The sequence below is a fragment of the Phyllobates terribilis genome, unplaced genomic scaffold, assembly GCF_046119375.1.
Source record: "Phyllobates terribilis strain yellow unplaced genomic scaffold, ASM4611937v1 Scaffold_99__1_contigs__length_5935540, whole genome shotgun sequence".
NCBI classification, from domain to species: Eukaryota; Metazoa; Chordata; class Amphibia; order Anura; family Dendrobatidae; genus Phyllobates; species Phyllobates terribilis.
In genome coordinates this window covers 195,818-309,088 of record NW_027362859.1, presented here as the reverse complement: position 1 = coordinate 309,088, position 113,271 = coordinate 195,818, and the positions used below count along the sequence as shown (strand labels likewise).

The 113,271-nt window shown below is 45.2% G+C and overlaps 1 non-coding gene and 1 pseudogene across 1 annotated transcript; both read left to right on the top strand.

Moving 5' to 3' along the window:
• Positions 1–6,507: 6,507 nt before the first annotated feature.
• On the top strand, positions 6,508–105,090 carry LOC141198690 (uncharacterized; annotated as a pseudogene).
• LOC141198724 (U5 spliceosomal RNA) lies at positions 40,909–41,026 on the top strand. Its single transcript, XR_012270522.1, has one exon. It is a non-coding gene; the product is annotated as a U5 spliceosomal RNA (small nuclear RNA).
• Positions 105,091–113,271: the final 8,181 nt, after the last annotated feature.

The following is a 113,271-nucleotide window of genomic DNA, read 5'->3' as shown; positions in this document are numbered from 1 at the left end:
CTGCCCACATTTATCCTGCGCTCTGCGCTGAGCACTTACACCAGAGTTTCCGTGTAAATCTCTGAAATACATGATTCAGCCGGAACCCATGACGGAAGATTCCCTGTAATGAGACAGATATAGGCCACTGTGGACGCCGTCTAGCCTGGGATCCCACGGTGTCATTTGTTTTAGGCGTGCATAAAAGTGCGGTTGGCCACAGTTTTGTGCACTTCTGAAAAAAAGGACACCGCTACACAGAGGCCAGACGGTGTCCAGAGTAACTCTGCTGCCTCATTACAGTGAATGGATCCTGCAGGGGTTTCATCTGAATTACATCACTTGGAAATTTAGATGGAGACCCCGATGTAAGTGCTCAGCCTAGAGCGCCGGATAAATGTTACGTAAAATGTTCCCAATAAAAGCTTCAACTCAGTCCTCAAAAAAAGCTAGTCCCCACTCAGGTCCGTCATCTGTTAAAAATATAAGGGACTTCCAAGTTACTGGTAGTAGAAAGGCTCTGGAAAAGCAAAATGACCCTTGCCCCCCAAAAGAAATTCAGAAAATTTTGTGCTCCCAAATCCAAATGCCTATTCTACAATAATTTGTTCTCCAATTGTCAAATAGCACTCCGTCCCCCCCAGATCTCACCGTATGGCTAAGCGGTACGATACAGCCACATATGGGGTATTGACACTTTTAGAAGAAATTGTGTGACACATTTCGGCACCATTTTTACCCATTGCCCTGTGTGAAAATGTAAAATCTGAGGGTAAAACATTTTTTTGTGGTAAAAATATAATTATGATTTTTTCACTGCCCAATGGTATAAATTTAAAAATTAAAAAATACTCACTACTTCCCTAGATGAATTCCTTGAGAGGTGTAGTTTACAAAATGGGGTCATTTGTGGAGGTTTCTGCTGTTTTGGCATGTCAGCGACTCTTCAAATGTGACATGGTGTCTGCTGCCTATCCCAGCCAACATAGCGCTCCTTTCTCTTCCGAACCCTGCCGTACACCAAAGCAGTGGTTTTCCCCCACATATGGGGTATCGGCGTACTCAGGAGAAATTGTACAACAAATTTCATGGTGCAATTTCTCCGGTTATCCTTATGATAATGCAAAATTAGGGGATGAAAAACATTTTTTATGGGAAAAATGTGAAAATTTTATTTTCACGGCTCAATATTATAAACTTCTGTGAAGCAGCTGGGGGTGCAAGGTGCTCACCACACATCTAGATAAGTTCCCTAAGGGGTCTAGTTTCCAAAATGGTGGCACTTGTGGGGGGTTTCCGCTGTTTAGACACATTAGGGGCTCCACAAATGTGACATGGCGTCCGCTAATTATTCAAATAAATTTTACATTCAAAAAGTCAAATGGCGCTCCTTCCCTTTCAAACCCTGCCGTGCGCCCAAACAGTGGTTTTCCCCTCACATATGGGGTATCGGCGTGTTCAGGAGAAATTGCACAACAAACTTCATGGTGCAATTTATCCTGTTACCCTTATGATAATACAAAATTAGAGAATGAAAAAGATTTTTTGTGGGAAAAATGTGAAAATTTTATTTTTACGGCTCAATATTATAAACTTCTGTGAAGCAGCTGGGGGTGCGAGGTGCTCACCACACATCTAGATAAGTTCCCTAAGGGGTCTAGTTTCCAAAATGGTGGCACTTGTGGGGGGTTTCCACTGTTTAGTCACATTAGGGGCTCCCTAAATGCGACATGGCGTCTGCTAATTATTCAAACAAATTTTACATTCAAAAAGTCAAATGGCGCTCCTTCCCTTTCAAACCCTGCCATGCGCCCAAACAGTAATTTGCCTCCGCATATGGGGTATCAGCGTGTTCAGGAGAAATTGCACAACAAATTTCATGGTGCAATTTATCCTATTACCCTTATGATAATGCAAAATTAAGGGATGAAAAACGGTTTTGTGGGAAAAATGTGAAAATTTTATTTTTACAGCTCAATATTATAAACTTCTGTGAAGCACCTTGGGGTTCAAGGTGCTCACCACACATCTAGATAAGTTCCCTAAGGGGTCTAGTTTCCAAAATGGTGTCACTTGTGGGGGGTTTCCACTGTTTAGGCACATCAGGAGCTCTCCAAACGCAACATGGCGTCTGCTAATTATTCAGACAAATTTTACATTCAAAAAGTCTAATGGCGCTCCTTCCTTTCCGAGCCCTGCCGTGCGCCCAAACAGTGGTTTTCCCTCACATATGGGGTATCAGCACGCTCAAGAGAAATTGCACAAAAAATTTTGGGGTCCATTTTTTTCCTGTTACCCCTGTGAAAATAAAAAAAATTGGGTCTAAAGTAACATTTTTGTGAAAAAAGTTAAATGTTAATTTTTTTCTTCCACATTCCAAAAATTTCTGTGAAGCACCTGAAGGGTTAATAAAGTTCTTGAATGTGGTTTTGAGCACCTTGAGGGGTGCAGTTTTTAGAACGGTGTCACTTTTGGGTATTTTCTGTCATAAAGACCCCTCAAAGTGACTTCAAATATGATGTGGTCCCTAAAAAAATGTTTTTGTAAATTTTGTTGGAAAAATGAGAAATCGCTGGTCAACTTTTAACCCTTATAGCTCCCTAACAAAAAAAAATTTTGGTTCCAAAATTGTGCTGATGTAAAGTAGACATGTGGGAAATGTTATTTATTAAGTATTTTGTGTGACATATTTCTCTGATTTAAGGGCTTAAAAATTCAAAGTTTGAAAATTGCAAAATTTTCAAAATTTTCGCCAAATTTCCGATTTTTTCACAAATAAACGCATGTGATATCAAAGAAATTTTACCACTATCATGAAGTACAATATGTCACGAAAAAACAATCTCAGAATCAGGGGGATCCGTTGAAGCGTTCCAGAGTAATTGCTTCATAAAGTGACAGTGGTCAGAATTGAAAAAATTGGCCCGGTCACGAAGGCAAAAACAGGCTCTGGTGCGAAGTGGTTAAGAAGATCTATGACTAAAGAGGGCAGTACATAAAGCTTATTTATAGGTAAACCTTCCTGCGCACTGTCCTGAGCATCCTGAATGTGTGAAGCCCAGCTGTGCTTGGTATCACAAATCCTAGAAGGGTGTGTTGAAGGATTCCTCCACAAGAGGCCCCCATAACCATTCACACATCTCCACCTTCCACCTCAGACCACCAGAGGGAGACCGTTAGGGATATAAAAGGGAAGGTGGAGCTAGGCAGCAGTTGGTTTGAGTCAGAGTCTAGTTCAGTCTGGTTTAGCAGTGAATCCAGTGCAGTCTGAGAGGAGTTACCTCAGAGGACAAAAGCCTGTTCCAGCTCCTGCAATTGCTAACCTGCAGTGGAGCTTATCCAGATCAAGACTCCGTGTAGCTCAGAGAGGTGAGCTTCAGGTGTGCCGGCGCCATAAGATCGGTGAAGCGCGGCAAGCTGCCTTTAGTGTGAGTAGCCTAGAGAGGGCCCAAGTAGGCCGAAGGCGAGTAGACAGAGTTAGTTCATAGGGGGCAGAGGAGCTTAACTAGCTCACCCCGAAGAAGCAGTTACCGGACACCGGGTCCGAAGCTTACCGGGATCTCCATGACCCAGTAAGATAAACCGGAATCCCTGGAGAACTACAAGTCCCAGGATCGCTAAAGTGCTGATACGTACCAGAGCCAGGAGACACATAGGCCCCGTAGGTCGGGAGCGTGCACTCCAAGAGAAGGCCCTACCACAAGGTCAGCCAGCGCAGGACAGAGACAAAGTTAGGCCTAGCTCCAGGCAGGTCAGAAACTTACTACGCAGAGTCAAGAAGCATGAGGCCCAAAACCTGCTCATTGGGGAAGATCCGGACATACACCCTTCACCCTACAGTGCTCCGGGGAGTGCCTGAATTTCCATCAGTAAAAGGTACTGAAGTGACTATTGCGTCCATCCCTGTTCTTGCTCTGACCCGGCTGAGTCTCTCCGTCCTGCATACCCCGTCCGTACCCTGCCCTGAGGCCTAGCTCCACCTATGGGGAGCCATACCATCTAGCTGCCTGATCACCGGCCTCAGTGGACTGCGCAGCGCTGGTGAATATCATCAGAAACCATAGGTGGCGTCACAAACTCTTTTATAAACTTAACAAATCACTAACCCTTTTTTAAAGGAGAGGCCCAGGGTACGGGCCCGGGAGCCGACCACCGCGACATCCCTAAAGGCCAGGCTAAAGGCCCGGGTACCTATTCATCCCCATCTCCCCCTGGGCTAGTCAAATGCGCTGCCTGAGATCTTCCCCACCCCTTCACTAAGAATCTTGACTTGAATTTCGTGTTGACATTCGTAGAGCCAGGGAGATAAGTAACTGACGCGCCCCTGGGCCTGTGTCGCGCTGCGTTGCGCACGCGGGAGCTTACCCGGAGCCGGATCTGTTGAGGGTTGTAGTCTCGTGGCGGTGACCCGGTCCGTGCCCAGGGAGTCAAACTGAGCGGCGATGTATCAGCGGTAGATGTTGGACGACTACGCCACCCATTGAGTACAGCTAAGGAGCTGCTGCTGCAGGGCAGACCGCTGAGGCCGGTGGTAGGATTGTGCAGCGTGATAGTATAACCCCCAACGGGAGGGGTATGGCCTCAGGGCAGCCGACGTGGATGATGGGGGTAGCAGGAACCACTCGGAGACGGTACGGTGTAGTTCAGGGTCTTTACTGGTGACAAAGATAGACCCTCCCGGAGTACTGGCTAGCGATTGGGGCCTGGTCAGTCCTTGAGCAGATGGGATCTCCCCTGGCCAGGCGGAGTTGTAGGCCTCCCAGACTAACTGTACTCTTCTGGCTACCTTGCTAGAGGCGGGTATAAGTAGCCCACGTCCCTGAGTGTACCGTGTGGTGCTCACCCGTATGGCCGGTGACTCGGGGCCTTCTAGTAGCTTCCGCTTCACGACGGCGGTGCTGGTCCCATGCGTGTGACCGTGCCTTCGGGTTTCTTGGCCAGAGGACCTGGAATCCCCTGCCTGACGGATTCTGCTGCTGGGTAGGAGTTAGTCCCCACAGCCTCGGACTCCGGGTCCGGTAAGAAATCTTCTCAGTCAGGGCGAGCTCTGCAGCTGCCAGCCCCTGACTCCTTGTAACACTGCTCCCACAGAGCTCCTGATGTTCTGTTCCTATATTTGCTTCTTTTCTCTGTCTCTACTTCTTCTCTACTCCCTAACCCTGACTCAGCCCTAGGTTTATATAGGGGAAGTTCTTCCCCTCCCAGGACTGGGCAGGAGGTGTGGCATGCATAGGATTCCTGACCAAGAGACCTCCCACCTGCTCTCAGACATAACATTGCTGTTACTGTGGAAACCAGATCCCTGGGGTGCCACATAACGGCAAAATCAAACCGGGCAAAAAATACAAGGCCCACCAAGCCTGTCTGGTGTTTAAGCACTTAGCACCGTCAACGTACAACAGGTTCTTATGATCGGTCAAGACAGTCACCTTATCTGCTGGACCTCAAATTGACATTTCTCCAGTTTAGCAAATAAATGGTTGTCACGTAGAGCCTGAAGAAACTCTCTGACATGCTTGTGATGCTCCTCCAGAGTATGTGAATAAATCAATATGTCATACAGGTAAATCACCACAAGTCTACCCACTAGTGAGCAAAAAATATTATGATATTTTAAAAGACTGAAGGTGCATTGCTTAACCCAAATGGCATCACCAAATTTTTAAAATGACACTGGGCCTAATGAATGCGGTCTTCCGTTCGTCACCCTGATGTATGAGTATAAAGTTATATGCCCCTCTCAAGTCAAGTTTGGAAAACCATTTAGCTCCAGATAATTGCTTAAACAGGTCCGGTATAAGGGGCAAAGGACAGGGATTGTGAACCGTGATTTTATTAATCTCTCTAAAATTCAAGCACGGATGCTACTCTCCATCCTTTTTTTAACAAGTAAAAACCCCCACTACAACTGGAGAGGTGGATGGCCGTATATGACCCTTAGGGCAGAGACACACTGCCGTATAACTCGTGCGAGGATCGCATCGCACTGAATTGACTGGCCCGCACCTCTCCTGACCTGAACATGACAGCATGATGGATTTCTTTGCAGCTGTCAAGCTCAGGTCAGGAGAGGTGTCGGCCAGTATGAGGTTCGAGGCGATCCTCGCAGGAGAAGTACGGCCATCTGTCTCTGCCCTCAGCCGGACTCTTCTGAATATAGTCTATCAAGGCCGCCCTCCCTGGAAAGGGTTAAACAAACTAGATTTCGGCCTTTTAGCTCCTGGTATGAGGTGGATAGCACAATCATATGCTGCCATATAGTAGACGTCCGGTAACTGGTGATAATCACCTCATGTGTCGTCTATTTGTCTCCAAGCAGGAAAATCCCACGTTACATTCACACATAAAACTGTAGAAAAGGCGGCGCGGGGTAATTGTGCCAGTAGTGAGGGGCAAATAATGCCGGAAATGTCACTGACTGCGGAGACGTCTCCATGTAGCGTCTTCACTCCGGATATCACTGTACAGGAGCCGCACTGTTCACACTGTGCATCCACTGAGGCCCCTGATCATGTGACCCCTGACTCCTCCCCTCCTGTGACCTCATCACAGGTCCTGTGTGCACAGAACAGCCATATATGTGGTGGCGGCTCTGCAGGTGGAGGTATGTGGAGACCCCCATTACTGGGTGCAGGGGGCATTAACCCCTTCAGCACGGAGACTCTTTTGGGGTCTCTGTGTGGTGTGAACAGTGAGGTAACAGTTGTGGACAGAATGCGGCTTAGCTGGTTCCCGTCCACATTAGATCCATTCAGACGACTGCAGGATGAAGGACAGAAGCCCAGAGAAGTCCTCACACAACGCCATTATTCCTCTCCTAGCTCCAGCACAGTAATGTAGATGCTAGTGATGACATTCGGGGGATTTGCAGGAATATGTGGCAGATACTTGCTGGATCTTCTGCTTTCTGGACCGGTTCCACTTGTAAGTCTTATTAACCCTTTCACCCCAGAGTCTGTTTCACCTTCCTTACAGGTCACTTTTTTCAATTCTGACCAGTGTGTGAAGAATTAAAGCAATGGCAAAGGGAAAAAATTAAAATGTTACTTTTTCCCACAAAAATCTTACTTTACCCCCAAATTTTGCATTTTCAAAAGGGTAACAGGAGAAAGTGCATCATACAATTTGTTGTGCAATTTTTCCTGAGTAAGCCGATATCCCATTTGTTGTAGGGAAACTTCTGTTTGGGTGTACGGCAGGGCTCGGAAGGGAAGGAGATCACTTGACTTTTTGTATGCAAAAATGTCTGGACTCGAGAGCGTACCCCATGTCGGGTTTCCAGATCCCCTGATGTGCCTATACAGTGGCAACCCCCCACAAGGGACACCATTTTTGAAGCTAGACCCCTCAAGGAATTTATCTAGTTTTGTGGTGAGCACCTGGAACACACAGGTGCTTCACATAATGTTATAAAAAGCCGAAGACGAACAACTCCCATACACAAACTATAATAATTATGTTATTGAACATATATTAAAAAGACAACAATTAAAAACAAAACCAGAATTAAAAAAGGGAAATCTACTGCAAATGAACAAGTAACAGGTAAAAAAGTTTTACTTGTAGTTTATGCCAGATGTGAAAATACATATATAGATCCATATGGAGAAATATCTAATAAACACTAACTATATGATTACTTCATACATATAAATATAAAGTGCATAGTGCATGTATGAGCACCACATATCTGTTAGTAGGGTCAGTTCATTTTTTAATGTCTCCCCCGAGTGGGACCATATGGAATCTTATGAAGACTCCAGAAATAAAGATATTTGGTCTCATTCAAAATCCATCACGGCTAGTTGCTAAGGTTATGCTACACAAATACAAAATTATTATTATTATTATTTATATAGCTCCATTGATTCCATGGTGCTGTACATAAGGAGGGGTTACATACAAAATACAGATATCACTTACAGTAAACAAACTAACAATGATAGACTGGTACGGAGGGAAGAGGACCCTGCCCTTGTGGGCTTACATTTTACTGGATGGTGGGGAAGGAGACAGTAGGTTGGGGGGATTGCAGTAGCTCCGGTGTTGTTGAGGTGGCAGCAAGCAAGGTCATGGCAGGCTGTAAGCTTGTTTAACCGGTTCCCGACCGCCCACTGTAGATAAACGTCGGCGCTTGCCGGGCTCTGTGCAGTGCCGACGTTTAAAAACGGTGGGTGGTCTCGCAGTGCTCAGGACCCCCAGGGTCCTGCAAGCACTGCGATTCCGGTGCAGAGCGTTAACTCTGACAGGGTACATCATCGGGACCTGATTAGATCAGGTCCCAGTGATGTTAACCCTTTGCTGTCTTCTATATGCTGTGATCTATAGTGATCACGGCATATAGGAGACAGCAGGAAGAGAGGGGGTCGTCTTACTTACCTCCGAAGACCTCCGTTTCGTTTGAGGACCTGGGGTTGCTATGGCAGCTGGAGGTCACATGACCGCCTCCAGCTCTGCCATATATGGTGTCCTTCCTGTCTGACTTCAGCCTGTATGTAGCTGAAGTCAGACAGGAGACTCTGACTGAAACAGTCAGTGAAGATCTCATATAATGTAATATATGTGTATTACATTACATGAGATCAGTGATCAGAAAAATAAAAATTAATGTCCCATACAGGGACTAAGTAAAAATGTAAAAAAAAGTAAAAAAAAAGTTTTTAAACTATTAAAAAAAAAAATCACAAAATAAATAAAAATAAATAAATAAAATATTAAACCAATAAATCCGTAAATTATTACAAAACCAAAAAAAGTACACATATTTGGTATCGCCGCGTCCGAAACAACCCGAGCTATAAAACTGTCTCACTAATTAACTCCTTCTGTGCACACCGTAATAAAAATAAATAAAAAACGAAGCAAAAAAATATGCTTTTTCATCATATCGCCAAACAAAAAGTGGAAAAAAATGCGATCAAAAAGCAGAATAGAAATAAAAATGGTACCACTGAAAACGTCATCTTGTTCCGCAAAAAAAAGCCGCCATACAGCTCCATCAGCCAAAAAATAAAAAAGTTATAGCGCTCAGAATAAAGCAATGCAAAAAAAATATTTTTTTTCTATAAAATTGTTTCATTGTGTAAAAGCGCCAAAACATGAAAAAAATACAGTAAGTGTAGTATCGCTGTAAACGTACTGACCCGAAGAATAACGCTGCCTGATCACTTTTACCACACGCAGAACGGCATAAAAAAAAACTCAAAAAACAATTCCTGAAGTGTTTGTTTTTGTTAACTTTACCTCCCAAAAAACGGAATAGAAAGCGATCAAAAAATGTCACGTGCCCAAAAATGGTTCCAATAAAAATTTCAACTCGTCCCGCAAAAAACAAGCCATCACATGACTCTATCGAAAAATTATAGCTCTCAAAATATGGTGATGCAAAAACTAGATTTTGCAAAAAAAGCGTATTTTAGTGTGTGACAGCTGTCAGTCATAAAAACCCGATATAAATCTGGTATCTCTGTAATCGCACCGACCCGAAGAATAAAGTAATCTAATCAGTTATATCACACTAGGAACGGCATAAAAAATAAATAAAACAAATATTATTCACCTGCTACTGATTTGTTTATTATGTCTCCCAAAGATCCCAGTAAGGCTCTGCTCACATTTATCCTGTGCTCTGCGCTGAGCACTTACACCAGAGTTTCCGTGTAAATCTCTGAAATACGTGATTCAGCCAGAACCCATGATGGAAGATTCCCTGTAATGAGGCAGATATAGGCCACTGTGGATGCCGTCTAGCCTGGGATCCCACGGTGTCATTTGTTTTAGGCGTGCATAAAAGTGCGGTTGGCCACAGTTTTGTGCACTTCTGAAAAAAAGGACACCGCTACACAGAGGCCAGACGGTGTCCAGAGTAACTCTGCTGCCTCATTACAGTGAATGGATCCTGCAGGGGTTTCATCTGAATTACATCACTTGGAAAATTAGATGGAAACCCCGATGTAAGTGCTCAGCCTAGAGCGCCGGATAAATGTTACGTAAAATGTTCCCAATAAAAGCTTCAACTCAGTCCTCAAAAAAAGCTAGTCCCCACTCAGGTCCATCATCTGTTAAAAATATAAGGGACTTCCAAGTTACTGGTAGCAGAAAGGCTCTGGAAAAGCAAAATGGTCCTTGCCCCCCAAAAGAAATTCAGAAAATTTTGTGCTCCCAAATCCAAATGCCTTTTCTACAATAATTTGTTCTCCAATTGTCAAATAGCGCTCCTTCCCCCTCAAATCTCACCGTATGGCTAAGTGGTACGATACAGCCACATATGGGGTATTGACACTTTTAGAAGAAATTGTGTGACACATTTTGGCACCATTTTTACCCATTACCCTGTGTGAAAATGTAAAATCTGAGGGTAAAACATTTTTTTGTGGTAAAAATATAATTATGCTTTTTTCACTGCCCAATGGTATAAATTTAAAAATTAAAAAATGCTCACTACTTCCCTAGATGAATTCCTTGAGAGGTGTAGTTTACAAAATGGGGTCACTTGTGGGGGTTTCTGCTGTTTTGGCATGTCAGCGACTCTTCAAATGTGACATGGTGTCTGCTGCCTATCCCAGCCAACATAGCGCTTCTTTCTCTTCCGAACCCTGCCGTACACCAAAGCAGTGGTTTTCCCCCACATATGGGGTATCGGCGTACTCAGGAGAAATTGTACAACAAATTTCATGGTGCAATTTATCCTGTTACCCTTATGATAATGCAAAATTAGGGAATGAAAAACATTTTTTATGGGAAAAATGTGAAAATTTTATTTTTACGGCTCAATATTATAAACTTCTGTGAAGCAGCTGGGGGTGCAAGGTGCTCACCACACATCTAGATAAGTTCCCTAAGGGGTATAGTTTCCAAAATGGTGGCACTTGTGGGGGGTTTCCACAGTTTAGGCACATTAGGGGCTCCCCAAATGTGACACGGCGTCCGCTAATTATTCAAACAAATTTTACATTCAAAAAGTCAAATGGCGCTCCTTCCCTTTCAAACCCTGCCATGTGCCCAAACAGTAATTTGCCTCCACATATGGGGTATCAGCGTGTTCAGGAGAAATTGCATAACAAATTTCATGGTGCAATTTATCCTATTACCCTTATGATAATGCAAAATTAAGGGATGAAAAACGGTTTTGTGGGAAAAATGTGAAAATTTTATTTTTACAGCTCAATATTATAAACTTCTGTGAAGCACCTTGGGGTTCAAGGTGCTCACCACACATCTAGATAAGTTCCCTAAGGGGTCTAGTTTCCAAAATGGTGGCACTTGTGGGGGGTTTCCACTGTTTAGGCACATCAGGAGCTCTCCAAACGCAACATGGCGTCCGCTAATTATTCAGACAAATTTTACATTCAAAAAGTCTAATGGCGCTCCTTCCCTTCCGAACCCTGCCGTGCACCCAAACAGTGGTTTTCCCTCACATATGGGGTATCAGCACGCTCAAGAGAAATTGCACAAAAAAATTTGGGGTCCATTTTTTCATGTTACCCCTGTAAAAATAAAAAAATTGGGTCTAAAGTAACATTTTTGTGAAAAAAGTTAAATGTTAATTTTTTTCTTCCACATTCCAAAAATTCCTGTGAATCACCTGAAGGGTTAATAAAGTTCTTGAATGTGGTTTTGAGCACCTTGAGGGGTGCAGTTTTTAGAATGGTGTCACTTTTGGGTATTTTCTGTCATAAAGACCCCTCAAAGTGACTTCAAATGTGATGTGGTCCCTAAAAAAATGGTTTTGTAAATTTTGTTGGAAAAATGAGAAATCGCTGGTCAACTTTTAACCCTTATAGCTCCCTAACAAAAAAAAATTTGGGTTCCAAAATTGTGCTGATGTAAAGTAGACATGTGGGAAATGTTATTTATTAACTATTTTGTGTGACATATCTCTCTGATTTAAGGGCATGAAAATTCAAAGTTTGAAAATTGCAAAATTTTCAAAATTTTCGCCAAATTTCCGATTTTTTCACAAATAAACACAAGTGATATCGAAGAAATTTTACCACTATCATGAAGTACAATATGTCACGAAAAAACAATCTCAGAATCAGGGGAATACGTTGAAGCGTTCCAGGGTAATTACTTCATAAACTGGCAGTGGTCAGAATTGAAAAAATTGGCCCGGTCACGAAGGCAAAAACAGGCTCTGGCGCGAAGTGGTTAAAGAGATGTATTTTCAGGTTCCATCTGAAGGATAAAAGTGTGGTGGATAATCGGACGTGTTGAGGCACAGAATTTCATAGGATGAGGGATATTCGGACGAAATCTTGGAGGCGATTAACCTCCACCTCTAGAGCCGCCACCACATATATGGTTGGTAGAGACTAAATCCAAGTCGACAAAATACAACTAGTGCTGTGATAGGGTAACAAGAGGTACACAATGTATTCACATATATATTATAACTCCTACAGAGCCATCTATAATTGTTTAGCACAGGCTTTTGCAGAGTCTTTGTACTACCAGTAACGTGGAAGCCCCATATATTTCCATTGACAGAAGACGCACCTGAGCGGGGACTTGCATTTTTTGTAGATTGAATTGAAGCATTTTTTGAAAACATTTTACATAACATTTTCGATCACATTTATCCTGCGCTCTACGCTGAGCACTTACATTGGGGTTTCCATCTACAGTGGGGGAAATAATTATTTGATCCCTTGCTGTTTTTGCAAGTTTGCCCACTGACAGAGACATGAACAGTCTATAATTTTAAGGGTAGGTTAATTTTAACATTAAGAAATGGAATATACAAAAAAATCAAGAAAATCACATTGTATAAATTAGATATTTTTTTGCATTTGGCAGTGAGAAATAAGTATTTGATCCCTCTGGCAAACAACACTTAATACTTGGTGAAAAACCCTTGTTGGCAAGCACAGCAGTCAGACGTTGTTTGTAGTTGATGATGAGGTTTGCGCACATGTCAGGAGGAATTTTGGTCCACTCCTCTTTGCAGGTCATCTCTAAATCATTAAGATTTTGAGGCTGTTGCTTGGCAACTCAGAGCTTCAACTCCCTCCATAAGTTTTCTATGGGACATGAACCCATCTATCTTCCTTTCAGTAAGGTGAAGTCATCTTGTCCCCTTTGCAGAAAAGCACCCTCAAACTATAATGTTTCCCCCACCATGCTTCACGGTTGGGACGATGTTCTTAGGGTTTTACTCATTCTTCTTCTTCCTCCAAACATGGCGAGTTGAGTTAATGCCAAAGAGCTCAATTTTTGTCTCATCTGACCATAGCACCTTATCCCAATAACTCACAGAATCATCCAGGTGTTCATTGACAAAATTCAGACAAGCCTGCACATGTGCCTTGCTGAGCAGGGGGACCTTGAGGGCACTGCAGGATTTTAAACCTTTAAGGTGTAATCTGTTACAAATGGTTTTCTTGGTGACTGTAGTCCCAGGTGCCTTGAGATCATTAACAAGTTCCAGCTCGTGTAGTGTATAGCCTGATCTCTCACCTTCCTCATGATCAAAGATACCCCACGAGGTGAGATTTTGCATGGTGCCCCAGATCGATGTCGATTGACAGTCATTTTGTATTTCTTACATTGTCTTACTATTGCACCAACAGTTGTCTCGTTCTCACCCAGCGTCTTACTTATGGTTTTGTAGCCCATTCCAGCTTTGTGCAGGTCTATAATCTTGTCCCTGACATCCTCAGAAAGCTCTTTGGTCTTGCCCATTTTGTAGAGGTTAGAGTCTGACTGATTAATTAAGTCTGTGGATAGTAGTCTTTTTCAGGTGACTATATAAGACAGCTGTCTTTAATGCAGGTAATGAGTTGATTAGGAGCGTCTAACTGGTCTGTAGGAATCAGAACTCATAATGGTTTGTAGGAGATCAAATACTTATTTCTCACTGCAAAATGCAAATAAATTTATCTAATTTATACAATGTGATTTTCTTGGATTTTTTATGGATACTCTATCTCTCAATGTTAAAATTAACCTACCCTTAAAATTATAGACTGTTCATGTCTTTGTCAGTGGGCAAGCTTACAAAAACAGCAAGGGATCAAATAATTATTTCCCCCCACTGTAAATCTCTGAGTGACATGATTCAGATAAAACCCATTCACTATAATGAGGCAGCAGAGTTACTGTGGACTCCATCTCGTCTGTGTTTAGCGTTGTCTTTTTTTCAGAAGTACACAAAACTTTGGTCTATTGCGCTTTTATGCACGCTTAAAAATATGGACACTGCCAAATCATAGGACAGAATTGAGTCCACAGTGTCTTAATCTGCCCTATTATAGGGAATCTTCCACCGGGGGTTCCATCTGAATCACATATTTCAGAGATCTACACGGAAACCCTGATGTAAGCGCTCAGCGTAGAGCGCAGGATAAATGTGCGCCAAGCCTTATTGCGATCTTTGGGAGGAAGAATGAACAAATCAACAGCAGGTGAAGAATAGTTTTTATTTATTTTTTATGCCATTCCTCATGTGGTATAAATGATTAGACGACTTTATTCTATGGGTCGGTGCGATTACAGCGATACCAGATTTATATTGTTTTTTATGTTTGGCTGCTGTCACACACTAAAAGATCCTTTTTTTTTTTAGAGCTATAATTTTTCATTATCTCTGCCTACAGAGTCATTTAAGGGCTTGCTTTTTGCGGGACGAGTTGATGTTTTTATTGGTACCATTTTCGGGCACATAACATTTTTTGATCGCTTTCTATTCCGATTTTTGGGAGGCAGAATGAACAAAAACAAGCAATTGTTTGGATTTTTTTATCTTGTTCCGCGTGTGCTAAAAGGCAGCTTTATTCTTCTGTTCAGTATGATTACAGCGATACTACAATTATATCATTTTTATGTTTTGGCGCTTTTACACAATAATAACAATTTTATAGAAAATTAATCATTTTTGCATCGCTATATTTTGACAGCTATATTTTTTTTCTTCTCTGCTGACGGAGCTGTATTACAGCTTGCTTTTTGCGTGACAAGATGATGTTTTTTGTGATACAATTTTAATTTAAATTTAACTTTTTGATGGTGTTTTATTTCACTTTTTTGGCGGCTTCATGAAAAACCATAGTTTTTTGCCACCTTTTTTATTTTTTACACTGTTCACTGAAGGGGTTAACTAGTGTGACAGTTTTATAGATCAGATCGTTCTGGACGCGGTATTTGAGTACCAGGGGGTGACAGTACGAGAGACATAACCAGTCCGTGATGAAAGCACTGGAATTCTGCCTGATCAAAAATTTATTTTTATTCAATAAGGAGTACTTCCACCAGCTCAGTGGCACCGCGATAGGCAGTCCGTGTGCACCATCGTATGCCAACCTGCTCCTGGGCTAGTGGGAGGAAACTATTGTTTTTGGTGACACTTCGCAGTGCCCTGAGGAGAGTATTATCATGTGGCTCCGCTACATTGATGATATCTTTGTCATCTGGAAGGGCACTGAGGAGACGTTCAAGGATTTTGTCAAGAAACTCAATGTCAACAATATTGGGTTACATTTTATGTATGAGTTGAATTCATCTAGCCTGGCCTTTTTGGACATTAAAATTGAGATCAATTCCAAGGGTGAAATTATCACTAAGACCCTTAGGAAAGAAGCGGCCACAAATTCCCTCCTGAAGTGGGAGAGCAACCATCCGGCGCCCCTCAGGAGGGAAATCCCCAAGAGACAATATTTAAGAATGCACCAGAATTGCTCTACCTTGCGGTCCTTCAAGAAGCAGGCAGATGACCTCAAGATAAGGTTTAAAGACAGAGGTTACCCCGAAATAGCCTTGAGGGAGGCATACAACGAGGCCTTAAAAAACCCGATCAAAGTGAAACTACACGATTCGTCATGAGATATTGCAATAGAGAGGAGGAGATTAGATCAATCCTCCAAAGGAGCATTAAAGATGGACACAGACATGGATAATGAGATCACACCTTACCCACAAATCACATACCGAAAAGGTAAATCTTTGAGGGATAGACTAGTGCGTAGCCAGTATCAGCTGAGAACCACCCCAACTTGGTTGGACAGAGGAATCAAAGGGTGTTTCACATGTGGGGTAAGATGTAAGATGTGTGAATCGATCCAGTCAGGCAGAGTTCAGAAGCAATGTTACTGGTATCAGGTACTCCATTCGGCACTTCATAAATTGTCGCACTAAAGGCATCATCTATAACGGCACATGTGAGTGTGTGGTGGCGTATGTTGAAAAACAAGAAGAGAATTTCGTAGGAAGGTGGGGAAACATATACGAGATATATGGAATAAAAGAGACACACTGGTCGCTAATCACATCAACCTACTGCATCACGGGGATGTAAGGAAGATCCTATTTATGGGGGTCAAGAAAATTACATCTCCCGTGAAAGGAGGTAACTGGGATAGGTCGATTTTACAGAGGTAGACCCGTTGGATTTTCAACCTCAGAACGGTACACCCGAATGGCCTGAATAAGCATATGTCCTTAACTCCTTTCTTTGAAATAGAGGTGTCATAGGGACATATAGTCAGGGACCGCCGCCGATGAGTGGGGGCGCCATTGCGCAGGACAGGGTGCCAACCTCCACGTTAGGTAGGTGTGCTGATAGAGAGGGAAACGCTAGGGCATTTATAGATCTTTTCCACCTATTCTTTGGCTGTTTGGTTTGGTAGGGCAGTTCTGTATTGACTAGACACACCTGCCCACACTGTAACAAAACCCTCACTGGCGACAACAGTCGCTGATGGATAGCACTCTCTTTGATGTCTCCAACATCGTTGACAGCCATCATTTCTGCTCAGCATGAATCGATTTTAACCAATGAACAGCACTGAAGTCCACTGTTCCCTCGTCCAGCGTAGATGCTACCTGGTCCATGCAAGTCGATGACGCCTGTGCCTGGTGGTGTGGTCAGGTACCCTAGCAGACCACACTGATGTAAACTGTTTCGAATGGTCTGACATGACACTTGGGTGCCTCTCACCTCCCTTAAATGTGCCTGCAGTTGTGTGGCGTTCATCATCCAGTTCCGAAAGGCATTGTTCACAATGAAGCAGTCATCAGTGTGGAGTGTGGCCAAAGAATGTCCACTTCTCTGCCTTTCTGTGACTTTTCCACTCTCTCTGTATCTCTATTGCAACCTGCTGATGATGACACTCTGTGACACTCAAAGCTCAGTGACCACTTTCATCTAAAAACATCCTGCTTCAATTCTAACGCCTAAATTTTTTGGGCGATTCATGGATCAAACACTTGTTGTGAATTTTGCCATTAAGCTCCTTGTTAGAGAACAGCAAGTTGTGCAAAAAGTTCTGTAGGGTTTCTACTCACTCAGCTGCGGTTGAGGAAGGCACCAGTTTCATTAAAATGTCCAGGCTAGTTTATTAGAACTTCATAAACCACTCAGCATAAGCTAACAAAAAGACGCCCTTTTCCGACACAGTGAAAAACAGAAAGTAAATAGTTCAGACAGTGCTGTGGGTTCGCCTACTCGGGTCAGTGTCCTTTAGCAAACAGCCTGGAGGTCTCCACAGTTCCAGTCACAGATACTGAATGAGACACTTGGTCTTCATTTTATCTGCCACACCCCCAGCTGGGACTATGTGAGCCCCACTCTTTGACTGCTCGTAAACTCGGCCCTGATATGCCCTATTAACCCTCAGCACTATCTGTCCTTGAGTCTGCTTTCCAAGGCTTACATCACCAAAGCTACCAACCTCGATGATATATATCTCCCCTCAAGCACCTGTGTTACATGCACGCCGCCTAAGCTCAGATAGGGGCGAGACCGATTAAATGAATTCGTTGGAATTCTGGGGGAACAGTTATTCCGGGCGACCATAGGCTGCAGCTTCTCTGAGGCACAGGACAGATTAAATTGCTGACCAGACACATTTGAAAGAGTCCTCATAAACGGTAGAACAGTAACATTTAATGAGGCATGGCCAATGCAATGTACATGTCTCTTTGAGCAACAGGCTCCAGTAATAACAGTACAATCTTCTTTGCAGCACAGCAGTACACAGTCTATTATCCTGTAGCACAGTACAGCACAGTTTAAATGCATACACAACCACAGGCTTTTCCTTCACAAGGACTCAATTGTACACAGCATTCTTTATCCTGCATGGAGCGGGGGGGGGGGGGGTTTGATGAGGGAGACGATCCCTATGACAGGATTCCTTCCAGTCCTTATCTTCCTGGTCGACAATACTCCACACTGTTAGCTCAGGGAGTCTATCTGACCTGTGTTTAGCTTCCCTCCTGACCTGAATTCTGTTTTCTTGCCTTCTGTGAGATACAGATACAGATACAGATCATAAGCCACCTTTCTCTTTGGCTCTGGACAGACAGTAAACAACTTCCCCACAATCCCCCTGGGGCTCTGCTAAAACACTCCCCTTCTCCTGTGACTGTGTTAACCCCTCTAGTTGCTGGATGCTTCTGGAGCACAACACTTCCTGTCTCCTGTGATTCTGTTACTTCTAATAGTTGCTGAATGCTTTTAAAGCAACAGCACTACTTCTGCACGTCACACCTGTCCGGCGGCCATCTTACAGTACTGAAACATTGAACAGTTGGACATGTGTATCAAAACATTAAGAGATGGTCACATTAAAGAGGTTATCCACTGCAATGTGTAGTTGTCAGATGGATTTAAACCTAGGAAATAAGGCTTTCTTCAAATACCTTGTGTTTCCAAATGTGCCTGTGAGCGGCGCTATCGTTGTCCTCTTAGCACCATCATGTGACCCCCGGCTGCAGTTGCCTCTGATGTCTGGTGACTTCACGTCAAGTTCCGGAATTGATTGACTGGGCTGTGGGCAGCGTTTCACCACATGTCACAGCCCAGCATCGTGTGCGCTCTCTCTTCACTGCTTTCATTAACAGAGTGCCGCAAGCCCACGAGATGCTGGGCTATGAAGTGATGAAACTTCGCCCACAGCCCAGTCAATCATTGAGACTGGGACATCGGTGATGTCGGGTCAACTTCCAGTTCTGGGAGTTTCCATTTTTGCCCAATCTCTTTCTTATGGTGGAGTCATGAACATTGACCTTAACTGAGGCAAGTGAGGTCTGTAGTTTTTTGGATGTTGTTGTGGGGTCTTTTGTGAGCTCTTGGATGAGTCGTCGCTGCACTCTTGGGGTAATTTTGATCGGCAGGCCACTACTGGGAACATTCACCACTGTTCCATGTTTTTTGCTATTTGTGAATAATGGCTCTCACTGTGGTTCGCTGGCGTGTCAAAGCTTTAGAAATGGCTTTATAACCTTTTCCAGACTGACAGATCCCAATTACTTTGTTTCTCATTTGTTCCTGAATTTCTTTGGATCGCAGCATGATGGCTAGCTTTTGAGGATCTTTTAGTCTACTTTACTTTTTTAGGCAGGTTCTATTTAAGTGATTCCTTGATTGAGAACAAGTGTGGCAGTAATCAGGCCTCTATATGGCTAGCGAAATTGAACTCCGCTTCCCAAAGATTAATGGGGAGTTGGGGGGGCAATCACTTTTTCACACAGGGCTCTGTAGGTTTGGATTTCTTTTTCCCTTAATAATAAAGACCTTCATTTAAAAACTGCATTTTGTGTTTACTTGTGTTATCTTTGTCTAATATTTAAATTTCTTTTGTGATCTGAAACATTTAAGTGTGAAAGAATAAGAAATCAGGAAAGGGGCGAACACTTTTTCACACCACTGTTGGTTTTATTAGTAGATGTAAAGGAATCTAAATACTGTACAATAATCTCTTCATGTGTTCCCCTTATTATTCCCAGTAACTGTATTACACAGGATTTTTATGATGTTACATCGGCTCATCATCTTCTCATTCTGGTCTCTACAATATCGGATCCTCTTAGTGAATATCTTCTATATAAGAGAATTTTCCTGAATTACGCATCAAAGATGGATATGGACAGAGACAAGATGGCTGAGAAAATATTACACCTCACCCTAGAGATCCTCTTCCGGCTTACTGGAGAGGTGAGAGATTCTGATGACGTCACATTACATCATTCTTATCTATGGGAATAACAGATGGACAGAACTGGAGAGGTGAGGACTCTGGAAATGTCTGTAGTGAGATTTATTAATGTGTCTCTCTATAACCAGAATTACACAGTAGTGAAGAAGACCTCCAGAGAGCGCTGTCAGGACCCTGTGTCTGAGGGATGGGGAAGATCCCTGAGCCCAATCACAGAGCCTCCACCTCACCCCCTGATACATGAGGACATCAATGACCAGAAGATCCTAGAACTCACCTACAAGATGATTGAGCTGCTGACTGGAGAGGTGACACTGCTGGGAATGCTGGGACATTATACAGTAACGCTATGAAGGGATCGGGGGGATGACGGTATCATTGTATGTCTATACAAAAAACTATCGCACCTCCTGATTGTTATAGGTGCTACGGGTAAGGTACCAAACCAGAATGAAGTCTATCAAAAAACCCGGCACTCAGAGAGATAAGTAAGATAATGTATTTTTAATCAAGTGAGTACAAAATAAATATCAGACGTTTCGGTCCCTTAGGACCTTCATCAGTGTACTACAAAGTAAAATGACAAACAAAAACAAAATTAGATACAAAAAGTGGTCAAATTTCAGTAGTATATATATAAAGACAAAGTTTACATGGATACGTTTGTTTCATCCGAAATATAAATCTACCTTCTTGAGATACGACATGGAGGGAGGGAGAGATTTGGGAGGGAGTTTGGTTGGATGTCCCGTGAGAGATAAAAGAGGAAAAAGTAACATACCGGAGTAGAGGTCATGCGAGTGGACGATTTCCACTAAGGAGCTGTAAGGGAGAGGTGACTGGATTAATAGTGACCCATGTGAAGTTGAAGTAAGACATATATAAACTAGAGCAAACCTGAAATGGAAGCTGTAACAGTAAAGCTGTAATGTCCAAGAGGTATGGAGAGTCTTGTAAAGGAGACTAAAGAAGAAGAAAGGACACAATGATGAAGGAGGTATGTATATAGCTTCCCCCAAGAAAGAAGTATATGGTGGGAAGCAAGTACCTGTGGCTCTCAGTCATGTGGAGTGTCCTCAGGAGACGCGGAATCCACCGCTAGTCAGGGGGGGAGGAGATCTCCAAGGTATACCCCTTGTATTTATATAGGAGAGGGAGAAGTGGTGAGAATCGCCGCAGGCGTGTGCGTACGAGAGGAGACCCGAAACCGGAAGTGACGCGACGTGTGCGTCATGGGGTCCGTGGTCAGGTGCTGACCACGGACCCCATGACGCACACGTCGCGTCACTTCCGGTTTCGGGTCTCCTCTCGTACGCACACGCCTGCGGCGATTCTCACCACTTCTCCCTCTCCTATATAAATACAAGGGGTATACCTTGGAGATCTCCTCCCCCCCTGACTAGCGGTGGATTCCGCGTCTCCTGAGGACACTCCACATGACTGAGAGCCACAGGTACTTGCTTCCCACCATATACTTCTTTCTTGGGGGAAGCTATATACATACCTCCTTCATCATCAAGTGGTGAGAATCGCCGCAGGCGTGTGCGTACGAGAGGAGACCCGAAACCGGAAGTGACGCGACGTGTGCGTCATGGGGTCCGTGGTCAGGTGCTGACCACGGACCCCATGACGCACACGTCGCGTCACTTCCGGTTTCGGGTCTCCTCTCGTACGCACACGCCTGCGGCGATTCTCACCACTTCTCCCTCTCCTATATAAATACAAGGGGTATACCTTGGAGATCTCCTCCCCCCCTGACTAGCGGTGGATTCCGCGTCTCCTGAGGACACTCCACATGACTGAGAGCCACAGGTACTTGCTTCCCACCATATACTTCTTTCTTGGGGGAAGCTATATACATACCTCCTTCATCATTGTGTCCTTTCTTCTTCTTTAGTCTCCTTTACAAGACTCTCCATACCTCTTGGACATTACAGCTTTACTGTTACAGCTTCCATTTCAGGTTTGCTCTAGTTTATATACGTCTTACTTCAACTTCACATGGGTCACTATTAATCCAGTCACCTCTCCCTTACAGCTCCTTAGTGGAAATCGTCCACTCGCATGACCTCTACTCCGGTATGTTACTTTTTCCTCTTTTATCTCTCACGGGACATCCAACCAAACTCCCTCCCAAATCTCTCCCTCCCTCCATGTCGTATCTCAAGAAGGTAGATTTATATTTCGGATGAAACAAACGTATCCATGTAAACTTTGTCTTTATATATATACTACTGAAATTTGACCACTTTTTGTATCTAATTTTGTTTTTGTTTGTCATTTTACTTTGTAGTACACTGATGAAGGTCCTAAGGGACCGAAACGTCTGATATTTATTTTGTACTCACTTGATTAAAAATACATTATCTTACTTATCTCTCTGAGTGCCGGGTTTTTTGATAGGTATCATTGTATGTGTCAGGTTCCTATAAGGTGTCAGGATGTCGCTGTCTATTTCTCCATGGAGGAGTGGGAGTATTTAGAAGGACACAAAGATCTGTACAAGGACGTCATGATGGAGGTTCCCCAGCCCCTCACATCACCAGGTAATAGACAGGACTAAATACACACAGCCTATAATTATCTGTATGTAAAGAATGAATTCAGTCCCTGTATGTGTTTCCTCCAGATCTATCCAGTAAGAGGACAACACCAGAGAGTTGTCCCCATCCTCTTCTTCCACGGGACTGTAAACAAGAAGATCCCAATTTTCCTCAGGATCATCAGGTAGATGGAGAGAAGGTGTCATGTGATCTCCCCTATGATGTGTAGACGGTTGTGAAGGTCTTGTGCTCAGTCTTGTTTTATCCACCAGTATTATATGTTTTATACTTGTGTAATGAGAACGGTGGAGATGGCAGGATTAGAGCTGATCATAGATGTGACTTCTCCATCTGTCTGTGACTTTTATAATATTTGTTTCAGGGTGAAGATCTGACCCATATTGATACTACAGAGACATATGTGAGGGGTGATGAGCGGTGTAAAGAGGAGATTCCTACATATGACTACCCAGGTGAGTAGTAACCACTAAATGCAGAGAAGTCACAGATTCTTCTCAGTCACCGTCTGTGGCTGCTTTATCAGTGGTGTAGTCCGGCCGTATCACAATCGTGTGATCACCATTTTGCCTCTAGACCACAACATTCTCTTCCACCCAAAACTGTTTGAATGGCTTTGAACATTGAAAGACCTTTTCCATAGAACTTACAACCTGGAGGATCCACCTACCCCCTGGGATTAGGAGATGCTGACCGTTACCTGCCCAGATCTGTAAACTACAAAGTAAAATGACAGCGTATGTAGAATGTGCTGACAAGTGAGAAAATCACTTGAAGAAAAATATTATGATGGGCCTGTAAGAGAAAGCGGAGGGTAATGATGCTGTTGGCTTCCTAGATCCCTGATATCTTATTGGATGAATCTACCTTCTCTCCCTTCTGTGCTGCTGAATGTGCTCATATGGTCCCTACAAGACCAGGTCCAGTCTCCCTGACCTAACTTAACTTTTATGATTGAAAATATTAAATGTGCAGTGAGGGCCAAGTGTGAATTTCTGTACAATAACAGCTGATTTACCCTTAATCCTGACTTTTCAATTTCTTTTAAAACCGACTAACTTCAAACCAGATTGTGATAAACTATACAGAAAACATTACACCTGTGCCATGATATATCTCTAAGCTGTGCGTGGCTGATGGCTGTAATATACATTTATTCACGTCTGCAGGAGATGTGTGGCCATGGCTCGAGCCCTGGTTTCATGGATTTGTTGAGGGAGGGCAATAACCCTTCACGGTTGACCAAGTGAGTGTCAAATTATTATGTTGATTGCAATCCACAGAAAACCATACGAAAACAATGTTGTGTATTGGGAGGATTCAAAGAATCTCTGATCCCGTTTATTTTGCTTAGCATTTTATATTGTTTTGAGCATATCAATAGCCAATCACCTACAGTCATACTACAGTACTACAGGCTGACCAATGTTAGTACAATTATTACGGAAACACATATATGGTCATATTAGTTCGAAGCACGATGGAATTTTACAAGGTCAATCCTGGCCTAAACTAGTTAGATAACAGGAGCGGAATGTCTGACAAAATACAAAATGTTATTGTGAGAAAAGTTAGTGTGGGAAAGATGAGGCGAGAGAAAAGAAGGAAAGAATGTATGTTATGCAAGGAGTGATAATAAATGATTTTAAAACAAGCAGACAAAATGGAGTTGCTATAGCATGAATATCAATATGTCCTTTACATTTTCCCCCCTAAAAATTATGTTATTATCAACATTAGAGGTGCTTTCCCAGGGTCATGCTTTGAGCCTGAGGGACATTGGTCTTCACTCAATTAGTGCCCTTGTTACCAATCGAGGCTATCGCGGCATGTCCATCCCCCCTTGTTGGTTGATATAATCATAAAGCTCTGATCTTCAGACGTGAGGTTGGTCGGGGCGTGCGGGTGAAGGTCATCATTCCCTTGCCGTCCAGGTCCTCAATGCTGGTCACATCTGGGAGGTCCGTGTACAGTAGCACTGGATGTCTGTTAACAGCGTTCTCCTTGCTCTCTGATGACTGGCAGGTTTTCCTCATGCAAAATGGGATACAATAAAAGACTAGTTTTAGTAAGACATATATTAACAAGATGCAAGCAGCAATATGCAACACTCCTTGTAATATTCCAACAATCCATCCACCAATCCCTTTAAACCAGAGGTCCCCAACCGCCGGTCCGCGGACCAGGACCGGGCCGTTGGGGTTTTTCAGCCGGTCCGCGGCGCCGCTGACCAGGGCCGGCGTCAGCACCCGGGCAAATGCCGGGGCTCTGAGCAGGCAGAGGGGCCCACTGGCGGTCGCGCACCCCGCTGGGCTATGGGCGGAGGAGAGCGGTGTCAGCGCCCGCCCTTCTCCGCCGCTTGCTCAGGGCCCCGGCAGCCCGATACTTACCTCTCCCCGTGCCTCCGCAGATCAGCTGTCTTCCTGCTCTGCGCTCCCTGTGACGTCTCAGGTCAGAGGGCGCGGTGACGTCTTTCCACCGCGCCCTCCCCTGAGCCGTCACAGGGAGCGCTGAGCGGGAAGAAACGACAACGCTGGAGTTCGGAGCCGAGCAGCGAGCGGCGGGCAGCAGGTGAGGAGAAGGGAGGTGAGTATTTGATTTTTTTTTTTTTTTTAATGTATGGAGGCATGGGGCAGTATAAAGAGGGGAGGGGGGGCATCCTGCTTGGGGCATTATAAAGAGGAGGGGTGACAGCCTGCATGGGGCATTATAAGGTGGGGAACAGCCTGCATGGGGCATTATAAAGAGGGGGGGATTCCTGCTTGGGGCATTATAATGAGGAGGGGTGACAGCCTGCATGGGGCATTATAAGGTGGGGACCAGCCTGCATGGGGCATTATAAGGTGGGGAACAGCCTGCACGGGGCATTATAAAGAGAGGGGGGGACATCCTGCATGGGGCAGTATAAAGAGGAGGGGTGACAGCCTGCATGGGGCAGTATAAAGAGGAGGGGTGACAGCCTGCATGGAGCATTATAAAGAGGAGGGGTGACAGCCTGCATGGGGCATTATAAAGAGGGGGGTGACAGCCTGCATGGGGCAGTATAAAGAGGAGGGGTGACAGCCTGCATGGGGCAGTATAAAGAGGAGGGGTGACAGCCTGCATGGGGCATTATAAAGAGGGGGGGCAGCCTGTATGGGGCATTATGTGGGGGGTAACAGCCTGCATGGAGCATTAAAAGGGGGGGGGCTGTATGGGGCATTATGTGGGGGGGAACAGCCTGCATGGAGCATTATAAGGGGGGGGGCAGCCTGTATGGGGCATTATGTGGGGGTAACAGCCTGCATGGAGCATTAAAAGGGAGGGGCCTGTATGGGGCATTATGTGGGGGGTAACAGCCTGCATGGAGCATTATAAGGGGGGGGACAGCCTGTATGGGGCATTATGTGGGGGGTAACAGCCTGCATGCAGCATTATATGGGGACCGGTATCCTGTATGGAGCGTTATATGGGGGCCAGTATCCTGTATGGAGCGTTATATGGGGGCCAGTATTCTGTATGGAGCCTTATATGGGAGCCAGTATTCCGTATGGGGTCTTATATGGGGGCCAGTATTCCGTATGGGGCCTTATATGGGGGCAAGTATTCCGTATGGAGCCTTATATGGGGGCCACTATTCTGTGTGGAGCGATTCACCGGTTTCTGAGCTATTGTTGAATTTACAATAGATATCACTCATGAAGTGAAATCTTTGCATTGTACTATATATATATATTTCTCCGCTGTATCTCTGCATCATGAATCGTGTATGTGTTAAAGGGGCCCACTGAGACTCTTTCGCCCGGGGCCCAGAAAAACCTGGAGCCGGCCCTGCCGCTGACAGCTAGCTCCGCGGCCCTGCGCCTGGTCAGAACTCGCTCTGTGTGGATTTATAATGTTTTCTGCCATAGCCGTGACAGCTCGCAGCTCCCGGCAGAGAACATTATGCAGGACGGGGTGGGGCGTCGGGCGGGTCTTAGTGACGCAGCCCTCCACAGCACAGCATGGTACCTGTTGTACGTCACGGGGCGGGTCTTAGTGACGCGGCCCTCCTGCACAGCATGGTGTGTTCCTGACGGGGTGGGGCGGCAGGCTCTCCTCACTGACACGCCCCCGGCAGAACATGTTATGTGGGGCGTGCTGGGGCAGCAGACTGGCTTCAGTGACTCGGCTCCCGGTTCCGGTGTTCAGTGTGTAGCGCTGCTAAGCAGCAGCGCTGTATACACTGACGCTCAATGTACAATGCTGCTACTTAGCAGCGCTGTACACCGAGGTCCCGCCAGCATCCTCCCCATACAGCTCCACCCCTCCATAACCCCACCCCCATATGACCAAAGCCCCGCCCCCACCCCCACCGGGCCATGGAAAACTGGTCTTGCTTAAAGCCGGTCCCTGGTGCAAAAAAGGTTGGGGACCTGCTTTAAACCAATTAGCAGGATTTAAAAAGGAGAACATATCAGACCACCAACTGTCTTTGGTCAATTCGTTATGTTTGTTATATTCTTCCCTGAGTTTCCTAATGTCTTCCATTTTAGTCTTTAACCGTATGGTAGAGCCGGGGTCAATATAGTGACAACAGGCTGGGCCTATAACCTGACACATCCCTCCTTGAGCTGCTGTCAAATAGTCCAGCACTAAAGTATGTTGATTAGCCTCTATAATAAGTTGATTCTGCACCTCAACAGTAGTATTAATTACTTCCAGCACACTCCAAATCTGGTCATCTAAGTAGTCAGTGACTTCCACTAATTTGTCCCACATTTGTGTTACTATAGGGTAGAGGAAGACAGTACTGGCTATCTTATTGGGCATACTCATTTGTACTAAATGAGGTCTTACTGATGGGCGTGGAGTGTTGTCCTTGGCACATTTATAGATGGTATGAAGAGGGATGGTTCTCATATCTACTTTACTATGGGGAATAAGATAAATGGCTGGAGTTAGCCGGGCCAACGTACAAGTCCCCCCTACTCTGACTAGGAGCCATTTATACGCATTATTCCCACAGACCCAATTTGTGGCTGATGGCAGATCCCATAAAGCAGAGTGCAGTAATACTAATTTATGTACCAAATCGATAAAAACTGTGTTATTTGATAACATACACCATGAAGGCATTTGTCCCAGGGGGCTACAGTATCCAATATCCGGATTGCCACATGTTGGATCACTAGGCTTATATTCAGAAGATTCATTGCAAGGGATGTTACCAGATATTTTATAACATGTATCATTGGTACCTTTTATAAACAGATTTGCATGTACCCATGAGTGATTATGAATGTATCTTTCCAACAATGACGGTTTAAAAGCATCTGCCGTACTAGGAGTAGCATTAAAACTGATTTGTAGACCTTCAGTTGGTATGAAGCCTAAATTAGTCAAGGAAGACTTGTTTCTGGGCACCCATTTGTTTCCTTTAAGGGCAAGACATTGTAGGTGTCTACTGGTGGCAGTAAGATTTCCTTGCCACCAGGGGAGATACAGTGGTGTTCCATAATCTACTAAACTTAGTAGCGTTATTAGCAAGGGCGTCGCTACAATTGGGCCAGTTTAGTATTTCTTCCAGAGTGACTGGGACCGCAAGAAAAGGCATACTAGTGGCTGAAACTGGTGAGTGAGTACATATCCAACAGTCACTGATCGGGTTGTTCTCTAATTGACTCAATTCTTGTACCAAAATCTGGTGGTGAGTAATGAACTTGTTATTAAAAGGGTCAGTACTCTGTTGTAGGCTATTCCAGGTATTGATTAATCTAACCATACATATTATCATAAAACATCTCAGGATGGTTGACGTTTGCAATGTGAAGCATGGATCCATGTTGACCTCCCTTCAAGTTTTACTGCTGTTGGGGTTGTAAGGAGCACTTGGTATGGTCCGTCATACAATGGTTCTAGTCTGTGTTTCCGTACATGTCTCTTCACATACACATAATCTCCGGACTTGAGGGTTATGATAACCTTCTGCATCAGCTGGATCTGGAATAGAAGATGATACTAACGCATGGGTGTTAGTTAAGGCTTTGGCAAGCTGAATCACATATTGCACAACATGATCTGTTTCTTCTGATAATTGTTGTGGGGTAAATCGAGCTATAGCTGGTTGTGACCCAAATAGTATCTCATAGGGTGACAGTTTGTTTCCCTATGGGGGTGGTGCGTATGTGGTATAGTGCAATGGGAAGGAGTTCAGGCCACTGGGCCGTATCCTCCTGCATCATTTTGGTCAATTGCCTTTTCAGTGTGCTATTCAATCTCTCCACCTTGCCGCTTGACTGAGGATGGTAAAGAGTATGCAGCGCCACTGTTGATCCGATCATGGTAAGTATTTCTTGATATGCGCATGAGGAAAAGGCTGGTCCCTGATCACTTTCGATAACTTCTGCGACTCCATACCGGCAAACATCTTCAGAGACCAGCTTCTTGGCAGTCATGTTTGGAACGGCGAATGCTTCTGGCCAGCTGGAAAACATATCCACTACCACTAAGCAGTATTCATATCGTCCTGCTTTAGGGAGAGTGATATGATCAACTTGCAATCGTTGGAACGGATACTCTGGTTTAGCAATGTGTTTTGTCGGTACATTCTGTAATCTGCCTGGGTTGCAGCTTTGGCATATTGAGCAACCTTTCTTTTGTGCGCTCAACACGGTGGAAATTCCTGGGGCCCAATAGAGTTTCTGTACCAGTAGCAAAGCTTGATTCTTCCCTCGATGCACCGGTCCATGGGCCCAGGCTGCAACGGCCTGATATAGGAGTCGAGGCAAACAATACAGTTGTCCCTTTTTCCATAGCCCATCTATCAATTTAGCACCCGCCTCCTTCCATGACTGGTGTTCTTCTTTAGAGACTTTTTGCTATGTGCAGCGTAGCTTTGTGATTGGAGGGACCGGTTGATGATTTTCTGCAGGTTGATCCTGGGTTGGCACGGAATTTAGCTGTTTGGTTTGCTGCCGCGTAACAGCCATGGACATGGATGTTGGAAGAAGAGCTGCTTGCATAGCATGGAGATCAGCAAGTGCATTACCTCTTGCTTCAGGGGCATCTGGTCGGGTATGAGCTTTTACCTTTACAACAGCCAACTGTCTTGGTAGTTGTACCGCTTCCATCAATTGTCTGACGCTTTCAGCATTTTTCACAGGAGAACCTGCAGTCGTGACAAAGCCTCTCCTTGCCCAGATCTCCCCAAAGTCGTGTGCAATCCCGAAGGCGTATCTCGAGTAAGTAAATATATTCACACGTTTTCCTTCAGCCTGTTGACAAGCAGCAATCAGAGCTTTGAGCTCTGCTTCCTGTGCTGACATACTGGGAGGTAAGGCTGCAGGCTCTACCAATGTATCTTCAGTTGTGACAGCATATCCAGTATGAAACCTGCCAGAGGTGTCAGCATATCTGGATCCATCCGTATATAACGTAAGTCCTGGGTCATCAAAGGGTACTTCCCCCACTAAAACAAGTGGAGTTGACTCCGCAGTAATTTGTTCCAGACAATCATGTGGTGGAGCATCTTTCCCCTCTCCTTCAGGTGCTGGTAGCAGGGTGGCCGGGTTGATGGTGGTGCACCAATGTAATTTCACATTTTCTGTCAAAATCAACGTACACTGCAGCCGTAGGTGTCTCAGTGTGCACCGATGTTTAGGTTGCTGTAAACCCAAAACAGCCGCAATATTGTGTGGAGCATAAATGTGAGTCTCATGTCCAAGGATGATGTCCGCCATTTTTTCAAGTAACTGCTGTGTGGCGTGAACCGCTCGTAGACAGCTGGGGGAGGCCCTGGCTACCGGGTCCAGAAGCGCTGAGTAATAACCGACCGGGCGCTGCTTTGTACAGTGTCTCTGCGTGAGTACTCCGGCTGCATGCCCTCCTGTCACGGAGACATACAAATGGAAAGGTTGAACATAATCCGGGTTTCCAAGGGCAGTGGCTGTCATTATCCTTGATTTTAGTTGCTCAAAGGCTTGTTGCAGCAGTTCTTGGTGGTCCTTGTTGTTTACACCAGCCAGAGTGTTTTCTTTTAATGCATCATATAGGGGTTCCATCAGACGTGAAGCGCCTGGGATCCATTGTCTGCAATATGTACATAGTCCGAGGAACCATTGCAGCTCTATGGGATCTTTTGGGAATGGTAGTAGGTAGATGGTCTTTCTTTCTTCTGTGAGATGTCTGGCACCCTGAGTAAGGCAGTGGCCTAAGAAAACCACTTGACCGAGGCAAAACTGAAGTTTCGAGGCTGAGACTCGACAATTCAGTTTTGCTAGATGCTTGAGGAGGCTAACACTGGCCCTGATGGACACTTGCTCCGTGGGGGCACACAAAAGAAGATCATCAACGTATTGTAATAGTACTACCTCAGAGTTGTCCAGCTGCCACGGCAGCAGACAGCTAGACATGTTCTTTGCAAACTGATTAGGGCTATTCTGCGCTCCCTGCGGCATCACCGTCCAAGTCAATTGCCTGCCCTGATATGTAAATGTAAACAGAAACTGACAGTTTTTATGTAGTGGAATGCTGAAAAAGGTGTTTGCTAAATCAATTACTGTAAACCAGGCTGCGGTAGATGGTATTTGTGAGAGAAGTGTATGTGGGTTAGGCACCACAGGAGTTTCCAAGACTGTCGCTGCATTTACTGCCCTCAAATCCTGCACCAATCGATAAGCGGGCGGCTGCCCCGGTTGGGATTTATTCCTTACGGGGAACAACGGCGTATTACACGGGGAGACGCAGGGGATTAGTGCCCCTTTCTCTAACAAGGTGTGAATTTGCTGGTGTAGACCTTGTTCTTGTGCATGTGTGAGCGGGTACTGGCGAACCTTGGGAAAGGGCGCTCCGGGCTTGAGGTACACCTGTATTGGTTCTACCGGCAATCACCCAATGTCGTCTGGGCCTTGTGACCACAGATGAGAAGGGATTTCCTCTGTGTATGGAGCTAACCTGGGATCTTTTGGGAGATTTCCAATCGTATCTGATATGTTAATCATAACCGTGGGTAGCGCCCGTAAGATGCAGACCTCCTCTGTGTGCATCAGAGTTTGGATCCTTTAAAGTAAGGATCATCTGACCATTGTCCTGGTATTGAATTCGGGATCGGAATTTAGACAAGAGGTCTGCTCCTAAAAGATTTACCGGGCAGATCAGGGATATGACAAATTGTGCCATTACTTCTGGAAATGGGCCAATCGGAATAGGTTTAGTGAGAGTGTGTTTGTTAGGTCTGCCATCTACACCGATCAATATTAGATTGTCGTTAGAAAATTGGACTGGGAGACCCTGGGGCAGTTCAGTGGATTTTAAAATGGAGTTGGCCGCCTCAGTGTCTACCATGAACTTCACCGGATTCCCTCCTATTGGGATAACTACAGATGAACAGAGCCCAGGGGTGGTTACGGGCATCACGATGGCAGACTCTGGTTGGCCTCAATTTCAGAATGGATGGTCTTGGAGGACATTTTCTCGTGAGTCTCGTGGGCCGGGCATCCTATTTCTAGATAGGGGGCTTGGGCGGTGCACTGGCTAGCAGGGGTGTGACAGTCCCTTTGGAAATGTCCCGTCCGGCCACACATCCAACACTGAAGACAGGAATTCACTAGTGGCCTTTTCCCGGGATACATTACTCGCTGATCAGGTACCGCCATGGGGTAATAGTGGGGCTGTAAGGGAGGATACTGTGTTGCGGGTACTGCAGGTGCCGCAACTGCCACTGCAGCGGGTTTAGATTTGGGCTTAACCGCAGAAGCGGTCCGGGCGACACTTTTCTGGAAGCTTTTTGCTACCTTTAGGACATCTCCTGGGGTGGCTGACTCAACATCTGGTCATACAGCCAATATCGCATCCTTGATTTCAGTCCGTAACCCCTGGATAAAGGCGGATACTAACAGCTGGCAATGAGTTTTAGTATGTAAGGAGAACCCAAGGTCCTTATAGACCTGCATAAGGCGCCCATAAAACTTCTCAGCCGACTCTCCCTTCTCTTGAGTGACATCTGTGAGGGTAGTGGATTGATCAGCCAACTTATCCTGAGCCCATATTTTAAGGGCTTGACAGAAGTCAACCCCACTCTCATACGTATTGGTGTCTAATGCTCTATTATATGGGACAGCTGCCTCTACCATGGGATAATATCCTTCACCGGCTTTTACACGGAGCAGGTGTAAAAGATCTTGCCTTGTTGTTGAATATATCTCTCTATTTGCGGCCATGCCCCTGTAAAAAGCCACTGGGGAATGTTCGGGATCCGGGAGACGGTTACACAGAGTATCTGTCTGTACTGGGGTAAACGGGGTATATTTGGGTGGGCTGGTATTGTGGTCCGCTTCCTCCATTTCCTCCATCTTTGTGAGAGGGGGTGGAGCTGGAGGGAAATCAGCATGAGTACTGATTGTTGGGAGATCTTGGAGGTAGGGGAACACTGGGGGAGACCAGATATCGGGTTTGATTAGTTGAGCGGCATAATAAACGAGATCCCTGTCGATGGCCAAGAGTCTTATCTCTCTCAATTTAGTTGGATGCGTGGCGATGTATTACTTTATACCCCCGACTATTATTTTGGCTGCGTCTTGTTTTGGATATCCAAAAATACCGGTGGAAATAAATGGCAGGGCTAGGGTTGGGACCGCATGAAGCTGTGATGCATATGCTATGGTGTTTTGAATTGTTTCTGTAAGCAGGTGTTGTGACCTGGGTACATCCAGGGGATCATATTTTGTAATCGTTGGATGTAGTTTGTATTGTAGGCCCCCCAATACGACATATTTCTGCAGCTAGCCCTCCCCCCCCCCCCCATGCTGTAGTTTTGCATTTGCTGCGTTTACAATGATCCCAACTTGCTGTTGCGGTGTACTCCCCATGCCTATTCTCAGTATAGTGGAAAATTCCGAAGGACCATTCAGCAAAACAGACGCCACCTCCTGGTACTCGTGTCCATGTTCTATTTCCCCAGTTCGGGAGAGGGTGAATAGGGTAGAGTTCAGAGGTCCCTGGGTCTCCCCGAATGGAGTGTGGACCATGGCGGGAGCAGGTGGGGGCAATGGTTCATAATACCCACCGTCAGCGTTAAGTAATGGGAAGGTTGGTGCTACAACACTGGGTCTGCGTGTTCCACAATTATAACACATCTCGCGCCATCCCGGATTGGTGACCCAACACACTTTACAAAGCCAGCCATCTGGGTTATATGGTGGTGGCTGGCCACCAGTGGGAAGTGCAGGGTATTTAATCTACTTAGGTATAAATTGCTCAGTTTCCGGATTCAGGGGCTGGGGTACGGCTACATTTGTGGGGGTAGGGGATGCTTCTTTAGGGGCTTCAGATTCAGTTTGTGGACACATAAGTTGGGAAGGGGAATCTACTTCCTCCTCTACCTTTACCCCATCAGCTTCATTTTGTAGCACAAAACAGCCAGTCTTTGTCACAGTGCTAGATAATTTTACTTTCTTGACATAAAGATAATTGAAATAACCAGGCTCCTCCTCTATTTCAACATATCCATCACCACAAATCTCATGTGCAACTTTCTTAAACTTTTCAGCATCTTCCAACAATCCACAGTCAACTAATCTTCCCCTTTTCTGCCGGATTCCTTCGTCCCACAATGAAGGCTGAAGTCTCCCCTCCACGGGAAAGTTTAACAACTTAAACACTTTTGGTTCATTCTTAAATGATCTTTTCCCCTCTCAACCGACCATGATAGTCATCACATCCTCTCCCTCCTGAGGGGGAGACACTTTCTTTCTGCTCCACAGAAACATTGATTAATCACTGCACTGCTGCCTTTCGACTGACAAAGATCCTTGATTTGTGCACAGTATGAGTCCGGCCGGCCTCAACTGTTCCACTGACTCGCCCCTCCCTTCGGGGAAGTCACGTACGGTACTAGGTGAAAGGAGGAGAGCTCGCGTCTGCAGCCCTCCGGACACTCAATATACTTATATCTGTGTGCGTGTCCTACCCAATCTTCGATCACCTGCCGCGACTGATACTAATAGTGTTCAGTCTCCTAAGAATCTTTGTCAGAAGTTAAGGAAGATTCATACAATATTCACTTGTCAATCCGAGGTGGTACTACTTTAAAAGTTATCAATATCAGACCCCTAATGGGACTACACCCCTATAGTCTCACCTTTGACTATATCCAACCAAGATATCCAGACATACTGCAAACAACCACGCACCACGTGGAAACCACGCCAAATGGTCAGTATCACTAGTAAAGAACTCGGGCACTTACTGTGGCTTTTGTGGGGGATGATCAGTCCCAATTCCAGTGGGGGAGGCCGAAAGCAAGTCTCTCTTTGTGGACGTCCAGAGGTGGTGGGGCGTCCCTGGTTAGGGATCCGAGTCACGGCACCAAGCTGTTGAGGGAGGGCAGCAATGACCCTTCACGGTTGACCAAGTGAGTGTCAAATTATTATGTTACAAGGTTGATGTAAAGGACATATCGATATTCATGCTATAGTTACTTCATTTTGTGCTAGCTTCTAAAATGATGTTATTATTACACCTTGCATAGCATACATTCTTACATTCTTTTCTCCTGCTTCACATGCAATTTTCTCACAAGAACCTTTTCTCTCAAGAACATTCTATGAAACACCCTGCTCCTGTTATCTATCTAGTCTGAGCCGGGATGTATAACCTTGCAACTTTCCATCATGTGCCGAACTAACGATAATATGACCATATGTGTGTTTCTGTAATAATCGTACTAACATTGGTTTAAGCCTGTAGTACGGCTGTAGGTGATTGGCTATTGATATACTCAAAACAATATATAATGCTAAGTAAAATAAACGGGATTAGAGATTCTCCGAACAGGAAACAAATACACAAGCCGGGAGCTGAGCACAGAGGACTGAACCAGAGGAGAACAAGGCTGTATCTGGCAGCTTCCGGCAATATGCTTCCAGCTTTAGTAGGGTGTGGTGCTTTCCAGTTGGCTGAAGCAGGGAGCAGATTACTCCAACTGGACAGCACACACACCCGTACTGCCAGACTGGATAGTACTAATGGTCCCAGGCACCCTAATCTTAGTGGCTTGACAGAGCCTGCGCCGCCCAGGGCTTCTGGTTCTGACGTCTCCTCCATCACCAGTGCCGCCTGCAGGATGAATAAGGCGGCTTCTGGAGAGAGAAGCAGACATCGCAGGAGCAGATCCCAGAGGAGATGGGACACACCATTTGCAGAAGCCCTAATGTGACCAAATTGCAGAAAACAAGAACAGTAGAAATCCTCATAAAGGGACACCATTTTGGAAATTATAGAGTAGTGACTATTTTGACTCCACAGGCACTTTCCGGAAATTAGCACGCAGTGGATGTTGGAGAGTGAAAATTACAAATATATAATTTCATTACCCAACACATAGTGCCCAGATTGTGCTCCAGGAGACACACAGCATCAATTAAGTGGGTTCTTCTCACTATAGTATTGTCAAATACATGGATGCTAAATGTGGCTTGGGGGCACTGCAAGGCTTTGAAGTGAGGGTGAGATTTGACTTTGGGAGAGTGGATATTGCTGGATTGGTTTATGGAAGCCATGTTGCTTTTCAAAAGCCTTTGAGCCACTAATAATGTGGAAACCTCTGGTTTTCCATTGACAGATGATGGATCTGAGTGGGGACTTGTTTTTTGTGAGATGAGTAGAAGTTTTTATTGGTATTATTTCACCTACATAACATTGTTTGGTGGCTTTTTATTGCATATTTGGGAGGCAGAATTAACAAACAGTTGGACACCACGATCCACTGGTTCATCCTATGAGGTTTTCTATTAGTCTGTGAACTGTTATTGTCTTGGTGAATAATGACGGCTAACATAGGGCAAAATTAAAAAAAATCACAGAAAAAGATACAGCCTTACCAACACCAAATCATATAACAAATGCACTAGCAGGATGCAGAAGACCCTAATGATAAAGGTGTGGGGGGGGGGGGGCAGCGCAGGTGCAAAATACTGATGAAGCAACCACTCACAAACCTACCAATTCATGGAGGGGGTGGTTGCCTAGTATTAAAGATGCACACAGATGAAGCTTGCATAGGACGCCAGTCACACAGGTAGGTGTGATGCAGTGTCTGGCTTAGGATAGTGATGATGCCCATACTATTACATCAGGAAGGCTGCCCAGCACTATATAAGTGCCCCCCACATAGAAAGACACCCCAGTACACCCAACCAACACTAAAATGCTAATGCATTTGTTATCTGATTTGGTGTTGGTAAGGCTGATTTTTTTCTGTGATATGTTTTCTTGGTAAATAATGATACTTTTACATAAAGTACATTTTTATGGAGAGTTTAATTAGGAATATTCAACAATATAAATTTTAAGGATATGTTATTTATAAATAATAATTGGTTTTCTTCTTGGCAGATGACTGTACCAGGAGATCAGAGGAACAGCTGACATCTTCAATTTTTAAATCAGATGATCTTGAGATCACACAAAATACAATTGAAGTGAATGCCATTAACCCAGATATACCATCATCCCTTCACAGCAAAGATCTGTCATCTGGTCATTTGAAACAGGTTCTGTCTTCTAATTCATTACCAACTACTAAGGAAAATCAAAGTCACAAAATAAGCATTAAAAAACAAATTGCTCCTAAAACAAAGAAGCCATTTTCATGTTAAGAATATGGAAAAAGTTTTTCCCTCGAAAAGTCTTTTCTTGGGCTGTGTGCCCACTATGCGTTTTCCAAGCGTTTATGCTGCGAAATTTCCGCAGCATAAACGCTTGGGAAATGCTTGGTAATCCGCCCCCCAGGGTCCCCAATGACAAGCCGCAATGTCAATGCCCATGCTGCGGATTTTTCCGCAGCGTTGATGCTGCGCTCAAAAATCCGCAGCATGTCCATTCATTTTGCGGACACGCAGCGTAATCGCCGCCATTGACTTGCATTGAAACGCATAATATCCGTGTCAGTACATTTGTACACACGGATATTATGCGTTTCTATGTGCGGATGGTACCCAAGTCTGGAGAAGAGGAGACTCTCATCCAGACCTGGGTACCATAGAAACTGTAAAAGAAAGAATTTAAAATAAAAAATGAAGTTTATACTCACCTTCCGATGTCCTCCCGGTGTTTTGTCTGCTCCGTCCCGTCTCTTGCAATGCTCGCGCTGTTGTGAAGGACCTGCCATGACGTCAGAGTCATGTGACCCATCACATGGCTCAATGACATCACCGCAGGTCCTTCACAACAGAGCGAGCTGCCCAACACACCGGACGCAACGGAGATAACACCGGGAGGACATCGGAAGGTGAGTATAAACTTATTTTTTTTATTTTTTAACATTCTTATTCTTTTTTTTTTAACTAACTTGGTCACACTACTATAAATCCATGCTGGTTGCATGGATTTATATAGTGTGAACAAGTTGTCAAGCACTTTTCCAAGTGATGCTAAAATCGCTCGGAAAAGCGCTTGATAACCCGCATGCAGAAATGCATGCAAAGACGCTTGACAAACGCTTCTACCTGGCGGGAAAAACGCATGTAAAAAATGCATGCGTTTTTCCTGCCAGGGAGAAGCGTAAAAAATATGCAGCATTTCTGCATCGTGGGCACATAGCCTTAAGCATGAAAACATTCACACAGCAGAAAATAGATTTTTTTGTTCCAAGTGTGGGAAGTTTTTTAACCAGTAATCAAATCTTGTTAATCACCAGAGCAGTCACACAGAGGAGAAGCCATTTACTTGTTCAGAATGGGGAAAATGTTTTACAGAGAAATCAAGTTTAATCAAACATCAGAGAAATCACACAGGGGAGAAGCCTTTTTCCTGTTCAGAATGTGGAAAATGTTTTAGCCGGAAATCAGGTTTGGTTAAGCACAAGAGAATTCACACAGGGGAGAAGCCTTTTTTCTGTTCAAACATGAGATCTAATGTGATAGAAGATTACAGTCCGGGGAAGACGGGAAACATTCATATAGACGGCTGGTGGAGATGTAGTCAGTGAAGAACTCTGGCTAAATATGTTTCAAGAGCCGTAGTAGAAGATGAAGATGTCCTCCTCATGAAGTAGTTATTTCTCATGTCACGTGTAATGAATATTTCCTGCAGTATTGCAAATGCCGATTGCAGTGTCTGTAAATGAGAGGAGAATTAGCTTTATGGCAGATGAGTCTTTGAGAAATGTGTTCAGCTACAGACTCCAAGGAAGAAACTGCGTGTTGTCTGTGTCCTAAAATATATAGGTTTTATTAGTATATGTAAAGAAGAAAACTAAATACTGTAAAATAATAAATCTCATATGTTTCCCTTATTATCTCCAGTAATTGTATTATTACACAGGATTTTTATGATGTTACATCTGCTCATCATCTTCTCATTCAGGTCCCTACAATATCAGATCCTCTCAGTGAAGATCTTCTATTTAAGAGAATTTTCCTAATGGACCCATCAAAGATGGATTTGGACAGAGACAAGATGGCGGAGGGGATATTACACCTCACCCTAAAGATCCTCTTCCGTCTTACTGGAGAGGTGAGAGATTCTGATGACGTCCCATTACATCATTCTTATCTATGGGAATAACAGATGAACAGAACTGGAGAGGTGAGGACTCTGGAAATGTCTGTAGTGAGATTTATTTATATGTCTTTCCATAACCAGGATTACATATTAGTGAAGACCTCTAGTGAGCGCTGTCAGGTCCATGTGTCTGAGGGATGGGAAAGACCCCTGAGCCCAATCACAGGGCCTCCATCTCACCCCTTCATACATGATGACATCAATGACCGGAAGATCGTAGAACTCCCCTACAAGATGATTGAGCTGCTGACTGGAGAGGTGACCGTGCTGGGAATGCTGGGACATTATACAGTAACGCTATGAAAGGATCGGGGGGATGACGGTATCATTGTATGTGTCAGGTTCCTATAAGATGTGAGGATGTTACTGTCTATTTCTCCATGGAGGAGTGGGAGTATTTAGAAGGACACAAAGATTTGTACAAAGACGTCATGATGGAGGTTCCCCAGCCCCTCACATCACCAGGTAATGGACAGGACTAAATACACACGGCCTATAATTATCTGTATGTAAAGAATAAATTCAGTCCCTGTATGTGTTTCTTCCAGATCTATCCAGTAAGAGGACAACACCAGAGAGATGTCCCCATCCTCTTCTTCCACAGGACTATAAACAAGAAGATCACAGTGTTCCTCAGGATCATCAGGTAGATGGAGAGAAGGTGTCATGAGATCTCCCCTATGATGTGTAGATGGCTGTGAAGGTCTTGTGCTCAGTCTTGTTTTACCCACCAGTATTATGTGTTTTCCTTTTGTGTAATGAGAACGGTGAAGATGGCAGGATTAGAGCTGATCATAGATGGGACTTCTGCATCTGTTTGTGACTTTTACAATATTTGTTTCAGGGTGAAGATCTGACCCATATTAATACTACAGAGACATATGTGAGGGGTGATAAGTGGTGTAAAGAGGAGATTCCTACATATGACTACCCAGGTGAGTAGTAACCACTAATTGCTGAGAAGTTACAGATTCTTCTCAGTCACCGGCTGTGGCTGCTTTATCGGTTGTGTAGTCCGGCCGTATCACAATCGTGTGATCACCATTTTGCCTCTAGACCACAACATTCTCTTCCACCCAAAACTGTTCAAATGATTTTGGGCATTGAAACCCTTTTCCATAGAACTTACAACCTGGAGGATCCACCTACTCCCTGTGATTAGGAGACGTTACCTGCCCAGATCTGTAAACCACAAAGCCAGAAAATCATTTGAAGAATAATATTATGATGGGCCTGTAAGAGAAAGCGGAGGGTAATGATGCTGTTGGCTTCCTAGATCCCTGATATCTTATTGGATGAATCTACCTTCTCTCCATTCTGTGCTGCTGAATGTCCTCATATGGTTCCTACAAGACCAGGTCCAGTCTTTCTGGCCAAACTTCACATTTATGATCTACAACATTAAATGTGCAGTGAGGGCCAAGTGTGAATTTCTGTACAATAACAACAGAGTTTCCCTTTATCCTGACTTTTCAGTTTCTTTTAAAACCGACTAACTTCAAACCAGATTGTGATAAACTAAACAAAAAAAACCAAAACATTACACCTGTGCCATGATATATCTCTAAGCTAAATTTAAGACACCTCAGCTCTGCACTATTATAAAAAGTTCTCTTTGAACGTCTAATATTTCTTCTTGAAACTCCTCTGACAGAAAATATTGGCCCTTACGATAGTTTAGATTGCCAAGAGCCACCGAGCCCCATACTCTAATTACCCCAGAGAGGTTTCACCACTACTTACTCATTTTTCTCTGATGAAGACTGTTGAGTTTGATCATTTCAGTAGATGTGTTATTGTCTATACTCACAGTTTTTACTTTAGTAGTTAGTGCCCAAAATACTCTGATTTAACCTCTTCCTGCAGCCAGTTTTGTGTTCCTATCTGGGCCCATTTTTCAAATCTATGGAAAAATACTCTGGCTTCTCTTCAGAATGTAAAAATCTTTCGCCTTTTGCTAAAGATTTCCATGGAGAGAAGCAAAACTGAGTTTTGTGAAGATATTTTTTCAATTTTTTTTTTTTTAAACACAAATTGAAAGATTGCCGGGAATTTTACTTTGATTTTACACAATGTCTGCAAAACTGCTGAATGGTTTGTGGTATCGGGGTATTTATATTCTGGGCGTTGACTAAATGCTTTTGCTTTTTTTTTTACCCTTAACTGAAGGATGCTCCAAAAATGGAAAGAAAAAAACAACCACAAAGAGCTGAAAAATGGAGAGCTTCATCTGCTCCCCCAAACCCGCTATGTTATTAAACCACTAAACCCGTTAAAGAGGTTATGTACGGTTTGTCCTGAGGAAGGAGTCGGTGGTCTCTGAAACGCGTAGACAATTAACCTACATTTTTATCCATAATAATGCTTTGTCGTGACTCCAGAGAGCGCAGAAACAACTTCCTTTCCCAGCACCTATCTCTGACATTTTTCAAATCTGACGTGTGTCACTTTATGTGGTGATAACTTTGGAATTCTTCACAAAGGATAATAGGAAACAAATGGACCTTACAAATAATATTCCAACTTCTCTTGAATCTGACAATACCTTGTATGCAATTGTACACTACTGTCTGGGCACATGGCAGGTTAAGAAGGGAAGGAGCGCCATTTAGCTATTTGAATGCAGATTTTGCTGGGATGGTGTGCAGACACAATGTATTGGGGACACTGTTCGTTGTCACCTGACAGCTCAAAAGATGGCTACCACAAACAGGCTTAGCGCTATCTACTCCATTTTCCAGATCCCAGGGTTTGCCTTGCTCATCATCCTTTTACCCCCTCTACATGGATTTGGACTTAGACAGAGACCCCCCTAAGCTTGGGCCACAGTGTTACCTAATGTTCTGTGGTGTGAGATGGCAAGAAGAATAGTCAGATAGCCGGGTCAGAACATGGAGGTCAGAGAAAATACAAAATCACACAAGAGTAGTCAGTAAACGGGCTGAGGCTATAAGAGGAAACAAATACACAAGCTGGGAGCTGAGCACAGAGGACTGAACCAGAGGAGGACAAGGCTGTCTGTATCTGGCAGCTTCCAGCAATATGCTTCCAGCTTTAGTAGGGTGTAGTGCTTTCTAAATGGCTGAAGTAAGGAGCAGATTACTCCAGCTGGACAGCACACACACCCATACTGCCAGACTGGATGGTGCTACAGGTCCCAGGCACCCTAATCTTAGAGGCTGGACAGAGCCTGCGCCGCCCAGAGCTTCTGGTTCTGATGTCTCCTCCATCACCAGCGCCACCTGCAGGATGAATAAGGCGGCTCCTGGTGACAGAAGCAGACGTCACAGGAGCAGATCCCAGAGGAGATGGGACACACCATTTGCAGAAGCCCTAATATGACAAAATGGCAGAAAACCAGAGCAGTAGAAATCCCCATAGTGACTCCATTTTGGAAATTATAACCCTCAGTGAATTAATCTATAGGAGTAGTGACTATTTTGACTCCACAGGCACTTTCCGGACATTAGCACGCAGTGGATGTTGGAGAGTGAAAATTACAAATATATAATTTCATTACCCAACACATAGTGCCCATATTGTGCTAAAGGAGACACACAACATCAATTAAGTGGGTTCTTCTCACTATAGTATTGCCAAATACATGGATGCTGAATGTGGTTTGGGCGCACTGCAAGGCTCAGAAGTGAGGGGGAGATCTGACTTTGGGGGTGCGGATATTGCTGGATTGGTTTATGGAAGCCATGTTGCTTTTCAAAAGCCTTTGAGCCACTAATAATGTGGAAACCTCTGGTTTTCCATTGACAGGTGATGGACCTGAGTGGGGACTTGTTTTTTGTGAGATGAGTAGAAGTTTTTATTGATATTAGTTTTGCCTACATAACATTGTTTTGTGGCTTTTTATTCCATATTTGGGAGGCAGAATGAACACCATGCTCTACTGGTTCATGCTATGAGGTTTTCTATTAGACTGTGAACTGTTATTGTCTTGGTGAATAATGACGGCTAACATAGGGCAAAATTAAAAAAAATCACAGAAAAAGATACAGCCTTACTAACACCAATAATCGTACCAATTCATGGAGGGGGTGGTTGCCTAGTATTAAAGATGCACACAGATGAAGCTTGCATAGGACGCCAGTCACACAGGTAGGTTTGATGCACAGTGTCTGGCTTAGGATACTGATGATGTCCATACTGGGTAGGAAGGCTGCCCAGCACTATATAAGTGCACCCCACATGGACAGACACCCCAGTACACCCAACCAACACTAAAATGCTAATGCATTTGTTATCTGATTTGGTGTTGGTAAGGCTGATTTTTCTGTGATATGTTTTCTTGGTAAATAATGATACTTTTACATAAAGTACATTTTTACGTAGACTTTAAGTAGAAATATTCAACAATATAAATTTTAAGGATATGTTATTCATAAATAATAATTGGTTTTATCCTTGGCAGATGACTGTACCAGGAGATCAGAGGGACAGCTGACATCTTCAATTTTTAAATCAGATGATCTTGAGATCACACAAGATACAATTGAAGTGAATGACATTTCTCCAGATTTACAATCATCCCTTCACAGCAAAGATCTGTCATCTGATCATTTGAAACAGGTCCTGTCTTCTGATTCATTATCGACTACTAAGGAAAATCAAAGTCACAAAATAAGCAATAAAAAAGAAATTGATCCTAAAACAAAGAAGCCATTTTCATGTTCAGAAAGTGGAAAATGTTTTACAGAGAAATCAAGTTTAATCAGACATCAGAGAACTCACACAGCGGAGAAGCCTTTTTCCTGTTCAGAATGTGGAAAGTGTTTTAGCCGGAAATCGTGTTTGGTTAAGCACAAGAGAACTCACACAGGGGAGAAGCCTTTTTCCTGTTCAGAATGTGAGAAATGTTTTAACCAGAAATCAGATTTGGTTAATCACCAGAGAACTCACACAGGGGAGAAGCCTTTTTGCTGTTCAGAATGTGGGAAATGTTTTAAAGATAAATCAGATTTGTTTAAGCACCAGAGAACTCACACAGGGGAGAAACCTTTTTCCTGTTCAGAATGTGGAAAATGTTGTAGCTGGAAATCAGATTTGGTTAAGCACCAGAGAACTCACACAGGGGAGAAGCCTTTTTCCTGTTCAGAATGTGGAAAATGTTTTAGCCGGAAAACAGAATTGGTTGAGCACCAGAGAACTCACACAGGGGAGAAGCCTTTTTTCTGTTCAGAATGTGGAAAATATTTTAGCTGGAAATCAGGTTTTGTTACGCACAAAAGAATTCACACAGGGGAGAAGCCTTATTCCTGTTCAGAATGTGGAAAATGTTTTACCCGGAAAACGGAATTGGTTGAGCACCAGAGAACTCACACAGGGGAGAAGCCTTTTTCCTGTTCAGAATGTGGGAAATGTTTTAGCCGGAAATCAAGTTTGGTTAATCACCAGAGAAGTCACACAGGGGAGAAGCCTTTTTGCTGTTCAGAATGTAGGAAATGTTTTAGCCGGAAATCAGATTTGGTTAATCACCAGAGAAGTCACACAGGGGAGAAGCCTTTTTGCTGTTCAGAATGTGGGAAATGTTTTGTGAAGAAATCATCACTTCTTAGTCACCAGAGAACTCACACAGACGAGAAGCCATTTTCATGTTCTTAATATGGGAAAAGTTTTACACGGAAATCAACTCTTAACAAACTTCAGAGAAGTCATACAGGGGAGAAGCCTTTTTCATTTTTAACCGAATATTGTATCCTCATAAAGGGGTTGTCCGCTACTAGGACAACTCCTTCTCATTCCTCATGTTTGGCCTTGTTAAAATAAAAACACTCATACGCACTTCCTGTTCTGGCGCCGTTCCATTGGTGTCACAACTTGCGTTTCTGTAAGGCTGTTACATCACACAATCCTGCTGCCAATCAACGCCACCTTCAGACGTATTGTACATCAACAGGAAGGACATGGCCTGGACATATCACCAAGAGAATGCACACACTGAGAGTACTCTCTTCAGACCGTGTTCTTGGCGGAATTATAAGCAATTTACAGCCTCAAACATGACTTTCGATATGGGAAAGAAAGAAGAGATCAGAGGTTAATCTGAGGTCCTCCACCTCTGTCAGCATGTCTGGTATGCAGAGTTTCTTATGGAAGGTCTTATCTTCCTGCTCCGGAGCTATTACTGCCTCACCTCAGCATGGAAAAAGAAGCAGTCTAAACCCTCATGATGCCAGACAGCTCCAGCCTGTAAGTGACCAAATTAAGACAAGTCGTCATTACTTAAACAAACTAAAATATTTTGCGGAGGACCTTATCACTGGAGGTGACTTTAATTTTGTCTTGGATCCTTCTTTAGACACGTCCCTGAGCTGGAGTCACCAATCTAAAACACAAACAAAAGCTTTGCTAATTGTGCTTTGGTCTCAACCGGTCGATGTATGGAAGATACTACATCCAGACGTAAAGGATTATACCTATTATTCTCCTTTACATATTATGCATAGCCATATAGTCCTTTTCTTAATTAGCTGTCACTTGCCTACATGGCAACCTACATCTCAGGTAGGAACTGCTGTTTGGTCAGATCATGCTCCTGTATATTGTAACTAGCTATTGAACCCATTCTACGCCCGGGTGGCGAGCATTTTTATTGGTATATGGTCTCCCATGCTGGTATGTGCTGCCCCCCTCCTGGTATTTCTGCTGCCCCCATCCTGTCCCCACCATCCTATCCTGGTATGCATGGCACCCCTCATCCCCAATCCTGGTATGCATGGCACCCCTCATCCCCAATCCTGGTATGCATGGCACCCCTCATCCCCAATCCTGGTATGCATGGCACCCCTCATCCCCAATCCTGGTATGCATGGCACCCCTCATTCCAAATCTGGCATGTATGGCCTCCTCATCCCAGAAACCTGGTATGCATGGCACCCAATCCCTCATTCTGGTATGCAATGCACGCCTCATCCCCAATCCTGGTATATATGGCTCCCTCATCCCTATCCTGGTATGCATGGCACCCCATCCCCTATCCTGGTACGTATGGCACCACTCATCCCTATTCTGGTATGCATGGTACCCCTCATTCCTATTCTGCTATGCATGGTACCCCTCATCCTGGTATGAATGGTACCCCGCATTCCTATCCTCGTATGTATGGTACCCCTCATCCCTATCCTGGTATGCATGGTACCCCTCATCCCTATCCTGGTATGCATGACACCTCATCCCTCATCCTGGTATACATGGCACCTCTCATCCCAATTCTGGTATGTATGGCCTCCTCATCCCAGAAACTTGGTATGCATGGCACCCAATCCCTCATCCTGATATGCATGGCACGCCTCATCCCCAATCATGGTATATATGGCGCCCTCATCCCTATCCTGGTATGCATGGCACCCCATCCCCTATCCTGGTATGCATGGCACCCCTCATCCCTATACTGGTATGCATGGCACCCCTCATCCCTATACTGGTATGCATGGCACCCCTCATCCCTATACTGGTATGCATGGTACCCCTCATCCTTATTCTAGTATGCATGGTACCCTTCATCCTGGTATGCATGGTACCCCGCATTCCTATCCTGGTATGTATGGTACCCCTCATCCCTATCCTGGTATTCATGGTACCCCGCATTCCTATCCTGGTCTACATGGTACCCCGCATTCCTATCCTGGTATGTAGGGTACCCTTGGTCCCTATCTGGTATGTATGGTACCCCTCATCCCTATTCTGATATGCATGGCACCCCACACCCCCCAATACTGGTATGCATGGTCCCCTCACCCACTAATCCTTGTATGCATGGCACTCCTCATCCCTATACTGGTATGTATGGCACCCCTCACCCCCCCAATCCTGGTATGTGTGGTACCCCTCATCCTGGTATGCATGGCACCCCATTCCTCATCCTGGTATTCATGGTACCCCTCATCCCCCAATCCTGGTATGCATGGTACCCCTCATCCCCCAATCCTGGTATGCTTGGTTCCCCTCATCCCCCAATCCTGATATGTGTGGCCACCTCACCCCCCTGGAAGGGGGTGATCGCTCTTGTACTATCTGTATTTGGGATACAACTTCAGTTGGAACCTAAAATCTGTATCCTAGGACTCCTGGGAGAGGACGTAGATCCAGACTCCCATATGGCAATAGCTAGCTCAGGAATATTATTCCAAGCCAGAAAGTTGTTGGCACTACATTGGATAGACAATTCTCCCCAAACGATAACAGAACTAAAATCCAGGAAAAATAACACTCTATGCTTGGAAAGTGGAGCTTATATTAAAGGAACGCTCTCAAGAAATCCATACAAATATGGGAACAATGGTTAAATACACCAGGTATTGCTTCAAAGAACCTTCACAGAAATACTATACTGGATCGTTTGTCCATTTCCTTATAGTAAACCAGGAATTTATATCCTTATACCCAAGGTGTCAGCAAATAATAATTGTCTCAGTCCACACAATTGTCCCTTCTTAGATATATTCTTTTTCTTTTGCTGTCTCAATAGGGAAAAAAATAAGCAGTCATGAAGTATTCAGATATTTATGTGCAAATTACTGTTCCAAACCATTGTACTATAGAGCGATATTGGGATTTATATCATTGTAAACCGGTTGTCGTATTGTTTACTGGTTTTTCTCTTTATTTTTTTTTGTCACAAAGTTTATTTAAAAAAAACAAATGTTGGTAATTCTTTGTTTTGTTAAATAAAAATGATCTGATTGAAAAAAAAGAAAGGAGCGAAGGTCTTTACTAGATCAAACGTATACAAAATGCCAAGATCACATGTGAAGATACTCGTACGAATTCACAAATAAATGTGGTCGCTCAGTGGCAAGGAGGTTACATCCACACGTGTAAAGGACATACGTATCCAAAATAAAAGGGGCCCCCGGACAACAAATTCATAACCCCACTGACCTAGCTAAAGCATTTAGTTGCTTTTATAGTTCGCTATATAATATTCATGGACAATACCACGACATACCACCTAATATTCTTGAAACTAAAAATGACAAATATATTATGGACACTGCCGTTCCTTCCTTACAGACCCCTGAGGAGGAGATACTAGACAAAGCTTTCACTGAACAAGAGATAGGACAGGCCAATAAATCATTCCCTATCGGGAAGAGCCCTGGGGCAGATGGATTCAATAATAGATTTTATAAGATGTTTTCCCCCCAGTTATTACCATTTTTAGCCAAAGTGTTCAATAATATCTCAGAAGACTCCCCCTTTTGCCCCCCAATCACTTAAGGCTCAAATAACGGTTTTATCAAAGCCTGGAAAAGGACCAAATACCTGCCCTAATATTCATCCAATATCATTAAATAATGTAGACGTCAAAATATTCTCTAAAGTAATTACAACACGGCTCTCCCACAATCTACCCTCAATTGTCAGCAACGATCAGGTTGGCTTCATTAAGGACAGAGAAGCTCGTGATAATAAAAATAAAACATTAATTTCACATGCAAAAAAACAGGGGATCCCAATGTGCCTTGTTTCTGCCTACGCTAAAAAAGCGTTTGACACAGTGAATTGGACTTTCTTGAAGAGCACCCTACCACAAATTAGGTTGGACTCTTTCTTGTTATCTAAAATTCTCTCCTTCTACACTGATCCTAAAGCGATAGGGTAAACGGCCTTCTATATGACACATTTTCTATTAAAAAGGGGACGAGACAAGGGTGTCCCTTATCACCTCTCCTATACACATTGGTGATGGAACATTTAGCGGTAGCATTACACACAAATCCAGATATTAGTGGAGTTACTATAGACTCACATCACTATAAACTAGCTCTACATGCAGACGACCTGTTGCTCTATGTTTCAAACCCAATGATCTCATTTCCCTCTATAATAAAGGAATTTGAATAACTCGGCCATGTAAGGAATTTTAAAGTCAACTACTCTAAAACAGAAGCCATGAACATAACTTTTAACGCTGAACTGACACAATAACTCATTTCTAACTTTCCCTTTAAGTGGCAAAAAGACACAATTAAGTACCTGGGTATACAAATTCTGGGGAACTTGGATGATCTGTATTGTTTAAATTATATCCCCCGTCCTTGAACAAATGGTTAAAAATTTAATGAATTATAACTTGAAACCCTTGTCCTGGTTTGGTTGTATTAGTGTGATCAAAATGGACATTTTACCAGATCTTCTTTATATATTTCAGACCGTTCCGGTTTGCGTTCCTCAGATTTCTCCCGTCTCAACAATTCTAAGAGCAAGTTTGTATGGGGAACATCGAGGCCTAGGATACGTGTTAAAATATTGTAAAGAAACAGGAGGGAGGGTTAGGGAGCTGCAACGCTGAATCCAAACAGGGTGAAGATAGTCCACTGAAGGGTGCCGGTCCGGCTGGTGAGCACAGCCATATGAAGAAAACGAAAAGGAGAAAATCGGCACTCCAACAGGTAAAATATGAGAAAAATATATTGGATCATTTAAAAAAAAAACTAAAAATTTAAAATTCTTACACGTTTCTGGCGCTAGGGTTGCGCCCTTAGTCATAGCAGATGAGAAAAGGACAATGAAGTCATATATATATACAAGCACAATGGAGTCACATAATACAAAATGAGAAATCAATTAGACTTGCAAAAGGTGTGAAGAAAATCCCAGCCACAGTTCACATTGAAGGCAACGAGATCAAATACAGACAAGGTGATTATTACAAGCGTCACACAACAAGCCAGAAATGCAAAACACCATGATGGTGAAAAATAAGATAGAATTAGACCTCATCCTCTTATTCATGCATATCCGTATCCCCCTCTGTATATAAACTGTTTATTGCAGGACATTTGTGTGAAGACCTCCGGTGTTAGCTGCCAGGGATTATCCCATATAGGAACACAACACCGGGATTAAGTGTACAGGTGTGAGATCACCGGGTCAGAACATCTCAAATGCCATCAACTATAGCAACGGAAGGTGGGAGGATATACTGATTATAGAGAGACAGGAACATGTATGCATGAGATGGATGATAGATTCAGTATAGAGCATCGCAATAACAATGTCCAATAAACAGAGAAAAAGCATATCAATGTCTAAATTGTGAATAGAAATATTGTTCTTATCGATCTGACACACGTAAAAATATAATATAAAATAATATGCACAATAACCAATATGGAGAAACTATAAACCTATAACAATGAACATATAGAGGGGAAAAAATTATGCAAATCAAAATTGATTACATAGTAGAAGATTTACAAGGAAATCCACCCACATCTGATCTGGTGCAAAGTATAATATCCTGGCAAAGGATCATAGAGCCGCAGATATACCGAGCATTATCTGTCATATCAACGGGAGGCAAATAGATGCATCATTGTAAAACAGACGAGAACAAATACAGAACACTGGTGAGATTACTGTGGAGCATTGTAATGGCGAATCAGATTACTGTGGAGCATTGTAATGGCGAATCAGAATACTGTGGAGCATTGAAATGGCGAATCAGATTACTGTGGAGCATTGTAATGGCGAATCAGATTACTGTGGAGCATTGTAATGGCGAATCAGATTAGATGGAGCGTACAAATCCATGATATCCAAGAGCTGAATGTATAACAGATCAATGGCAATGGGAGACGTCTGCATAGAGTCTGATGGAAAACCTGATCATGAGGCTATAGATGGAGGAAGCATTTCTATCTGTATCAACGAAAAACAGGTAATTACATTATAATAAAACTGACAAAAACAAATATCTGATGCAGAACTGAATCGTGAAGCTGTGGATGTAGCGGGAATTTCTATCTGTATCAACGAAAAACAAATAATTGAATTATATTGCGAGAAAACTGACAAAAATAAATATATGAGAAATGGAAAATAAATAAGCTGCAGAACATTGCAATGGAAATACTCCGTCATTGCTGAAAAATCTTTAAGATATTTGCATCATTTATGTGCGTTCTGCGAAGATGAATCAGCGATGATAGCGCAATATACAGAAAGGCAAATAAGTACACCGGCAAATAATAACCGGAAAAACACAAAATAAATTCAGAAAACCTGGAATGTCACCATATAGATGGCTGCTGGGAATAAACCAGTATGAATTTCATCAATAGATGTAAAACAGGTCATTGCGGAAATTCATTACCCGAAGGGTATTTAGAATGTACACATCAAATCCAGAAGGCTTCACGCATATTAAGGTGTTTCTGTCTGTTTCCACCCATTACCGGATAATTAACTTTTTCAAGACCAAAGAAAGAAAAATGTGTGAGATCATTATTATGTATGGACACGACATGTTCTGATGCCCCAGAGTATGTGCTATTAGAACTGTTGATATATGAAATCTGCTCCGGTGCTCTCTATGAATCCTACCAATTTGTATAAAACAATGTTGTCCAGTATTCTGGAGGAAGGCATTTATTTGTCGGTGTTTAATAACAAAATTCAGCGCTGGCTGTTACCTGATTATCCCATTTTACCCAATTTTCATGGGCTCCCCAAAACACACAAGGGTATCTCTCCCCCCCCCCCCCTTCGCCCTATTATCTTGGGTATGGGTTCATTGAATGAGAATTTAAGCCAATGGCTGGTGAACATTTGTATCCTCTGGTTATTCAAACACCAGGCTATGTGAAAGATACTACGTCTGTCGTGAGGGTTTTTGACAGGTTCGTGTGGCAGGAAGAATATAGGTTTGTCACCAGCAATGTTGTCAACCTGTATTCCTCCATCCCTCACGCATTGGCCATCATTGCTGTTCAACACCATTTAAATAAATATAGTAACATCTCATAAAGTGGACACCACACTCTATAGAAAACCTTTCTCAGGTAACACATTACAGTTGTCTTCCAATTCTCAACTTACTCTATACAGTTCGCAGGGGCGACTCCGTATAGTTGGAGGTAAGCACTCCGATGCTGTTCAGCGAATGTGACCCGTGCTACACAAAAGATGTAACTTCCAACATAAGTGCTGATCCATCCTCCGTGGATTCTTTTATGCCTAAGGGGAGACCTGCCCACATACCCCCTGTGATGACATCACGGGGGCTGGTCTCCAGCCTTCATATTTTTATTAGATATCTGTTTTTTGCGATAACTTATCATGGGTTGATCATAGAGGCCCGAAAGTGATACCATATTTTCCGTTATGATTTTACCTTTCTCCAGAGACCACAGACGGTATACCTACCGTCTGCTATTTTGTTGCTTTTGCGCCACAGAGGGGCTTACAGAGACGGGAAAATATCCATATTGTTCCTTAGCTGACCCTGCCACCCAAAATATAGGCCCCATTATTATCGGACATATGGAACTTTAGTTATTCCATATCAGCTTTGGGCGCTTTGCAGGCCTTTGTTACATTCCCTTTGAAGCACTGAGAATACAACCTTCTCAGTTAGCTGTAAATCTATCACAAGGCTGTGTCAATTGGGTTTGGTAGCACCTTTTGGGCCAGCATTTGCTTACAAGGCCCTTCTCATGTGTGTGTTGATTTGCATAGAGGCAACTGGCCAAAGTGTCAGCTCTTCTCCCGTGGACAATTACTATAGGGGATGAGGGAAGAGGAGTTTTGTACATCGAGAGGCTGAAATTCTTGCCCATTCTTCCTTGCAAATCAGCTCGAGCTCATTGCGGTTGGATGGAGGGCGTTTATGAACAGCAGTTTTCAGCTCTTTCCACAGATTCTCGATTGGATTCAGGTCTGGACTTTGACTTGGCCATTCGAACACCTAGATACGTTTATTTTTGAACCATTCCATTGTAGATTTTCCTTTATGTTTGGGATCATTGTATTGTTGGAAGATAAATCTCCCTCCCAGTCTCAGGTCTTTTGCAGACTCCAACAGGTTTTCTTCCAGAATGGTCCTGTATTTGGCTCCGTCCATCTTCCCATCAATTTTAACCATCTTCCCTATCCCTGCTGAAGAAAAGCAGGCCCAAACCATGATCCTGCCACCACCATGTTTGACAGTGAGGATGGTGTTTTGAAGGTGATGAGCTGTGTTGCTTTTACGCCAAACATATCGTTTTGCATTGTGGCCAAAAAGTTTGATTTTGGTTTCATCTGACCAGAGCACCTTATTCCACATGTTTGGTGTGTCTCCCAGGTGGCTTGTGGCAAACTTCAAACAAGACTTTTATGGATATCTTTGAGAAATGGCTTTCTTCTTGCCACTCTTCCATAAAGGCCAGATTTGTGCAGTGTACGACTAATTGTTGTCCTATGGACAGACTCTCCCACCTCAGCTGTAGATCTCTGCATTTCATCCAGAGTAATCATGGGCCTTTTGGCTGCATCTCTGATCAGTCTTCTCCTTGTTCGAGATGAAAGTTTAGAGGGACGGCCGGGTCTTGGTAGATTTGCAGTGGTCTGGTACTCTTTCCATTTCAATATGATCGCTTGCACAGTGCTCCTTGAGATGTTTAAAACTTGGGAAATCTTTTTGTATCCAAATCCGGCTTTAAACTTCGCCACAACAGTATCTCGGACCTGCCTGGTGTGTTCCTTGGTCTTCATGATGCTCTCTGCACTTGAAACAGTACCCTGAGACTATCACAGAGCAGGTGCATTTATACGGAGACTTGATTACACAAGGTGGATTCTATTTATCATTACCAGTCATTTAGGACAACATTGGATCATTCAGAGATACTCACTGAACTTCTGGAGTGAGTTTGCTGCACTGAAAGTATAGGGGCCGAATAACATTACACGCCCCACTTTTTAAATTTTTTTAAAAAGTTTAAAATATCCAATAAATTTCGTCCCATTTGATGTTGATTGTTCCGAAAAAAATTTGAATTTTATATCTTTATGTTTGAAGCCAGAAATGTGGCAAAAGGTAGAAAAGTTCAAGGGGGCCAAATACTTTCATAAGGTACTGTATGTGATCTGGTGTTCTATGGGAACTGTTAGGGTATGTGCACATGGTCAGGAGCTGTTGTGGGTTTGACACTGCAGCTTATGCAGCAACAAACCTGCAGCGGCCAGGTGTTACAGCATAGTGTATAGGATTTCTAGAAATCCCATGTCCACTATGCGACTCTGTGCACCAATGGATCACCCACGAAAACTGGCATGCGTCGCGTCTTTCAGACCCGCATCATGTCAATTTCTCTTGCGGGTCCACATGTGGACTTTCTCCACAGTCTAACTTCTATGAGGAAACTCCACATGTCCCAAAAAAAAATTGCACCACTCAATTGCATAAAATGAGGGCAGAAGCCGCACGGCTATCCCGCAGCTTCGGGGCCGCAGACGCCTCCTGAGCGTGGGCACATACCCGTAATGTGTGATTGATAAGGATGTGGTGTAGAAGTGGAGTTTTTCCAAGAGTGGGCGGTGTGACTGTGGAAGGATCGATGAGTGGAGGTGGAGCTGGGGCGGAGTCTCCAGGGTGCCTAAAAAGTTTTTGCCAGTATGGGGCCTGAAATTCCTGGTGGCAGCCCTGCACACATATACATACACTCATATACTAATCTTTTATGATATTGGGGTCTTCTGGAGAGGGCTGCAGAACGCACTGTGGAGGAGGGAACACAGCAGACAGGACTGATTTCAGCTTCCTGCCCCTACGTGCTGTCCGATGCTGTGGACTCTCCTCGCCCAACCCCCTACTCTTAGAGGAAATTCTACTGGGAAAGGAACAGCAGGAGACAGAAGACCCACTGTAAGTCCACGCAGGAGGACAGACACAGCAGCCAATGAGCGCTCTTATCAGTCTGATGGGGAAGCGTTCATTGGCCACCAGCCTCTCTCCTGCATGACATGCCCCATTTTTCAATGGCCGCACTTTGCCCAGGGTGTCAAAAATCATTACGGGTGGGAGTGGACAGGGTTAAGCAGCATCAGCCCTCAGTCAAGGGGCTCCATAGCAGCTGCGTGGTCTACTGCCTGAGCAGTACGCCCCTTCCTGCATGGGCCCTCCTCCACCTCTGGGCCCGGGTGCGGCTGCATCGGCGGTATGTCCGCCCCTCGCTGCGGCTCTGAGCAAATGTAATATTATTTATACCCAACCGAGTGGTAAAGAAATCAGTGAGAAACTTGTGGGATAAGAAAGTAAGAACGCCCATTACACCCTCAGATGACTTCCCTCGTGGGCACAGTGTCCGAAATGGGGTTATTTTAGGGGGTCGTATGTTCATCACACCTCAAGGGCTTTGCTATTGGCCGCTCCGTACACCTCGTACACACATGGCTCCGCTCCGTATACACAGCTCCGATCTGTACACCTCGTACACACGCGGCTCCGCTCCGTACACCTCGTACACACATGGCTCCGCTCCGTACACACAGTTCCGATCTGTACACCTCGTACACACGCGGCTCCGCTCCGTACACCTGGTACACGCGCGGCTCCGCTCCGTACACCTGGTACACGCGCGGCTCCGCTCCGTACACCTGGTACACGCGCGGCTCCGCTCCGTACACCTGGTACACACGCGGCTCCGCTCCGTACACCTCGTACAAACGCGGCTCCGCTCCGTACACCTCGTACACACGCGGCTCCGCTCCGTACGCCTCGTACACGCCCGGCTCCGCTCCATACACCTCGTACATGCGCGGCTCTGCTCCGTACACCTCGTACACACGCGGCTCCGCTCCGTACGCCTCGTACACGCCCGGCTCCGCTCCATACACCTCATACACACGCGGCTCTGCTCCGTACACCTCGTACACGCGCGGCTCTGCTCCGTACGCCTCGTACACGCGTGGCTCTGCTCCGTACACCTCGTACACACACGGCTCTGCTCCGTACACCTCGTACACACACGGCTCTGCTACATCCACACTGTAAACCCCTCCTGACCCCACACATAAACTTCAGCTCATCCAGCACCATGACAACCAGCACAGCAGAGTCCTGCATCCACTGAGGCCCCTGATCATGTGACCCCTGACTCCTCCCCTCCTGTGACCTCATCACAGCTCCTGTGCGCACAGAGCAGCCATATATGTGGTGGTGGCTCTGCAGGTGGAGGTATGTGGAGACCCCATTACTGGGCGCAGGGGGCATTAACCCCTTCACCACGGAGACTCTTTTGGGGTCTTGTGTTGCCCCTTTATAAGAATCATAAGGTTTTTGTTCTGTTTCCTGTAATAGATACATACGACCCAACTATGGAGACAGGAAGGGAGGAAACGTATTGTTCTCATAGTACAGGACCCCTTTACTGGCCCCACAGTGTAATGCCCCCATTATGCCCCTTATGCAGGATGTATGATGCCCCCCACAGTGTAATGCCCCCATTATGCCCCTTATGCAGGATGTATGATGCCCCCCACAGTGTAATGCCCCCATTATGCCCCTTATGCAGTATGTATGATGCCCCCCACAGTGTAATGCCCCCATTATGCCCCTTATGCAGGATGTATGATGCCCCCACACAGTGTAATGCCCCCATTATGCCCCTTATGCAGTATGTATGATGCCCCCACAGTGTAATGCCCCCATTATGCCCCTTATGCAGTATGTATGATGCCCCCACACAGTGTAATACTCCCATTATGCCCCTTATGCAGTATGTATGATGCCCCCACACAGTGTAATGCCCCCATTATGCCCCTTATGCAGTATGTATGATGCCCCCACACAGTGTAATGCCCCCATTATGCCCCTTATGCAGGATGTATGATGCCCCCACACAGTGTAATGCCCCCATTATGCCCCTTATGCAGGATGCATGATGCCCCCCACAGTGTAATGCCCCCATTATGCCCCTTATGCAGTATGTATGATGCCCCCATTATGCCCCTTATGCAGTATGTATGATGCCCCCACACAGTGTAATGCCCCCATTATGCCCCTTATGCAGGATGCATGATGCCCCCACAGTGTAATGCCCCTTATGCAGTATGTATGATGCCCCCACACAGTGTAATGCCCCCCATTATGCCCCTTATGCAGTATGTATGATGCCCCCACAGTGTAATTGACGCGCCCCCTGGGACATATTCCTTTCTTTCAGGGGAATACCCGGAGCCGGATCAGATGGGGGTTGTAGTCTCCGAGTGGCTGTGACCCGGTCCGTGCCCAGGGTGTCAAACTCAGTTGTATGTGGCAGTCCTACAGATGTTATTAAGTTCTTTATTGTCGACTACGCCACCCGTTGTGTTGCGGTCACTGTGGCCGCCGCTGCAGCAGGGTCCGCTGAGGCTGATGGTGTTGGTGCAGCTTGATAGGATAACCCCCAACGGGAGGGGTATAGCCTCAGGGGGATCAGGTGCAGAGGATGGGGGTTGTGGTGGTGCAGTGTAGACGGCAATCAGAGACAGAGTCGGGTTGTGCAGTTTAGGGTATTTACTTACTGCTGATTTTCCCGGTCACTCTAGCTTCAAGTGACCACCCGAGCCGTGCTGCGTCCACCAGGTCCTGGATTCAGCCAACCCCCAAATAAGTCCGGAGCGTGACCCTGAGCTCTCCTTCTGTCCTTTCCTCTGGCCGTCCCCACCAGTGATCCACCTAGGTCCAGCTCCCTCGGGCCTTCTGTTGGGAGACCCTTGGCCTTGGGTTCCCTGACCCTCCACGCGGTATGCCTTCGGGGTGGATGTGGTGGGTGGCCGTGGCAGATGCTGCCCACGGCCTCCGGTCTCTGGCTAGGGTGTGCTTCTGCCCCCACCAGTTTGGGATCCGGTACCCTGTGCCGACTCTTCACCCGGGGATTTAATTTGGGTTCTTGGAGTCCTCTTTTCTGTTTCCCCCTCTGGGTCTTTCCTTCTCTTTCTCCTCTCTCACTCTGGGTCTCTCTTCTCCTCTGCTCGCTGACTTGCTCTCTGCAACTGACCCTGTTCTTAGTTGATGCCCACCTTATATATCCCTCTATGTGTGAGCTCAGGTGACCAGCACCCAATGAGCTCCTAACTTTACCCAGGCTGCTCCCCCTATCTGCCCCTATACTACTTGGGATGTTCCACCCCCCTCCCACTCCAGCCAAGGACAGACTCGGTCGTACCTGCACATTTCTAAGTGGGAGTACCGTTGGTCTGCCCTCCGGAAATGGGATGTGTGTAGTGCATGCAGCCTACCGAGCTCAGTTCCACACTCCTTCCCTACCCGGGAGTGGAATATCACACCTCTGGCTGAGGTGCAATACTCCTGTAGCAGCCGAATCCTCAGGGTGCTACATAATGCCCCCATTATGCCCCTTATGCAGTATGTATGATGCCCCCACACAGTGTAATACTCCCATTATGCCCCTTATGCAGTATGTATGATGCCCCCACACAGTGTAATGCCCCCATTATGCCCCTTATGCAGTATGTATGATGCCCCCACACAGTGTAATGCCCCCATTATGCCCCTTATGCAGGATGTATGATGCCCCCACACAGTGTAATGCCCCCATTATGCCCCTTATGCAGGATGCATGATGCCCCCCACAGTGTAATGCCCCCATTATGCCCCTTATGCAGTATGTATGATGCCCCCATTATGCCCCTTATGTAGTATGTATGATGCCCCCACACAGTGTAATGCCCCCATTATGCCCCTTATGCAGGATGCATGATGCCCCCACAGTGTAATGCCCCTTATGCAGTATGTATGATGCCCCCACACAGTGTAATGCCCCCCATTATGCCCCTTATGCAGTATGTATGATGCCCCCACAGAGTGTAATGCCCCCATTATGCCCCTTATGCAGGATGCATGATGCCCCCCACAGTGTAATGCCCTCCATTATGCCCCTTATGCAGTATGTATGATGCCCCCACACAGTGTAATGCCCCCATTATGCCCCTTATGCAGTATGTATGATGCCCCCACACAGTGTAATGCCCCCATTATGCCCCTTATGCAGGATGTATGATACCCCCACACAGTGTAATGCCCCCATTATGCTCTTTATGCAGGGTGTATGATGCCCCCACACAGTGTAATGCCCCTTATGCAGGATGTATGATGCCCTCACACAGTGTAATGCCCCCATTATGCTCCTTATGCAGGGTGTATGATGCCCCCACACAGTGTAATGCCCCCATTATGCCCCTTATGCAGGATGTATGATGCTCCCACACAGTGTAATGCCCCCATTATGCCCCTTATGCAGTGTGTATGATGCCCCCAAACAGTGTAATGCCCCCATTATGCCCCTTATGCTGGATGTATGATGCCCCCACACAGTGTAATGCCCCCATTATGCCCCTTATGCCGGATAAATGATACCCCCACACAGTGTAATGCCCCTTATGCCGGATGTATGATGCCCCCACACAGTGTAATGTCCCCATTATGCCCCTTATGCAGTATGTATGATGCCCCCACACAGTGTAATGCCCCCATTATGGTCCTTATGCAGGGTGTATGATGCCCCCACACAGTGTAATGCCCCCATTATGCTCCTTATGCAGGGTGTATGATGCCCCCACACAGTGTAATGTCCCCATTATGCCCTTTATGCAGGGTGTATGATGCCCCCACACAGTGTAATGTCCCCATTATGCCCCTTATGCAGTATGTATGATGCCCCCACACAGTGTAATGCCCCCATTATGCCCCTTATGCAGTATGTATGATGCTGCCACACAGTGTAATGCCCCTTATGCAGTATGTATGATGCTGCCACACAGTGTAATGCCCCCATTATGCCCCTTATGCAGTATGTATGATGCCCCCACACAGTGTAATGCCCCCATTATGCCCCTTATGCAGTATGTATGATGCCCCCCACACAGTATAATGTTCCCACAGTACTGCCTGAGGTTGGAATAAACTTTCTGGAAAATGGTCTTCCCTTTCCCTGCTCCCCTACATGTATACCCTCGAGCATGTATACATGCATGTAGGGGAGCAGGCCTTACTAGATATTGAGGCTTTGTACAGTAATATACAGCATGAGGATGGCATCAGAGGTGTAAGACGTTTCTTGAAATTGAGATCAATAAAGTGTAGCAGACATAATGACTTCATAGAGGATCTTCTAAAATTCACTTTTACTCATAACTTCTTCCTTTTTGACAGGAAGTACTTCCCCCGAGCTCAGCGGTACTGTGATGGGGAGCCCCTGTGCCCCCTCGTATGCTAACCTATTCCTGGACTAGTGGGAGGAAATCACAATATTCATAATGATCATAAGTGGTGGCATCCATATACTGGGACATAGTATAGATATATTGACGACATTCTTATTATCTACTCAGGGACGAGTGAAAAGTTTCTTGAATTTGTCAGGGAACTCAACATCAATAGAGTCGGCCTTAGATTTACATCAGAGGTTAATTATTACCAGTTGCCTTTCCTGGATGTTCTAAATAAGATATAGCGGGATGGGACCCTAGCGACACTTATCTACAAAATACTTACAAGCACTAGTAAACTATTGAAGTGGGATAGCCGCCACCCCATCCCCCTAAAAAAAAACAACAAAAAAAAACAAACAATATCCAAGGGCCAATTTTTATGGTTGAGAAGAAGCTGCTCTAATATCACAGATTTTAATATACGGCCAATAGACATGAACACCAGATTCATGGAACAAGGGTACAGATACTCCTTCATACCTAACCAAGAAAAAGATGGGATAACACGAGAAATAGGAACTTTGGACAATCAGAGTGACCATATCTTTAATATCCTCAGAAAACACTAGGGTGTACTTGTAGTCAACTCGGACCTGGGAGTGCCGTGTGATCTACTACCACAATAACTTTCAGAAAGTGTCGGTCAATTAGGGACCGTTTAGTTTACAATTCTGAACAGCCAATCACAGCATTTCTCACTGTTTCTGGCAATCAGATTGCCGGAAACAGTGATGTGCAGCCTGGGATCGGTGCTCATAAGAGCATCGATCCTAGGCTGTTGCTAAGAAACCCCAGCCCTCTCCCCAACCCGCTATGATCGGTGTGATCGCCAATCACATCGATCGCACCGATCATAGCGCCACCGCGCGGTGACTGGGCGGTCACGGGGCGGTGACCGGCTTGAGACCTACCTGTCACCGCCCCATAACCCCTTGTGATGTCAGCAGAGGCCCCAGACAGCTCTGATTGGAGCGATCGATGATGACATCGATCGCTCCAATCAGAGTACCTGAACACAGGTGACAAGGCGGTCACAGGGCGGTGACCGACTTGTCACCTCCCTGTGACCCCCTGTGATGCTGCCCAGGCCCCAGCCATCTCTGGTGCGATCGATGCCATCATCGATCGCACCAATCAGAGTTCCTGACCGGGAGGTGACTGGCCTGTGACCTGGCTGTCACTACCCTATCATTCCCCCTTTGACCGCCCTGCAGTTCCTCACACTTGGTGAGGATTTCTACGGAGCGGTCACGTATGATCACCTCTGTGCTGGGCATTGTGTTGCCACAGAAGCACCTGTGACACCACAAGACCTTCTCACCTGCTCCAGTCGCTGCTGCGCTGGCGTCCTGCTGCTGCGTCCTGGGTCTCCTGCTCCGTGTCTTGCTGCTGCAGATCTTACTCCTGGACCTGCTGCTGAAAGAAGAACAGAGAAGACTTTGGTAAGTCCATCTCTGTTCTCCCCTCATCCACCCCAAACCCCTCCTTGTTTGTTTTTTTGTGCGTCCTGCAGCGGCCGAGCGCTGACCAGTGACTACTTCACTGATCAACGTCCAAGCTCGCTGCATTTCACGACTTTATTTCATCCCTGTCAATTCTTTCTCCTCCCCCCTCACTTTGCACCACCTCCGTGCGTACATCCAGCAGCCACCGAGAGTTTATCGGTGACGCAAATCACCGATCAGCACTCGTGCTCGCTACTTTACCTTTTTTTTTCAACTAACCATTTTTTTTCCTAGAGGCCGGTCACGCTGTCCGATTGTGCTCCGTGCTGGGCCACAGAAGCCTGTGACACCACAATCGATGCTCCTGCTCCAGAAGACATCTTACAGAAGACATCTGATAGACGACATCTGAAAGACAACAACTTTAAGTAGGATTTTTTGATCCCTCCTCATCCACCCCAATCCCCCTCTCCCCCTTCCCATACCCCTTTCTGCCTCCAAGTGCTGATCATCACTTCATCGCTCGACTGTTGTCCGTTTTCCTTTTTCTTTGCGCTTCGTGCAGCGGCCGAGCGCTGATCAGTGACCACAGATCTTATTCCAATCGCATACCTTTTTGCAGTCCAGTGAGCGTCAGTCACAAATAGCCAGGGATCGCTAATCAGCAGGTGCTCTGCGCAAAGAAAGATTTTTCCTTTGATATCCTGTTAGCAGATAGAAGGTGGCACTCCAGCAAGCGATTGAATATGAAGATCCTTTATTCTTTACAATTTTAAAACATGGAGCCGGGAAAGTGGGAGTCCTTCAGGTGCTGCTGAACCGCCACTCAGACGCCCCAGGAGAAGAGATGAACCAGCGCCCTCCCCCTACTACTGACCCCATGTGGACCTTGCCCCCCAAAATTATGAGCCACTGATTCCTGATTTTGTGGCGGAATCAGGAATCAGGTTTGACACCACCGGCCTCACAGAACTAGACTTTTTCAAAGTCTTTTTCTCTGAGGATCTTGTAAACCTCATGGTGGGCCAAACTAATTTATACGCTCATCAATTTTTGGAACAAAACCCCTCTTCATCATTTTCTAACTGGTCTCCTATACACGCAGTAGAAATAATGAAGTTTTGGGGCCTGGTCCTTCATATGGGATCCTGAAGAAGCCAGAACTTTGGCAATATTGGAGTGTTGACGTTTTGTATAACACTCCAGTGTTACAAATGGTCATGACCCGGAAATGTTTTCAGGCCATCCACAAGTTCTTGCATTACAACGATAATGCAAGGTGTCCTGCACGCGATGACCCGAACTTTGATCATCTTTTCAAAGTTTGGCCGATCATCGACCACTTCAACAACAAGTTTGCTAAAGTGTACGTGCTCCAAAGGGACATCTGCGTGAATGAGTCCTTAATGGCTTTTATGGAGCGGCTTGGATTCCGGCAGTACCTGCCCAATAATAAGGCCAGGTACGGAATCAAGCTGTATAAACTTTGTGAGAGTACCTCAGGGTACACTCACAAATTTAGAGTTTATGACTGGAAGGACTCCCGGATTAAATCCCCTGAATGCCCCCCTGTTTTGGGAGTGAGTGGGAAAATTGTGTGGGACTTGTTGCACACACTGCTGGATAAAGGTTATCACTTATACTTTAACTTTTATACTGGTGCCCCTCTTTTCTAGTCCCTCTCTGCGCTACGTACCGCAGCCTGCGATACTGTCCGCAAAAATAAAGAGGCCTCCCAAAGACGCTAATTGGGCAGCTGCTCAGAATGGGTGAGAGCAGAGCCCAATGTAGCGACCACTTTCTGGTGGTCAAGTACAAGGACAAGAGGGATGTCCTTTTCTTGACCACCATACATGGTGATGGCAGCACCCTCAGCACTGTACAAGGTTCCACTACACAGGTCATCAAACCAGACTGTGTAGTGGGGTACAACAAGTACACGGGGGGAGTTGATCTCTCTGATCAAGTCCTCCAGCTGTACAGTGCTTTGAGAAAGGCCAAGGTGTGGTACAAGAAGTTGGCCGTGCACATTGTACAGATGGCAATGCACAACGCTTTCCTTCTATCACAATGTGCAGGCCAGACTTCTACGTTGTACCTTCAGTTCCAGGAGGTAGTTATCAAGGCCCTGATATTTTGCAGTGGTGACTGAGCGGGCCCCAGTACTTCCGGAATTGAAGGTCCTCGAATTGTACCAGACCAGCATTTCCCAGGGCAGATGCCTCACAGCGGAAAAAAAGGTCACAAAAGAAGTGCCGAGTGTGTTTATAAAAGGTGAATACGCAAGGACACCATTCATCAATGTGACACCTGCCCCGACAAACCTGGCCTGTGCATGAAAGAATGCTTCAAAAAGTACCATACTTCCATGGACTACTAAATTAATTTCTGACGTATGACAACCTGACGAACACTACACAACTGACGTATGACACTACATTATAAGATTCACAAATCGGGTATCCGTTCCAAAAAGGGGGCACTTGTTGGCCATTTCCACTGTTTAGGCACATTAGGGGCTCTGAGAACGTGACATGATGCCCGCAGACTATTCCATCAAAGTTTGCATTCCAAAGCGTCACTCCTTCGCTTCCTAGCCCTGATGTGCACCAAAACAGTAGTTTTCTCCAATACATGGGGTATCAGCGTACTCAGGAGGAATTGGACAACAGATTTTGAGGTCCACTTTCTCCTGGTACCCTTGGGAAAATAAAAAAATTTAGGATAAAAGATCGTTTTTGTGGAAAAAAAAATGATTTTTTTTTCATGACTCTACGTCATAAACTTTTGCGGAACGCTTGGGGGTCCAAAGTGCTCACCACACTTCTAAATAAGTTCCTTAAGGGGTCTAGTTTCCAAAATGGGGTCACTTGTGGGGGGTTTCCACTGTTTAGGCACATGGGGTCCGCTGTCAATTCCAGCGAATTTTGCATTGAAAACGTCAAATGGCGCTCCTTCCCTTCCAAGCCCTGCCGTGCGCCCAAACAATGGCTTTCCCCCACATGTGGGGTATCAGCATACTCAGGAGAAATTGCACAATAACTTTTGGTTTCCTATTTCTCCTGGTACGCTTGTAAAAATAAAAAAAAATTTAGGGTTAAAGTAAAATTTTAGTGAAAAAAAGTTAAATGTTCATTTTTTCCTTTCACGTTCAATTAATTGCTGTGAAGCACATGAAGGGTTAATAAACTTCTTGAATGTGGTTTTGAGCACCTTGAGGGGTGCAGTTTTTAGAATGGTGTCACTTTTGGATATTTTCTGTCATAAAGACCCCTCACAGTGACTTCAGATGTGACAGGGACCCCCAAAAAATGTTTTGTAAACTTTGTTGTAAAAATGAGAAATCGCTGGTCAACTTTTAACCCTTATAGCTCCCTAAAAAAAAATATATATTGTTTCCAAAATTGTGCTGATGTAAAGTAGACATATGGGAAATGTTATTTATTAACTATTTTATGTGACATATCTCTCTGATGTAAGGGCATGAAAATTCAAAGTTTGAAAATTGTGAAATTTTCAAAACTTTCCCCAAATTTCCATTTTTTTTCACAAATAAACGCAAGTGATATCGAAGAAATTTTACCACTATCATGAAGTACAATATGTCACAAAAAAAATATTCTCGAAATCAGGGGGATCCTTTGAAGCGTTCCAGAGTTCTTACCTCATAAAGTGACAGTGGTCAGAATTGTAAAAATTGTCCTGCTCATTAATGTGCAAACCACCCTGGGGGGTAAAGGGGTTAAACTGAATGATTTGGGTCAAGCATTTGGGATATCCACAAGCTTCTCACAATATATCGGTCAGAATTTGGGCCCATTCCTCCTGACAAAACTGGTGTAACTGATCCAGGTTTGTAAGTCGCCTTGCTCGCAGCCTTTTCAGCTTTGCCCATAAATTTTCAATAGGACTGAGATCAGGGCTTTGTGATGGCCACTCCAAAACATTGACTTTGTTATCCTTAATCCACTTTGTTACCATTTTGGCAGTATGCTTCGGGTCATTGTCCATTTGGAAGACCCTTTTTCGCCCAAGCTTTAACTTCCTGGCTAATGTCTTGAGATGTTGCTTCAGTATTGCCAATAATATTCTTTTCTCATTATGCCATCTATTTTGTGAAGTGCATCAGTCCCTCCTGCAGCAAGACAACTCCACAACATGATGCTGTCACCCCCCATGTTTCACAGTTGGGATGGTGTTCTTAGGCTTCCAAGCTTCTCCCTTTTTCCTCCAAATGTAACAATGGTAATTATGCCCAAAATTTTAGTTTAATCAAACCATAGGACATGCCTCCAAAAATTAAGGTCTTTGTTCCTGTGTGCATTTGCCAACATTAATCTGTTTTTTTTATGTTTCTTTTGGAGTAATGGCTTCTTCTTGGCAGAGTGGCCTTTCAGCCCATGTTGATACAGCACTCATTTCACTGTGGATATTGACACAATCTTACCAGCTTCCACCATCATCTTCACAAGGTCTCTTGCTTTTGTTCTTGGGTTGATATGCACATGTTGGACCAAAAGCACGTTCATCTCTGGGACACAGATCCCGTCTCCTTTCTGAGCGGTATGATGGCTGGACATTCCCATCTTGTTTGTACTTGCGTATAATTGTTTGTACAGATGAATGAGGCACCTTCAGGTATCTTGAAATTGGACCCAAGGATGAGCTGGACTTGTGCAAGTCCACAATTCTCTTCCTGGTATCTTGGCTGATTTCTTTAGACTTTCCCATGATGCTACACAAAGAAGCAGTGTGTGTCAGGTGTGCATTAAAATACATCCATACGTGTGTCTCTAAATAACTAAGATGTTGCCAAAAAACCTATCGGAAGCTTCCAAACACGTGATATGTGTAGTGTAAGCGTCTCTGCCTCCTGCGCGGCAGAGACGTCGATCTACTCATCACCGCGGCTATGGTTCGGCGTCCCCCGCTATTTCCTCTGGTCTCACCGCAGCGTCTTCCCAGGGTGCGTGCACCGCTCGCAGATCCCCGGGCACTGTACTCTTAAAGGGGCCGCGCGCGCCGTCCTAAAAAGTCCCCGGCCAATGGCCGGAGGACTGCCCCTATTTAAAGCACCTCCTCAAAAATGGAGGTGCCTGTGCAAAGTAGTGGTTTGTGTTCTAAACACTCTTTCCAGCCCTCAGGTCCCAGTGCTGCCTGCCTGTCAATCAGCCGTGTCCGCCTGTCAGTCTGCCAGCCAAGCCTGCCCGTTTACCTGCATTGTCTATCAGCCATGCTCATCTGTCGTGCCTCTTGGCTTTGACCATCAGTCCCGTGGCAGTCGCCTGCTCTCACTTGAGGTCAGTCCCAGTGTGGCTCCTGGTCCACCTTTGCGGCCCCTCCTTGGTTCACAGAGTCGATTAAGCCGCCGTGTAGCCAGGGTCCGTCCGGGTAGACACTTAGTTACGCCCCCCTAGTCCCTCCTCATATCTCAGCACAGAGGATCCACCACCCGGACCCGTAACAATATGATCATATGGGCAGTCCAAAATTGTTTAAAGGCATAGTAATCTTAGTATATGTAAACTTTTGACTTTGCAGTAAGTAATAAATATGCCTTAAAACATTCTCTCTCATTATTCTGGAATTTGACAAATATTAAAAATTATGGTAATCCTAATTGACCTAAAATGGGAAAGGTTTATTCTGATTTAATTTCAGATATTGAGAAAAACATGCACACAGTGAAGGAAATAATTATTTGATCCCTTGCTGTTTTTGTAAGTTTGCCCACTGACAAAGACATGAACAGTCTGTAATTTTAAGGGTAGGTTAATTTTAACATTGAGAGATAGAATATCCAAAAAAATCACATTGTATAAATTAGATAAATTTATTTTCATTTTGTAGTGACAAATAAGTATTTGATTCCTCTGGCAAACAACACTTAGTACTTGGTGGCAAAACCCTTGTTGGCAAGCACAGCAGTCAGACTTTTTTTGTAGTTGATGATGAGGTTTGCTCATATGTAAGGAGGAATTTTGGTCCACTCCTCTTTGCAGATCATCTCTAAATCATTCAGATTTTGAGGCTGTCACTTGGCAACTCGGAGCGTCAACTCCATGGCCTTAATGTTTTTCTTTTTAAGCCACTCCTTTGTTGCCTTGGCTGTATGTTTTGGGTCATTGTCTTGATGGAAGACCCAGCCACGACCCATTTTTAATGTCCTGGCAGAGGGAAAGAGGTTGTCACTCAGGATTTTAAGGCACATGGCTCCATCCATTCTCCCATTGATGCGGTGAAGTCGTCCTGTGCCCTTAGCAGAGAAACACCCCCAGAACATAATGTTTCCACCTCCATGCTTGACAGTGGGGATGGTGTTCTTTGGGTCATAGGCAGCATTTCTCTTCCTCCAAACACGGCGAGTTGAGTTAATGCCAAAGAGCTCAATTTTTGTCTCATCTGACCACAGCACCTTCTCCCAATAACTCACAGAATCATCCAGGTGTTCATTGTGCAGGTTCGTCTGAAGTTTGCCATGTGCCTCCTTGAGCAGGGGGACTTTGCGGGCACTGCTAGATTTTAAACCTTTAAGGCGTAATGTGTTACCAATGGTTTTCTTGGAGATTAACAAGTTCACCTGTGTAGTTTTAGGCTGATTTCTCACCTTCCTCATGATCAAGAATACCCCACAAGGTGAGATTTTGAATGGTACCCCAGATAGATGTCGATTGACAGTCATTTTGTATTTCTTCCATTTTCTTACTATTGCTCAGTTGTCTCCTTCTCACCCGGCGTCTTACTTACGGTTTTGTAGCCCATTCCAGCTTTCTGCAGGTCTATGATCTTGTCCCTGACATCCTTAGACAGCTCTTTGGTCTTGCCCATGTTGTAGAGGTTAGAGTCTGACTGATTGAGTCTGTGGACAGGAGTCTTTTATACAGGTGTCTACGTAAGACAGCTGTTTTTAATGCCGGTAACGAGTTGATTAGGAGCGCCTAACTGGCCTGTAGGAGCCAGAACTCATAATGGTTTGTAGGGGATCAAATACTTATTTCTCACTGCAAAATGCAAATAAATTTATCTAATTTATACAATGTGATTTTCTTGACTTTTTTTGGATATTCTATCTCTCAATGTTAAAATTAACCTACCCTTAAAATTATAGACTGTTCATGTCTTTGTCAGTGGGCAAACTTACAAAAACAGCAAGGGGTCACAAGGGCTTCTGAGGTACAGCCACCAGTGAGCGGGGTCACCATTGTTGAGGGTGCCAACCTCGTCGGCTAGGCAGTATCCGCTTTGTTTAGGTACAGGATAGGGTCAGGTAGTGACTGTATCAATTATTCAGCAGCATCATTATTTACATCTGTTTATATACATCCACAACAAGCCATTCAGCTTGTAATTTTGCTAGTTTTAAGAACATATGTGCTGTTAGTCCAGTTTTTAATGCATATATTTAATAAATGTTTAAGATTTTACTTTAGGGAGGTTTTCCCACAGTACTGCCCCCTACACCCACAATATGGTTTCATCCACTCCACCGACTACCCCAGGGCTGATTAATAAATACTCACTTTGCCCCATTCTTGGTGCAGATACTAATAAATCCAGAACCTATGAGATTTTTACTACATCATAGTTGGATAGTTGGAGGCGTATTATCCATAGCGGCAGCCCACCCGGCCACTATTGTGCCCATGAGAAAAACAATAATTTGAGCTTGGTTTAAATTGGCATACATTCAGCACATAATGCATGTTTACAATGGCCATTAATCAGAAAAAAACTACAAGAAGAAAAATGATCATAAACCCTGCTGTAAATAAATAAAAAGCAAAAGTGCATTTAAATAAAATAGGGTTCTTAGTAACACTGTTTTTGATCAAAAATAGCATGAAAGCTACCATGGCAAGGTGTACCTATTCGGGATAGTCCTACTCTGTCTAATATTAAAAACCTTACCATGTTTCAAAGCCTCAAACTTCTGTGTGTGAATCAGACGTGAGATCTAATGTGATAGAAGATTAAAGTGCGGGGAAGACGGGAAACATTCATATAGACGGCCAGTGGTGATGTAGTCAGTGACGGACTCTGGCCAAATATGTTTCTAGAGCTGTAGTAGAAAAGGAAGATGTCGTCCTCATGATGAAGTAGTTATTCCTCATGTCACGTGTAATGAATATCTCCTGCAGTATTGATAATGTCCATTCCAGTGTCGGTAAATGAGACGAGAATTAGCTTTATGGAAGATGAGTCTTTGAGAAACATGTTCAGCTGCAGACTCCAAGGAAGAAACTGCTTGTTGCCTGTGGCCTAAAATATATAGGTTTTATTACTAGATGTAAAGAAGAAAACTAAATACCGTATTTTTCAGACTATAAGACACACTTTTTTCCTCCAAAGTTTTGGAGGAAAATGGGAGGTGCGTCTTATAGTCCGAATGTTGGGGGATGAGGGGGTATATATATGATGTGTGGGGGGAGTGGTAGCGGCGGAGGAGTGGGGCACAGGAGGCAGCAGCCGCCTGCTGCAGCCTACACTATCCCCGCTGCTAAAGAAAATGAATATTCAGTGCTCCCCACACCCCACACCCATGGGAGCATGAATGAATATTTAACCTCTCTCTATGCTCATGGTCGTGGGGAGGGGGTGAATATGCATGCCCTTTAATAGCGGGCACACGCGATCTCCCAGCAGGAGCCACGCTGCAGCTGTGCGTCGGCTATTAAGGAGCATGAAGTCACTGCTCCTCGCTCACACAGTCCTGGCGTGGGGAGCAGTGACTTCCGGCATCTGATCTCTCCTTGTGAGCTGCGCATGGTAGTGACGCCAGGCGTGGCTCACATGGCAAGATCAGTGGGGCAGACAGGACGCAGCGCTGGAGGAGAGAAGAAAGGTGAGTAGGAGTGTTATTTTTATTTTTTTTATGTGCAGCATGATGGGGATTAGGGGGACCATGCATACCAGGATAAAGATGAGGGGGCCGTACATAACAGGATAAAGATGAGGGGGCCGTACATAACAGGATAAAGATGAGGGGGCCGTACATTCCAGGATAAGGATGAGGGGTGCCATGAATGGCAGGAATGGAATGGGGGGGTGTCATGCATGGCAGGACAGGGATGAGGGGTGTCATGCATGGCAGGACAGGGATGAGGGGTGCCATGCATGGCAGGACAGGGATGAGGGGTGCCATGCATGGCAGGACAGGGATGAGGGGTGCCATGCATGGCAGGACAGGGATGAGGGGTGCCATGCATGGCAGGACAGGGATGAGGGGTGCCATGCATGGCAGGACAGGGATGAGGGGGGTGCCATGCATGCCAAGACAGGGATGAGGGGGGTGCCATGCATGCCAAGACAGGGATGAGGGGGGTGCCATGCATGCCAAGACAGGGATGAGGGGGGTGCCATGCATGCCAAGACAGGGATGAGGGGGGTGCCATGCATGCCAAGACAGGGATGAGGGGGGTGCCATGCATGCCAAGACAGGGATGAGGGGGGTGCCATGCATGCCAAGACAGGGATGAGGGGGGTGCCATGCATGCCAAGACAGGGATGAGGGGGGTGCCATGCATGCCAGGACAGGGATGAGGGGGGTGCCATGCATGCCAGGACAGGGATGGGGGGTGCCATGCATGCCAGGACAGGGATGGGGGGTGCCATGCATGCCAGGACAGGGATGGGGGGTGCTATGCATGCCAGGACAGGGATGAGGGGTGCCATGCATACCAGGACAGGGATGAGGGGTGCCATGCATACCAGGATAGGGATGGGTGGGTGCCATGCATACCAGGATAGGGATGGGTGGGTGCTATGCATACCAGGATAGGGATGGGGGGTGCTATGCATGCCAGGATAGGGATGGGGGGGTGCTATGCATGCCAGGATAGGGATGAGGGGTGCCATGCATACCAGGATAGAGGGATGCCAGGCATACCAGGATGGGGATGGGGGCGGGGGCCACGTATAAAAGGAAGGGGGGCATATATACCAAGATGGGGGATATTGTTAGAATTGGGGTACATTACCCCTATACCAGTATCAGCAATGTCAACGCATTTTTTGCTTACATTTTTTTCCTATTTTCTTCCTCTAAAACCTAGGTGCATCTTATAGTCCGAAAAATACAGTACTGTAAAATAATATATCTCCTCATATGTTTCTGTGGCATCCTGGTACCCATTCTACTGCTGCTAAATGAGACAGTTGTAGTGTGATAGTAGACTTGTTCCAGTGTAGGCACTGTGAGTCAGGAGATATAATACATTGCATTGTAAATTGGACTTTCCTGCCATCTACTGGCCAATGTGTGTATATGAAAGGTAAGTGATTATTCTCCCCACAATAAGCTGCCATAGAAATGGCTGTGAGGAGTCTCCCAGCTCAGGGCTCGCACACTGACTGAGCACTAGTGTTGAGCATTCCAATACTGAAATATCGGGTATCGGCCGATATTCGCGGTATCGGAATTCCGATACTTAATTCCGATACTTTTACAATATCGAATACCGGAATCGGAAGTTCCCATAATGCTGCGCTCTGCAGTGTCTCTGAACGATGACAAGCTGGATGGCTGCGCTCAGCTGCGATCCAGCCTGTCATCAGAATGCCATCCCAGTGTGGGAGAATTCTCCTGATTGTTTAAAAGCCAGCGGGCGGTAAAAAGCCGCCAGCTTTTAAACAATCACACAGCCCCATACTCCTTCCCCGCAGCCTCCCACCCCGATCCTCCGCTCCCCTCGCCACCTCCCATCCCGATCGTAAGTTAGGACCGGGCGGGGAGCTCAGCACCAAGGAGCGGGGAGCGAAGGACCCGGGCGGGGAAGCCGGCAGTGAAAAGACTTCACCGCGGGCTTTCCCGTTCTGTGCTGCGGTCTCCCGCCGGTTATTTCAAATGAACAGCTGAGGTATCAGGTGATGCCGATCAGCTGTTCATTTGAAGTCGCCGCGGTGCCCTCAGAGGGTTCATGTGAGTTCATGCTTGACTGCATTGCATGAACTCACATGAACTTTCCCACGGTCGCACAGGTCAGCCTCACCTCCCAGACCCGTCATGATTGGTGTGTGTGTGTGTCTGCGATGTGTGCGGGTGTGCGCTGTGTCTGTGCGATGTCTGCGGGTGTGTGTGCGCGGTGTCTGTGCGATGTCTGGGGGTGTGTGCGCTGTGTCTGTGCGATGTGTGCGGGTGAGTGCGTGCAGGCAGACATAGGCCGATGTGACACTACTACTCCCATCGGCCTATGTCTGTCCCCCGTCCACTCGTGCCAGCAGGATCAGCTCGATGGGAGCAGTAGTTCCCATCAGCCTGATCCGGCTATTTAAATTGCCCTACTGTGTCCCCAATAAATTTTAAATACATGTCATTGGTGGCCAGTGGTTACCTACAATAAATTAGTTCATACATTACCTGTCCCCGCCGATCGCCACCTAAAATAAAGTAAAAAATAAAAAACTACACCTATACTCACCTAGACACCTAATTCCCCGAAGCCATCGATCTCCTGTAATAAAATATAAAATAATAAACAACAACTTTATCCTTACCCCTCCGTAGTAGTCCACGAGTGTCCCACGAAGATCTCCAGTTCAGAGCAGCCACATAGAATGTGACCGCTCTGAACCGCTGCCGCCGCTAGAATGACGGGGCCGTAAAGCAGCCCCGTCATTGCATAAGCGGGTTCACCGGAGTTCAGGCAGCGCTGTTCCGGTCAACTCCTTTACGGCCCTGCTGTATCGTGAGAAATTCCCACGGTACAGCAGTGCCGTAAAGGAGGTCTCCGGAGCAGCGCTGACTGAATGCACTCCGGTGACCTCAGTCAGTGGCTCCCGCTGCCGGGAGCGGACGTGTTCCCGGCAGTGTGAGCTTACAGCAGCCATGCACAGCTGTCACCATCTCCAGATGTGACAGCTGTGCATGGGAGATCAGCGCAGGAACGTGGACAGGTAACTATTTTTTTTTAGTAAACTAAGAATTAAATAAAATGGTGTGTTTTATTTCAAATAAATTATTTTTTTCTGGGTGTAGTGTGTTTTTTCTTTTTAACACTTTGTAGGTTAGGAATGGGGGTGTCTTATAGACGCCCATCATTACTAACCTGGGCTTCATGGCAGCTGGCGCTGACATGAACCCCAGCCCTATTACCCCCTGCCACTGCACCAGGGCAGTGTGGAAGAGCGAGGCTAAGTGCCAGAATTGGCGCATCCTATGGATGCGCCATTTCTGGGGCGGCTGACAGCTGGGGTTTCTAGCCTGGGAGGGGGCCAATATTCATGGCACCCTTCCTGGGCTATTAATATCAGCCCCCAGCTGTCTGCCTAGCCTTTGCTAGCTATTAAAATAGGGGGGACCCCACGTCATTTTTTTGGGGGGGTCCCCCATTTTAATAGCTAGTAAAGGCTAGGTATTCAGCTGGGGGCTGATATTAGTAGTCTGGGAAGCTCCGTGGGTATTACCCCCTTCCCAGGCTTCAAACATCTGCCCCAGCCGTCTGCTTAACCTCCGCTAGAGACTAAAATTATGGGGGATCCCACGCCAATTTTTTTTTTAAATAAATCCTTTATTTTAACACTAAATGACATTTGCGGAGTTAATAAAGATGCAGTCCCTAAATTATTATTTATTTTTTAATTAATTTTTCCCAAAAATGTTGACGTGGGCTTTGCCATATTTTTGTATGCCAGCCAGGTACAGCATCCAGCTTCTATGAACGCGCCATTTTCCGGGGCGGCTGTGGACTGCAATTTGCAGCGGGTGGGGCCCAGAAAGCTTGGGCCTCCCTGCGCTGCGGATTCCAGCCCCCAGCTGCCTAGTTGTACCTGGCTGGACACAAAAATAGGGCGAAGCTCCACGTATTTTTTTTTTTTAATTATTTCATGAAATTCATGGAATAATTAAGAAAAAAAGGGCTTCCCTATATTGTTGTGTCCGGCCAGGTACAAATAGGCAGCTGGTGGTTGGGGGCAGCCCGTTCCTGCCTGCTGTACCTGGCTGGACCCAAATATAGTGCGAAGCTCCACGTCAATTTTTTTTAAATTATTTCATGAAATTATTTTTTAAAAAAAGGGCTTCCCTATATTGTTGTGTCCGGCCAGGTACAAATAGGCAGCTGGCGGTTGGGGGCAGCCCGTTCCTGCCTGCTGTACCTGGCTGGACACAAATATAGTGCAAAGCCCCACGTCAATTTTTTTTAAATTATTTCAGCAAATTCATGAAATAATTTAAAAAAAATTGATGTGGGGCTTCGTCCTATATTTGTGTCCAGCCAGGTACAGCAGGCAGGAACGGGCTGCCCCCAACCACCAGCTGCCTATTTGTACCTGGCCGGACACAACAATATAGGGAAGCCCTTTTTTTCTTAATTATTTCATGAATTTCATGAAATAATTAAAAAAAAAAAAATACGTGGAGCTTCGCCCTATTTTTGTGTCCAGCCAGGTACAACTAGGCAGCTGGGGGCTGGAATCCGCAGCGCAGGGAGGCCCAAGCTTTCTGGGCCCCACCCGCTGCAAATTGCAGTCCGCAGCCACCCCGGAAAATGGCGCGTTCATAGAAGCGCCATCTTCTGGCGCTGTACCCAACTCATCCAGGGCCCTGGTGCGGTGGCTCACTGGGTAATAAAGGGGTTAAGGCCAGCTTGGCATTATCAGCTGGCCCTAAGCCCGAAATTCATGGGGTCACGCCAATATTAGACATGACCACCATGAATTTCTAGTAAAGTATTTAAAAAAAACACAACACCCAGAAAAAGTCCTTTAATTGAAATAAAGACACAATTCTTTATTGTTCTAAATTAAACTATACTTACCATCACACCCATTCCAGCTGAAGCCAACGATCTCCTGCAATAAAAGAAAAATAATAAACCAACCTCATCCTTACCTTCCCATGGATCCCACGATGGCTTCAGCTCTGCTACATCGAGATGACAGGCTGGACCGCAGCAGAACGCTGCCATCCAGCCTGTCATCCCGCAGACACTGAGAAGCGCAGGCATGCTTGCGCTCCTCAGCGTCCCTCTGTGACGGCATAAAGATGAGCCGAGTTCATGTCCAATGAACTCAGCTCACCTCATGCACGTCACTGACAGCGTGGGAAAATTCTCCTGCACTCAGCGCTTCAGCGTGAGAATTCTCCCACGCTGTCAGTGATGTACATGAAGTGAGCTGAGTTCATTGGACATGAGCTCACCTCATGCACGTCACTGACAGCGTGGGGAAATTCTCACGCTGAAGCTCTGAGTGCAGGAGAATTTTTCCACGCTGTCAGTGACGTGCATGAGGTGAGGTCATGTCCAATGAACTCGGCTCACCTCATGCACGTCACTGACAGCGTGGGAAAATTCTCCTGCACTCAGCGCTTCAGCATGAGAATTCTCCCACGCTGTCAGTGACGTGCATGAGGTGAGCCGAGTTCATTGTCGGCTCATCTGGATGCCGTCACAGAGAGACACTGAGGAGCGCAAGCATGCCTGCGCTTCTCAGTGTCCGCGGGATGACAGGCTGGATGGCAGCGTTCTGCTGCGGTCCAGCCTGTCATGTCAATGTAGCAGAGCTGGAGCCGTCGTGGGAACCATGGAAAGGTAAGGATGAGGTTGCTTTATTATTTTTCTTTTATTGCAGGAGATCGTTGGCTTCAGCTGGAATGGGCGTGACGGTAAGTATGGTTTAATTTAGAACAATAAAGAATTGTGTGTTTATTTCAATTAAAGGACTTTATTCTGGGTGTTTGTGTTTTTTTTTTAACTTTCACTATGGGGTTAGTAATGGGGGTGTCTTATAGACGCCTCTCCATTACTAACCTGGGCTTGATGTCAGCTGGCATTATAAGCTGACATCAACCCCAGCCCTATTACCCCACTGCCACCGCACCAGGGCAGCGTGGAAGAGCGAGGCTAAGTGCCAGAATTGGCGCATCCTATGGATGCGCCATTTCTGGGGCGGCTGACGGCTGGTGTTTCTAGCCTGGGAGGGGGCCAATATTCATGGCTCCCTTCCTGGGCTATTAATATCAGCCCCCAGCTGTCTGCCTAGCCTTTGCTAGCTATTAAAATAAGGGGGACCCCACGTCATTTTTTTGGGGGGGTCCCCCATTTTAATAGCTAGTAAGGGCTAGGTATTCAGCTGGGGGCTGATATTAGTAGCCTGGGAAGCTCCGTGGGTATTACCCCCTTCCCAGGCTTCAAACATCTGCCCCAGCTGTCTGCTTAACCTCCGCTAGAGACTAAAATTAAGGGGAACCCCACGCCAATTTTTTTTTTAAATAAATCCTTTATTTTAACACTAAATGACAAGTACAGTAATCAACACTGTCACTGTACTTCATATATATGTGACTGACATGTTTCTATCTATCTAATCTATGTGTGATTCTCTATTCCTTCTATTCTAAATTGTCGGGTACAGATGCTGAATTGCCGGCCGGCTTTTTTAAAGAGACGGTGCATGAAAACACTATTATTTTTTTAAATAAATCCTTTACACTAAATGACAAGTACAGTAACCAACACTGTCACTGTACTTCTTATATGTGTGACTGACATGTTTTTATCTATCTAATCTATGTGTGAAGCTCTATTCTGTCTGTTATAAATTGTCGGGTACCGCTGCTGAATTGCCGGCCGGCTTTTTTAAAGAGACGGTGCATGAAAACACTATTATTTTTTTAAATAAATCCTTTACACTAAATGACAAGTACAGTAAGCAACACTGTCACTGTACTTCATATATATGTGACTGACATGTTTCTATCTATCTAATCTATGTGTGAAGCTCTATTCTTTCTGTTGTAAATTGTCGGGTATCCGTGTATGCCGCTGCTGAATTGCCGGCTTTTCGCGTAATGCATTCTACATTATTCTTAGTTGTTTTACTTCATGTAGAATTAACCTACAAGGAAAGAAAGGGTTTATTTTCATTCCGATATTAGTGTCCCATTGACGTGCATTGGTTTCCGGTATCGGAATCGGCGATATCCGATACTTTTTGAGTATCGGTCCGATCCAATCCGATACGATATTTCCTGATATCGGAAGGTATCGCTCAACACTACTGAGCACTGGTACAAATCAGTAGTGGGCGGTTCAAGCTGCCTAATGAAGATACAGGAGACAGACACTATTTCTCACAGAAGAGTTTCCATGCCAGTCCACGCTGGGGGGACATTTTTCTCCACATAATCTCCTTCCCAAAAAGACAAGCGTCTTCCAGTCAGGAGAGATAACGCTGTTCGTGTGCTCTCCTGCACGCGGGTTATCCTGTTTGCTTCTAGCCGGACCAGATCCACGTGGCTGCCACACCATCGAATACCCCCTGCGAAAGGGAACGGTGGGCTAAAAACTGTGAGCACACCCACACTTTAGTGTGTTTCCACGGAGAGCCAGTCTATGAAGGTCCCTCCATCAGTGTAATATTTCTTAGACTGTGCATAGCATTTCCTCTACTAGCACGTGAAGAGAACTCTGCTCCAGCTGCCCTGAGAGGCCATAACCTCGCTTATCTCATGAGGAGAGAACCATTACTTTCATATGCACAAAATACTGTAAACTTTGCCTTCAAGAGAGACTGTACCCCGTTACCTCCTTCAGTAAAATTGTTATGTTTACAAGTTCACCTGCGTGTCTGGATGCGTGTGATTGCACAAACATCACGGGCACTCCAAACTTGCACCCAGACACCACAACTACAGGAGTGCCCCATGGGGGTCCTATCCCATCCACAAGTGCCACCTCCCGCTTTTGACAATTGTTGTGGACACTAGGGAAGTGTTTAGGGGTCCACATCTACTGTGACATCATTATCTGTTGCCTTTGAAACTACATACCCCAGTTGGCCCTTCTGCCACATCTGGCGCCTCCCCAGTGGCCCACGACATTTCCCCTTATTATCTCCAGTAATTGTATTATTATACATGATTTTTATGATGTTACATCGGCTCATCATCTTCTCATTCAGATCTCTACAATATCAGATCCTCTCAGTGAAGATCTTCTATATAACAGAATTTTCCTGATTTACCCATCAAAGATGGATATGGACAGAGACAAGATGGCGGAGAGGATATTACACCTCACCCTAGAGATCCTCTTCCGGCTTACTGGAGAGGTGAGAGATTCTGATGACGTCCCATTACATCATTCTTATCTATGGAAATAACAGATGGACAGAACTGGAGATGTGAGGACTCTGGAAATGTCTAGAGTGAGATTTATTAATGTGTCTCTCCATAACCAGGATTACACAGTAGTGAAGAAGACCTCCAGAGAGCGCTGTCAGGACCCTGTGTCTGAGGGATGGGGCAGACCTTTGAGCCCAATCACAGGACCTCCACCTCACCCCCTGATACATGAGGACATCAATGACCAGAAGATCCTAGAACTCGCCTACAAGATGATTGAGCTGTTGACTGGAGAGGTGACAGTGCTGGGACATTATACAGTAATGCTATGAAAGGATCAGAGGAATGACGGTATCATTTTATGTGTCAGGTTCCTATAAGATGTCAGGATGTCGCTGTCTATTTCTCCATGGAGGAGTGGGAGTATTTAGAAGGACACAAAGATCTGTACAAGGACGTCATGATGGAGGTTCCCCAGCCCCTCACATCACCAGGTAATGGACTGGACTAAATACACACGGCTTATAATTATCTGTATGTAGAGAATGAATTCAGCCCCTGTATGTGTTTCCTCCAGATCTATCCAGTAAGAGGACAACACCAGAGAGATGTCCCCGTCCTTTTCTTCCACAGGACTGTAAACAAGAAGGTCCCAATGTTCCTCAGGATCATCAGGTAGATGGAGAGAAGGTGTCATGGGATCTCCCCTATGATGTGTAGATGGCTGTGAAGGTCTTGTGCTCAGTCTTGTTTTATCCACCAGGATTATATGTTTTACTAGATGGTGGCCCGATTCTAACGCATCGGGTATTCTAGAATAGCAGAGCGGTATTTAAATTTGGCGCCAAAATCGCTGATTGGTCGAGGCCGGCAACCGCGACCAATTAGCAAAGCGGTGTTAAAATTTGGCACCTATATCGCAGATTGGTCACGGCCGGCGGTCGCGACTAATCAGCAGAGAGGGGTTTAAATTTGGCGCCAATAATGCTGATTGGTCGCTGTCAGGGAACGCGACCAATCAGCAGAGCGGGGTTTAAATTTGGCGCCAATACTGCTGATTGGTTGTGGCCGGCGGTCACGACCAATCAGCAGAGCGGTGTTTAAATTTGTCGCCAATAATGCTGGTTATTCGTGACCGGTAACCGCGACCAATGAGCAGAGCGGTGTTTAAATATGGCGCCAATATCGCTGATTGGTCGCGGCCGGCCACCACGACCAATCAGCGAAGCGGTGTTTAAATTTGGCGCCAATATCGTTGATTGGTCACGGCCGGTGGTTGCGACCAATCAGCAGAGCGGTGTTTAAATTTGGCGCCAATATTACTGATTGGTCGCGGTCTCCGGCCGCGACCAATCAGCAGAGTGGGGTTTAAATTTGGCACCAATACTGCTCATTGGTCGCGGCCGGCGACCGCGACCAATCAGCAGAGCGGTGTTTCAAATTGGCACCAAAATCGCTGATTGGTCGCGGCCGGCCACCGCAACCAATCAGCAGAGCGTTGTTTAAATTTGGCGCCAATCTCGCTGAATGGTCGCGGATGGCAGACACGACCAATCAGCAGAGCGGCGTTTAAATTTGCCGCCCATCTCGCTGATTGGTCGCGGCCGGCCACCGCGACCAATCAGCGTCGTATTAGTGTGGGGCCGGGAGCAGCGCTGCTTGTGCGGCTCCGTATTAGCGAGGATCGGGGAGCGGCGCTGCCTGTGCGGCTCCTTCTGCTGTGAGAAGCCGGGAGATGAGCGACTGCTCGCAGCAGAAGCATCCCGACCGGCGGCGCCGCTCCCCGGTCCTCCGTTCACACTTGCTGTCAGGAGATCAGCGGGCCAAGCCGCTGATCTTCCGACGTTAGCCGTATGGAGGTCAGCGGCGCCGGTTGGGGTAGTTGTAGTTGTGCTGCATCGCCGCTGACCTCCGTCCGCCAGATGAGCCGCTAACTGCCGCCATCTTTTTTCAGAAATCCAGCGGCGCTGATTGGCCGCTGCCGGACCAATGAGCGACGCGGGATTTCCAGGACAGACAGACAGACAGACAGACGGGATAAGACAATTATATAGTAGATACTTGTGTAATGAGAACGGTGGAGATGGCAGGATTAGAGCTGATCATGGATGTGACTTCTCCATCTGTCTGTGACTTTTACAATATTTGTTTCAGGGTGAAGATCTGACCCATATTAATACTACAGAGACATATGTGAGTGGTGATGAGCAGTGTAAAGAGGAGATTCCTACATATGACTACCCAGGTGAGTAGTAACCACTAAATGCAGAGAAGTCACAGATTCTTCTCAGTCACCGGCTGTGGCTGCTTTATCAATGGTGTAGTCCGGCCGTATCACAATCGTGTGATCACTAGTGTTGAGCGATACCTTCCGATATCGGGAAATATCGGATCGGATTGGATCGGACCGATACCGAAAAAGTATCGGATATCGCCGATACCGGAAACCAATGCAAGTCAATGGGACAGAAATATCGGAATGAAAATAAACCCTTTCTTTCCTTGTAGGTTAATTCTACATGAAGGAAAACAACTAAGAATAATGTAGAATGTATTGGGGGAGGTGGGGGAGACAATAAAGGCCTAGAGGTTTAGCCCAATCAAATGGAATAGCAGGAATTAATATTTTTTTTAAGACGTTCTGAGTTACGGAAATATTGACTATGTTAAGTATTTTTAGATTTTGTCAGATATTTATGTTTCACTACTTCCATGCTCTTCACCTTCTTTTTTACTTCTCCCACACTTTCTCCTTCATCATCCTCAGCATCTTTTTCATCCTCTTCTTCTTCACCTTCTTCATCTTCTTCTTCTTCACCTTCTTCATCTTCTTCTTCTTCACCTTCTTCGTATTATTCTTTTTTTTTACATTCTTCATATTCTACTTCTTCATCTTCTTCTTCTTCATCATATTCTTATTTGTGGCAGGCATTCCTGTAGTTGTTATCTATAAAAGGTTGGACATTACACCTTTCGTTCTGCCCGTCACAAAAGATTTACAACAGGATTTGTCCGCGTTCAGTTTGGCCTGCAGCAGCAGGTCTTTTCCAGGGGCACCACGAGGAGGAACGGACTCACCCCCATACACTGCTTAGTCATCTTCTGCTTATAATTTAGATATTATCTTTTGCTCTGATTTTTAGTCTTATGCTTAATGTTTTTCCGCTTTTTGTTCTGCAGCTTCTTGTATTTCTGCTTCTTGGTTTTCTGTCTCTTGTTCTTCTGCATCTTGGTGCTTGTCTTCTCTTCTTTGTCCTCTTGGTCAACTTCTTCAGGGTCATCTTCTTGGTCTTCTTCGGGGTGGTCTTCAGGGTCGTCGTCTTCGGGGGTCCTTGTCTTCGGGGTCCTCGTCTTCTTCGGGTTGGTCTTCTGGGTCCTCGTCTTCGGGGTCCTCGTCTTCAGGGTGGTCTTCAGGGTGGTCTTCAGGGTCCTCGTCTTCTTCGGGGTGGTCTTCAGGGTCCTCGTCTTCAGGGTCGTCGTCTTCGGGGTCCTTTTCTTCTTAGGGTTGGTCTTCTGGGTCCTCGTCTTCAGGGTCCTCGTCAGGGAGATCTAGAGTGATTACCAAGAACCATTTCAAAAAGCTTGAACTTGGAAATGTAGCAGAAGGTACAAGAAAGCTGAGGAACTACCGAGGACCAGCTGACGGTACTGGAACCCGGATGGGTAGCAGAAGGTACAAGAGCCAATGGAACTGCCGAAGACCAGCTGACGGTACTGGAATTCGGTTACTAAGCAGGAGGTACCTGTGCCAGAAAGCACTACCAAGGACCAGCAGACGTTGGTGGAACTTGGATACCGAGAAGGAGGCACCTAATCCAAAGGCACTGCCGAGAACCAGCTGACGGTACTGGAACCCGGATGGGTAGCAGAAGGTACCCATGTAAAAAAAAGTTCAAGGCCGCGAGCCGGCCGCAGTTACCAAAACCCACAGTCCTACAGGGGGTGCTTGTCCTATTGGCACTATGGAACCAGCCTTCATTGCCAGATCCCGCAGCCCACATAGGAGTCACCTAAACTGCAGTCACCATAGAGTCGGCTAACCCGACCGCAACACGACAGGACAACGCATTGGAGGCAAAGTGACGTTGACACTACCCGGAAACAGCTGACGTGCTGGAACCAGGCTGGGCAGGAGAGAGTACCCGTGCCAAAGTCACTGCCGAGAACCAGCTGACGGTACTGGAACCCGGATGGGTAGCAGAAGGTACAAGAGTCAATGGAACTGCCGAAGACCAGCTGGCGGTGCTGGAACCCAGGGTAAATACTAAAAACAGAGTGGAGCCAGAGGTGTATTTGGAGGAGGTTTTAAATCCGTAGTACAGTGGATGTGGACAAAGCAGGAGAATTTGCCGGACACACAGCTGGGGATCAGCTGACGTTACTGAACCCCAATAACACTGGAGCAAGCGTTGACTGTGCAGACGGCACTTCCGAGCGCCAACTGGCGGTGTTGGAGCTCAGGGATAATACTGAAAACGGAGGAGCCAGAGGTGTATTTGGAGGAGGTTTTAAATCCGTAGTACAGTGGATGTGGACAAAGCAGGAGAATTTGCCGGACACACAGCTGGGGATCAGCTGACGTTACTGAACCCCAATAACACTGGAGCAAGCGTTGACTGTGCAGACGGCACTTCTGAGCGCCAACTGGCGGTGTTGGAGCCCAGGGTAAATACTAAAAACGGAGGAGCCAGAGGTGTATTTGGAGGAGGTTTTAAATCCGTAGTACAGTGGATGTGGACAAAGCAGGAGAATTTGCCGGACACACAGCTGGGGATCAGCTAACGTTACTGAACCCCAATAACACTGGAGCAAGCGTTGACTGTGCAGACGGCACTTCCGAGCGCCAACTGGCGGTGTTGGAGCTCAGGGATAATGCTGAAAACGGAGGCGCCAGAGGTGTATTTGGAGGAGGTTTTAAATCCGTAGTACAGTGGATGTGGACAAAGCAGGAGAATTTGCCGGACACACAGCTGGGGATCAGCTGACGTTACTGAACCCCAATAACACGGCAGCAAGTGTTGACTGTGCAGACGGCACTTCTGAGCGCCAACTGGCGGTGTTGGAGCTCAGGGATAATACTGAAAACAGAGGAGCCAGAGATGTAATTGGAGAAACTTTCAAATCTGTAGTAGTGAGAATGTGGACAGAGCAGGAGAAATTGCCGTCCGCACAGCAGGGGAACAGCTGACGTTACTGAACCCCAATAACACGGCAGCAAGTGTTGACTGTGCAGACGGCACTTCCGAGCGCCAACTGGCGGTGTTGTAGCTCAGGGATAATACTGAAAACAGAGGTGTAATTGGAGAAACTTTCAAATCTGTAGTAGTGAGAATGTGGACAGAGCAGGAGAAATTGCCGTCCGCACAGCAGGGGAACAGCTGACGGTACTGAACCCCAATAACACGGCAGCAAGTGTTGACTGTGCAGACGGCACTTCCGAGCGCCAACTGGCGGTGTTGGAGCTCAGGGATTACAGTTCAGGTAGAAACATGAACAGAACAGGAGACCTGGATACTGTTGCCAACCAATTATTTATTCTGGAAGAGGACTGGCAAATTCATGAGAGATCCAGGCCTTGTTCATTTTGAGAAAAGTAAGCCGGTCAACGTTATCGGAGGATAGTCGCATGCGACGGTCTGTTAGTACACCACCTGCGGCACTAAAGACGCGTTCCGATAATACACTAGCAGCAGGGCAAGCTAGCACCTCCAATGCATACTGACTAAGCTCTGGCCATGTATCCAGCTTACAGACCCAAAACTTGAAGGGAGAAGAGCCGTCTGGGAGTACACTAAGAGGGCAAGACATGTAGTCTGTCACCATCTGACGGAAACGTTGCCTCCTGCTGACTGGAGCCGTCTGTGATGGTGTAGACATTTGTGGCGGCGGGGACACAAAACTTTGCCACATTTCAGCCATACTGGTCTTGCCTTGTGCTGAGGCGCTGCTTCTGCTCCCTCTTTGTGCAGAGCTTCCTCCACTGCCTCGACGCACTGAGCTGCTTTGTAAAGCACTAGCAGCACTGCTCTCGGTTGGAATGAAGAACATGATGGAATGCACCAGTGCGTCTTGGTACTCCCGCATTTTACGCTCCCGGTTCAACGGTGTTATGAGGCTTTCTAAGTTGTCCCGGTAGCGAGGATCTAGGAGGGTGGACACCCAATAATCAGCCGTGTTGAGAATGTGGGCGATGCGGCGGTCGTTTCTCAGGCACTGCAGCATGAAATCAACCATGTGCTGCAGACTGCCAACTGGCCAAGAAACGCTGTCCCCTGCTTGAGGCGTGATCTCTGCCTGCTCTGCATCACCCCACCCTCGCTCTAGATACTGACTACTAGAGCATTGTGTACCTCCCTCCTCTGGACAGATGTCTTCCTCATCCATTGACTCCTCCTCATCCTCCTCACAAAGTGTCCCCTGCCTAGGCCTTTGTGAGGAACCACGTTGCGCAGACTGTAGAGAAGCAGATGGCATTTGTGACTCCTCATCCTCCACCTCTTCCAAAACCTCGTCCCTTAGTGCTTGCAGTGTTTTTTCAAGCAGGCAGATAAGGGGGATAGTCATGCTGACTAGTGCATCATCTGCACTCGCCATCCGCGTGGAATAATCGAAGGCACGCAAAACGTGGCAAATGTCCTTCATAGAGGCCCACTCAGTGGTGGTGAAGTGTGAACGGCGCGCACTGCGACTTGTTTGCGCCTGCTGCAGCTGGTACTTCATTACTGCTGCCTGCTGCTCACACAACCTCTCCAACATATGTAACGTTGAATTCCACCTGGTGGGTAGGTCACATATGATGCGATGTTCCGGAAGACGTAATCGGCGCTGCAGAGCTGCATTGCTGGAACGCCGCAAGTGAGCGCACTCTATGCGGACCTTGTGAAGCAGTGCATCAAGATCCGGATAGTCCCTCAAAAAACTCTGCACGACCAAGTTGAGCACATGTGCCAGACATGGGATGTGAGTGAGGTTGCCTAGGCCCAGAGCTGCCACCAGATTTCGGCCATTGTCACACACTACCATGCCTGGCTGGAGATTCGCTGGCACAAACCACACGTCGCTCTGCTGCTTGATGGCATTCCAGAGCTCCTGCGCTGTGTGCCTTTGATTCCACAAAGAAATTAATTTTAATACGGCCTGTTGACGTTTGGCCACGGCTGTGCTCATATCGGTCATCATAACAGGTAACCGTTCACGGGTTGATGTGGAGGTAGACCGTGACGGCTCCTGCAGCGCTGATTCAGAGGAACTGGAGTATGAGGAGGAGTCAATGTGTACAGACTGGATTCCTGCAATCCTTGGAGTTGGCAGAACACGTACAGCGCCACTCTCAAGATTTGTACCCGGCTCCACAACATTTACCCAATGGGCAGTGAGGGAAAGGTATTGTCCCTGTCCATGTTTACTGGTCCACGCATCGGTGGTCAGGTGGACCTTGCTACTGACGGCGTTTTGTAGCGCATGTTTAATTTTTCCCTCCACATGATGTTGCAGGGCAGGGGCGGCTTGCCTGCTGAAATAAAAGCGGCTGGGCACGTTGTATTGTGGGACTGCCAATGCCATAAAGTTACGGAATGTGTCAGTCTCCACCAGCCTGAATGATAGCATTTCAAGGGCCAGTAGTTTAGCAATGCCAGCATTCAGAGCCTGTGCTCGGGGGTGGTTTGCCGAGTATGGGCGCCTTTTCTCCCATGCCTGTGCTAATGATGGCTGTAGTCTGGCCTGGGAGTGTGAGGATGACTGGGAAAGTGGTGCTGTGGGTGGAATTACACTGTGTCTCTGTACAACAGTGCCAGAGATTCTTCCATGGCGATCCTGTGAGGAAGCCGAACCAGCTGTGTGTGAGCTGGAGGAAGAGGCTACAACACGAGCTGAAGAGGTGGTAGGTGGCGCTGTAGGTTGGCCTAGGTCTTCAGTGTGTTTTTGTAACTCCACCACGTGCTTGGTCCGCACATGTTTCCACATATTTGTGGTATTGAGGTTGCTGACACTTTTCCCTCTTTTCACCTTCTGATTACACAGCTTGCATTTGACAAAGCAAATGTCATCTGCAACTGTGTCAAAAAAGGACCAGGCACTGCAAGTCTTGGGAGCACCCGCTTTGGATTTTGGAAGAGCCATGCTCCTAATGGGTGCCGAAGTGGAGGCTACAGGCAACCAAGTCTGCCCCCTCCCTCTCCCTCCTTTTTGGGCCGTTCGGGGAATCTCTTCCTCAGAGCTGCTCCCACCACCTTCCTGTCCCTCACGCCATGATGGGTCAAGGACCTCATCATCTACACCACCCTCTTCAAACAACTGCTTCTCCTGGGTAGTCTCGACAGCACAGTACGCACCAGAAAGTGGCACCTGAGTCTCATCATCAGATGCGTACTGAGGTGTGCTGCTGACCATAGGCACTGGCCCACCCGCCTCTTCAGATTCAGAGAGACAAAACGGTTGCGCATCACTGCATACTACCTCTTCTTCAAATTCTAGAATTCTGCTTGGCTGGCCCCCTCTTTCCAAGCCAAGAGATTCAGAGAACAGAAGTAGAGATGGCTCCTGTCCAGGGCTCTCTGACTGCCTGGGCAATTTTGCAGGTGGTGAAGAGACAGATGGGTGCTCTTCAGTGCTCAGGACCTGAGAGGATCTGGAACTAATTGAAGCCGATGCGTTAGCTGCCATCCATCCGACAACGGCTTCAATTTGGTCCTCGCGCAGCAGTGGGGTACGGCTAGCTCCTACAAAGCTGCGCATGAAGGACTGTTCCCTGGTAAAACTGGGGGATGCTGAGTCACTGGTGCCCGCAGCAGGCACAGAATCCCCACGTCCTCTCCCTGCAGGCACAGAATCCTCACGTCCTCTCCCTGCAGAAACTCCACGTCCACGCCCACGACCACATGCCTTACTCCCTGCCTTCTTCATCTTGGTAGACTGATAAAGATAGGCAGAAAAGTACTAAGGGCTTAGTGTGCTTATTCCTGAACAGCTGCTAACAGGTATAAGAAACACTAATTTTATAAAGTGTGAACTAGACTTTAATATGAGCTAATGTGGCCTACACAACTGTAAAGTGGAGTGTTTGGTGAACTTTATTTAGTTTTTTTTGTCACAAAAAGACACTGTATGTGCCCAAAGATGTAATAACGATAGTATCACAAACTTTTTGTAGCTATTACAATGTAGGAAGGTAACCTACAATGCAATAGATGAGGCTGCAAAAAATAGGCTAATACTAATCTGGCTGGGGCTGCAGGGCCCAATGCTGCAGAAAGGCTCCTCTATCTACTCCTATATAGTGTGTTTGGAACCAATTTAGCTGAATACGAATGGAACCACCACACTAATAGGAGATATCAGGAAAAATTATGAATTGGCAATAAATGACAATGTATGAGGCAGTGCCACACGCTGAGTGCACTACAACCAGACGGGGTTGAAGCACACACTACAGGGTGAGCTGCACTCACACACCAGACCTTGCAGACAGCGGTGAACAGCACAGAGAACTGTGCACTAGCGCTGCAAGGCACAGCGATTTATAAAGTAGCTTGGGTAAAGCAGAATAGACCAAATAGGTAGCTAAAACTGTCCCTCAGAACAACAGCGTCCTATCCCTAACTGAATTCACAGCAGAGTGAGCTCAAAATGGCGGCGGCGGCTTTTATAGTGCATCATGACATCATTTCAGCAGCCAATCACAGCCATGCCATTAGTTAAGATGCCTACATGCCTAACAGGATGTGCCCACACTTCTTAGGATCCTCATTGGCTGAATAAAATGAAAATGGCTCATTGCATTATGGGAACTTCCGATTCCGGTATACGATATTGCAAAAGTATCGGAATTCAGTATCGGAATTCCGATACCGCGAATATCGGCCGATACCCGATATTTCAGTATCGGAATGCTCAACACTAGTGATCACCATTTTGCCTCTAGATCACAACATTCTCCTCCACCAAAAACTATTCAAATAATTTTGGACATTGAAAGCCCTTTTCTATAGAACTTACAACCTCGACAATCCACCTCGCTGACCGTGACCTGCCCAGATCTGTAAACTACAAAAAATAAAAATAAATAAAAAGATTATTATTATTAACTACAAAGCCAAATGACAGCGTACGTAGAATGTGCTGACAAGTTAGAAAATCACTTGAAGAAAAATATTATGATGGGCCTGTAAGAGAAAGCGGAGGGTAATGATGCTGTTGGCTTCCTAGATCCCTGATATCTTATTGGATGAATCTACCTTCTCTCCCTTCTGTGTGGCTGAATGTGCTCATATGGTCCCTACAAGACCAGGTCCAGTCTTTCTGACCAAACTTCACATTTATGATCTCCAACATTAAATGTGCAGTGAGGGGCAAGTGTGAATTTCTGTCCAATAACAACAGAGTTTCCCTTAATCCTGACTTTTCAATTTCTTTTAAAACTAATATTTCTTCTTGAAACTCCTCTGACAGAAAATATTGTCCCTTACGATAGTTTAGATTGCCAAGAGCCACCGAGCCCCATACTCTAATTACCACAGAGAGGTTTCACCACTCACTACTTACTGATGAAGACTGTTGAGTTTGATCATTTCAGTAGATGTGTTATTGTCTATAGTCAGTTTTTGACTACAGTAGTTAGTGCCCAAAATACTCTGATTTAACCCCTTCCTGCAGCCAGTTTTGTGTTCCTAATCAGGGCCCATTTTTTCAAATCTGACATGTGTCACTTTATGTGATGATAACTTTGGAATTCTTCACAAAGGATAATAGCAAACAAATGGACCTTACAAATTATTTTGCATCTTCTCTTTAATCTGACAATCTCCTATATACAGTTGTACATTACTGTCTGGGCACATGGCAGGTTAAGAAGGGAAGGAGCGACATTTAGTTATTTGAATGCTGATCTTGGTGGATTAGTTTGCAGACACAATGTATCGTGGTCACTTGGTAGCTCAAAAGATGGCCACCACTAACAGGTTTGGCACTATCTACTCTGTTGCTTTGCTCATCATTCTTTAACCCCTCTACATGGATCTGGAGTTACACATAGACCCCCAGGCTTGGGCCATGGTTTTACCTGTTCTGTAGTGTGAGATGGGAAGAAGAATAGTCAGGTAGTTGGGACAGAACCAGGAAGGCAGAGAAAATACAACATCAGAAGACACAAGAGTAGTCAGTAAACGGGCCGAGGTCACAACAGGAAACAAATACACAAGCCGGGAGCTGAGCACAGAGGACTGAACCAGAGGAGAACAAGGCTGGATCTGGCAGCTTCCGGCAATATGCTTCCAGCTTTAGTAGGGTGCGGTGCTCTCCAATTGGCTGAAGCAGAGAGCAGATTACTCCAGCTGGACAGCACACACACCCATACTGCCAGACTGGATGGTACTACTGGTCCCAGCAACCCTAATCTTAGTGGCTAGACAGAGACTGCGTCGCCCAGAGCTTCTGGTTCTGATGTCTCCTCCATCACCAGCGCCACCTGCAGGATGAATAAGGCGGCTCCTGGTGACAGAAGCAGACTTCGCAGGAGCAGATCCCAGAGGAGATGGGACACACCATTTGCAGAAGCCCTAATACGACATAATAACAGAAAACCAGAGCAGTAATAATCTTTATTTTTTTTATATGTATAGCGCCAACATATTCATAATCGCTGTCCCCATTGGAGCTCACAATCTAAATTCCCTATCAGTAGTATGTCCTTGAAGTGTGGGAGGAAACCAGAGAAACACAAGGAGAACATACAAACTCCGTGCAGATGTTGTCCTTGGTGGGATTTGAGCCTAGGACCCCAGCACTGCAAGGCTGCAGTACGAACCACTGAGCTATCATGCTGCCCTAAGCAGGGCAGCACGGTGAAATCCACATAAAGTGACTCCATTGCTCCATTGTGTAATATTTAACCCTCAGGGAATTAATCTAAAGGGGTAGTGACTATTTTGAGTCTACTATCACTTTCCGGATATTAGAACACAGTGGATGTTGGAGAGTGAAAATTGCAATTATGCCATTTTATTGCCCAACACATAGTGCCCAGATTGTGCTCCAGGAGACACACACCGTAAATTAAGTGGGTTCTTCTCACTAAAGTAATGCCAAATAGAAGGATGCTAAATGCGCTTTGGCCACACTGCAAGGCTCAGAAGCAAGGGGGAGATTTGACTTTGGGAGATTGGATATTGCTGGATTGGGTTATGGAAGCCATGTTGCTTTTCAAGAGCCTTTATGGAAACCTCTGTTTTTTTCCCTTCTTCCATGAGAGCACCACCTGAGAGAGGATATCCGCCCACCAAGGTACACACGGGAGTGCAGTGGTATTATGCACCCCGTGGCTAAGCGCGCCGGCAAGTGGGACTTCCGGGGCTGTGCACATGCAGGGCACGTGTCAAGAGGTTCCGGTGCTCCCTGCTGGCGTAGCGTGCCGGAATGCCGGGACCAGGACTACACACGCGCAGGGCGCATGTTAGTTTCCGGCGCACCCTGCTGACGTTACTTGACGGAATGCTGGTCCATGGGGCTGCGCACACGCAGGGCGCGTGTCAGGAAGTGACGCGCCCTGCGGCAAGAGCCGCAGTCACCAGAGCAGCAGCAGCAGAAGCCACCAAAGCAGCCTCAGCAGCAACAGCAGCTCCATCAAGGCCACAGCAGTGGCAGTCGGACAAGCGGCAGCAAGCCCAGCCAGAGGAGCAGGGCAGGTCGCGAGTCCACCACCTCCAGCCGGGAGCGACCATATGAATTGATCCAGCCTCAATCTCCGGTACCCTGAACGGCAGAGTAGTGAGTGATCTACGTGAAAGTTCACCATAGTAGATGGGTCCCTTTTTTTCTATGTATTTTTTCTACTGGGAAAACCCCCAAAAGTGTAGTGCCAAGAGGAATAACAAGGAGTGTGCGCTGTGCGGGGTTAATTTTCCCAGCACTTATACTAAAAAGCTTTGCTTGAGTTGTATCCGAGAAACCATATCACAGGAAACGCCCAATTTTGCTATGGATTTAAAATCTTTAATCCAGACGGAGGTTAGGGACTCCCTAAAGACGTTGGCTACACGTAAAAAGAGTAGGAAGCTGAGACGTCATACATCAGACTCAGAAGAATCTGTAGTATTCCAGGGCAAGGGGAAGTCTGTTTCCTCTCCTACCTACTCGTCATCCTCATCATCATCATCTTCCTCCGTTAGCGATACAGGAGGTAGGCCATGTTTTCCAGTGCAAAACACGGATAAGCTGATTAAAGCCATCAGAACAACTATGGGCATAGCCGATACCAAGACCTCTAGGACTGTTCAGGACATCATGTTTGGGGGTCTTGATCAGAAGAAGAGGCGCACATTCCCCGTCAATGAGAGGATCATTCATAGACAGGGAATTGAAAAGACCTGATAGGAGAGGGCAGTTACCATCAGCTTCAAAGAGCAGATACCCGTTTGAGGAAGAAGAATCAACCAGGTGAGATAAAACCCCAAAAATTGACGTGACAGTATAAAAATTCTCTAAAAAAAATCCACCCTGCCGTTTGAGGATTTAGGAGCCTTCAAGGATCCTCTTGATAAAAAAGCGGAAACCTTATTAAAACAAACCTGGGAGTGACCAGTGGGAGCATTGAAACCGGCAGTCGCAGCCACTTGCACAGCTAGGTAAAATGATGGTCTGGTTGCAGCAGCTAGAAGACCAGATTAAAGGGGACATTCCAAGGGAAAAAAATCCTGGCCAGTCTTCCGCTAATGCTGGGGGCGGCTGCCTTCCTTGCGGACGCGTCGGCAGATTCAGTAAGGCTGGCCGCCAGATGAGTAAATTTATCCAACGCAGCTCGCAGAGCTCTGTGGCTCAAGAGCTGGTCAGGTGATGTACAGTCTAAGATGAAACTGTGTTCAATCCCGTGTGAAAGGGAGTTTCTATTTGGCAAAGCTCTGGATGACCTACTGGATAAAGAAACACGGGTTTTCCAGTGTGTTGATGCCTCAGTACAAGACTTCCTTTCTTAAAAGGAGGTATAGCATAGGTAAATTTTCCAGAGACCAGGGCAGATGGAAGGACAAGGAGTGAAGGCTTCATGTTCGGAGGTCCTTCCTCTGAGAACAGAAAAACCCCTAAGTGATGGGCCCCCCCAGGTAGTAGGAAGACTGTCCCACTTTCTGCCTACCTGGGAAAAAATTACATCCAGTGCCTGGATATTAGGGATTATAAAGACAGGACTGAGACTGGAATTCAGATCCATTCCCCTGCGTACCTTCATGATCTCGTCTCCCAGGATGCCCAGAGAGCAAACAGCCCTAGAGCTAGAGGTATTAAACCTAGTGGAAAAGAAGGTTCTGAGAGAGACTAATAAGCGAGCAGGGGAAAGGATTCTATTCGCCCCTTTTTCTGATAAAGAAGCCGGATGGCTCCTTTAGAACCATAATCAACTTTAACGGCCTAAACAACTTTCTACTCTACAGACCCTTCAAGATGGAATCTACAGTACAGACCAAAAGTTTGGACACACCTTCTCATTTAAAGATTTTTCTGTATTTTCATGACTATGAAAATTGTACATTCACACTGAAGGCATCAAAATTATGAATTAACACATGTGGAATTATATACTTAACAAAAAAGTGTGAAACAACTGAAAATATGTCTTATATTCTAGGTTCTTCAAAGTAGCCAGCTTTTGCTTTGATGACTGCTTTGCACACTCTTGGCATTCTCTTGATGAGCTTCAAGAGGTAGTCACCGGAAATGGTCTTCCAACAATCTTGAAGGAGTTCCCAGAGATGCTTAGTACTTGTTGGCCCTTTTGCCTTCACACTGCGGTCCAGCTCACCCCAAACCATCTCGATTGGGTTCAGGTCTGGTGACTGTGGAGGCCAGGTCATCTGGTGTTGCACCCCATCATTCTCCTTCTTGGTCAGATAGCCCTTACACAGCCTGGAGGTGTGTTTGGGGTCATTGTCCTGTTGAAAAATAAATGATGGTCCAACTAAACGCAAACCGGATGGAATAGCATGCCACTGCAAGATGCTGTGGTAGCCATGCTGGTTCAGCATGCCTTCAATTTTGAATAAATTCCCAACACTGTCACCAGCAAAGCACCTCCACACCATCACACCTCCTCCTCCATGCTTCACGGTGGGAACCAGGCATGTAGAGTCCATCCGTTCACCTTTTCTGCGTCGCACAAAGACACGGTAGTTGGAACCAAAGGTTTCAAATTTGGACTCGTCAGACCAAAGCACAGATTTCCACTGGTCTAATGTCCATTCCTTGTGTTCTTTAGCCCAAACAAGTCTCTTCTGCTTGTTGCCTGTCCTTAGCTGTGGTTTCCTAGGAGCTATTTTACCATGAAGGCCTGCTGCACAAAGTCTCTTCTTAACAGTTGTTGTAGAGATGTGTCTGCTGCTAGAACTCTGTGTGGCATTGACCTGGTCTCTAATCTGAGCTGCTGTTAACCTGCGATTTCTGAGGCTCGTGACTTGGATAAACTTATCCTCAGAAGCAGAGGTGACTCTTGGTCTTCCTTTCCTGGGGTGGTCCTCATGGGAGCCAGTTTCTTTGTAGCGCTTGATGGTTTTTGCAACTGCACTTGAAGACACTTTCAAAGTTTTCCCAATTTTTCAGACTGACTGACCTTCATTTCTTAAAGTAATGATGGCCACTCGTTTTTCTTTACTTAGCTGCTTTTTTCTTGCCATAATACAAATTCCAACAGTCTATTCAGTAGGACTATCAGCTGTGTATCCACCTGACTTCTGCACAGCACAACTGATGGTCCCAACCCCATTTATAAGGCAAGAAATCCCAATTATTAAACCTGACAGGGCACACCTGTGAAGTGAAAACCATTTCCGGTGACTACCACTTGAAGCTCATCAAGAGAATGCCAAGAGTGTGCAAAGCAGTCATCAAAGCTAAAGGTGGCTACTTTGAAGAACCTAGAATATAAGACATATTTTCAGTTGTTTCATACTTTTTTGTTAAGTATATAATTCCACATGTGTTAATTCATAGTTTTGATGCCTTCAGTGTGAATGTACAATTTTCATAGTAATGAAAATACAGAAAAATCTTTAAATGAGAAGGTGTGTCCAAACTTTTGGTCTGTACTGTATAATATCAGCCATAAAGATGTTGTTCCCGGGTTGTTATATGAGTATCCTCGACCTGAAGGACTCCTATTACAACCTCCCAATCCATACAGGATGCCAGCAGTATCTGAGAGTAGCTGTGTATATCATCAATCGTGTGAGGCAATTTCAGTTCACAGCTCTGTCCTTTGGCCTCTCCATGGCTCCAAGAATCTTTACGAAGATCATTCTTGAGGTCATGGCGCATTTGAGAGAACAAGATACTCTAGTTGTCCCTTACCTGGATGACTTCTGGTAGTATGCAAATCAAGAGAGCATTGAAAACTGGCATTGACAAGAGTCAGAGCCAGCCTGATCAATCTTGAATGGATACTGAATCTAGAGAAGTCAAGCTTGGAGCCTTGGAAGGTTCCGTCTTTTTTAGGGCTTATCTTGGACTCAGAGGGATAGACTTGTCTGCTACCGGAAGACAAGAAAAACAGAATTATGTCCCTAGCCTCAGGAGTAGTCAGGAATCCATCCATGACCCTAAGGAAAGCAATGTCTCTTTTAGGTACAATGATATCATGTATCCCTGCTGTCCAGTGGGCTCAGATACACTCCCGATATCTGCAGCAAGATATCCTAGCAGCGGAGAAACAACTCAGGGGACACTTGGACAGGAAGATGACACTTTCCAATCCAGCCATCATCTCAATCGCATGGTGGCTGGATCGGGAGAACCTGTCACAGAGAGTTCTTTGGTCATATCAGGTCAGGGACATAATTACAGAGGACTCAAGCTCAGATGGCTGGGAGCACATCTGGGAGATCGTGTAATACAAGGAGTCTGGTCGGACAGCGAGAAAGCCTTCTCCTCAAAACATGAAGGAGCTGTCGGCGGTAAAGAATGCAGTGATGAAGTTCAGTTCCCAACTACAGGGACAACACATCCGAATTATGTCAGACAACAGTCACCTATTTCAATCATCAGGGGGGCACGAGATCCCGACCTCTCCTGTTAGTGAAAGAGCAGATTCTACAGTTTTCAGAACAACATGAATTTATGCTCTCAGCTCTGCATATAAGAGGCAAAGAAAACTAAAGATCAGATTTTCTGAGACAGAATATAATGAAGCAGGGCGAATGGGAGCTGAATCCAACAGTATTCCAGCAAATTGTGGATCACTGGGGTCAACCAGAAATAGATCTTTTTGCTAGTGTTGAGCCATCCCCCTAGTGTTCGGGTTCAGTTCTGTTCGTCGAACGGTTCATCGAACACAGTCGAACAGCGTCGAACACCTTTAAAACCAATGTCAGGAAAACAAAAACACATAGAAACACATAGAAAACACCTTCAAAGGTGTCTAAAAGCTGACAAACTGCTCAGAATAGAATAGCGCATTAGTGTTTTCATGCATCCGTCTCTTTAAAAAAGCTGGCCGGCAATTCATCAGCGGCATACATCGGTACCCGACAATTTAGAACAGAAAGAATAGAGCATCACACATAGATTAGATGGATAGAAACATGTCAGTCACATATATAACAATTACAGTGACAGTGTTGGTTACTGTTCCTGTTATTTACTGTTAAAATAAAGGATTTATTAAAAAAAAAATTGGCGTGGGGTCCCCCTTAATTTTAGTCTCTCGCGGAGGTTAAACAGACGGCTGAGGCAGATGTTTGAAGCCTGGGAAGGGGGTAATACTTCCCAGGCTACTAATATCAGCCCCCAGCTGAATACCTAGCCTTTACTAGCTATTAAAATGGGGGACACCAAAAAAAAAATGACGTGGGGTCCCCCCTATTTTAATAGCTAGCAAAGGCTAGGCAGACAGCTGTGGGCTGATATTAATAGCCCAGGAAGGGTGCCATGAATATTGGCCCCCTCCCAAGCTAGAAACACCAGCCGTCAGCCGCCCCAGAAATGGCGCATCCATAGTGCAGGGAGGCCCAAGCTTTCTGGGCCCCCCCCTCCGCAGCGAATTGCAGTCCGCAGCCACCCCAGAAAATGGCGCATTCATAGAAGCGCCATCTTCTGGCGCTGTACCCAACTCATCCAGGGCCCTGGTGCGGTGGCTCACTGGGTAATAAAGGGGTTAGGGCCAGCTTGGTATTATCAGCAGAAAGCTGCCATCCAGCTTGCCATGCCGCAGACACCGAGAAGCGCAGGCATGCTTGCGCTCGATAGTGTCTCGCTGTGACGGCATCCAGATGACGTCACCGCTTGAGCAGGAGAATTTTCCCACGCTGGGACGGCATTGAGATGGCAGGCTGGATGGTAGCAGAATGCTGCAATCCAGCTTGTCATCCTTCAGAGATATTGCCTGCTCTCCGCAGTGTCTCTGAAGGATGGCATGCTGGATGGCAGCGTTCTGCTACCTTCCAGCCTGCCATCTCAATGCCGTCCAAGTGTGGGAAAATTCTCCTGCTCAAGCGGTGACGTCATTTGCCTTCACCGCATGCGCAGGAGAATTCTCTCACGCTGTCAATGACGTGCATGAAGTGAGCTGAGTTCATTGGACATGAACTCGGCTCATCTGGATGCCGTCACATCGAGACACTGAGGAGCGCAAGCATGCCTGCGCTTCTCGGTGTCTGCGGCATGGCAAGCTGGATGGCAGCTTTCGGCTGCGATCCAGCCTGTCGTGTCAATGTGGCAGAGCTGAAGCCGTCCTGGGAACCATGGAAAAGTAAGGATGAGGTTCGTTTATTATTTTACTTTTATTGCAGAAGACATTGGCTTCAGCTGGAATGGGCGTGACGGAAAGTATGGTTTAATTTAGAACATTAAAAGAATGTGCCTTTATTTCAATTAAAGGACTTTATTCTGGGTGTTTGTGTTTTTTTTTAACTTTGACTATGGGGTTAGTAATGGGGGTGTCTTATAGACGCCTCTCCATTACTAACCTGGGCTTGATGTCAGCTGGCTTTATAAGCTGACATCAACCCCAGCCCTATTACCTCACTGCCACCATTACAGGGCAGTGGGAAGAGCGAGGCTAAGTGCCAGAATTGGCGCATCCTATGGATGCGCCATTTCTGGGGTGGCTGACTGCTGGTGTTTCTAGCTTGGGAGGGGACCAATATTCATGGCACCCTTCCTGGGCTATTAATATCAGCCCCCAGCTGTCTACCTAGCCTTTGCTAGCTATTAAAATAGGGGGGCCCCACATCATTTTTTGTTGGGTCCCCCATTTTAATAGCTAGTAAAGGCTAGGTATTCAGCTGGGGGCTGATATTAGTAGCCTGGGAAGCTCCGTGGGTATTACCCACTTCCCTGGCTTCAAACATCTGCCCCAGCTGTCTGCTTAACCTCCGCTAGACTAAAATTACGGGGAACCCCACGCCAATTTTTTTTTTTAATAAATCCTTTATTTTAACAGTAAATGACAAGTACAGTAACCAACACTGTCACTGTACTTATTATATATGTGACTGACATGTTTCTATCTATCTAATCTATGTGTGATGCTCTATTCTTTCTGTTCTAAATTGTCGGGTACCGTTGTATGCCGCTGATGAATTGTCGGCTTTTCATGTTTCACTGTGAGCACTGTTCCCATCGATTTGGGCAATCACTGTAATGCCACAACCACCATGGCTGTGACATTACAGTGAGTGGCAGGCAATCCCTGCATGATTGGTGCTCTAAATAGCGCCAAACATGCAGGATGGGGACCCCAGCTCCCGCCCGAGCATCTCGAGTACTGAGATGCTCGGGCGAGTACCAAGCAGTGGCGAGCATGCTCGCTCATCACTAATAACAGTATCACTGTGAAAAATCCAGTTACGCTTTTGGTGCACGAACAATTATCGAACATAACCTCGAACAGCCAAATTTTTTGCAAATCGTTAGTGTTCGTCAAACGACTCGAACACCGCCCAAAACAGCTTGAATTTGAGATTGGCGAACAGTTCGAGTCTAAAACCGCTCATCTCTACTTTTCGCAAACAAACGAAACAGAAAAACAAGGATCTTCTGCTCCTTAAATCCAAAAGAAAGACCCTATGCAGTAGATGCATTACAAATACCCTGGAGCTTTGGCCTAGCCTATGCTTTCCCCCCTGCTAATGTTAATGCCAACGAATTTTGAGGAAGATCCGAGAGGAACAGGCAAGGGTCATACTAATCGCCCCATTCTGGCCCAAAAGACCCTGGTTCACCTGGATAAAGAGGATGTCCCAGTCAGATCCATGGGTCGTTCCAGATGCTCCAGATCTCCTTAAGCAAGGCCCAGTCTTCCATCCTCAGAGGTCGGGCATTTGATGGCCTGGAGTTTGAAAGGTCGTTACTAATCCAGGAAGGGTCTTCTCCAGGTCTAGTCACTATTCTGCTCAAAAGCTGGAAGCCTGTGAGGACTAAGATCTATGGTAGGATATTGGCAAAATTCCTATCTATTTTGGCACAGTCAGCTAAGGTTAAAATTCCTATTAAAGCTAAAAAGTGTCTTAGATATGGGGTTGGCTACCAGTACCCTTTAGGTGCAAGTATCAGCACTTGGAGCTTTATATAACTATAATTTGGCAGCAGATAAAATATAATATAAATTGGCAGCAGTTTTAAAAAGGCGTGCGATAGATCCAGACCTATTGCTACCCCGAGAATGCCTCCCTGGGATCTAAACCTGGTCCTGCAAGCCCTGACTAAGTCTCCTTTTTGAGCCCTAAGGAAGCGTGAAAGAAAGAACTCTCACTCTGAAGACAGCGATACTGATAGCTCTAACATCAGCCCATAGAGTTAGTGACTTACAAGCTCTGTCAGTAAATCATCATTTTACACAGATCACTGTAGATGGAGTTGCGTTAAGACCAGACCTGGCCTATTTTCCGATGGTGGCCTCCAATATCCAGAGAACACAGGAGATCATTCTCCCCTCATTGTATCCTAACCCAAAAGATTTAGAGGAACTCTAAATGTTAGACTGGTTTTGGTTCAGTATTTGGAGGTAACAAGGCCTTGGAGGAGAAGTGATGCCTTATTTGTCTCCTTCCAGGGAGCTAGTAAGGGACTTAAAATTACAAGGGGAACTATAGCTAGCTAGATAGATCAGGGACGCCGTTAGCTTAGCATATTCCCCTAGTAATGTGCCGGTTTCAGAGAACCTGAAGGGCCATTCCACAGAGCTGGTGCAGCCTCCTGGACTGAGAAGGCGGAAGTGTCCATTGATAACATATGTAAGGCAGCAACATGGTAATCTCCTTCTACCTTTTATAACCATTACCGGCTTGATCTTTCTTCATCTGCTGATCTATCCTTTGGGAGAAAGGTGTTGCAAGCGGTGATCCATCCCTAAGGTTTCTGTTCTATATAAATCTCAGGTGGTGCTGTCATAGGAGAAGGGGAAAAAAATCATAGTTACCTACCAGTAACGGGATTTTACAGAGCCCATGACAGCACCTTTGTATACCCCCCCTTTTTGATCACTTAAAATGTTCTCTATATATGGGTGTATAGTGAGAAATGTTTTATTGGTGATAGTTGTGTACTAACATACTGTCTGGAGGTCCTCTCGTGCTCTAAAACAAAACTGATGCAGAGGAGAGGTACCGCCTTTTGTATTCAGCAGGTTTCCTGTCCTTGGTGGGCGGATACCGTCTCTCAGGTGGTGCTATCATGGGTTCTGTAAAATCCTGTTACCGGTAACTATGATTTTTTTCCATTTACTGACGATGGACCTGAGTGGCTCTTGTTGTTTGTGAGATGAGTAGAAGTTTTTATTGGTATTATTGTTGCCTACATAACTTGCTGGCTTTTTATTCCATATTTGGGAGGCAGAATGAACAAACAGTTGAAAACCACGCTCTACTGGTTCATCCTATGAGGTTTTCTATTAGATTGTGAAATGTCAGTGTCTTGGTGAATAATTAATTCAATATATTTACACAACTTGCCATTATTATAGACAGTTTAAGTAGAAATTTAAAAAAATATAAAATCCAAGGATATTTTATTGAAAAATAATAGATTTTTATCTTAGCAGATGACTGTACCTGGAGATCAGAGGGACTGCTGACATCTTCAATCTTTAAATCAGAAGATCTTGAGATCCCACAGGATACAATTGAAGTGAATGCCATTACTCCAGATATACCATCATCCCTTCACAGCAAAGATCTGTCACTTGATCCTTTGAAACATGTCCTGTCTTCTGATTCATTACCAACTACTAAAGAAAATCATAGTCACAAATTAAGCATTAAAAAACAAACTAATCCTAAAGCAAAGAAGACATTTTTAGAATATGGAAACAGTTTTCCTCTCGAAAAATCTCTTCCTAAACATCAAAAAATTCACACAGCCGAGAATAGATTTTCTTGTTCCAAGTGTGGGAAATATTTTAACAAGAAATCAGATCTTGTTAGACACCAGGGAACTCGCACAGGGGAGAAGCCTTTTTCATGTTCAGAATGTGGGAAATGTTTTTACCAGAAATCATATTTAGTTAGTCACCAGAGAATTCACACAGGGGAGAAGCCTTTTTCCTGTTCAGAATGTGAGAAATGTTTTTACCAGAAATCAGATTTAGTTAGTCACCAGAGAATTCACACTGGGAAGAAGCCTTTTTCATGTTCAGAATGTGGTAAACATTTTAAACAGAAATACAGTCTTGTTATACACCAGAGAACTCATACAGAGGAGAAGCCATTTTCATGTTCAGAATGTGGGAAATATTTTAAACAGAAATGCCATCTTGTTAAACACCACAGAACTCACACAGGGGAGAAGCCTTTTTCATGTTCAGAATGTGGTAAACATTTTAAACAGAAATACAGTCTTGTTATACACCAGAGAACTCATACAGAGGAGAAGCCTTTTTTATGTTCAGAATGTGGTAAACATTTTAAACTGAAATACAGTCTTGTTATACACCAGAGAACTCACACAGGGGAGAAGCCTTTTTCATGTTCAGAATGTGGTAAACATTTTAAACAGAAATGCAATCTTGTTGAACATTACAGAACTCATACAGGGGAGAAGCCTTTTTCATGTTCGGAATGTGGGAAACATTTTAAACAGAAGTATAGTCTTGTTATACACCAGAGAACTCATACAGAGGAGAAGCCATTTTCATGTTCAGAATGTGGGAAATATTTTACACGGAAAGCAACTCTTAATAAACATCAGAGAAGTCACACTGGGAAGAAGCCTTTTTCATGTTCAGAATGTGGTAAACATTTTAAACAGAAATACAGTCTTGTTGTACACCAGAGAACTCACACTGGGAAGAAGCCTTTTTCATGTTCAGAATGTGGTAAACATTTTAAACAGAAATACAGTCTTGTTATACACCAGAGAACTCATACAGAGGAGAAGCCATTTTCATGTTCAGAATGTGGGAAATATTTTAAACAGAAATGCCATCTTGTTAAACACCACAGAACTCACACAGGGGAGAAGCCTTTTTCATGTTCAGAATGTGGTAAACATTTTAAACAGAAATACAGTCTTGTTATACACCAGAGAACTCACACAGGGGAGAAGCCTTTTTAATGTTCAGAATGTGGTAAACATTTTAAACAGAAATGCAATCTTGTTGAACATTACAGAACTCACACAGGGGAGAAGCCTTTTTCATGTTCGGAATGTGGGAAACATTTTAAACAGAAGTACAGTCTTGTTATACACCAGAGAACTCATACAGAGGAGAAGCCATTTTCATGTTCAGAATGTGGGAAATATTTTACACGGAAAGCAACTCTTAATAAACATCAGAGAATTCACACAGGGGAGAAGCCTTTTTCAAAATTAAATTTTAATTGAAAGGTTAAATAATTTTCAATTACAAAATTAAAAAAAAAAGAGAATAACCAGGACAATATCTGCATCAGTATATCATAGAATATAAGTATAACATCCAATAAAACATCAAGTTATAGGAAGAAAAGGGAAGGCTGGGAACATTTTAGGCCATCAGTATTACAATTATTACTAAAATCCAATGGAAACCATACGTAGTGCAGCCAGGCGCGAACCAATGCGGACCACACTCCGGACAGAGAAGAAACGCACCAGAGAAAAGGGTGGGTCACATCAGTGTGATATAAGACGGTAGGCATCGGATTCCTGGAATTCAATCCAGTCTCTCGAAGACTTACAGTATCTATCACAATCAGTGGGGGATCGGGCAATCAAATGTTCCATCCTATTTAGAAGAACTATGTCACAGAACCACTCCTCCAGAGTAGGTGGAGAAGTACTTTTCCAGTGACGAGGAATGATATTCTTAGCAGCCTGTATAAGGTAGCTTACCAAAGACCTTTTGTATTTGGTAAGACTAGTTGGAATCATAAAGAGCAAAAGAGATTCAGGAGAGTCGGGCAGAGAAGCCTTTTTCATGTTCAAAATTTGGGAAATCTTTTAACCAGAAAGTGCATCTTGATAGCCAACACAGAACCCACACAGGGAAGAATGCAGCAACTACACCCAATTGGTCTCTGTGCAGACAGGCCCTAGCTAACTAAAAATAACACCTCAGACCTAACTCCCTAATAGGCAGTTGAGGAGTTTCTCTTACCTCCTGAGGAATCAGAGGGGGGGCAGCAATACACTGTCAACAAGGGGAAAGAAAAGTGTGAAGATATGAAAACCCTGAGTGAGAAACTAAGACACATTCATATAGGGCAAAGAAGGCAAGCTAATGAGAACCAAAAATAAAAGGCATAAGTATAACTTCCCAGAAACCTAACCGTAGTAGAAAGAAAAGGTACTGGGAGGGAAAGAAAACAGACAAGGAGGATTGTTTCACCTTTGTGGTGAAACTTACAAAATTCATCCTCACCCACAATTATTTGAATTTGATAACATTTATCTACAGGAGACTGGTACAGCAATGGGAAGTAAAATGGCTCCACAGTGCGCAAATCTTTTTGTGGCCAAGCTTTATAGTGACTCCTTGTCCTCCTGTCCCGTCAGGCCTCTTGCCTACTACCGTTACATTGACGATATTTTAATCATCTGGACAGAATCTCAGCAACAGCGTAAGACGTTCCATGAACACTTTAATCAATTTCATCTCACCATCAACTTAACCCTCAACTACTCCTGTACTGAAATTAACACCTGTGGGGGCATCACAATCATGGACCAGACCTCTATCACAGGACAATAAAACTTTCTCACTCCTTATCAATGAACTGTTCCAATATTCACAGCCACAACTGCTTCTCCCTCTCCCATGATAATAGTTCTGCTTCACGCCACTTGTCTTATCTATTGCATTATTCATGTGCCCTGTTGTGTATAAATATGTGACACTTCAGATGTTGTGTTATACTATGTCTGAAGAAGAGACCTGAGTAGTCTTGAAATTTTGCAATTTGTTACCATCTTTTCAGTTAGCCAAAGGTATCAACCACTGAAGACTCTCAAATGTTAATATTTTTCTCCAAACAGCAATTTTAAGATTTCTCCACAGGTGTTCCATGGGATTTAGATCTGAGCTCATTGCTGGTCACTTCACAACTCTCCAGCACTTTGTTTCCATCCATTTCTGGGTGCTTCTTGATGTATGTTTGGGGTCATTGCCATGCTGGCAACCCATGACCTAGAACGCAAACCCAGCTTTCTGACACTAGGCACTACATTGCCACACAAAATCCTTTGGTAATCTTCAGATTTCATGATGATTTGCACACAGTGAAGACACCCAGTGCCAGAGGCAGCAAAACAACTCCAAAACATCTTTGAACCTCCACCATATTCCACTGTAGTTACTGTGATTTTTTCTTTGTAGGCTTCATTTTGTTTAAACAGTAGAACGATGTGCTTTACCGAAAAGCTCTATATTGGTCTCCTCTGTCCACAAGACGTTTCCCCAGAAGGGTTTTAGCTTACTCATGTACATTTTGGCAAACTGCAGTGTAGCTTTTGTATGCCTCTGTGTCAGCAGTGGGGTCCGCCTTATTCTCCTGCCATAGCATTTCATTTAATTCAAATGTTGATGGATGGTTCACGCTTGCACTGATGCACCCTGAGCATTCAAGACAGCTTGAATTTATTTGGAACTTTGGTGGGGCTACTTATTCACCATCTGGACTACACTTTCGTCAATTTTTCCCTTCTGTCCACATCCTGGGAGATTAGCTACAGTGACATGGGTTGTAAATGTATTGATTATGTTGTGCACCATGGACAAAGGAACATCCGGATCTTTGGAGATGGACTTGAAAAAAATCAATAATTTCAAGATTGGAACAATTTTGGTTCTCAAGTCCTCAAACAGTTCTCTTGTTCTCTTTCTGTTCTCCATGCTTAGTGTGGCACACGCATGCACACAATGCAAAGATTGAATCAACTTCTCCCTTTTTATCTGGTTTCAGGTGTGATTTTCATGTTGCCCACACCTGTTACTTGCCACAATTGAGTATGAACGAGTTTCACATGCTTGAAACGAAGTTGTTTACCCACACCCCACAATTTTGAGAAAAGGTGCCAACAATTTTGGCCCGACCCATTTTTGGTGGTTTTGTGTGAAATTATGTTCACTTTGCCTTTTTTTATCTGTTTTTTTTTTTGAGTTGTTCCCATACGCATAAAGGAAATAAACATGTATAACAAAATATGTTTAATTGCAATAATTTTCTGCGAGAATTACTTCATTTTCTGGAACAATTTCAAGGGAGCCAACACTTTGACCATGACTTGTTTTTGTTGCAGCATTTCATCCTCTACATGTTCAGCTATATTAGAAGGCTTGTAGCAAATTCCAATTAACAGCGTTACATTATTGGCATTTCCATGTACATTTACCCATACTGACTCTACATTGTTGAAGCTCCCCTCCAATGTCGTCATTTAGCACAGGTCTTAAGTTGGATTTAATGAAAATACCCACCCCTCTACCTTTTTATCTTTCCTAACCTTTTGAATGTAGTGTAATCCTCTGTTTATCACTCAGTCGTGACTTGCCAGCCAGGTTTCCGTAATGCCCACCACATCGTAATCTGTGGCTGACATTAGAGTCTCTAATTCATTAATTTTGTTTGCAAGACCTCTTGCATTTGCCTGCAGACATTTAATACTATTAACTATTTATTACTCCTTCTTGCCTCCTTACTTTCCTTGAATGTCCCAGCCCCCTAAATCCTCATTGACCCCTACTGTCTCTCTCTCTGTCTACTCTATCCCCTTATTTGCACAAAAAACCTCCCTCCCCCCCCAGATCCTAGTTTAAAAGCTCCTCCATCCATCTGACCATTTTTCACTGCAGCACATCTGCACCCTCCCAGTTGAGGTGCAGTCTGTCCCTATCGTAGAGCCTGTAGCCAACAGAAGTAGGCCCAGTTCTCCATGAACCCAAACCCTTTATCCTGCCACTTATTTATCTCCTTAAGTTCCCGCTAACTTTCATCTGATCGCAGGAAGATCCCCCATATTAACTTGGGAGCTACCTTAAGGACCATAATATTTCCACTTAATGAGATAGTGCAGACAGCGCCTGACCCACCTGGAACTAAGAACCCGCTCTACCTCATACTCCCGACACCCTTCCAAATCCACCTCATTTATGTCTTGAGGTCCCCTCAAATTTTTTGAAAAGAGAAGAATGGAAAGAATTATGATTTTCCAGGTAATAAGAAGTTGCAAATTAACTGTCACAGGATTTAAATTTGTAATAATTTTATAAGTACCTACAAATTTAGGTGCAAACTTTTTAGATGTGATCTTTAAGCGCAGATATTTTGAGGACAGCCACACAAAATCCCCCACCCCAAAGATAGAAGCATTCCTACGTCTGCAGTTAGCACCACTTTTGGCCTGGTCACTAGCTACCAAAAAATCTCTTTTGTCCTCCCTCCAGACCTTAATTAGTTGGGGACAAAATCTCTCCTCCTCTGGCAGGGAAGACTGCAATCCTGAAATATTCCCAAACACTGGATTAAAACTACAGCAGCTAAAAAAAGGCAAGGTCCTGGTAGCCTTTGAAGAACGGTTATTTAGAGCACACTCGATAAGGGGCAGAAATTCCACCCAGTCTTCCTGATTAGAGGAGACAAAACATCACTAATACTGTTCTATTTCCTGGTTCATCCTTCTGGTTGACCATTAGTCTCGGTATGATAGACTGAGAGAAAAAAAAAAACAGCTTGTTACCCAATCTGGAACTAAAACTAAACAGAAATTGAACCCCTCAATCAAAAATTATGTTTTTGGGAACACCATGAAATTTAACAATATGAGAAATGAACAAAGTTGCTAAGATCCTAGCAGTTGGCAACTTTTGAATCGGGACCAAAAGAACCTTTTTGCTCAAACGGTCCACCACCCACATGACAGTAATACCACCAGAGTTAAGCAAATCATTAACCATGTCCATGGACAAGTGGGTCAAGGGCTGCAACGGAACATCGTTAGGGAAGAGATAACCCACTGAGCTTGATGAGAGGCTTTAGGCTTGGAACAGACTTTGCATCTCCAAACATACTCTCCAATATCCTTAAGAGCATTCTGCCACCAAAAGGACCTAGAAAGAGATCTCCAAGTGGCAGACGAACCCGCGTGCCGAGCTAAAACTGAATCATGTTCTTCATTAAGAAGATCTACACGTAAAGAGGGCAGTACATAAAGCTTGTTTATAGGTAAACCTTCCTGAGCATCCTGAATGCGCTTCCTGAGATCTGACCTCATCACAGGTCCTGTGCGCACAGAACAGCCATATATGTGGTGGCGGCTCTGCAGGTGGAGATATGTGGAGATTCCCCATTACTGGGCGCGGGGGGCATTAACCCCTTCAGCACTGAGACTCTTTTGGGGTCTCGTGTGGTGTGAACAGTGACGTAACAGCTGTGGACAGAATGCGGCTTAACTGGGTCCCGTCCACATTAGATCCATTCAGACAACTGCAGGATGAAGGACAGAAGCCCAGAGAAGTTCTCACACAACACCATTATTCCTCTCCTAGTTCTATCACAGAATACTGTATGTGGCAGGTACTTGATGGATCTTCTGCTTTCTGGACCGGTTCCTCCTGTAAGTTCTATTAACCCTTTCTCCCCAGAGCCTGTTTTTTCACCTTCCTGAGCAGCATCACTTTATGAGGTAATAACTCTGGAGCTTCAGCGGATCCCATTGATTCTGAGATTGAGTTTTCATGACAAATTGTTCTTCATGTTAGTGGTAAATTTAGGACGATATTTTTTGCTTTTATTTGTGAAAATATCGGAAATTTGGAGAAAGTTTCACAATTTTCAAACTTTTAATTTTTATGCCATTGAACCTAAGAGTTCTGCGACACAAAATAGTTCATAAATAACATTTTCCACATGTCTACTTTACATCAGCACCATTATTGAAACATAATTTTTTTATGTTAGGAAATTAGAAGGGTTAAAAGTTTATCATCAATTTCTCATTTTTTCCAATGTGTGGTGAGCACCTTGAAACCGAAGGTGCTTCATGAGCCGTGAAAATAAAAAAACTCCAGTAACCTTCTTCCCCGCACTCCTCCTGCACTTCTCCTCCTTTATGTCTATCCAAATAAAGATTGCAGATCCCACATACCTATGGTGAGTGCTACCATTCTTCTATTCACTTACTGCATATACATGGACTCTGGGTATTAGCACCGCTGACCCTAGGCTGATCCTGCAGCAAATCTCTCCTGAGGACGTCTGCCCTGGATGAATGAGTCCTGGTGCTAGCTTAACTCTTTCATAGACCCCCCTCTTAAGTGATCCCATTTATAAACAACAACTCTCAATGAAGACATCTATGGGTGCAGTGATCATATTGACACCTGAGGTGTGTCACAGAATTGTATGCACCATCACTGCAATGCATCACACCAGTGTTACACTGACATATGTTAGAACTCTCCTGTTAGGTTTTTTCTATTTTGCTGGTCACATGACCTTTTTGCCTATTTAATCCTGCTCCGCCCTTCTGGCCTTGCTGGACTTCATTGTAATTTCTACTCTTAAGCTAGCCAGGTGCTTTGTTACCTTTCTCAGTCAGTTTAGCTTGGTCTTTTGACCTCTATGTTCTATGTTGTTTGTTTGTCTTTTTACTGCTACAATTTCTGCTAGGAGGTGTCCATCTTTCTCCCAGTCCCTAGTTCTTGTAGGGATCCCTCCCTCACATCTATAGGTCTTCGTTCAGACTAGCTGAGGACTTTAGCGGGTCTGATCACAGGATCAGGTTCCCCGTTATATCGTAGGGATCTAGCGTAGTTCTATTGTAGGGACAGATTTCCTGTCTTTCCTTAGTGCTTGTAGCAGATCATAACAGTAAGTCCAGCCCAAAAATATCTCTAAGGAAAGACCTCCAGTTTCCATCATGGTGTCGGTTCAGGATTTGGCTCAACGCCTGCAGGGACTCTCTCTGGAGGTGGCCGAGCTCCAACAACACGTGAGTAGCTGTTCTGGAGCGCATTTTGTGGAGCCAAAGGTACGATTGCCTGATTTATTTTTTGGTGAACAACAAGATTTTTTTTCCTTTAAAAATTCTTGTTTATTGTATTTTCGTTTGAGACCCAGATCCTCTGGTGATGAATCACAGCGCATAGGGTTCATAATGTCACTTTTGCGGAAAGAACCTCAGGGATGGGCCTTTTCTCTCCAACCTAGTGATCCGTGCTTTAGATCAGTGGATAGTTTTTTTTCTGCTTTGGGGTTGTTGTATGATGATCCTGATCATGTCTCATCAGCTGAGACGGAATTGAGACTTTTGAGGCAGGGATCAGGTGATGTGGAAAATTACTGTACTCACTTCCGTTGGTGGTCTGCTCAGGTGGGGTGGAACGATTCAGCTCTGAAAAGTTTGTTTCTTGCTGGGCTAGGTGAAAGGGTTAAGGATCTGCTAATTGCTTATCCTTCACCTGGAAACTTGCAGGAGGCAATGCAATTAGCTATATGGGTGGACAGGAGACTGCGTGCAAGGGTTAATGAGAGTAAATCCTTTGCCATGTCAGCTCCGAGTCTTGAGAGGGTCTGTACTGACATTGGAGAGACGATGGAGATTGGGGCGATGTCACCCCGCTCTCAGGAAAAAGACCGCAGGTTTTCTGAAGGTTTGTGCTTTTATTGCGGAAAATCTGACCATTTCATTAAGAACTGTGTGCTTCGTATGAACAAAGAAAAAAAAAAGGTCAGTTACACCCGTATAGCCTGTTTAAACACTAAGGGGGTATTTCTGCTACTACTGCCGCTCAAGAAGAATTGATTGAATTTCGGGGATTGTGGATTGTGGTTCTACTCTGAATGTGATTGATGGGGGATTCTTGAAAAAACTTAAATTAATACCCAAACCTTTGTCATCCCCTATTGCCGTGGTTTCTGTCGATGGCTCTCCCTTGAAATGTGTTACTCACAAGGTTTAAGAGTTTCCCCTCACTATTAATGGTATTCACCAAGAAAATTTGGATTTGGTGGTATTAAATAATTTGCCTTCTCCAGTAGTTTTGGAGTTACCCTGGTTAAAATTGCACAATCCTGTACTGGATTGGTCTACTAATGAAATTAAGTCCTGGAGCCCTAAGTGTTATGACAAGTGTTGTAACGGGTGCATTGCTGCTGTGGATAAAGGGGAATTACCTGTACCTATTCAGGATTTTTGGAAAGTTTTTTCTGAGGAGGAGTCGCAAATTTTGCCTCCCCATAGAGACTATGATTGTACCATTGAATTTGGCCCTGGAGCGACTCTTCCTAAAAGTTGTTTATTTAATCTTACTATTCCTGAGAGAAAGGCTTTGGAGGAATACATACAGACGAGCTTGGCCGCCGGTCATATCCGACCCTCTAAGTCACCTGTGGCTGTTGGATTTTTTTTTGTTAAAAAAAAGGACGGCGGTTTACGTCCTTGTCTGGACTTTCGCGAGATTAATAAAATTACTGTACGCAATCCCTACCCACTGCCATTGATTCCTGATTTGTTTAACCAGTTAGTGGGAGCCAAGTGGTTCTCTAAAATTGATCTCCGGGGGGCATACAATTTGTTGCGCATGAAGGAGGGTGATGAATGGAAGACTGCTTTTAACACTCCTGTGGGTCATTTTGAGAATCTGGTTATGCTTTTTGGTCTTACCAATGCACCAGCATTTTTTCAGAATCTTATTAATGACATCCTTAGACCTTTGATCGGCAAAAATGTGGTTGTGTATTTGGATGACATTGTGATTTATTCGCCTGATCTGGAGTCTCATTGGCGGAGCGTACGTGAGGTATTACAGTTATTAATTGACAATTCGCTTTTTGCTAAGCTAGAGAAATGTGAGTTCGCTGTACAGAGAATTAGTTTTTTGGGCTACATTATCTCCAGCGAGGGTTTTGAGATGGACCCGGTGAAAGTTCAAGCTGTGCAGGAATTGCCTAGGCCTATTGGTTTGAAATCGATACAGAGGTTTTTGGGTTTCGCCAATTATTACAGAAAATTCATTAAAATTTTTTCTATTATTGTTAAACCACTGACCGATCTCACCAGGAAAGGTGCTAATACGGTTCAGTGGACTACTGAGGCCATTGAAGCTTTTGTGTTTCTAAAGGAGAGGTTCAGCTCTGCCCCCATCCTTATGCAGCCTGATGTGACTAAGCCGTTTTTGGTTGAGGTTGATGCTTCTTCTGTGGGGGTCGGTGCGGTGTTGTCTCAGGAAAACAAGGATGGAGTACATCCCTGTGCCTTTTTTTCAAAATTTTTTTTTCTGAGACTAAACTTAATTACGATATTGGTAATCGGGAATTGCTGGCTATTAAACTCGCATTTGAACACTGGCGTCATCTCTTGGAAGGTGCTGAATTTCCCATTCAGGTTTTCACTGCTCCTAAAAATCTGATCTATCTTGATGCTGCCAAGCGCTTGAATGCCCGTCAGGCTAGGTGGGCACTTTTTTTTTTGCGGTTTAATTTTTCCGTTACTTACATCCCGTGTACCAAGAATGTTAAAGCTGATGCTTTGTCTCGTAGCTTTTCTCCCATAGTCGGTGCTGAGGAGGAGGAAAGCATTTTACAAGAAGGTGTTGTGATTGCTGCATTGGACTCCATTTTGGAAGATGAGATTCTTAAAGCACAGGAGAATGCCCCATCTAACACTCCCCATGGGAGGTTGTTTGTGCCTAGGACCTTTAGGAGAGATTTGTTTGTTGAGTGTCATGAGTCTCGGTTGGCAGGTCATCCAGGAATTTCTGAGACCAAGAGACTTGTGGGTCGCAGTTTTTGGTGGCCTGGATGGGAGAAGGAAGTCATTCAGTGGGTGCGTCAATGTACTGTGTGTGCTAGATCTAAGTCTTCTCATACTCCTGCTGCGGGGTTGCTTTGTTCTCTGGAGGTTCCTAGTGCACCTTGGACACATCTGGCTATGGACTTTATTACTGACCTTCCCTCCTCTGAGGGTTTCACGGTCATCTGGGTGGTCGTGGACCGTTTTAGCAAGATGTGTCACTTGGTTCCCTTCATCAAACTGCCCTGTGCTAAGACACTCGCTAAGGCCTTTGTTAAGGAAATTGTCAGACTCCATGGTGTTCCTACTGACATTGTTTCTGATAGGGGACCTCATTTCATGGCTCGTTTTTGGCGTGCCTTTTGTGACAGGTTGGGAGTTCATTCGTCGTTTTCTTCTGGATATCATCCTGAGTCTAATGGCCAGACAGAAAGGAAGAATCAGGATGTTGAGCAGTTCTTGCGTTGTTTTGTGGCAGACAATCAAGAGGGGTGGTCTGAGTTTCTGCCGCTTGCTGAATTTGCTCTTAACAACCATGCATCCTCTTCTGCTGGGTGTTCGCCTTTTTTTTGTTGTTCTGGGAGACATCCGTCTTTTGGGTCATTCTTCAAATTGGTATCGGCTGTGCCTGAGGAGGAGAGTTTTTCCGGTGATTTGGAGAGAGTTTGGACGGATGTGCGTGGTAATCTTCAGGAGGCTAACAAAAAATCTAAGAGGTACTTTGACAGGAAACGTCAAGAGGTTTTGTTTACGGTTGGTGACATGGTTTGGTTGTCCTCTAAGAATCTGCGGTTGAGGATTCTTTCTAAAAAATTGGATCCCAAGTTTGTAGGGCCCTTTAAGGTGCTTCAGGTAGTTAACCAATCTGCTGTTAGGTTGGAGATTCCCACCTCCTGGAAGATTAATCCCGTGTTTCATGTTTCTCTTTTGAAAAAAGCTGATGTATCAGATAGAGACGCCACTGCCACTGTTCCTCCGGTGGTGGAGGACGGGGAATATGAGATTTCCCGCATCCTTAATTCTAGACGGTATGGGGGGAGTTTGCAGTATCTCGTCGCTTGGAAAGGTTTGGGTCCCGAGGATAACTCATGGGTGAGGGCGGATGATGTTTCTGCTTCCAGACTTGTCAGAACGTTTCACAGGAGGTTTCCTGATAAGCCTGGGCCTAGGGGATCCGGAGGATCCTCATAGAAGAGGTGGTACTGTTAGAACTCTCCTGTTAGTTTTTTTCTATTTTGCTGGTCACATGACCTTTTTGCCTATTTAATCCTGCTCCGCCCCCTTCTGGCCTTGCTGGACTTCATTGTAATTTCTACTCTTAAGCTAGCCAGGTGCTTTGTTACCTTTCTCAGTCAGTTTAGCTTGGTTTTTTGACCTCTATGTTCTATGTTGTTTGTTTGTCTTTTTACTGCTACAATTTCTGCTAGGAGGTGTCCATCTTTCTCCCAGTCCCTAGTTCTTGTAGAGATCCCTCCCTCACATCTATAGGTCTTCGTTCAGACTAGCTGAGGACTTTAGCGGGTCTGATCGCAGGATCAGGTTCCCCGTTACATCATAGGGATCTAGCGTAGTTCTATTGTAGGGACAGATCT